The sequence below is a fragment of the Lepidothrix coronata genome, unplaced genomic scaffold (genome assembly GCF_001604755.1).
Source record: "Lepidothrix coronata isolate B3197 unplaced genomic scaffold, Lepidothrix_coronata-1.0 Scaffold24, whole genome shotgun sequence".
Classification (NCBI taxonomy): Eukaryota; Metazoa; Chordata; class Aves; order Passeriformes; family Pipridae; genus Lepidothrix; species Lepidothrix coronata.
In genome coordinates this window covers 5,338,876-5,482,284 of record NW_016690204.1, presented here as the reverse complement: position 1 = coordinate 5,482,284, position 143,409 = coordinate 5,338,876, and the positions used below count along the sequence as shown (strand labels likewise).

General features: G+C 42.2%; 3 protein-coding genes across 4 annotated transcripts in view; 1 reads left to right on the top strand and 2 right to left on the bottom strand.

The window, feature by feature from the left end:
- CUNH16orf72 (chromosome unknown C16orf72 homolog) overlaps positions 1-14,168 on the bottom strand; it is a 16,427-nt gene extending 2,259 nt beyond the window's left edge. Inside the window, exons 1-4 of the mRNA XM_017809023.1 lie at positions 13,766-14,168; positions 12,965-13,045; positions 8,673-8,948; positions 1-1,159 (exon numbers count right to left, since the gene is read on the bottom strand). The exon at positions 1-1,159 is cut by the window's left edge and continues 2,259 nt beyond it. Coding sequence (XP_017664512.1) covers positions 915-1,159; positions 8,673-8,948; positions 12,965-13,045; positions 13,766-13,988 — 825 coding nt within the window. The 5' untranslated portion in view covers positions 13,989-14,168 and the 3' untranslated portion in view covers positions 1-914. The remainder of the gene's footprint in view (positions 1,160-8,672; positions 8,949-12,964; positions 13,046-13,765) is intronic.
- Positions 14,169-56,959: 42,791 nt separating this feature from the next.
- USP7 (ubiquitin specific peptidase 7) lies at positions 56,960-136,820 on the top strand. 2 transcript variants are annotated; one of them, XR_001873847.1, is made up of 33 exons: positions 56,960-57,539; positions 87,564-87,668; positions 93,304-93,502; positions 94,937-95,075; positions 95,775-95,863; positions 96,564-96,672; positions 101,541-101,671; positions 104,391-104,445; positions 104,976-105,056; positions 105,148-105,238; positions 106,019-106,101; positions 107,078-107,187; positions 107,896-108,052; positions 108,935-109,079; positions 109,598-109,728; positions 110,831-110,965; positions 111,157-111,258; positions 111,957-112,062; positions 112,437-112,529; positions 113,349-113,416; positions 114,670-114,770; positions 116,155-116,308; positions 117,704-117,771; positions 118,847-118,955; positions 119,050-119,127; positions 119,459-119,559; positions 120,182-120,281; positions 120,963-121,082; positions 122,445-122,516; positions 123,078-123,168; positions 126,010-126,450; positions 131,893-131,897; positions 136,807-136,820. XR_001873847.1 is itself a non-coding variant. In XM_017809021.1 (31 exons), exons 1-31 carry the CDS (start codon positions 57,458-57,460, stop codon positions 126,114-126,116), a joined length of 3,312 nt encoding a protein of 1,103 aa, XP_017664510.1. In that variant the 5' UTR covers positions 57,282-57,457; the 3' UTR covers positions 126,117-129,356. The 2 variants fall into 2 exon arrangements, 1 of the variants encoding a protein (XP_017664510.1); XM_017809021.1 differs by lacking the exons at positions 131,893-131,897; positions 136,807-136,820 and having other exon boundaries at positions 57,282-57,539; positions 126,010-129,356.
- Positions 132,107-143,083, bottom strand: LOC108494443 (cell death-inducing p53-target protein 1). Its single transcript, XM_017809022.1, has 5 exons — positions 143,004-143,083; positions 136,312-136,430; positions 134,342-134,407; positions 133,061-133,220; positions 132,107-132,598 (listed from the first exon to the last, which is right to left on the bottom strand). Exons 2-5 carry the CDS (start codon positions 136,415-136,417, stop codon positions 132,490-132,492), a joined length of 441 nt encoding a protein of 146 aa, XP_017664511.1. The 5' UTR covers positions 136,418-136,430; positions 143,004-143,083; the 3' UTR covers positions 132,107-132,489.
- Positions 143,084-143,409: the final 326 nt, after the last annotated feature.

Below are 143,409 nucleotides of genomic sequence, written 5' to 3'. Positions count from 1 at the left end.
CTCCCCAGCAATGGGCAATTACTTCACAAGAAATGTAAAATAGGATATGGGTGTACACAAAACCTACCCTTCACTAATACTGAACAGAAAAGCCTATTTTCCAATTACAGGACATTTTTTCTAAATTTAGGTCAGCACTGGTGCAGTCTGCACTGTGTATGATTACCACGAGGATAATACCAATAAGTACATATATTTTCTCAAACTGATTTAAAAGCCTATGAAGTTAATCGGGGAAAAGTTTAATATTGCTACTTCAGAGCACTAGAACACACAAAGTGAATCCAATAAAGATCCTTGTATTGATTCAATATTAAGTATTAATCGCATGACCATCATAGCACCTCTTTACATTATCACACAATCACCAGAATTATCAACTGCTTTTAAAACTAAAAAGGGTACAGTCCAATATTTATAACTTGCACACTGTTACTATACAGAAACTAGGTGCATGGTACAGTGCTGCAAAAATGGAAGCCTGCAGTTTTGACAAAGATGCCAAGTCATGTTGTAGACAATTTCAGTCAAACTGGCAATACTGTTTAAGCAAATACTCAAAGCAGGAAATAAAGGACAAAAAAAAGCATTCTATAGCCAAATAAACATCTGAAATTTCCTTTCCCTTTAATAATACAAGTAAGGTCACTTTTAGCCTTGGAACAGATACATGTTCGCCTATGATGATCTTGCTAACTACTACACAATATCTGATGTCCTCTGCTAAGAATATAGTTTAAGAAAGCCGCAGTTACAAGAGGCATCTAATGTAATATCTAAAATTTCCTTTATGGCATTTATTGAATTCGTCTTAAACAGTGAATATGGAAAGATGGCCTCATGTTTCCTTTTCAATAGTACTCTGAGGATCAAGTGGCTTTCAAGCAGCATGGTGGGTTTGAAATTTTTGCAGTTTAGATCATTCTGTTGCGTTTATGAGTTGGTGAGTCTGTAATGACATCGCCACACTGGGCTGAGGTACGCTTTCTAGTTCCACCATTGTCCAAGTGGAGTGCCATTTCTTCTGATATGAAAGTGTTCAAATCAACATCATGGAGTCCATTTCTCCTTCGACTAGCATTGGAGCCACTGCTCACGTGAGTAGGCGAGCCTGGGGTACTTGAGCGAACACTTATACTAGCCATTGCACCACTAAGACCTGGGGAAAGAGAGAAACACCATTAAAGTCACACAGCAAAGAAAGAGCATTTCCCACCTGTGGCAGAAAGGATGACACTTATCCGACTTCTACTTAAAGGCACTTCATCCTACTGTTTGTACCACGTTTTTATTTCAAGTCCAGACCAGGCCTTCTCAGCTTTTAGTCCATGTAAGAACCTAGGGACGGGCAGAACTGCTTTTTATGACATTAGAAGCGAGCTTACACACCAGGGTGTAGCAGCACACTCTGGCAAACACCAGCTCCATAAGCATGACATGCTCAAAACATGTATATACTCAAGAGCAGACTATTTCAATACAAAGGCTTCACACCAGACCAAGAGTTACACAGTCTTACCAAGGCATTTCCAGGCTGAATTGGCTTGGTCTTGTTTCAACACCACCACCCTGCTCCCTTTCACTCCCTCAGCCACTGGAGTTTTCAAAAAAATTTGCTATGACAGATCTGATCCAAAACGCTGTCATGGGTACCCTGCAAGTACTTCGGTTTGTGTTCACATTATTAGTGTTTAATTAAAACTGAAGTTCATTTCTTGGAGAAACAAAGCCATAAAAAGAATACCATGAACTTCATACTAATTTAAACTTCATCTTCAGTGATGTTACTATTATACTTTTTGCAAAAGTGGGACATTCCAAAGCATAAGTTTACTAAGGGTTGCTACATGCAAGCCTAACTACTCTTGTCAATTTGGAATTCAGGCTGTATTTGTAGATAAACAGGAGCTCAGAGATAAGACAAACATCTTTGCTATCATAACTCCTTCAAATCTGAGTATTATTAGGAAAGTACGAAAACACCTACAGGCCCTAGAAATAAAACTACCAAAGCAAGAGTCATGCAGGAAGATAAAGAACAGCAGATCTATATCTGCTACTAGATCAGTCCCCAGAAACCTCAATTAAAAGCTAAACTCTAGAACTATCTGCAGCAATGGCAGGTTAATACACAAGTCAGGATGGAACAGACCAACCAATGCCACTCTATTGAACATTTCTATTAAATGGACATTTAAAGCTTAGAACTTGTAACAGCACAGGGAATACTTTTACACAGGTCAGGCATTATGCAACCAGCAGGAACAGCCACTAATCACTGCTGATTTCTTAGAGCTTTTGCTTACAGCTCTGCTTGGTGTTCAAACACAGCTCAGAAGCACGGCCTGAACTCTGACATGCACCCTGCAGATTTTATTAATATCAAAATCATCTTTCATTCACAATGGCAGAAAGTATTTAAACAGCAGAAGCTGTTTTTGTGAGAAGGTAATTCAGAAACAAGCTTTGTGACAGTACTCTCTGGATTAAGGTCAAGCTCAAATTGAAAACAATTATGAAAAGTTTCTATACATCCACCAAAGAAAGTAAAGCAGCTACTTGATGACATGGATGTATGAGCAAAAAGCCAATTCAGATACCATAACTTGGATAAACTACCAAGGTGCGTTAATTTGGGCAGGTAACAAATCACTTCACAATTCAAAGAAAACAGTAGTTTAATTTCAACTGTCATGACATACATTGGAAAAAACATTTATTCATCCTGTACATTTAAACTGGAAAAAAATCTGACAGTGCACAGAAGGTGACATTATTTCAAATCCAAACTGATTGCAGAGATTCGCCCCACATCACTAGTCCAAACAAAACTGATTTGAACATGAAAGTTCACTGTTGTTACTTCCACTTAGAGAAAACTATTTACATCACTTTCAGTAGTTTATATCATACAACCCATAACCAAATGGTCAACATACTAAATCAGTTTTATCATGACACCTTTTCATTATGTTTAGTGCCCAAGTAAGAGAAAAGTTATTCCAAATAAACCCCAAAACTGACCTGTGATGTGGAAAGACATTTTTGGCATCACTCAAAAACTACGTTTTTAAGTGGAGCCTTTTCAAGTAACAAGCATTCTTTAAAATAGTAGATACAACAGCCAGTTAAAAGATGCACCTTTAATATGCTGAAGCATATTCAAAATCAGACTGCCAAGGTTCACAAGCAATGCCCAAAGCAGTCATTAACATCCTAATATTTAAGTAATAATGAATCACTGTACATTTAAATACACAAACAACCTTCAGGAGATAATTAGAAGTTAAAATCTTCAATCAAACTTAGTGTCAAAGGCAGGAGAGTAGTTTTGAATTAATTTCTACAGAGATAGGAACACAAGGATATTGCATCACAGCATGGACTTCGAGGTGCAGTTTAATCTTGCATCTCATACAGGTATTTAGTACCAGGAAGAGTAATTACTGAGTATGTAACAGACTGGGTGACAAGCTGGTATCAGTTACTGGCAGTTAACATATGACACAGCACTGCACACCAACCAGGACAGCAGAACTGCCAAATGAAACATTTAGACCACAGTTTAGGATTGGGTAATCGAGCCAATATGGAAGAGTGCACTCAAATATCGAGATGCCATTTCAAGGAAGCAACATCTCTGAAGACAATCTGCAATGCCCAAAAGATCTACTTTTTGTCAGCAGAGAAGACATCTGTCCACAGTTGCTTTTTTTCTTGGTAAGTTGTTGCAATGCAGAGAAAGTCTCAGAGAACCCATTTACTGTGAATTATTCTGAGTTTAAGCTTTCAGTGGACTCGGAGCTCTTCCCAAAGCATTTCACCATTTAAAGCAGTAAAGCAAACAGTACTGACACTAGGGAGTAGTAAGATGACATGACTGTCAGCAAACACCATTTCACAACCCAAATTTCTGTGATTAACAAGACCCAGTCACAGGCACATCAATTTTGTCTACACTAGAGGATGGAGATCCAAACAGCTGCTGAAGTGTCTTTACTTCTTTCCCAATCTCATGATTGGGAAGTCTCCCACTCCTTTCTACCAGGGACATCTCCCTTATTACTAGAGGCCTTTAAGAAAGCACACATGGCTCTTACCCCCTTTTTAAATTTGAAAGGACTGAAGTGGAGGGCATATCTGAAATGTTTTGCAGTACTTATTACATTCTCATTCCTGTCATAACTTTCAGTCATCAACAATATGACATTTCATAGCCAATTAATTTTACAAAATACTCATACCTGCAGCTATATTCTAAAGGCATTTATTATAGTTCTATGGAAAAGAGCCACAGTATAGAAAGAATTGTGACCAATACTAGCTAATTTATAACTAAGTACTCTCCAAAGCTATCAAGTGATTAGAATGCTTGGCTAAAAGTATGTTTCATGGAGTATGAAATACTTAAAACTGTCAACTCAAAATTAGCAAGTTTATCAACACTGGCCTTACAACCTGCAAATGCTGTTTCATCTGCACCATAACCATGTCCATAATGAGTGAGTTATTCAGGTCACTACCACAGCATAATATACTGGGTAACCACTGCTCAGTATAGTAATAGTATTGTTTTCCAGAAGTTTTAATCAGGAAGTATCAAAAGGAACATTCACGCTTAGATAAGTGTGACTAAAGCAGGAATTAGTTAATAACCCCAGATAAATACAAAATGGCATGCAGAGAGATCCTTGTCACTCCCCTATGTCATACCCACCCTTTCACAGTACTGCTCAAAGAGCAAGTTTTAGCAGCACATACCAATGCACAATTCCATCACAGCTATATATACACACAACCTTTAAATTACACTATGTCAAACCAATCTGAACTCTGCTCTCCCATCCCCTCTTCTACCAACTGCTGCTTCTATATTCTGCTAAGTGCTCATGTTTTAAACTACAGTTTAGTATTCTGAGAAGCAACTACGAAGGCCTGGTGGAAAAATCAGGCTTTTAAGGGGCCAAGCCACACACTTCTACATGCAAGTGTTCCCCTTGCCCAAGGAGAGTGAATCACATGGATGATATACATCAACATTAAAGCTGAAGAGAAAGAGAACTAACACTCCCTCACTGAACTGTCGCCCTAATTTTTTTCCCTAATTCACTCAAATTTTGGTTAAGTCTAATGCAGTTCAGCATTGCCTTTCCAAGCTTGCTTCTTCCCCCTCCTTACATCATAACATTTTCTCACATTATGGTGAGAGAATGGGCTGTGAACGTGGAGCACATCCCACATTACAGGACCAAAGCATCACTTCAAAGATGAGCCTGCACAGCCACCAGAACCTCAAGATTGGGTATGTTACAGCCAGGCACAAAGGCAGCTTTTGGGAGTCTTACGACTATTAGCTCAGACTGAAGTAATTCTGTCCTTTGAACCCCATCTCTTATAGAACTGGGTATGTCAATACACATCCAGGGAGCAGGTGAAGATACATCCATACCTTCACTGACTGCAGTGACAGTTCAGGGACTGCTGAAGTTAAAAACCCAACTCTATATTTGAGGTATTTATCTTCTACTGCCACATCTTAAAACACCAAGCATCAGATGTGTAGTTCTTGAAGTTACTTGGCACTTCAGAGTAAAACATATATCACCTTGAACTAACTACACAGCTTTTCTTAAAGGCTTTAACTTCTTTTCAAGCATTCACAGTTCCAAGTTTCCAGCCACGTTTTATTTCAAAGATTGCCCATCAGCGCACTAATAATGGAAAGCTGATATTAAGGGCAAAGATTTTGTTTACCAGAGTTTACTCTCTCAAGAGGTTTCTTAGTTCCAAAAACTCATTCTCAAGTACCCTGAAGTTACACTAAAGATTTCAGTGTAACAGCACTGGAGCTGAAAGAGAAGTGAGAACCTATACCCCTTTAACATTCTCCTAGTTTTTTGTCATGATAATTTTGCTTTTAGCTACCATAAAAGGCTTGAAAGCAGAACAGTAGAGAAGAACAAGTTTCCTTGTAGTACAAAGATTACAAGGTAAGCAAGGTGATTGTGATAACCAGTATCACAAGATTAAATTCTGGGTTCAAAATCCCTAGCTTTTGTCAACAAAGTTGTTAACTACCTTGCAGAGCTATAATATGGGTCAGAGGTAACAGGGTTGGAGACAGAAGAGGCAAGGCTAAAAATCCAATTTTAACACATTTCAGATGCAGCATACAGTTTAAACAGTGCACTGATACCTAAAGGATACTCTTCTCAAGTTTTAGTCTAGGGCACACACCTAGAATTGGGTTTGATATTCCAGGAAATATTAAATTATTAACTACTTTGTTACCACAGCTTCTGTCAAAGTTTTCAGATGTGCTTATGAGGGATTTAGGAGTTACATGATCAAAAAAAGAGGGATTTTCCCCCATCAAAGAGGATGGTCAGAAAATTATGCTGCCATGGTCTTTAGATGTATATTTCTACCTATTTCTGAGAAGTCAATACACCAACGCTGCTTCCACAGTGCACCACTAGGTGCATAGATCATAGATCATTCATATCTACTCCTGCTTCACTAAAAGAGGGCTGAGGGCAGCAAAGTTTTAGCATTATTCCTCAAATCTAATTCAGCCCATTCACATCACCAATGAAGAAATACTCCATTCCCACCAGGAAGCCTACCAGCACAAAACAAAGCCTCGCTCTTTCACATGCCAGTCAAAAACTCCCCTCAAAACCTTAGTCCTGAACACTTGCCTGGACTGCTACTCACCATCATCAGGTTCTCATGTTCCCTCACAACACCCAGAAGCAGCAAAGCACTTTTGAACAGCCTGACAAATAGGAAGATAAGCATAGCCCTACACACAGCTGAAGATCTCTCACAGGATTCAAAATCAAAACATAGTTTTGAGAAGCCCTACAATAAATGGGAAATGAGTTTGGGAGATGGCGTAATCACAACTTCCTTAATGTTAAAGAAAAGAGGGGGAGAAGCTGGAGGAATGCAGACATTGTAGGCAATAACCTAAAAACAGTTATGAGGCCAAACACAAGCCTAGTCACTAAAGGATTAGCACAAAAGCATTTGTGTCAAGGACCAGATTGTAACTGATATCAGGAGAACCTAATCCAGAAGGAGACTGACATGTAATCTTGTCAACCAGCTGATGAAGGGGAAGAGGGCATTTCTAGTCCCTGCAGTGCCAGTACAGAGCACAGAACTTCCTCATGACCCTGTATCAGGTTATGAAATATGGATGACTTTATACATCATGGCTCAGATTCCCATGCTACAGAGAGAAGTGACTTCCATAAATCACTTCTGTACAAAGCAGATGCTAGGAAACAGTACATGGACACAAAGAGAGCCATGTTACCAATGAAAATGCCTCTGAGTTTACTCTGCTTGAGCCCCCACTGTGCTGAAGTGAGTCTTGCTAAGCTTATTCTCACCTAAGAGTGAGCCTTTGTAGTTAGATCCAACTGCACACTTGATTCAACTAGTTCAGAAAACTTTTTTTTTTTAAAGAGGTTGGTTATCACAGTGAGAGTCAGCTTCTGCAGTTGTTCTCATGAAAACAACTTGATCTACTGAACGGGCAACAGTGGTACACAGAGTTCTCTAGGCAGCTTCCAATATGCAAAGGAAAACCACCAAAACTGACATGACTGGGTGGAAGCATGCTTGATTTAAATGGCAACAGACCAGCCAAAAATACCAGGATTAGGCTGCCAACTAGACACAAACAGTGTCTGGCTTACGTATCTTGAAAAACCACCACAGCATAGCAGGAGCAAAGACTGCACTTTCAGGAATCCACTCTAATTAACTTATTAATTCTACCCCCCACTGAGAATATGGACACAGTAAAAATTTCATTAGGCTGCACTTCTAGATAGCTTGATATGGTCTATCTATGGTCTAGATAGCTTGATATGATTTGTACCTAAAGATATCTGCTACCCTTTTGAACTTTAAAAGGCATAAAACCCACAGGTGAACTGCCTCAGTTTCAGCTCGAGCAATTTAAAACACATTTGTCTATCACTTGCTAAGTGACAGTCCAGTTCAGAATAAGCTACTGAATATTCATATCTGGAAAGACAAGAGATACACCACCAACCTTGTTAGTGATGGCAAGGAAGGAAATTCAGTTTGACACTGGAAGACACTTAAATCTGAAAGTGAGCTAGAACAACGTTCTGAACAGGACTCACTTATTGCAACAATGTGCAAGTGAAATACCCTTTCCAGAGCACTTTAAGTAGAATGCTGAACCTTATTATCCAGGGCATAACAAAGGTACTAGAGTGAGCTAGATGCAGAAGCCTCACACATCAAACTCCCTCTCTAAGCCCCCCAAAATTTGCTAGTAGTCAAATCTTAATATGTAACTCGTTACTACCATTTTCCAAGAATTCTGTTTACTTTAGCATTGGTATGAATGTCAAGTCTCTCCATGCTTCAAAAACACTACCGAGAGTTGATACTTAACTGGTGAGTTCACAGCTGTGGAATATTACAGATCCAAACTTCATTTTTATTCAACGCTTTTTCCTCATTCCAAATATTTGGCTATGCCTAAAAACTCCCACAGAGAATGAAGGAGATACCTTCAGCTGGAACACCAGGTACATGACACGTTATGATATGCCAAGAGCCAGACATGCTTTAAGAGCCCCCACCCAAATTTAACCAAGTAGTATTGAAAAAATGACTGTTACCATGCAGAGCTATGGCTTCACGGAAGGGTTGCAAATCAGTCTCTACAGATGAGCTAGTTTCTGTTGAAGTAGCTCGGTTAGGGGATACTACAGTCAGTCTTGGGGGAGCTCTAGAATTTCTTGGAGGAGGAACTTTTCCACATAGGAAGCTGATCAAGTCTTCTCTTCGAATAGTTCTTCTGCGTTTTTTAACCCAAGCTAACACATCCTTGTTCCGCCGCTGATAGCCAATCTGAATTCCTAAATCAAAGCTTCGCTGGTGGGCATCCACACTTTCTGCAAGAAGACAGAGAAAAGGTCTCTCAGTGTGTTACAGACAGCAATACACAGCATGGCACATCACTGGTGTGGCTTCCTGTCAGCAGTGCCGGGTTAGTAAATCAACTGGCACAGGAGTCACATTAAACCTTAACAGAACATGAGGAGTCACAAAGTCAACAGCAACTCCAGCACCACTTTAATAGCATTTACTACATTTCGGGTCAACACTGCAGCACTGTTTATTAACATTAAAAACACACAGCTTGTCAGTCTGAGGAAGGTACTTAAACCAACAAACAGACTTAGATGCTCCTGAAGTGCATCAATAGAGACAGGAAACCTCCGTATAAAACAAGGAATAACTGCTTTCCTTCATTCTGATAGGCGAGGAATTGTCAGAAAACTCAAGACTTCTTCAGAGGTCTTCTAGTTTCAGCTGACCTTCAGTTGCAGAGGCAATTCATAGCCCATAGTTTTGAAACTAGATAGAACAGAAGTGTCCCCAATGTCTTTCAGTCAGGCAAACCATTTACAAAGGAAGGCTGAGAAAGTTTCCTTCCCCATTTAAGATCCCACTGCAATTCTGATATACAAAAAGCTTTAAACACACTATTTGCAGTAACCCCTACTACAAAATGCAATTTCATTCTGTTGATTTAGTCACCTGTGCACATCAGCTATAACTGTGCCTCTAAAAGACTTAAATGTCATGTATTAAGTTGATTTCAAACTTCAGGAAGTGTATTTCTGGCTACTAGTTTGAGTAAGTTTCAGACCACAGTAACAGGTGGGACAAATCCTGTTTGATCCACAATTACGCTCATTTTGTTTGTCATAGGTTTGTTATCAAGCTTTGCCAACAGCTATTTCAGTTTCATGAAAATTACTGTTATGGTGCTCTTGCTCCATTAAAAGGCATCAACATATCCACTCCAACTTTGTTTACTTGATTTCCACAGAATTTTTTAAAATATGGCACAGCTGATTAAAACAGCTTTTTATACTCTTGCTTTACTAATGAAGTCCAACATAAGAGCCATTTTCCCAGAACATTAAGGTGTTTCCTTAAAAACAGCTGTCCCAAGATATTGGTTTACAGGCAAATAGTGACATACACATCTAATCAAGCTTTCTCACACTCAAAAACCCAAAGAGAATCACTGTTAAATGCTATTCCTAGGGTTGTATTCTAAAGGCACCCCTGCATGGTCCACAGAAGACAGCACTGAAATCTATACTGTCAAAAAGCAGCACTTCAAACCTAACACAACCTACCAAAACAGAAAAACATCTCAACTGAGCAGAGTTAAATTGTGAGGCTTTTGGAATATAAGCTGTACAGGTACACATAAAGTACACTTAACATGTTACTTCTTTTGCACTCTAAGAACATTTTGCCTATACTGCTTTGTAATTTGAAGGCTATATTTCCAAATGCTAATTCCTGAGAAAGCAATGGCAACGTGACAGATTATTCCTCCTGCCATTTTATACTCCACAGCAGCTTAGACTCCAATACACTTGCAGTAAAAGCTACCCAAACACTTTGGAGCCAATTTAGATGCTGATAATATTCCTCTAATCACTTCCTGAAATACCAGGAGAGTCCTTCTGGGGCCAGGAGCCCGACTTTACGTCAATAACCTGCTTTCTTTGTGTATGAGAATGCTTTACAAAGTGCTAACTGTGAACTAGGTATGAGGTCAAACACATTGACTGCTGATGTAGCCTAGAGAAATTTCAAGCATCATTACCCTGGCAGAGATTAGATTTTTATGGTAAAAGCTACGACTACTTTGTTTACAAAGTTAGCTGGCAAAGCGTCAAGTTGCGTATGTTCTGAAACTACTATGTCAAAACTAACATTTAGAAAACAGAGTTTTTAAAATAAAAATAAATTGTAGGCTCAGAAGTCTTACTGTAATATATACCTAAAACTTTCACTGTGGCCTTAAGTGCTAAATTCTACATTACAAGCCATACCTTCACTTCTCTAGTGCAATCAAGAAGACAATCAAGCGTCTTTAATGTGACCTCTGTCACCAGAGCCAAGCAGAAACTCATGACCTAAGACCATCAGTGTGGTCTGATATTAAACTTCTAAATTATTTTCAGAAAAAAAATGCTGACACTCAAGACATCATGGCATTCTCATTATGCACAATTCCTCGGGTTGCTCTTGATAAAAAGATGATGCCTCAAAAATCTGAACATTTATCACATCAGAAACCAGCTGACAAGGCAAGAGGCCATTTGTGGTGTTCAGTTCACCACCCCAAATACTTCTCCAGTGTTTGACAGAGTCCTCCAAAATACAAACATTACTGAGAATGTGAAAAACAGGAGATTTTTTTTTTAAGTCCTTCACTAAGGAAAGCAAATTCACATTAAGAGACTTGCCCGGTATGCCAGCGTTTAGCTGGTTCTACCATGATCTCACCAAATTTCTACCCACTTGCAAGTTAACTGAAAATTGAAATATGGCAGCTCTGACGAACTGAAGTACTTCAGCACCTAAAGATCTGTTTCAGGTGCTGCTTTTTGAAGCATTACATTACACCTGACTAAAGACAGCCTCCTACTTAAATTCTAGTTTCCCTGATCACCACATACATATGCACATCCTTCAGTTAATCACATCATTGCCAAAAAACCCAGGGTTCATTTTGCCTAGAGCACAAGTAATCAAATGTTTTAAACCAGAAATAAACAGCCCAAGTCTTCACAGTAAAAATGCTGTAAGGGAGAGCAAGCTATTTGTAAAGACAGACTGTAATTATTCCAATTTATTAACACTACCTGCTGCTATTCCAGCACCATTCTCAAACGACTGGTGTCCCTGACCATGTTCTAGTGACCCACTCCCTCGGGCAGCACCTCCCCTGCTCTGTGAGGTGCTGCCCCTCTACAGGAGCTCACACCCCCCCACACACAGCACTCAGAAGCACTTTCTGCAGGAGTCAAGTCCCTGGCAGTGAGGGTTATGCACCTACATTTCCTCCTTGCTCTGTCCCACATCCCTCATAAACCTGATCACCCATGACAACCACGTTAAGTTCAACTGCTTAAAGCAAATCCAAAATGGGAAAACTGGAAGCAAATGAAGGAACATACAGGTAGAAGCACAGATAACGCTGTACAGAACAAGAAAAAAAAAAAAACACGACTCACAAAAAAAAAAAATCAAACTACAAGCCAGAAAAACAACCATTTGGAACTTTAAAGCGTTTTTCTTTCTTGGAATGGAAGGCAGTAACAATAGGAATCACGCTGTGCCAACTTCAGCCTTCACTGACATATATCATTTTGGTACAATCTTTTAAACAAACTAAAAACCACTGAATGATCCTTCCTGCAGACAAGAATTCCTGTGACAACCCAAGGAACTGCAGAGTTCAGAAACACACAGTAAAACAGCACAAAAAGCACAGCCACATGCAGACCACACTCGTATCAAAGTTCTGGCTAACACTGCTTTCTTAGAGCCACCCTGGACACAGTCATAATGACATTCTAGTGCTTAAAATAAACTGGGAGGCTTACTTAAGAAGCCTCACTGCCACAAGAAGATAAAACTTTCCCGTCACATAACATCTATGCAGAATTTTACAAACACTAAACCCAACTTATGCTTCACCATAAAAGTACAGGTTTTCTACTGACATCCCAACATCTAATGCACCATGAAATACACAAAATGCAGGGAATTTAAGTACTGCTTAATAAGCCATTGCACGCTTCTCTTGAATTCACGAGTGACAGATACACATTAAAAACAACCTTTTTCAAGGGTCTCGAAGTAAAACAGGTTTTAAGTTCATTAGTCACTGACATGAGGCAACAGAAAAGATTCAGCTACCGTCAGCTAAAGTGGCCCAGGGAAAACTTGCAAGATTCAGGAAGCAGTCTCGGGTTAGATTTTATCAGGGTGAATAAGAGACATTAACAGGCCCTGCTTATGAGTAAGCCGGGGCAGGAGGCTCTGCGGGGAGGGCTGCCGGGGCAGCGGGGCGGGGGGGGCAGCCCCTTACCTTTGTAGAGGTTGGTGACCGCAGTGGCGGCGTTCTGGAAGGGGACCCAGAGGGAGAGCCCCGGCTGCTGGCACACCCGGTCTGCAGGGAGGGAAGGACACACGCTGTTTATTTTGGAGCACCAGCTCCGAACGGCCATGTTAGGTTTCGCCATTTTGTTCCACCTTCCGGAGGCAGCCCCGGATCGGGGCCGAGCGGCGCCGGGGCGGGCGGGGGCGGCTGGGCCGGGGCAGCGCCCGCGGTGCCCCCAGCGCGGAGGGGCCCGCCCGGGCCGCCCCCGCCCCGGCGGACAATGAGCCCAACGAGCCCCGCTCTTCGCCATTTTGTCGGAGTCTCTTCCCGGGGCTGGGCGTCGGGAGCCGCCGGCAGGGCCGGGCTTCCCGGCCTCCCACACCCTCCACACCCTCCCCGGGGCTGCGGGCTCGCCCCCGCCGCCCGCACTCCCCCGGACACCCCGCGGCCGCGCTCCGGCCCGATCCCCCACCCCCGGCCCCGCTGCTGGGCCGGGCAGGCGCAGGAGTCGCCCCGGAGGCCGCGCCGGGCGCTGTCCGAGCCGCGGCCGCGGCTCCCCCTCCCTCTCGCCATTTTGTTTTCCCGGCCGCCTCCCGGCGCGGCCGCGGCCCGGCAGCGGCTCCGACCGTCGCCCCGGCCCCTTTGTGCGGCCGCGGGACCGGCCCCGACCCGGCGGCTCCGCGGCTGCTCCGCGACCTACCCCCAACCACTGCCTGGGCCCGGCACCGAACCCACCGCCCGCCCGGCCCCGCCGTGTCCCCTCCGCACCGGGCCCTCGGCAGCGCTCACCCTTGTAAAGCTGCGCCACGGCGGTGGCCGAGTTCTGGAAGAGGTGCCAGAGCTTCTGTTGCTTGTGCTCGGGCTGCGCCGCCGCCTCGTCCTGCAGCTCCGGCGCCAGCGCCTCCTCCTGCTCGGCCTCGGCCAGGCACTGCCGCTCCCACTTGCTGAACCAGTGCTCGGGCCCGTGCTCCTGGATCTCCGCCTCGCCCTCCTCCTTCTTGTCCTCCATCATCCGCCCGGCTCCGCGTCCCTGCGCCGCGTAGCACACGCCGTCCCAACCGCCGGCCGCGTTCGCTCCGTGCGCCGGGCCGGCCCTACCTCACCCCCATGCCGGGCCCACCCGCAGCTCTGCCGGCCCCAAACACTCCGAGCGCCGGCACCGCCCCGAGCGCACTGAGGCCACGGCCGAGGCGCCTGGGAACGCGCTGCCGCCGCGCCCCGCCCCTGGCGCTCGATTGGCCGCGGTCACCCCGGCACCGCCGGTTCGAACGGCAACGCCGGCGCTCATTGGTCCGTCTGCACGTCCGTCAGGCGGGGCACCCTCGGTGGGCGGAGCTAACGCAGGTTTGGTTATGCCGTCACAGCCCCGTGCCGGGGGCGTCGGCGCGGCGCGCGTGCGCAGTGCGCCGCCTCGCGCCGGCCCGGCCCCGCCCCTGGCGTGAGGCGGCCCCGCCCGCCCCCCCTCCCCTCACGGCGGGGCCGCGGCCCCCGCTCGGGCAGAGGCGCTCCCGCCCCCGGGCTGCCCCTGCAACCGCCACCCCGCAGCGGTACCGGGAGGTGGCAGCGGCCGCCGCGGCATCGCCGAGGGGCAGAGCCCGCCCGGGAGGCGGTTCCCTTCCCAGCCCCGAGGGAAGATGGCGGCAGGGCAGGGCCCCAGGGCCGAGCCCTGTGGCACGGCCGGGCCCGGCGCCAGCGCCCGGCAGAGGCGGCTCTGAGGGGCTTGCACCGAGGGGTCGGACCCACGCCGTCATTTCTCTGTCTAGCACTTCTCTTATCTATTTCACACATTTTTTACCGTTTGTTGCGTTTGCGCTGTACCAGGCGCGATCCCAACAAACAGACGGAAGCCGCGGCTGCTTTGCGCACCTTTAAAGCGCTCGGTTACCTCGCGAGCTCTTCAAAGTGCTCCTGTGGAAACGCGCTTCACAACTGCTCGAGCCACACTTCCCATCGAGAGAAATGCCCCCCCGAGCAAGGAATTGGTGTGGAAACACCCATCAGCAGCAAGCCCTGGATCCCCCTCTGCGTCCTCCACAAGGACTCTCGTCCCTCGGGTTTGCTCTGGTGCCAGGGCTGGGCACTCCTGCATCCACACCTGGGGTTGTATTCACTGTCCCCAGGCTGCCACTGCTGCCCGTGGGTCCCGATCAGCTGCCACGTCATTAAACTGGTATCAGACTGGTGTGCCCGTAGCACCCGGCGCTGCAAACACAGACCTAATGGGCTGCCTCCTCCTCTGACAGGCTGTTTTATCCAGCCCGTGCTTGTTCCCATTTAAAACTTTCTTAAACGCAGAGGAATTCAAGCCTGAATCGTATATAGTGGGGGAAGAGATGGTATGAGGAAATAATTGGAACTCTTGGGTTTTTCCTTTTTATCTCTGAGGACAACTGAAACTAAAGCTGCAGCTATTGTATTTCCTAAACCACTGAGACTAACTACTAGGGACTTCCTGCCTGTGGGTTATGCCATGGAATTCCATCTGAGTAGGAGGGATAAGAGCATCCATAGCTCTGTGCATGTCTTTTTAAACTGAAGTGGTGTTGGCTTTTAATATGTATATCTCATATATATGTATATGTGTAACACTACTGCACATACAAAGAGGCATGGGTATTCTCTTCCTTTCTAGGTAAGGCTCTGTCTAATCCTTATGTAGGATTATGAACCTCAGTAAAATTGGTTTTGTAAATCATCCATTGATCAGCAGGCCAGTAAGTACCTATTGTGGTGCAACATGGGTGGGGTTTTTTTCCCCATGCAACTGTTTTAAGGAAACCAAAAACAGAAGAGGAATTCTTCTCTATTGATTTCTAATAAACTACTTACAAGTTGCAAATATTCATTCCTTGTGTTCTTAAGTTCTTTAAATATTGAAAGGCATCAAATGGGAATGTGTGATGGGATTGTGTTCAAGTATTTTTCCAATAAATCAAGTATTCTAAATTCATCTGTCTCATAAAAAAGCAGTAATTCCTGTCAGCTTCCATGGGCTTTGCATAGGCTCCCTGTAAGATCTGAGATCAGAAGTTAGTGCATGGAGGAGACATGGCTATCCTGGATTTTGTGTACCACACATCTGTTTTCTGAATGTTTCTAAAGAGTTGCGTAATGTTGGCAATACAATGTAGTGTAAATCATGATTTATTGGGCACACAGTCCTGAAATTTGGCTGTGACTGGTGCCCAGTCAGTGCAAATCAAGCAGGGGGTTGTAATGCATCACTGGGCAATCCTGGGTGAAAGCTCAGCACCCAAATTTCCTGGTTTAATTTACAGAAACCTGGCTACACACAGGTCGCAGGAGAATCTACAGCTGATAAAAACGGGAGATTTTGAAGGTTATTTTCCTTTCAACACACGTTGCACCAGGTGGGTAACCTTGGAATTGTTGTATCAATTGTTTTTACAGTTTTCTGAAGTAGTTATTGGTGATTTCTGGCATAATAATGGAGAAGGATGTAGCACAGCTGAGAACACTGGGATACTGAATTTTCAAGTGACAAAACTTAGATCATTTTTTGGTAGAATAGGTTAAAGAACTTTAACGTGGTCTACAGAGTTCTTTATGCCACATGAAGATATAAAGGGTGTTAGAGAAAGGAGCCAAGCATTTTCAGGGGCTAGGATAATAATGGACCAAGTGAGTCCTGCACGTAGAGAAGTGGAATTTAAATGGAGAACGAGAACAATATTGATTGACTTCTCGAGGTAAATTGTAGAGGAGGCAGCAAAGGAGAGAAGAAAACAGAACAAAAGCGCCTTAACACACCCAAACACTTCTCCCTGATGCCTCCTGAGGAGCTCAGTGCCTGCACCCTCTGAGCAACACTGAAGCAATAAAGAACTTCTCCTCCCTACAAATGAAGAACAAGTTTCATGCTTTCTGCCCAGCCATCGGTGGTACAAACACAGTTGTGCTGGTGTTGGTTGGTGGTAAGTGATTTGTTGGCTAAAGACTGGGAGGTCACTGACATGCACATGGCAAACGTGGTGTCTGAGTAATCCCGGTGTTTTGCCTCCTAATTTCCCCCATGGGAACGCTGTAGTGATGAAAGCAGTGTGGCATCCCAACTGAAGTCTCAGGGGAGATAATTACTAGAGCATGATGAGAATATGCTAATTGTAGAAGGCTCTGAGGGTTTGTTTTATTCCCTGATGCAGACTCTTACTGGGAGTTGAATTTAATGATAAATAAAGGAAAACATTTTTTTAAATATGAAAATGTGGAGTGGGGAAAGAGAAAGGTTTATTCATAATACAATCTATTCAAAATGAACACTAACATTTTAAATTATTTGCTTGTGTAGATGGCTCAGTGCAGACATGGGAATCTTTTCACAGTGCTGTGGCCAAACGTGAATACTTGTGTAAGAGAATGTTCATGGTATTTTAAGAGGAAGAACTGAAGGAAGCAGGTATTCATTTCACCAAAGGGAAAAAAACAGGTCTGAGTGACAATATTTTCATTTCTCTTCACCATTTTGTCCTCTGGGATCAGACTGTCGGTATGTTGTCCTCCAAAAAACAGGTCAGCAGGGAAGGAGATTACTCAGCTGCAAATTGTAATGTTTCTCAGGCAAAATTTTTCATCCCAGGTAGGTGTGAAATAATGTGGCTGAGCGAGCAAGCAGCAGGTATCTGTGAGGAGTCTGGTTCACAGAGAACAGCCGTGCACTGACTGTTTTATATCACACAATCAAGACAGTTTAACCTGTTAGTGGTGCTCTCAGATGTGCTTTTATGTCTGTTGGCTTGTTACTGCTGTGCCCCACTGGAAAGTGTGAAGGGAGAGCACCCTGAGTGGAAACACTTGATCAGTCTGAAACAGGAACTGATTGACAAAGGTCGAAAAGCATCAACACAGGAGGGTTCTCTGCGGTCTCCAGAGCCTCATATTCTCCTGTTTTGGAGTCATGGGAAGTAGAAAAGTAAAGAAATAGGATTAAAGGATTTCTTTTCCTAGGTATATTCTGAACACCAAAACTGGGTAAGCACTGCAAAAAAGGTATCTGAATGCTGGTTTGATAACCTTAAATTAAAAATGTATGTTGCCACCGTGTCTGCATCCTTCCTGCAATGTCCTGGAAGCACTTTAGTAGCAGCACTTCTAAGAACATGATCAAAATGCTGTCTCGTAAAAGCAGTGAAATTATATGATTAAAGCTTGGTCAATTTATTTTTGCCTAAAATAGTAGTCCAGACACTTTTTGCCCCAAAAGCCATGCTCAGTTTGAGAAGGAAAGCAGTTTGAGTCTGCAAGAACCAGATTCTCAAAACCTCTTGTCAGGACTCCGATATCAAAATCATTAAAACAACCCAGACAAGGAGCAAGACTCTCCTTTTGCAGGAAAGACTCATATCCTATGAGATACAGATAACTGATGTGTGAATTCAAACTCTATCAAAGAGTGGGAGACACAGTTTTCATTTTACTGGGTAATACCTCAATACATACTTGGTTCCACTGAAGTAAATGGTATTTCTTGCATAACAGGATAAAGCACGTGGTGAATATGCAGTTGTCCTCCTGCTCAGTACTTCAGAGCAGCCTAATCTTTCTTCACACCCTAAGAACTGCTCTGAAAGGAGAACTCTGCTTGCCTATAATACTTCTTTAAACAGTTTGTTTATTCTTTGTCCAAATTCAAATCTCTAGTGCATCATCAAAAATAAAAACAGTTTCTACATAGCACAACGATTGAGAGTCACGAACAAAGTCCTGTTGCTGTGGTCTGTACAAATAAAAGAGATGGTCTTTACTATGAAAGACCAGCAATTAAAAGACATTTTCATGATACACAGTGAATGAGCAGATTCATTCTAATAACACAATGCTATTAGTTGTAGTTCTGTTGTCAGTACTAAGACAGACAGATCTTGAAATTGAATTCACTTTAGGAGTTTGTGCTATGGTTAGTGCAATGTTGGCCCAATGTGGAAATTTGTACCCAAAAATGAATCCCAAAGCCATGTCCAAGGTTGCAGAAGAAGCAATATCCAATAATCTCTGACTGCTACAGGTCAAATTCTAACTGTTAAACCAACTTAATCACTTACTGCAGATACGTGATTGCCCTAGAAATAAAAATGAAAGACTTAGGGAAAAAAACGCTGTGAGGGTCATCTAAGTGGTGTTTCCTTTGCTTACAGAGTAGATTATTTGCTCCAGTGTCTTCATGAGATAGGAAGCCAAAGCTTTTTAAAGACTTCAATGAAGGTAGAAGTTCTCCATGTGAACTTGTGCTGTGATGTTGGGATATTTGGCACTGTGGAAATTGCTGCACCTGGCAGGTGCTTCACCACTTACTTCATGTAGTAGTTGGAGGAGGAGCAGGATGCCAAAGGTCTACAGTAGGTTCCCTGCATGCTCCCAAAGGCAATTGTGGGTCACTACAGCTTTTAGCTCCCCTCTTTTTTTAGAACATCACAGACTGTAAAGGAAAACGTAGCTTTGCTCTATCACTCTTTGCAGAGTGCTTTGGAATCACAGGTTGCAGGAGTGTTTCTTAAGTTGACCCTGTGCTGAGATGGGTTGGTTTGTTTGTTTCCAGGCAGAAAGTCTTGTTCCAATGGCTTTATGTCTGTGCTGTCAGCATTACCTCCATACAGCCAGTAATGTCACATAACCCACTGCTTCTCAAATCAAGAAGCAGGGCTGTAGGTAAAGCACTAGTTTACTGCTTGCCTTGGTGGGTACAGCCATGAGAACACTCATTTTATGCTGCTGGAGTTACCTTTGAAGAGCATCATCCTTTTATACCTGATCCTGTTGCAAAGGAGAACAAATGTCCTCCCTTTATCTAGTCCTCACTGGCAGCAATTACACTGGACTAAATACACAGAGAGGAGTGCAGGACCCTCATCCAGCTGTGCCCCCAGAGCTCTGTAGGGAACAATTTTAGCAGGATTAGGTGTCTGAGTAAGCCATGAAAGCAGCTCCCTGATCCAACCTCTGAGGCTCGGCAGAACCCCCACTGAAGCTGCTGAATATTTCGCTTGCTCAAGGACAACTGAATTTGAATATTTTCTTTAAAAGAGCAAGTGGGCACATTGTGCATAGAGGTAGGCAGTGACATGAACAGAGGATGGACAATGGATCTCAGATACCACTTCAATGTCCTTTCAGTTCTTGACCAAATTATTTATTTCAAAGGGTACATCTCTCCCCCAATCTTCTAATCAGTTGAGTAGGAAAAAAAAAAATCAAACCACCTGCTCCCATGTTGTAATGTATGTAGTGACTGGCTGAGTTTAAAGTATTTCAAGTGCTAAATATAATATTTGCAGTTCTGCAGCTCAGCTATTGGAGGATTCAAGAGCAGTTTGAATACAAGTAATCTCTTGGAACGCTGGCCAGAGAAGACTTCATTTAGTTTGTGTGGGAGCAGGATGCACAGCACTCCCCAAAATGGGTCCTCTAGCTTCTCTGCTCAATTCGCCACCTATATAAAGGAGATAATACACTTCTATTCCATAAGAAGTGTGGAATTATTACCTGCCCTTCAGGGATCCCTGTGGTGTCAGTTGTTTAAAATCTTCTTAATTTGTCCTGAGCAAACAGGACATATAGAGTCAGTAAAGGAGTCATTCAGTCTCAGTGGATGATGTATTGTGGTTTCTTTTCTGCACTGACTGGTTTTCTAGCTCAGGGAAAATACGGTTGATGTCCTACTGACCCCATAAGTGCTTAATGAAATACCTTCTCTCACCAGGCAGCTTACATAAGAACAGACTTTTGCCATGAAGTGTTAATAAAATGTTTAAAATGAAACATGGTGAAAATGCTGAAGAATACATGTTCTGGATTATCGGATGTAATCTGACGTTCCCACCTCTGGCTGCCTGGCTGGTTTGTGCCAGAAGCCTCAGCCAGGGCAGCAGGGTGGCTGGGCTGTGTGAGCCCCAGTGCAGCCCAGTCTAAAATCACTTCCACCAGTGCTCAGACCATGACCTGAGCCCACTCCTTCATGGGGGTGGGGGTAGTGGTACAATGGTGGAGGGCAATGTTGTGAAGAACACAACCAGAACTTCATCTCAGCTCATTAAATCTCTCCGATATTCACCATAAGGAGCGAGTGCTGGGCTCCAAAAAGTTGGTGTGTGTTGAAGAAATTGAAAATACTCCTTCTCAGGTTTGACCCCACTTTTCAGTAGCTCTCTGCAGCACAAGAGAGCTGCTCCTAATGTTCCCTGTTGCTGCTTTCAATGGAGTGCAGGAGACTTCAAGTGGCACTGGAACCAGGGCTCGGGCTTCGAGTGCTACTTCAAGTCCTGAATACACCAATTTCCTTTGAGAAGCGAGAGCAGGGAGAGATGGGTGAGACGGGTGTTGCAGAGTGGAAGCCTTCGATGGGGCAGTTTTCTGGGTTGCTATGGTGAGAGCAACCAGCATGCTGAGCTCTGTTGTAACAGCCTCAGAAACACAATGGCCAGAGTCTATTCCAGTGCAGATTTATGAGGATGCTGGAGCATTTATTCCAAAGCATATTTTTCTCCTCCATTGCTATAGTCAGTTGTTGTCAACAACTGTGTTCTGTAACTCTTCCTGTATTTTACTCTTGGGAACAGACAGAAACAGACCCTGAAATCCAATAAACATGGAAATGGGATAAGCTTTCTTTGAAAAACTTTTTTTCCCTATATTTTCTTTGCATTTTACTCCAGATCTGAAGTTCTGGTTCTGGCCTTTCAGCTTGAAGCATTTTGGGTTGTCTCTGCCTTCACTTGCTGCTCCAGCTCACCCCATTTCCTTGCAGTGTCAGCCCAGTGGGGGTTTAGGCAAAGTATGGGCACTCACCAAAATGTCCTCCTCAGCCAGATTTTTCCCTCCATTCCTTTTATGTCAGCATTCCCCATGTGCATCACATGCCAGAACAGATCAGATTTAAACTATTTCTTTTATCTTCCTGTGTTTATAAAAGTACTAATTTTCAGTCCAGTCAGATCCCTGAGCTGGTCAATGGCCTCGTGTGATGTGGAGATGCTGAGACACGTAACAGTGACAGAGCAGGTGTGAATTATATGAAGTCATTGAGCAACAGCAGGTAAATATTGTGGTTTAAGTCATTCTTCTCTCCTGCAGGTGAAATATTAGCTGTGAAACTCCTTCACCTTTAGATTGTGTTTTTGAGAGGAAAGATGAGGGAACAAGATAAGGGAAGGAGAGTTTTTTAAGCAGTGGCCTTTCCTAAGGAGAAAATATCTGCTCAGATGAAGAGGCAAAATCATAAGTAAGCCCAGTACCACCTGTAGAACGAAGGCATGTTAAAACTCAGCTCAGATTTGTTCTTAATTCCCTATGCCCCCACTAGGTGCAGGTTGGCTTTAGCATCTGTGTCACTGTCTGCCCACCCATGGATGGTCACTGCTGCCATCCAGGCAGTTATTTATCTGTATCATGGTTTGGAGGGTTGGGTTGGCTTCTTTTGCTGGCTTAGCTCTGTCAGAAGTTTGAAGAATTGAAGAGATGTAAAGAATTGTATTTGCCCACTCATTTGGTACCTTTGAGTTTGAAATTATTACAGTGATTACCAGGGTAGAAGGTACCTGTGAGGTGTTTTCAGGGTGAGCAGTTGGGTCTTGTTATGTATTTTACAAAGTGCCTTTAGATTAGATTTGGGGGTTTCCTATACCCTATACCCCTACAGCTGTCACAGAGCACAGCACATGATCAGCTGCTTGATACACTTCCTTGCTTCCCATGAATTCTTACTATTCTTCCTCTGAAGCTGTGATTTCCTGCTGCCACCTCTTTGTTGTTTTGTTGTTTCTTTTTCCAAAACTGACTGTTCTAGTCCACATGGCACATCATGTTTTCTACATAGCCCTTTCTTCATCTGGGGGAGGGTTATCATCTTGTATCCCTTTGAAAAGCTGTGTTTGTATTTCTGTCATATAAAGATCACTGTGTCAGGGCCTTACTTGTGAATCAGTGGAAAACTGATTGTAAAAATACATATGGGATAAGAAATGTGTAAATTTTCTTGTCTGGTGCAGGCTCAGTGTCTTGGCTCATGTTGTGCCACAGCTGGCAGCTCTAGGGATGTTGGGAATGAGGATGGAGGAGAAGGTATGTGTCAGTATACAGATGTTGAAATATTTGGGGGGCAAAAAGATAATTAATCTGTTCTAGATAGCAATATGTTTCTCTAAATAGCCTAGAAGCACCACACTGAGTTACAGCTGGGAAGGGATGTGCTGCTGGTTTTCATTTTCGAGGGCTTAATACTGCACATATGGGGGTTTTATAGCTGTTTTATCTGAATTCATGACAGTTAGATTATCCCTTGGCTTTATATTAGTGTCTAATATTTTTAATATTCATAGATACATAGTTCAGCATATGTAATCAAATAATTACAGGTGCCATTAGCTAAGTTATCATACTAATCTGGGTGTATTTCAATGGATAATAATTTAATAAAATTATCACTTAATTTCTGGAGCCCTCTTCTCTGCACAAAAAATGAAAACGAAATGAAAGTGCTGCTCTTAACTTCCTTCATTAAGAAACTCCAGCCTTGATTAACAGGATCTGAACATCCAAACATTTGTAACTTGGTTTCCTGAATTTCTACTCCCAGTGGAATTCACAGGAGGACACTGAATTAAAAAATAGAACAGAAACTCCCCATTTGCACAAAGCCTGTGTGGGAGGGAGATGGGAACAGCGATGCCTCCTCCTCTGCTGTGCTCCTGGAGCAGGGAACACCCCAAGCAGTTGTTTGCAGCAGACCTTTGGATGGCAGGAACGGCCACGGAAGGAGCAGGTACGAGGGGAAAGGTCTCTGTTCAAGGGGTTGCTCATCAGAAAGGACAGGAAGACAGTATATCCAAAATGCTGGGAGAGGACAGCAAAGAGGGAGAAGGGAATGGGTGGCAGAGAGGCCGTGAGTGTTCCCTGCCATGTCCCAGACAGGGACAGAAGGCTCCAGTCTGGGTGCGGTGGTGGACACCCCTCGCCACGGCCTCTGCTCTTTGAAAGGCCCTGTCTTTGCTTCACATGGTGTTTTACAGTAAATGCCTCCCCAGTGTGTAGCCACTGACAGCAGGGAGTGGTTCTGCCCTGCTTTTGAACCAGCTTTGAACTCACATGATCTTTCTCAAATAGATTTGGGAATGATGGCGTGAACTCGACGCAAGGCCGGCGGCTGCAGAGCAGTTGGACCTTCAGGTGTTCCCTCCAGATGTTCTCTCTCACCTTCCATGATCCCCCCATTCCCTGTGTTCATATCCTTCACCTCTACACGCCACACAAAGGCAGTGTTGGATTTCTGTGGCATCCAGAGGGAACAGAAGCTGGGACAGTGAACCTGGCACAGGTGGATCAGGAGCACCCATTCCATCCATCCATCTGTCCTTGTGGCACTGGCTCCATCCACTCTGGAGCCACTGCAGCCCTCTGGGCAGGGAATGCTTGCACCTGGGAAAAAATGCACCTGAGCGTTCAAAGGAGACTGAAACAGTGAAGAATCTCATTGTGAATGCAAGAGAAACAAAATAAAGGGATTAAAGAAACTAATGGATTCATTACCAGCATCACAGTGGTCTGGATGCTTCTGAATTAGGGATTCCCTAAGTTCCCACTACAAGGCCTGCAGGAACAGGGCCAAGGAGGCTGACAAGTATCTCCAGCAGTGAAGCAAGTACAGAGCAGCCCTTCCCTGGTGCACACTCCCAAAGCAGTGACTTATGGACTTCCTCAATCCATTTACAATAATAATGCTGATCTGCTACTTTACAAATAAAAACAAAGCTGTTTACTCCCTTGGTATAAAACTTTGTGGCCAAAATTCTCTGCTCTGTGACATGCAGAAAACCAGGCAGATTTTCATTATAGTGTTTCAGAAAAGCAGGGAAAATAAACTGGAATTCTAGATCAAGCTTTTTGTTGAAGCACTACCCTATTTCTGGGGTTAAATCCCTTTTTATTCTCAGCCCCATCCTTGGATATGGTTCCTCACTTTCTATGCTGTGTATTGCTGTGTGCTATTAAAGGAATGTTATGTTCCACTTGAGAGGTGGTAAAGTGAAAATCGCATAAATGCTCAGGGTAGAGCTCTTTGAGATGCTTCAGGACTTAAAGGGCTATGAATTTGCAAGCTCTACTAGCATGATCTCCTTTTATGGCATCTATTTGTATCAAAATATGGTATTTTTACACTCAGATTTGACACATGGATCCCTTCCAACAGGATTAGAAAGATGGCATCAGTCATCTGTATTTAAAATCCGAACGGAGGATGTTGCATATAAGAACTGGCATTGGGTAATGAGAGGGAAGACAACAGTGATTCCTATTGATCCTCAAAGTGTGACCCTGAGCAAGTCCCTGAATCTTCTGTGCCTCAGCCTGTGATGCTCAGACGTGATTAGCATGTGTACTTTATCAGCAAGGATGTTGTGCAAGTTATTTAATGAGTGCTTGCAAAATGACTTGTGGCATTTGAATGGCAGAGGCTGTGTCATTGCACAGCACTGCCCTGTTCTATAATTGCCTATGCTGCAGGAAGCCCGTGGCCAGCCACTTGCTGCCTCCTTGCTGAATAACCCGAGGGCAAATGATCATTTCAATGCTGGAAGGAAAATCCAGTTACCCAGAGGCTTAAGTGTGGACCCATCATGTTTCTGGGCAGTTCATGCTTCCTTGGGTAAAACTCAGGGTAGAAGTTCACTGCTGTGTGCTCACTGCTGTGTGCTAAGCAGATTTTCATAGGGCTCTCTTCTGACTGGAAAATAAATATTTAAGTGGAGAAAAATCTGTGGAAGTCAGTAACTACTATCTCAACAGTGGGGAGAAAATAGAAGACACTCCTTGCCACTTGGAGACTTTACTGCTGGAGGCATCTTTGCCCCAAAGGAGTGCAGTCCTTGCCTGTATATTGCTGAGCCTCTATATCTCTGTACTTCTCACACATCCAGCTGGAAGGTCAGCCTGTGGATGGCTCTCATCTGTCACACAGCACTAAGCCCTCCCAAACAAACATGGAAGCAGTGAGGAAACTGGCTGCTGGATCTCACTCAAGAGCCAGGGTCCTGCATCACTTTGTCTCTCCCTCTGCCACCTCTGCCTTCAGGGCTGGTGCCTTCTCTGATGTCCTGCCCGAGGGACACCACACAGGGCTCCAGCCAGGGCTCTGACCTTCTGTCTGTGTAAATACAACAACTTTATTTTGATGTTTGCATTAGAATTCCCAAACGGCAGCAGTGCAGAGAGGAACTGGCTCAGCTGCCACTTTTGCCACCATTTTTTTCTCCTTTGTGCAGAGTGATTCTCTTAAATTTTACAGTTTCCATCAGGAAGCTTCAACATGCAACTGAAGGCACAGAAGTATTTACTGTTAAAGAACATCTGTAGGACCTGGTCTGAGGACCAACCCATGCTGAGGAGATCAATTCCTGCTGATTTGACCTTTTTCCTCCGTAATAAACCAGTTTTATTAAAACTCCCTGCTCACCTTTTGGATCTGTTACCCTTGCAGAGGGTGCAGGAGAATCCCTCAACTCAGGGTTTAAAAACACTTTTAAAACATTATCATGAGGTTGATTTTGTTCCACGTGGAGCTGTGTGCCCGTTCATTTTGAATGTAAATATAAAGCCCACGGATTCAATGTGATCCGTTTCATTCCTCAGCAGGGATTTCAGTGGCATGGAAGGAATAAAGCTGCTGCCCAGCCCTGGCCACAAGCTGACTTTGGAGAGGATTTGCCAGCATTTGAGCTTTAAGATAGCACAGAGACAAGAGGATTGCTGTAACTATCTTACCTGAATTTAATTATAGTCCATTTTTTAAGCAGAATTTCAATAAGCAGCCTTTAAGAATAAGCCCCAGGTATGCTTATGATTGTAGGTGATCTGTTTCTGTAATGGGTGTTGAATTGTTCTATGTGATTTGGGAAAAAAACTCCTGAAAAAGATTTTTAAACAAATGAGCCTGTTTCTTAGGCAGATGCCAATTTAGGTGATAATCTATAAATAATTGTTCCTTCTACCGCTGCAATTTAAAACAGCTATGGCTCCAGCATGACAGTTTGAGCTGTGCTTTAGACAAGGTTGTCAAAAATCATGCCCAAAGTCACTAAAGGCCAGAAGGCTCATTAGCTGGGAAAAAAACATGAGTAAAACCCTTAATATCTTCCAGGAGGAAAGAAATCTGGGAGAGCACTTCAGATTTCTTCATTCTGAATGCAGATCTAATTTTTTTAGGCCAGCTGAACAAAATGTCTGTCTCGAGAGCTCCAGAAAGAGGAACAAAAGTAAACTATAAATATTCAGCTCTTGATTTCAGGATTTAATAAATTATGAGCTCTGGGAGAAGAATTTTTTTCTTTCAAACATTAACTGACTCGATTCATTTTTTAATTTGGTTGTATAGTGCTTGTCACCTTCTATTTGGATACAATCCATCAGTCTCTGGGCAACACTTTAAGATGACACATCCCAAGGGAAATTGGGTCCAAGGGTCTAATGAGGAACAACCACTCCCCTGTGGAAGCCACAGATTGTGTCTCTGTATCTGTGTCTGTGTCTATAAATAAAGTCTCCTGCACGGGAAGGTCTGATGTGAGACACGATGCTCAAAGATTACTTGACCTATATAACAGTCAGTGAGCACTCTGGTGCCAGCCCCGGGGCTGGGCGACAGGCACGGGCTCCCTGTGCTGTGTGTGATGGTCAGGACACTGCCACTCCCTGTTCCAGAAGCACACCTGGATGCTCGGAGCTTCTTGGGAATGTCTTGTAGCCCATCTGGTATCACTGGCTTTGACTGAATGCCTGGATCCAGCCCCTTGCTGCCCTGAGGGAGGTTGTTGTCAAGCCGAAGCAGAAGTGGGCCCGTTTAAATGGTTAAGTGACACCTTGCCGGTGCTCACCAGGACACACACTTGGCTGCGGGGTGTGTGGCATCCCCTGAGCCCGCCCAAGCGGGTCGCGACAGAGTCTTGATGTGCTGCTGGCTCAGACCGGGCCCCTGAGTGCTCCGGGGAAACCGGCGATAAACAATTATTCCACCAACTTTAAAATCACCGATGGCTTTTCAGCGTTCAGAGGCAGGTTTGTGGATGGGCAGCCCAGGAGAGCTGAGCCCGGGGCACTCGGTGGGAAAACAGTGAAGGAAATGGTGTGAATTCCAGTTGTTGCACACACAGTCTCATGGAAAGAAATCCGGGAAGCTGAATGACTGGCTGCCCTCTGCTGTCCCCTGCTGCCCGCCGCTGTCCCCTGCCCGTCAGTGCTGTCCCCTGCTGTCCCCTGCCCTCTGCTGTCCCCTGCTGTCCCCGGGCCGTCGCTGCTGTCCCCTGCCGTCCCTGTTGTCCCCTGCCCGCCGCTACTATTCCCTGCTGTCCCTTGTCCTCTGCTGTCACCGGCCTGTCACTGTTGTCCCCTGCTGTCCCCTGCTGTCCCCTGCTGTCCCCTGTCCGTCAGTGCCCGCGGCCACCCCCGTGTCCCAGCCCGGCCCACAGCCGCTTCCCAGGGCTTCCCCAGGTGCAAGGAATGTTAGCAGGGAGCGCGTGTCCCCTTGAGCCAAAGGCTGCCTGGGAAAAGTGTTTCTCTGGTGACTTCGAAATGATTTCTTCTGACTTCAGGCTAAGTCACATTTCCTCCTTTATTTACCTCAGCGCCCGCCTCTGGGACGAAGAAGGATAGCCGCGTTTCCCTGCAGGCTTCCACTTACTGACCTCCCAGGGCGGGTTGATTATTTTAAGATTGGCCTGAAATATATTTAGAAATTCCAACAAATAGATTTTCCTCCAAAATAAGTGCTGCCCAGCGCTGCGGGAGTTACCACACCACCACCCCAGGCACTTCAAAGTGAAAAAATGAATAACTAACCATAAATGTGACTCGGGCACTCCACAGAACGCATCGGCAAAATTTCACAGGGAATATTTTCCTTTTGTAGAAACCATCAGTTTAAATTCTCCCTGCTGCTTTAAGAGGGTGAATTCAATTTACCCTCAAAGATTGTTAAGCACTAACGTTACTCTAACTTCGGGAGTCTATTTAAGAGTGTTTGTTTCCATGAAAGAAAAGCCTTTAGGAGTTAAAAATAACGAGTTGTGTAACGAATGACTTAGAGAAATACTACAGAAATAAATCCTGGAGTATCAGTCACTGCGCCAGGTTACTTGCAGGGCCATCCAGCCCCTCTTACCAGCTGTTAATGAGGGGAGGTCAGTGGCTTTTGTGAGGGACACAGAGTGGATGCACGTTAGCACTTGATTAGCATCGTTAGTGCTCGTGCCCTGCGAGGCAGAGGGAAAGGTCCCTCGTGGTCCCGCGGTCACCGCGGAACAGCAGCCTCGCTTATTACCCGGCACTTGCAGTTGTGAGCAGACCTTTAGCACAGGTTCCGGCCCACATTTATTTTGCATCTTATTTCAAACTGCTGCGTCCGCTTCTCTCTTCATTTCAACCACGGTGAGTTCATCGGTATCTGACTCCTTTGGGTCCTCACGCGGCGAGACGTGCCGGCAGCGCCACTTCTTATGGGATAGTGCCAAAATACTGAAGTTTTTCCCAATACCTTTCTCGGGGTGTTGAGATGCTGCTGTGAGGAAGATTCCACCTCTTACCACCACACTCCCTCCGAACGCGATAAAATAACCGGGCGTCCAGCTGCTGCCCTTTCCAGAGGGAGAGCTCTGGAGAGCTCTGCCTGGCCCAGGAGCACCAGGGCTGTCTCCCAGCCCTTCTCGGGCTCAGCCTCTCCATCCCACCCCTACTGCAAGGGGAGCATCAGGTCTACCTTCCTCTTCTCGCTGTCAAAGACTGTGCTTCGCTGTGTGTGTCCCCCTCAACCTGCAGCTTCCCAGGCTTTAAGAAAGTTGCTTTTTGTGTTGCTGGGGCTCATTTCCAGCCCAGGCTGTGATGGGGAGCACTTTTGTCGGGCACTGCCTCTAAAAGCGCGAAGCTCCTTAAAGCACCTTCTCCTCCTCTGAAAGAGCAAGCAGCCGCTTAGGGAAAAAAACTGTGGAAAATCTCGGCTGAAATTCTCACATATTGACAAGATGCCAAAGTGGGGAGCTTTTTTAAACAAACAAACAAACAAACAAACAAAAAACAAGCACACAAACTATTGGGAAATGCCTCATATAGTAATTAGGAATTAGCAGAGCCGCAGGAGTCCGTGCACCTGAAAGGCCTTTTCTGTCCCCTGCCATCCCACTTCGGGGACAAATAGCTGGTTGTGGTTACCATTAAGATCGGGAGATAAGGAGAAGCTGGCAGAGCCTAGGAATGCAGGTTGTTAAGCAAACATCTCCCACCCCTCTGGGCTCGGGGGGTTTGGGCCCGCCGATGCCTCCCCACGGCGCCTTCCCCATCAGGGGACACGTCAGTCACCTTTTCAGCCCCAGAGCTCCCTTGGCACTTCCAGCCTTCATTTACAGCTTTAGCTCTGCCTATCCCACTGTGCATTAATTTTTAGCTTCCTCCAAGATGGACCATGGTTTACTTGCTCCTGAGATTGATGTCCCCGTTCCCGTGCAGTGCAGTGCCTCATCCTTCTGCTCTGACTGGCAGCATTCACTTGACATAAAGGGACATTTTTTTTTTTGCTACAATCCTCCTGCAGCAAAGGGGATTCACAGACAATACCTGGCAGGGGTTCCTTGCGGGTTGACTCCTTCAATTGTCAACTATTCTTGTTAAGGCAAGACTGCAAAGTTTTAAGCACGATCCTTCCCATTCCTTCTGAGCACTCAGATGTGCTTAAATCCCTCCTGGTGACTCTTGAAGTATGAATGTGCTCAGATACAGAGTATTTGTCGTTGTGCACACTAAATGTTTGTGTCGGTGCCATCGCCTGTGGCCAAAACAATGAACCTTCCGTTTCTTCAGGAGTGGGAGCAGAGATTGCTCTGTCTAACATCAAAGCGAGTTTTGCAGATTTAAGATACATTCAGCAGCTCTGAGGAGATTCCCCCTTTTCTGCATCACTGTTCTCAGCTTGGAAGAACCTGTGGGACTTTCAGGCAGGGGTTCAGCTGGAGGGTCCGAGGAGCACAACCAAGCCTCGGGGTCAGGGCAAGGCTCTGCCTGTTGGTTGGCAGCATAGCACTGGCACCGCTTTGGAGGGCAGGAGGGAGCTGCTCCTCTCCCAGACCTGCCAAATGAGGGGAAAGAGGAGAGCCCTGGCCTCGGGGAGCACTCTGTGTCAGGGTGGCTGCAGCCCACGTGCTTTGAGGGAGCGGGGCAGTGCAGACACTGTCCATCCTCACACCCCGGTGCCGTTGCCCTGCATTAATTAGGAGCAGGTTTAAGTTAACAAGGTTATTGTGGCGTTTTAGTGAAAGCACAGCAGCCCAGAAAATCCCTTTATATCAGTGTCGGGGAGGTCCGTGCAGGGCGGTCAGTGGTGGGCAGCACAGAGCTGGGTTTGTCCCGGGAATGCTGCTGGATCCCCCAGGCAGCGGCACTGGGAGAGGCTGCACACAGGATGGTTTGGTTACCTCAGACAGGATCCCAGGATCCTTTTCCCTTTAGAGAAGTGCGAAAGATCTCAACAATGGGCACTTCTCACCAGAAATACTCTCCAGTGTGTTTGCCTTTAGGTGCTGTGTAATCCCTGGCTCAGGATCTTGGTGCCTCTGTCCCCGTGTAGTGTATCTAGAGTAAGATTCCCAATCCAAATGGAGCACCTCATGGTCCTAAATTGGGTGTGATTTATTTCTTTCATTGTGCAGCTTTACAACTATGTCTAATTGAATAAGAAAAACCAAACTACGATCTTGAATGACCAATGCCATTGCAAAGGCTTCCAAAGCAGTCGTTCCTGGATAACCAGTGGATTAGTTGCTTTCTGGGAAGAAATAATTTTCACGGACCTTAACGCTGCTCTTTCACAAAAACCCTCACTCTATCACGTGTTAAAGGGAACGGAATCTCAACCAAACCAGGGAGGAGATCAGGGTGCAGGGGAGAGTGGAAGGTGAGGGATTAGCAGGCCCGGCCCGGGTCTGGCTCTCAGTCCTTGCCCATCTTCCTCCTAATTACAGCCTGGCCCTCCAGGGACGGCGGGATTAGCCGGGAGCAAATGTAAACCGCAGCATATTTAAGGAAGGGAGAAGATTGAAAAGGTGTGCACAATAACACAGGGTGCTTTGGGAATCACGGCCATCAGCTCAAATTAGCATTTCATCGCTGCCCTGAGCAGCACCCGGGGCTCGGAGCGGGGCGGGGAGGTACCTGTGCCCAGCATCCTGTGCCCAGCTCCCTGTGCCCAGCGCCTCCCGAAGCCTCCAGCAGCTGCAGAGGTGCTGGCTTTGTGCTTGGAGAACTCACATGTGCCCTCAGCTTCCCGATTCAGTACTAAACTCTCAATAAATAAACAAACACCTTTTGGCCAGCGGGAGCCGCGAAACGTGACATGACGCAATTGGTAATGCGTGTTTATCTTCTGGCATTTTTAGAAAATTACAGCCCCTTAAGGAGGGCAGCCATCTCTCAGAAATTTCCTAATTCCTTGAAGCCAGTGCTGTGCTGAATTGTTGGCTTGGAAAGGCGAGAAGACAGAGGAGAGTGACATCACTCTGCGTCATCCCATCATCAGTCTGAAAATGGCACTAAACCAAAACTAACCCAAGTAATTTATTCACCCTCTCTGTCCCTCATGGACCTACAGGGGTTCTGTGCTCTTAGCTGGCTTGGAGCAGCAGCTCAAGTACCACTCACTTCCAGCTTTTTAGAAGTCAGTTCTCCAGAGTCGAGGAATGACTACCCTCTGCAGGGAGGGAAACAGCAAAAGAGATTAATCTTCTCCAAGGCAAGTAAGTGTTCCAATAACATTCATCACTTAGTCAAATGACTGCCATAAAAGCAATACCCCCTGAACCTCTTGAAAGCGGTTTTACTTTAAGCACAGACTTAACTGACCATTAGGAGACCTGTGGCTGATGAAACAGAGACCCCAAGAGGTAATGGAGATGCCAGGGAAGTCAGTCTCACTCACAGACAGGAATACCAGGGCTGGAATCCCCATGAAACCAAGACGATTCTATTAGACATCACTACTTTTTTTTTCCCAGTAAATCCATGTCAGTCCTGCCACACCAACACTATCAGTTTTGGAAGTGAGAACCACTCAGGATCCCCCAACAAAGTGCATGGGAATTTTTTTTCATTTTGGACAAGAAGGTATCAGAAATCCCCGGTGTTGCCTTGCTAATCCTTAATGCCAAGATGGTTTTGTGCTGAATCTGGAGTCTTGATCACCTGGGAGCAGTGGGGATTTGCAGTTCTCACTTCTCATGGGAGTTACAGAGGGAAGGCCGTGAGTGCAAGGATGGAGTGTGTCTCCCTGCTTCACATCAGAGCTCCATATGCTGGTAGAGGCTGCAGAAAAACATTTAACTTTATGTTATAACTATAGTTGGAACAAGGTTTAGGAAACAGAAGTAGCTCCACTTTAGAAAATTGGAAAAGTGCCTCCTTGGGAATAGGGCTGTGCTAGCAGGGCGTTTTGGCTGCATGCAAAGTGAATTTGCATGCAGATTTTGCTGTTTCAACAAAGCAAAAGAAAAGATTTTTCATCCTTTTTGGCTGTTAATTTTTCCAGAATTTGCCTGCCAGGGTAATTGTTTAGGATGGCGAGCGATTAAGATCTGTTTTGCAAACAGAAGTATAATGAGGTTTTAATATCTGGCATTTCCACAGCAATACCCTCAAATCCCCATAAGATAAAATACAGTCAGGAAGAACAACAGACATCTCCTGGGTTGTCACCAAGAAGTTTCTGGCTTCAATGCCTTTGTGTGGTTTTCAAAAAAAAAAAGGAATTGGGATGTAAGATTATAATTATCCACGATGGCAACACAATGCTCATAATGAGAAAACAATGCTCTTTGGACTTCAACCCAGGGCAGCACCCGCCTTTTCCTCTCTCCATGCCTCTGACTAGCTGAATTAAAAATAAAATATGAGCTGGAGGAGCAGGCGTGGTGCCCAAGGGCAGAGGGAGTGCTGTGCCAGCCCTGTGGCCCCATGAGCTGCCCAAAGGCCCCACACCGGCATAAAGTGAATTTTGGGCCCCTTCCAGCACCTGTGAGGGAGGATATTGGATTATTTGTCTCTCTGACAACAGGAAGCCCGAGACAAGGCATTTCCCATTCTCCTTCCAGCATTATATGAATGGCCTTTAAAAGTGTTGTGGAGAAGCAAACACAAAGGAATGTCCCACAGAGGAATGGTTTTAACAATGCCCCTGCTTTCTCTGCCCTCAGCTGAGCACGCTCCTCACAAGTCAGTGCAATTCTGGTCACATCAGGGCACGGTGACCTTCCTCAGTCCCCTCCTCCTGACTGCACTGACCAGGAGACCACTTGCACTATAAAAATGGCCCTTTATCTGGGGCTCTGAGACAAACGGTCCTTACTTGGCACTCAGGGGCAAGATGTTGGAGTTTAGATCCAGGTGCTGCCCAGATAAAGGGTTTAACACTCACTTCAGTCATGGAGGGAACACCTCAGCCATGCTCACGTCTCACTTCTGAGGTCCCACCACCTCCTTGGCATGGTTGAAGAGGTTTCTGCTGTCCTTTGTGCCTAGGGAGAGCCTCTTCCAACTCTGACACTGCTGTCTGACCCTTACTGGCTCCTTTCCCCTTTTGCAATCCCTCTTCCCCCCACCTTATCCTCTTCTGCAAACCCCTTTTCTTCCCAGATCTCTCTCCCTACTTTAATCTCTTCTTCCACTGTGTCTTTAGAGTAGGATCTCATGTTCAGTACCACAATTTACAGCAGAGCTTAGACTCATCCTAATCATTGTGTCAAAGGCTGGACCTATAACAGTATATTGCCCATTCCCTCCTCTTCCTCACTAATCAGCTCCTTAATGGGAGAGGTGCTGCATCTCAGGAAAAGAGGATCTGTTCTGAGACTGATCCAAGGCAGGAGAAGGATGAGGTTTCCATGGGTCAGCCCCTGGACTGTCTCACTGATAGAAACCTGCTCTCGAAGCAGTTGCTGAGGATATTTTCAGCTGGAGTCCTCTCCTGAGCCAGTCTCAGGTCTCCCAAGTCTCATCCTGAGCAGACAGGCTGAGTCCCGTCTTTTTGAATATTCTTAAAATAAGAACAAAATCCACAGCAGAAAGAGTAAGTGGCAACTTCTTTGGGGGTTTGGTTGGTTGGTTGGTTTTTAATGATGACTAGTGATGAAGCTCAAAGTTTTCAGGCAGCTCTGGATTGCAGTCTCAGTTACAGCTGATGGTCTGTGTCAGACCCCCTGCTCACAAGTGTCACCACGAATCCATTGCTGACTGTGTGTTAAAAAGGGAATTCAAAGGGACGGATCATGAGATGGAAAATTAGTTCCCTTTCCTACAGCTCCTGACTCCAAGCTGCCCTGCTCTCAGCTTAGCAGCCATTCCCAGCTCCTGAGGGGTGTATCCCTGCTGATGTGTGGAAACAGCAGGCACTGGGGTGACTGGTGGAGCTGCTGGATGGTTTCCTGAGGGTTTCTTTCTTTTTATTATTTTGATTATTGTTCACAGTATTTCTGCACATTTACAGTACAAAAATGGTAGGCTTGCATCCTGGCTGCCTCTGTACACTGTCCCTTAATCAATGCTTAGCTAATTCATAAATAATCCCTTTAAACTCTTCTTGCAAGTTTTCCAGCCTTTGGGCTGCTCTGTAAATTTTGCTACAGTGCATTTTGGAAAGAACCTTTAAAAGATTCAAATATCGCCTGATTTTTTCATGGCTCCTCTGCAGAGAGGTGACATTCATCTGAACAATCACCTTTAATTTGCACCACGTGGGAAATGGGACAAAGAAAAGTGAAACACATTCCTCAGGGTAATGCAACAGCCCAGTTAAAGACTTAGTTTCTCGACCCTAGTCCCAGACCTGGCCTCAAACCACGTGGCAAGCAGATATCTATCTCCTTAGGAGGATTGCCATGCTGATCTCATCACTGGCATCTCACTCACCCGCTTTTTTATCTCTAATTATGTACTGACACAATTATCCTTCATTACACAGAGTGCACACTGTGCGCACACAGACAGGAAAACAAGCTCTGTAGAGCAGCTGGGGCACATTTTATTCTGTCTGGAGTAAAATTTACCCACCATCACCATTTTTTAGCTACCGAGTGTAACAGAAAGCAGTTAAGGGGGTGGGTTTTCTTTTTCTGGATGGAACTGTCCTGCCGTCCTGGTTTACAGTTCATCCATAAAGATACAAATTGTTTTCATTTCTTCTCACTTTTAGCATTTTCTGCAACATTAAAGCATCGTTTGGAATAGACATGATAAAACTGCTATCACTAAAGCTTTTTGCACTTCAGGGCACTTTCCCACATCATCCACCTGTATTTATTCCTCCTTTGCCAGGATATAAATAGACAAAATGTATCACCTGAGGCAATCTGGGCATAGCAACCACTCCTGAAGTCACCAAATGGAAATCAGTCAGGTTTTAACTGCGTAAGAGTGAATAAGGATCCCTGGCCTGAATCGAACAGCTCCCAGTCCAAAGCCAGAGGCCTTTCACTGGCACAGGGCACCTTCAAACATCCAAGTCATTTGGTGACAGGAGTTTTTGTCCAAGTGGGTCATAGGTCAGTGCTATAAATAATAACTCTCTTAGTATCTTGGTTCCTACTTAGTGTTTTCTTGTTTCATCTTTCCTTCCAAATAAACCTGAGAAAGAAAGAAGTGTTTCCTGGTGTAGCATAAATCTCTGTTTTAACAGCTGAGGATGTGAACCTGTGTGTGTTACCACCTAGGGAAGGAACTTCTCTGCTGTCAAGAGCTGGCTTTCTCATTTAATTCAGTCCTCCATCCTGCTGACAAGGGAATGGGTTTCAGATTCCTCTGAATTTTCTTGGATGAATGGTTAGACCATGCTGGTTTGCAAACTTACTAAAAAAAGGAGGCTGGGCTGTGTTTTCATTTGGTTTTATTGTTCTAAGCAAGTTGATACATTCCACAAATAAAAATGTTCTTTGTTTTATGCATAACAGTTAAAGAGATTGGGAAGATGAAGCTCCAGAAAATCCATCAGGAATCCCCCAGCCTGTTTCTTAACCTGTGTCACCTCACCAGGATTGAGGTGCTTTGGGACTGATTCATGTTTTGATGGTGCTGTATTTCGTGTGCTATATATCAGAAAAGGTCTAGTGAAACTTTTTTGTGGAAGACAGAATAGGAGGTGGACAGGAAGATGGGTCTCATGGGTCTTGGCGAAGGAAATGAAAAATATCTCCCATGAAAAAAAAAAAAAAAAAGAAGAAACTGCCAGTTCACAGGAAGGTAGTGCAGTCTGGCTGTGGAACTGCCATGCACTCAGTGTTCAGAAACTCTAAAAACTCTTCTTTTTGTTTGTTTGTTTGCTTGCTTGCTTCTTTCGAGAATCAATACAAGCTGTATAATATTTACACCCTTCTGTAACAGACCAAAGGAGTGAGTCATGACACTTACCTCACCATGGTCCCTGACAGCATCACCTGAGGCAGCATCACTATTCAGAGCAGGGTGGGAGAGTCAGCACAAGGGCTGGCACTAAAAGACCAGACCCATGTCTGGCTGCTGGGCAGTGATGACACACACACTGCATCATCTGCTGTAGCAGAGCCTGGATCTCTGGGTTGTACTATTTCTTAATTTGGGGCATACTATTAAAGATTTGAGGACTCTTTGTGCTTTTTTTTTTTTTAAAGAAAGTTTTAGGAAAAAACCAAACAGCTTCAACTCGATGAGTCAGTGTTTCTTTCAAGCTTTTCACCCCGTTTGTAACCTGAGTGGTAGCAAATTGTGCTTGAAAGACTATTCTCATATGTTATTTCACCAGATCAATGTAACATTTGTCAGCACACAGAGCAGAACCAGCTGAAATACAGCGTAGAAGCCGTGCATTGCTCTTGTCTGGAGGAGCACTCAGACACAGCTCAGCATCCAGCTCTGTCAGTGCACCTTAAATTGATCTTTCGTTCCTAATCCTTCCTTCTCTGGAGATAACATCCAGTGAAATTGCTCTAACTTTATTTGTGTAGGTCTAGTGCTGATCACAGAACAGGATACTTTCACATACAGAACATTATGAGATAAAGACCAATCTGAGAACCAGAGAGGATGCAGAGCATGCTGTGTCCTCTCATAATGAACTGTGACAGGGAAATGAAATTACTTGTCTAATACTTCTGAATTTGGGAGGACGGAAAAGAGGTTTCAAATAGGTCCTTGTGTTACTTTGCTCAACAGAAATTACATTACTTTATCATGTTTTCATACTAACAGGTTGTTTCATATCCTTTTGCATACTAATAATGACATTTGTAGTTCAACATTCACGACCTTTTGTCTCCCCTACCACTGCCCTCCACATATCCATTTCCCCACTGAGACCCTTCCACCACTGAGCCCTGTTATCACTGTCAAGCAACCACCTTGATATTTGAGTGTGGTATCACAGCTGCCTGTAACAGGAACTGTGATCTCCTCAGGACAGCACTGCAACACACATTTGGAGAGTGATATGGGTAAAACAAGGGAGAGGAGATGGGAGCTGCTCCCTGTGCTATAGAGCCTTCCCAAGACCTCCTGCCAGCACTTCCACCCTCTCCACTGCTGAGCTTTGCCTCTCACTCTTTCCCTGGAACACTGGAGATCCTTACAGTTTCTTAATAAAGCAGGACAGTACATTTTGTTCATCCCCTCGAAAGATGTCTTACAGTTTGGGATTTAGGAGGTGAGGCAAGAGGTAAGCAGGTTGTTTTTGAAGGGTCTCACAGTTTGACACTCTGACAGAGCTCATGGAAGTTTAAACCAAAATGAAAGGCAGCACTAAGCAAAGTGGAGTGATGATGGGAGGGGGAGATTAACACTTTGGGAAACTGCCAGGTATTTTTTGAGCCCATGTCAACTTACAAGCTTTGCTTCCCATTGATTTATCACCTTACTGCTGTCTATATCAGGATGAAAAAGATTCTCTCAGGCATCTGATAACCAGGGAGCCTCCCTTCTGTGGTCTCACATGCCCTGCATAGCTCACATTGGTGGCCTTGCAGGCTGTGACAGTGCCCTCCTGCATAACTGGAGAGGGAAACAACAACTGAATGTGGCACAGAAACTTTGGTGACATCCATGTGCATTGCTGAGAAGTTTGTGACATTTGGCACGTCGGGGGCTTGCCCCTGCCATACTCTGGGCTTTACGCTGGGCTCTAATTATGGATCTCTGACAAGTTCCTCTTGTCTGGACAGTAGGTCTCAAAGTTTGCCTTTCTATCCCCCACCTGACTCGTGACTTGGAGTGCAGTGGAGAATAGAAACCTTTTTCTTAAGGAACAAGGTGAGGCACTGGGGACTCTGTTTCTCAGGTTCAGTATGCACCTGGCATTTACATTTGTTCTGGTGTACTAGAGTTTCTGAGTGTGTTCCTCTCATGTGAAGGGTTATGTGTTAAGGACTATGCTTCCAGAATCCTTTAATAACCAAATTTAAACTGTGGAATTGAGTAGCTTTTCCACAAAGCATCATTTACATTTACCCAGGAGCAGAACCACGGATACCTGGAAGCTGCATGTCAAGGAGGTTCTCACCTTCACTCTGGGGAGAGTTCAAGTAGGCAGTTAATATGAAATTTCCTTTTATCCTTTTGTATTTGCTTCTTGCTTATCTCTCTTCAGCCTATTAGGAAATAGGGTCAGCATCACCCCAGAGGACACCTTCCACACTGTTTTGCTGTCCCCTACTTCTTTTTGTTCAGCAAAAGCCATCCTGATCTAGTCTGAGCTTTGCTGCAGCACTCACATCTGGAGGGTTCATGTAGGGGGAGCCAGGAAGACTGCATAGAAAAAAGGCACATTCACAAACAGGAAAGGTTATTCTCCATAAAATTCTTACTCTCATTTTATTTTCAGTAAAGATCTGAAAATTCTCCTTACAGAAAGACCGTGGCCACGAGGCAATGAAGTCTCTTCCCAAGCTCTTGTAGAACACACAGTGCTTCAGTCCTTCTGCTGTAATGGCTCAATCTTCTCTGATGCAATCAGTGAGCTTTCCAGCTATGTTATCAGTTTGATGCCCCCAAAATTTCACTGCTCCCTAAGCCCTACAAGCTTGATAATAATGTTTAGTGAAAAGTCTTCTAGCCTGCCAAGCTGCTCTTCAGTGGGAACTTATCAGCCCTACTACCTCTCCAATATCAAGTCCAGACTTGTCAGTAAGTGACTCTTCTTTCAGGAGTCCTACATGTTGGAAGCAGATTTAGTTTCATTATTTTTTCCTATGAAAGCCGGATGACTCTTAGTTCTGGGAAGAAGTAGGTCGTATTAGAGGCTAACAGGATTAAGTGCAGTTCAGTAGGACACTCAGAAGGCCACGGATTTCTGCCCTGCTGACAAGCACCAGGCAGCACATCACAAAGTGATGAATGCCCCTGACAAAGGAAAAGCTTAAATTCTTGTTCCTTTGGCACACACCTACTTCTACTTCAAACAAAGAAAAAAACTCGAGCAATTTCATAATGGGGTCCTGGGACCCACTAGAAAGATGATGCAAAAGGACTCCCATTTCACTCTTGACTTATCTCTTTATTCATTACTCCTGATAACAGCCACCATCAGAGCGGGAGCTGTGAGTGTGTGGGGGATGTGGGGATGGGCACAGCCTGCAGTCCTGACTTCCAGCCTCCATCAGCTCTCACAACAGCAGCGATTACATCCTCGCCACTGCCTCTAGAGGGTAGAGCAATCATGAGTCTCTAACGGGGCGGGCAGCTTGAACAGTGCCATTTCAGGCTCCTAAAAGCTTTAAAATTTCCTTAGCAACCCCGCACAAAAACTGCCAGTCAGTGCAGCCAGCCGGCAGACCTGAGACTGGTGATGCAGCAGTTTCGCAGCGCTCTGCCAGATTCATCCCGCTCCAAACATATTCATAGCAGTCTCATGGACGTCCCAGGACTGCTTTGGCAGCAATTGTGCAGGATAAATAAAGCTCCCATTGTTGCAGATGACTCTGCTTTCAATTGCACGGGAATCCAGGACAGCGGGGACTTCTGACTGATAAAGGTTCGCACATTTGTGCTACTGCTCTAGTAATGCAGGGCTCAACTGCGGCACAAATTGCACCTTTTCGAGGTGTTTTTTGGGGGGCAGCTGTTTCCTAATCGTTTGCAGCATTTTCCTGAGCCGCTAAGCCTCCACCACAACGTTTAATTCTTGTGTCCCCAGCCTCACTGTGCTGCCATTTGAACAGGCAGGAGTCAATATATTGCCGGCCATAGGTATGTCTGGCTCTGCACATAAATACAGAAGGAGTCTTTGCCTCAAAATTCTTTGGGGGAAGAGGGGTTTTAATCATGAGAGCAGAACACAAGTCACAAGTCTATAATCAAGGGCTTGTGTGATTACTGAATTTTTGAGTGGGAGAAGCAGAGCTCTTTCTATGATACACCCCGATAGAAAACCTTTTTATAGTCAAGCGTGAGCTGTGCAGGTTCCCTTATAGGAGCCCTGATCACGGCCTCTGAACACGTGCCTGAAAACTCTTTGGATTTCACTAGCTGTAAATATTCCTCCCATAGAATAAATTAGAAGACCTGATGCAGCTGCTTGCATGGTACCTTAACATTACAATGCATTTATTTACCCCTCCAGCAATTTACTGAACAGTTACTGCTCCTGACTCTACAGCATGTACAGCACAGAGATACAACCTCCTCAGAAATAGCAGCCCATCTTCAGCTGCTTAACTACCTCCCTCCTAAAACACTTAAGAAACTGAATGCGACTTCCCTGAAACAGAAATTTCTCACTAGTAGGCACCTTGAATAATTAGAAGTGTTACTGGAAATTTTATTCCAGCAATCTGCTCTGCCCATACACCATGTGTGTTTGAGCCTAATCAGAGCTCGGAAGGCAGTTTATATAAGTCAGCCTCGGGATGGTAATATGATAGCAGCCCTGCTTGTTTGTAACACAGCCTTCTACATGGTGCAAAGTCTGAGTTTGATTGTTTATAGCAGCAATGAAAAGGCATGCCTCTGCCTTGCCCTTTGATTGCTCGCCTCGTCTGAACCACTGAAAGCTGTAAAAAATGACAACAGCCCTTTTTTCTAGATGTTTAATTCACTATGTTGCAGCCTGTAGAATAGGGGGGAAAAAAAAGGCGATAAAGTTAAGGCAGGCAGTTTTTCAAAAGTCTAACCTCTCTCACATGGGCCAGAACGAGAGTGTCAAAGCATGTGTCTCTTCACAGGAGCACTGGGACAAAGCTCCCCGTGGCACAGGGCAGTCCTGGGCGGGTGCAGCTCCCAGCCAGCAGGCTCTGCTAAGCTGGGCTCAGAGGGGAGGCAAAAGTGGAATGGGGACTGTGAGAGAGTTGTTTGTTTTCCCACTTCTCGGGATGCCAGACGTCTCAATCTGCTTGCAATTTGGGGAGGGAGAGATTCCCAGGGGAGCAGGAGGGAAAGGAATGGAGGAGGCTGCTTCCTATGCTCTCAGCATGGCAACCCACTGAGAAATAAGGGAAGACAGACAAGAATCTTGTTAAAATACAGTCAGTTAGGACTAAGGACCCAGAAAAGGAAGAAATGTTGCTTATAAACAATGGTCAACGAACAGCAGAAATGACGAGGCTTGATTTCTTGCAGCTTTTGTAACCGGGGAGATGTGGTGGGGTTCTCCTCTGTGCAGCACAAGTGGCACATGGAGCACTCTGGATGTGTTCATTTGGGAGCCAATCTTGTTGCTTCTTTTGCGAAGAATGAAAAAAACATGTAGGATGCAGCCTGACCCCTCACAGACACGCTGGGGACCAACACAGAGGGCACTTCCTCACTGTTGGAAGCAGGTTGGCACACCTGCAGTCAGGAGTAACATCACGTGCCTAACATGGGGATTATCTTTGCTTTTATAAGCCAAACAGCAATCTTTTTCCTAATGGGCTTCCCATGGCCCTTTTCCAGCAGTGCAGAGCACACGTGGCTGGCCAGGAAAGCAGTGAGCTCTTCCCAGCACTCCTGGTTCTTCCCAAGCACTGCACACACAGGGAGCCCCTGACCTCAGATCACCAAATGAATACCCCAGAGACTGTCTCTCCATCAGCCTGAGCATCACTGACCCTTCTGAAGCTCTCAGTGAACAGATCATTGGTGAGTGTGTAAGATGAACATTCCAGTGGCCAGGACCTGCCTGCAGGGTCTGTATCCCCCGTGAGCACAGCAGGTGATGCAGGCCTGGTTTATGGCCATCCTAAAGGCTACCTGAAAAACCACCTGAGGCTGGTGGCTGAACATGACCATGGTTTATGGAACACTGTTTTCCCCTTTATTATGCTTCTTCAGGAAGGTGGTGTCACCTTAGATGTGCAAGACACACACCCTGGGGTGCGTAACAGCCCCAACCCCCGGGGTAGACTGAACAGACATGCATGGATTGACCGCACTGAACTGCTGGTTTTACAGCAGCTGAGGATGTGTCTTGCAAAGCCTACAGCATGTTAACTGTGTTAGCTTTGCATTGGGTTACCAGACTCTCCTGTAGCTCCCTGGGAGGGGGACTGTGTCCACCATCACTGTCCTGTGCTCTCTCGCAGGACGAGCTGCTGAGTGCTCTGCTTCTCTCCAGGGAACTGCTCCAGGCTCCACTCTCCACGTAAGACTAGCATATTCAGAGGATGTGCTCGAGTAATTTTTTTGTTCCCTTTATCAGTTTTCAGCATCTTTCTTTAATCTTAATTCCGTATTTGTATTTCTGGTGACTATAACTGCCTTTCCTTCTCTCAATGTTGTTGACAGTAATAGTGTAGATATACAGATATACTGGCCTTGTTGCTGTACAACAATGATGTTAAATCCATAAAGAAAAATCAGATGTAGGATTGCTATTTTGGTGCTGACCTTTTTTATTAGAGTGCAATACAAAACCACAGAACTCTTCATTTTATTTATGTTGCTGCCCAGTGCCCTCTGTTCTTGAATTAGCTGGCATTTCTTCCAGTTCCTCACCAGTGTGCTGAGATGATAACAAACCTTACAGCAAATTATTTTGGGAGTGGGAGCAGGTATTCTGAATTTGTGAATTTTTAATTCCAGCTTTATTCCAATACCATTTTGCCTTTCTGTGACAATATTCCTCTGGGACAAACTGAGATTGCCTACAGGTTAATTCTATTCTTTTGTGCTTCTGTCACTTACTTAACCTATTTTTCTGCTTCCTGGGTTCAACTATTAAGGCTATTCAATACTTCAAGGAAAGATTCAAATTTCCTAACAGGGAAGTCCTTGATATTTGAAGACTTGTATTTCTTGGGAACAGCTGTTCCTACTGGGCCCCTGCAATAGCTATATGTATTTATTTTTTTCCAGTGTAAGGGCTAAGGAAGTGTCCCAAGCAACAGAGGCCACAGCAGCTGCTGGCTGCAAACCACCACACAAACACATTCCACTTGTAGCATCCCCATTCAAGTGTCTTTTGCAGAGTAAAAGCATTTAGCAACAAACACAGGCCACAAGGAGTTTATTTGAGTCCTTTTTTGATACAATAAATGCCAAACCCGAGCATCTAATAAACTGCAGTGTTTTTTTTTTTTAATGTCACCAAATATGTTTTTTGAAAAAGAATCTCCATGTCTTCTAATGCAAAGCAAGATGATGGATGTATATGGGAAGATGTGGTCTACACTCTTCCTGCTCTAACAGCCAGTCTTCCTCTATCTTCCTCCCTTGCTCTGACATGAGCCTATTTCACATAATTTCTATGGTAATTTTTCTGTACACAAACTCCCAATTACTACAATATGTGTGTAATTGGTTGTTGTGTTGCTTAAGCACGTGGCCAAATAATCTCTCCATAAATAAAGCAGGGAGACTCACACACCATCAATCTAGGAAAACAAATGAAAATAAGATTTTCTACATAAAGTTCTGTAAAGAGACTTAATTCCCTCAGTCTCGAGAAGAGAGGGAGTGCTCTGTCAGCCTTGCTGCTGCTGTCTGCTGCTCCCCTCCAGTGAGGCTGGTGTTCCCAGAGGGATCCCCCATCCTGGGCATTGTCAGATGGGCTCTGGCAGTATTTGCTTTGCTTTAGGAAACATGAGATTTGTTATTTCATCAATCGCTCCGCTTCACTTTCTGTCTTTTGGAAATGGAGTGGATTGAAAACTAACAGGGAAAGAATGAGGAAGCTCCTCTGGGCAGGAACCAGCAGAGAGCTGATGGAGCCAGAAGAACAGGAATAACAATAGGCCTTTCTCCTTCTCTCCGGATATTGCTATTTTGTCTTCCTTGAAGTCCGATATCCCCAGAAATGGTTCCCAAACCAGCCTTGGCTCCCTCCAGTTGCCTCATATGATGTTTTCTGGTGGGAATTTCCAAAGTGCTCTAAAGAATTAAGCTTTGCAAAGTTCTGGCCTCCCTCACAACTGAAAAACCACCTTTTTTTTTTTTTTTTTTCCTTTTTCTTTACCACAACAGTGATTTTTGACCAAAATAACAGGGAGGGAAAAACTAATGAACTCGAGCTGCATGTGACAGAGAAAGAGGAGGTGAGTGTGGGAGCGCAGACATTGCACAAGGAGCATGTGTTAGCACATGTGTCCCTGTGGAATTGCAGTTCCCTTGCAGTGCTCAGACCCTCCATGGAGCAGAGAACCAAGAGGAGGTAGGCACTGCTGAGCTGCCTCCTCCCACCTCCACACTAGGCTGTACCTCAGCCACCAATTCCCAAAATCAGTGGCTGTTCTTGCAAGCCCTCAAAGGTCAGCTCGGGTCCTTCCAGCTGCGGCTCCTCCATATTCCCCTGTTGTCCTGCTGCTGTGTGTGTAACTACTTCACTCTTCTGTCTCCTCCATTGGGGCAGAAGAAGATTGAGGATGTCCCATGAATTTCAAGATAGCCAGTCCTCAAGCTTTTGCCTGGCAGGATTCAAAAATAGCTCATCACTCAGTCCAAGCTCTCCACAAGCAGCCAAATCAGACCAACAATCTACCTGGCCTCTAGACCAACAATCTTCCTGTCACGTAGCCCAGAACCTCTTCATGGCTGTCATTGCCTGATGCTTAACCAAGCTCCAGCATGCTTGGGCCAGCAGATTAAAATCAGCAGTCTGAGGTTACACTGCCTTCAGCCTTGCTCCTCTCTAAGACAGAGACATCTGATACTCTGAGGAATCAGGTCCTAGATTGCCACTGTCAGCCCAATATACTGAAGGGAAATAACTCCAGCCTGGATTGGCCTTAATACAGAACTGCAGCAGCCCCAGTGCTGATTCACAAAAGGTTGTCCTTGTTTTGAGGGCAGTGACACCTGGCAAGAGAATGGGAAAGGTGACTAACAGTAGTGACATCTTTAAACATACTGACCTTGGCAACATAATATTTCTGGAACTGTGTGACACTGCTATAAATCATTGTTCAGAAACATAGGAAATGAGGACATGGGACTGGAAAAAGTATCCTGTTCCCTTGAAACCAGTGCCTAGCTGTTGTATTGAGGGATGGTCAGTAACAAGTTGTAATAATCCTTAAAAAACAACCTATTTAAACATCAAGTTACTCTCACATTTAGACAGCTCTCCCTCTACTATAAATAATTTTCAGCTCTCAAATTATAGGATATAGAGAGGAAGGAATCAACTTGCAGGTCTGCAAGTGGGCATGTGTGAAGTTATGCATAGGAATATCCCCACTGGAAAGCTGTGTGAGCCTGAGGGTGTCACGGCTCATCCTCCTCCAGCTGTACCTGTGCTGGCTAAGGCACTCACTGCCTTCCTCAGGTCCTAAGTGTCTGTGTAACCTGTTCTTCTGTCCCTCCTATCTGCTAATGCAGGACTGCTTCCTGCTATTTTAAACCCCTTAAGGAACAGGCTTCTACCTTTTTCCTTTAAAAAGTCCAAGATTCAGTAACTAGCACTAATAAGTTAAATATACATATACATTAAATATACATATACATATATGTATACATTTTTCACATACTCAGCCTAAAGGTTTTGGAAATATTCTTTCTCCTCTCTTACCATTACTCGCATTCCCAGAACAAATAACAGCTGTTTTTCACTTTGTACCTGTGTAAATCTGAAATATTTTGCAGAGTAATCCATCTCTTCATTAATGTAGGCGTGGTTTTGCACAGCTGTTTGTTTGTTCTGTAGTTCTGGTTAAGTGTTAATGCTGTGAATGACTGATGAGATCTTATACTACACCAACAACATCCCAAACAGTATTGACTGTGGAATATCAACTGACTAAAAAACTAGAGGGTTACCGACCTATAATTTTTGTGTTTGAGGGGAACATTCAGATTCCCATTTCAGTGAAGATTCTCAGTTCTGTATCTTGACTTCTCAGAATGAGATAAGCACAGGTCTTTATAACTGGGAGAGGTTTGGGTCCACACAGTGGTGGCTGGGCACTGGTGCCAAGCACAAACTGATGGTCTCCACAACTAGATCAGCTGCTCTGTGCAGCTCCCAATTTGAGCAGGAGTTAATGTTTTACCAGAGAAACAAATCAGCCAAGGAGGGCAAAAAGTAAAAGAGGATGGGAATGGGAAGGAACTCTGACAGAACAATACAAAAGTTACAAAATCAATACCTTATCAGACTCTCCTATTGTTATAGGACAGAGGTGAACAGTCTCTTCAGGGAAGTCAGTTCTAATGAGTGACTGGCCATCTCCAAAGGGCTGCCTGGATTCTTATCCCTGGAGTATCAGGAGGTGACAAAAAAAGAAGCTACAACAGTGAGAAAAAACATATAAGGATGGAATTATTGGGAGAAAGGGATGGATACAGAAGCCAAGTCATATTTGAAACAAAAGGTACAGCAACTCAGGGCAACCTCCATCATGGCATTGCTTTCTTTGAAAGATGCATGTGAGACTATAGCAAAAGAAACTCAGAGCTAAGTAATATTACCTGCAACAGATGAAGTTTGTACTGGGTTGAACAGCTTGATTTCTATAATATAGGAAAGAAACAATTTCCACAGCACAGGATGACTAAAACAGGATTTCTTGCTGTAGACCAAATCTAAATCATAATGGTTTTGTAGATACATGGAAAAAACCCACATAGCCTGCAGTGGCCTTTACAGCTGGTTTCTATCAAAACTTAGAACAGGGCTTCTGTATAAGATGCAGGGTGGAAATGGCAAAGTAGCTCAAGTCTCCTCTTTGCAGTGACTCTCAGATGAGTTCTCTGCAGCACTCTGCCATGTAAAATGTGAAGGAAGATAAAGAGGTGACTGATGCATGAACCTCACTTGATGTCAGCAAGAAAGTCTTTAAGAAACCAGACAGTGAGTGGATCCAGGGAAGTCAGCAATGGCAGACCCTAGAACAGAGCTTTTTGTGGGAGGTTTCAAAAATACCCATTGCCATATGAACTCCCAACAGAGTCTGCCTTGGAGTACTTCAGTTCAGGTAAAACTTGTTGGCGTTTTTACATCAAGGAGCTTGACTACTTGGAGGTACTGCTTCCTCCATGTATTTGGGAAGGTCAGTGCCTTAACTTTGTGTTCTGATGGGCTAAATCACCAAAGGATCATCAAATGAAAGCATCAGTTCTTCTTAACTTGCAGCTGTAGGCCTTCCCAGATTTGAAACTCAGCTGATCATCAGTCAAAAATCTTCTCCTCATTCTAATTGGAGGGCAGAGACAAAAGATTTGCCTTTGATAGAGAGCTCCTGACAAGAACTTTAAATATTGCAGCCTCCTGGGGCTTGGGCTGTGTTGAAAGATGGCTTTTGCTCCTTCAGCTTCTGCTGTGGAGGACCTCTGGGACTGATTTCCTTGAAGCTACTCAGAAGCATAAAATCCTATTAATAAGAAGAATAACTCTCCCCTGCCGTGACCAAATCATTCAGATGAGTCCATGAGTTAACCCTTGGCAGAAAACTCCAGTTTGATGGTGATAGTTTCTTGGTCCTATGGATCAGAATATGAGAAAGCCATGCCATTGAGCATGTAGAAGCACCAAATTAGTGTTTTTGTAGAAGATTCTCAGGTTTAAGCTATTAAAGATAAACTTCTTGAAAATAGCAATGCATCTTGAGCATTGAGGCAAGAAATCTAGTGAGCACCAGCAGCAGCAGTCTGCCAAAACACTGAAGTAACCTCCAGAGAAGCCAGAGAAATCGAGTGTCCAAGCAGGTTCCTACATGCATCATAACACTCCAGGGAACAGCCTTCAATACTGGCAAAGCAGTGATGATTCCATGAGGAATTCCTTTGCCAGTACAGTCAGGAAGAAATTATGGGGGACATTAAATATACATATACATATATATATACATATACACATATGCATATGCTTGGTGGAAAGAGTGTAGGAATCAGAGGAAGCCTTTTTCTTTAATGCAGCAACTGCAGGATCAACCTAAAAAGTTATTGAAAGTTATCTGATCCTAAGGCCAGATTAGGAAGTGAATTCTGCCCACAGGCTATCATGAAAAAAATATCAATTTCAGAGTTTTCTGTGCATAGCAAATCTAAAAAAATTAAACTGCCAATTCTCTTGCCTCCCCATGCCCTACTACTACTGACTGTACCACTCATCAGAAGTGTCTCAAACACAATATATCTAAAATTGCCCAGAATACCTTCCCGTCTGCCCAATTTTCTCAATAGAATTAAATGGTTTCTTATTGCTAAAAACCGAGCTCAGCCAAAATGTAGCCTGAGTGAAAGGCCACTTCATTCCCACCAGAGTGGCCATAGCAAGGGTTGCCCAAAAAGCAGGGCCTGCTGAAGCAGTGCTGCCTGCTCTAAGCTGTGGTGTCAGCACCAGCTGAATGTTTAAGTAAGTTTCCTATTTAAATAGCAAAACAGCTGGTATTAAATACAATTAATATTCATTGCTAAATATTGAAGACAAATAAAGGTAGCCAGATGCCACATTTGGCTTTGGCTTCACCACTGTGGAAATGTTAATTCATGCTCTCATCTCGGCTCCCACACTCCATTGTCAGTTCTCCTTCTATGTTCTTTAAAAGTCCAGCTTCCTAAACTCCTCTGAAAGTAAACTGCTGTGGATAATAGGAAGGAGTGCAATTATGTGATTCCATGGGCAAACAACTCTACCAGTTTCAGTTCTATTTCAGAATCCCACTTCAATTAATCCTTCCTATTTTTCAGTCTTCAAATGCAATTGCCCTAAGGAGCCTTCCAGATGTTTATCTCTGTGCTCCAAGCCCTGCTCTCTCCATTACTCTAATTGGTATCTTCCTCCTCTCTGCAACATGCTGAACAATCCTGGCATTGCTGTGGTGAGAAACTCCTCCTCCTCCTTCTCCTCAGACCCCACATCAGGAGTAATTTTATAGCAATTAATTCTCAGTTTCTGCTCAAAGGTCTGTAACAATCACCCTTGTTCAGATATGCCTCTGAAAAGTATCTTAAAGAAGAGGGAAAAAAAAATCTTATTTGTTTCCTAAGGCCTTTATGACAAAAGGCTGAAGAGGCCTTTTTTATTCTGTCCTGGATTTTTGGCTGGCTTACACTTTGACTTCTCCAGCTTTGCTGGCTGGCAGATAGTATAGAAAAACCAGGAGGATGAACAATCAGAGGGCAGGAGGTTCTAATCAAACTACTTCTTCCTTGTACTGAACTCTAATTCCTAATAACACTTAGGAGAGAACTGACTCTGGCCTAAATTCAGCAGCCACAACTTTATTCAAAGCCAAAGGGCTTTCTTTCACTTCAGGAGTTTCTCGTAGGAACAATGAAGCTTCATAATTTTCATTGAAAACAGGGGAAAATAGTTTTGTTCATTTTACTGGAGATTTCTGACCTGAAGTCAAAACTCAAGACACTGAAGGACTGCATTGGTTCTTGGATCTGCCTGCCCAGAGCATCCTGCAGGATCACAGGGCTCTCATTTAAAAGTGATAGAAAGAGAGTTCTGTCTTCTAGGACCTAGTTTTATTCACTTCAAAGCAAAACGTGTATCTTCCCAAGCTTATCTTTAAAAAGTTCTGTCTATTATTAGTTTCACTTTTATTTTATTCCCTCTCTAGGTTCTTTTCTCTGACACTTAACAAAAGTGCATTAATTCAGCCAATGCTGTGACATTCATAAGAAATAAAAATGCCAACTGCAGATGTCAGTTGCCTTGTTTATTTAGTCATTTTGTGACTACATATTTTGTCAGGTTTGCATGTGAAGCAGTTTACAAGAATAATCTTTAATACTGGAATCTGATCCATCCATGCAGGCTCCACTGACTTCATTGGGTTTGCCAGGCCTGATCAAATTGCAGGATCAGTTCCTACATTTGTACTGAACTCTGCCAGACTGTAAATAACACATTAGAAAAGAAATCAAATCTATCCCTTAATATACAACAAATTATTCTAATATGACAGATACAGATTGAATGTGGCCATGGCATCACCTGTGCTTATGCTGCCCCTGTCCTGCTTTCACAGTTTGTTAATCTGTCAGGATAAAATGAAGACCAGGGTGAGGAAGAACTGCTGTCAGAGAGGAGGTCATCACTCATGTGGACTCTTGAAAGAAGGAAGGGATTTGTGGAAGCAGGTTTTTCTTCAGAGGAAGAAGGCAGAGGAAGGAGATAAGGAAATAGCTGGAGATAGGTGGCAGGGTAAGTCTCAGGCTGATGCCTGGGCTGCCATCAGCTTCATGGTACACAAAACAGCATCCAGGTGGGGATTTGATGTGCAATCAGGCAGAGAGAGGTGATCTCAGGGAGGAGAAATGGCTCAAATTTTGAAGTACTCAGATTGTTTCAGGTTGTGTTTTATATTCATTTTCATTTGAACACAATAGTTTGGTTAATAGTTTGTTTGCCTAACAGCACTAACACCTGGCAGACTGAGCCAACAGCAGGAAGCATTTTGTTTATTAGACAGTACCTGCTTGTCTCCGTGCCCCTTTCCTGTGATCAGACAACACAGAGAAATACATTTGTGGACACACAACTAATGCCACTAGTTAGCAAGGCCAACTTAACTGTGTGCTGTGGTCTTTTGTATCAGCCATCTAGTACTTTGCAGAGGAGATGTCACAGGTGAGACATAGGTGTGACAAAGCCAGGAACTGAACTCCCTTCTCCTAAGTCTTAGCCTGGTACCTTAACTGGAAAGCTTCTTTTTTTCTTGTCTTCCAAAACTCTCTGGGCAAAGGGCACAGAAATTCTTTGGTATCCTCCTCAGTTGGATAGAAAAGTGGCCAAATGCCATTACAGGTGATCTTTGTTTCTGATGTCAAAAGTCATGAGACTTAAACAAGAGCAAATTTGCAGCAGAGTGATCAATTGCCATGTCAAGCCTGAGGAATTCACCTCATTTTCATCCCCCTACTCTATGACACTTTTGTTTGGGTGTGTGATACAGCCATGAACAGAATATACAAACTTATTTTTTCTAAAAGAGACCACACATAACTCACTGGTGCTGCACCACAAGGCACTTCAGCTCTTGCTGCATGTTTGTAAAGATGAGGATCTTACACACGTCCCCTTCCTTGCAGCAGAGCTGTACAGCTTATTCCAACACCACATTACCAGCATGTTGAGAACCTCTGCAGGCCAAAGCACTTCAGCAGGACAGCACATGCTGCACAGGAAGGATCAGTGCTCCTACTGGAATTCCCAATCTTCCACTAATAATACATTTATTTTAAAAGGACTGTCACTGCATTGATGCTTTTCAGCTTCACCTTCTGCCTTCTAATCAGAGTGAAACACCACTTTTACTGCTCCCCTGAGTTGATTAATTACAGTTGTATAGAAAAAGATGGACCGGTAAAGCACTTTCCATTCCCATTTTACTTTGGTTGTCTGTCACTGTAACACTTGACTTTATAGCGTGCAACAAAATTTGATGAGAAAAAGGAATCATTGGACTTTTCAAGTATAGTAAACAGAGACTAAGTCACCACCTACTAGCTTAAGTGTAAACATGCAAGTTTTCAGCAAAACAGTCTTGGTCTTATTGTGAAAATTAAAGTTCATCAATCCTTTTTTTAATAGTTAGGACATTTGATGCCTCAGCTCTCTGTGGAAGTCATATGAAAGATGTGGCTTTGAAAAACTGCTCAAAAATATGCCTCAAATCATGTAAATCTTTGAACTATGGCATGTATTCAGTTGTATTGGATTTACCACCTTTTATTATTAAGGAATAAGGGTTTATATCTCTTCTTACAAGATAATATGTTTCATTAAAGGGAAATTCTCAGTGTCTCGAGGAAGCACATTGCTGGCATAGAGGCACGTCTGCATGAATATATATTCATCCACAAACACAGCAGAGTAAGCTGCACAAGCAGCAACCCCAGTTCTGCTGGTTTAGTGCCTCTGTGTTAAGGGTGTGTGCTGGTACAATTGACCTTCTGTCATTAAATGACTATACATTTTCTTAATTATAGACACGGCCACCTGCACACATGATGGAGCACCATCCGTGGTGCTGGAACAAAGTGGTCAGGAGAGAGCATCTCTGAGGCTGAAGCCTGGGCAGCAAGTGGAGCCAAGCAAGATTTCCTGAAGCAGCTGAGGAGCAGGGAGGAGATAAGCAGGCTGGCAGAAACACGCCTGGTCTAGCTCATTCTGCCACGGGGCAGAGGATGGGCTAAGCACCCTCCTCCTCCTTTACTTCTGCCCAGTTTTCTGTGGTTCCCTCCTACAGTTTTCCAAGCAGTGGCCATCAGGCCCTGCTGAAAATGGGGATATCCCTCTGTGGAGCAGCAGCAGGGCAGGGGGGACCTCCCCAGCTCTGTCATAGTCAGGATCTCTCACCTGGAGGGCAGAGACACAGGGAGGCACGGGGATCACTCTGGTTCCTGATGGCTCAGCCTGGCGCACAAACACTGGCTTGTGAGTGTTTTAAAAATAAACAGCCAGAGTTGGATTTATTTTTACATTTCAGGGAGGCTGGGGAGCAGGTCAGCCTCACAAAATAAATAAAGCCCATTTCTTCAATGGCATTTTAAAGATGATAGCACCTCTTAGGATGACTAATGTGGAGGGAATGCGGGGAGGCTGCAGCCAGCCCCACAGCCCTACTGACCCCAAGCACACTATAAGGGATCTCCTGTGCCTGCTCATCCACCCAGGACCTGGAGGATGAAATCCTTGGCTCAGGTGCAGCTTCACCAGATCCCCCAGTGCTCTGTGGGGGCACAAGGGCCAAGAGGGACTGGGTTAGTTGACAGGATAGTGGCCTAAATTTAGACAAGATTCAGTAAGTGGGTGTAAGAAATAAGAGGAAGGAGTGGAAAAGGAAGGACAGGAATGAAAGGAATGGATACATAGACTTTATTCATCATGCTCCTGCTCATGAGCTTTACTTCTATTTTTTTTTTTTTTAAATATCAGTAACTCTTGCCAGGGATCTGCCCAACTGTTCTGCACAAGGAGTTTGACACCCGAACTACAGTAGACGGGAGTCACAGGGGGTTGTGGCTGTCAAGGACGTGGTGTGCAGTGCAGAACCAGATTTATAAGAAAATAGATGGTATTTATGGATCAGCTGGATAAGTAAATGATTTGGTATCAGTGTGGAGTACAAGCTGGGTGAAATGCCAGCAGCAATGATATGGCCAGGTTGTTATACAAAGGTGACCATCCTTTCCTTCAACGGACAGAGCCTTTGTGTCCTCTGCTGCAGGAAGGTGAACAGCAGAAAGTTTCATGAGGGAGTGGCAATGGGCCAGGAGTACTCAGCAGAAGTATTCCTCATGTAGTTGGAATAAAGTGTTAGCATATGTTGAGATCTGGACTTCACCTTAGGCTCAGCAATTACTAAGATTTCTATTTCCTGCCTAGAAACAATCAAATCACAGTGCTACAATCACCAGCTGATGGTATAAAATGCCTGATACTTAATTATTTCGGAAATGCATTTGAGATTATTATATACACATATTTAAAATTTATTCCCTCTTAAATATAAATACTTGACTCAATTCCTGCTAGAGTTTCCTGCACAATATACATGGCGCATTTTCACACGTCTTTTCAAAGCTTTTTAAGGTACTTTAGACCCTATTGCAGCTGGACTCTGAAAAAATAAAGCCAACTTACATTAGGAATATGCAATCAAGTGCTGGCTTGTGATATGCTGCCTTCAGAAACTGATGATACATCGTTCCCGTGTGTAGCTAACAACAGGAAAATCCCTGCCCCTCTCTTCCATACCACCTTTTCCACAGCAAAGGATTTGTACAGATGCATTTTGCATGATTTCTGCTCCCCTAAAACAGTAGGGGAGTTTGACAACTTTGGAAAATTAGCTACCTTAAAATGAAATGAAGCTCAGAGAAGTTTTTGTGTATAAAAGAATATTTTTAAGGCTTATGATAAGATCAGCTTATGGTTAATTTTAGGGACTCGTTCTTTGCAGTAGTGCAGTTGTCTTCCTCAGTTGTTCCTAGCCCACAAGCCCAGTGTCCGTGGCTGAGGAATCAGGTAATAACCTGTAGCCACCTTCTTGTTGTGACATACTGGTTCATCCTGTATTGGGGATCACTTGTGGAGGGAGGATGGAGGGATGAGTTTAAACCTGTGTATGATTTAGGAGTTTGGAATGGAAGTCATTAGGAAACAGCAATTGTTCTGGGAGGTAATTATAGGGAAAGACTGGCAGTGGGGAACTCAAAGGTTAGGACATTAAGAAACTAAAGATATGCCCATCAATCTCTGTCTGAACCTCTGTCCTAATCCCACTCTTTTGCTGAGATATTGTAAACCCGGGTTTGGCAGATTTGTCATATTTTTGCTTGGGTCAATAGCAACAAATAATTTCCAGACTTGTAAATAATTTTTCTTTAAATAGGTTTTGAACATTCAGAGGAACAATGGGAAAAGTCAGAATGTACTTTTCGGCAGGCAATCTATCAAATTAACTGTTTTTAAAACCTGATCTTCCCTTATTTTTCTTATTTCTAGCCCTGGAAATTGCTTATTTTTCTTCTTTCTAGCCCTGGGATTTGCTTCTTAAGGCAGGGCTTCACACTTGGAAATTATTTTCCTCTCCTGCACACCTCTGCGGACTCCTGTGCTGCTGAGAAGCAGCTGGAGCCCAGGTATTCGTCCCCCAGATTGGTTTTGATTTGCTGATTTTATAAACCAGGAAAACAAATAAATTTTTCATTCATTTATCCACTTGCAGTCAGACCAGCACTGTCTGCCTGAGTACATTTTCAGTCCCTTCAGGAGGCCCAATTTTGCACGTTCTGAATCCTTCCCTTTGGAGACTTATCCTGCTGCCTGTTTCCCGAGATTCTGAAGTAAACACCGGACTGTTTAATGGAAGTCCCCATAGCCTTCCAACTATGTTAAGGATTATCCTTAATCCTTCATTGCTCTGACCCCAGACTGGACACGGAGGGGGTCAGATTTATTCATCTGCACCCCTGCCTTCCCCGTCCATCCTGGGAAAACAGGTCCCTTCCCTGGGAAGGGACTGCATTCACCAGGCAAGCCTCATGCAGAACAGTGACACCCAGGCGAGGAGAAGCCTTGTTTACAGGAGATTTCTCTTCTTTTCCGCACACCGCACAAACACGTCCTTCCCCCGCCTGTCCGTGCCCTACGAGCGGAGCAGCCCCACACCCGCGAGGGGGGAACCAGCCCAGCGGGCCCGGCGCGAGGCGGCCGCTGTCGGTGCGGGGCTCCCTCCGCTCCCTCACGGCGAGCGCGGCCCCCGCCGGGCGGAGGGGCCGGGAGGACAGCGGGGTCCCCGCCGCGAGGGCCCGGCGGAACGGGAGGCGCTCTCCGCGCAGGTGGCGGCGGCCCTGCGGGGAGGCCGCGGCGGCAGCGCCGGCCCGGCCCCCTTGTCCCTGTCCCCGCCCCTCCGGCCTCCTGTGGCGGCGGCGGCCGCGGCGCTGTTCCCCTCCCTCGCTCCCTCCCTCCCCGGCTGCGGGGCTGTTCCCCCTCATGCGGATGTGACATTTCACGGCGTTACCGCAGCCGCCATTTTGAGGCACCGAGCGCTGGCGGCGGCGGAGCGGCAGCAGCGCGCCGGGGCTCGGGCGACGGGGGCGGCCCGCGGGCCGGGAGCGGCGAGCCGGGCGTCGGCCAGCGGCGGTGCCGGGGCGCCGGGGGGGGCGGGAGGGCACGGCAGGGGCCCCGCGGCGCCTCCCGGACTTCGCAGCGCCGCGGACACCTCGCCGGGGGAAGGGGAAGCGCCGGGCGCCGCCGGGCCCTGACTCCGGGTCTCCCGTCCCCCCCTCCCGGTCCCCTCCCCTCCGGCCCCCGGGGAAGCCGCCGCCGCTGCCGCCGCCCCCGGCCGGTCCCTCCTCCCAGCCCCTTTCCCCCGACCGGGTGCCGCCGCCGAGATTGGGCGAATAGCGAGCAAATACGTGCGCGTCTCGCTGCCTCCGCCGGCGCCCCGCTCCCTGCTCGCCGGAGCCCCGCCGCAGCCCCTCGAGCCGGGCGCCCAGTCCCGGCCGCTGCCGAGGCCCCGCCGCTCCTCCGCCCCTTCCCCTCCCGACACAGGCCCGCAGCCCCCCGCGGGAAAGGCCCAGCCCGCCGCCGCCAACGAGCCCCAGCCCCAGCCCGACATGAACCACCATCAGCAGCAGCAGCAGCACCAGAAGCCCGGGGAGCAGCAGCTGAGCGAGCCCGAGGACATGGAGATGGAAGGTAAAGCCCGCGCCCTCAACTCCGCCGAGAGTTTCCCCCCTCGCCCCCTCTGCCCCCGCTCCCGGGGGCTCCCCCGCCGCCGCGTCCCCTCGGGGGTCCCGGGCCGCCCTCCGCGGTAAACACGCTGTGCCCGGGCCGCTCCCGCCGGGCCCGGCTCCGGGGGTACCGGGCAGCGCTGCCCCGCGGGGCGCCAACGAAAGTTGCGATGCGGGGCCGGGGGAGGCGGCCCGGGGGGGCTCCGCAGGAATTCGCTCCGCGGGAGGGGGAGGGAAGCGCCGCTACAAAAGGAGCCCCGGGACCCCCGGAGCCTCCCGCGGGGCGTGGGGGGCGAGCCGGGGGGGTCCGGGCAAAGTAGTTGCGGCGGTTCCGGGGGAGGGTTTTGCCTGGGGCGGGCGGGGGGCTGCAGCCCTGCCCTGCCCGGCCGCTCATTGTATGCAGGCAGCCACGCTGCTCGCCATTTTTAATTAACCCTCCGAGGGTTATTTACAGAACCCGCTGCCGGCCGGGCCTGCGCGGGTCGGCGGGCAGCGCTGGCCATGTGTAGCGCCTGCACAGCCCGCGGCCCGCATCCTGCACCGTCATGCAGTTGCGCTGGCTCCATAAAGGAGGCACTACGTTTGCATGTTCCCTACCCCCGTCCGGTGTAGTCTCCAGTGGTGCCTTTTTTCCCCCCCCTTCTTTCCTTTTTTTTTTTTTTTTCTGCGCTGTGTTGTTGTTTTTACACACCCTCCCCTTCCTCTGAACGACACCCTCCGTCCCAATTCAACGCTGTAAAATTATTTTTTTGGGCAAGTGTACGGCGGGGTTTCGTTCCTGAAGGAAGGACAGGCACAGTGTGAGCTGCTCGTACCGATTGACTTGGAGGTCAAAATCACCAACTACCTAAATATCGTTTAGGATGCTTGGCTGTGAAGATGCCAATTCTCCTACGGCTGCTTTAATCAACAGCGACATAAATATCCGCCAACACAAGATATTTTGCATGAAAACGTGGCAATCGACTTAGTAAATGTACCTTTCTGCTAAATAATAGCCATTGAAATCGGGAGGAGCGGAGGTGTTTTAGTGGAAGTTTGTCACAGTGACTGTGAGATTACATTTCAAGATTAGAAGGTCATTACATAAAGCTTTGCTTTCTTAAACACGAGTCTCTACTTCATACAATAATAGCTAAAACTTATTTACTATCTGAGTGACTGTTTTTAGTTTTGTTTTAGGAAAGTCTCCAGACTGGTGTTTACGTACAGTGGGGCCAATATGTAAAAGGAGGTGATTTAAAATATACCTCATACTTATATGCATACAAATATAAACATCTTGTGTGTTACAGTTTCCAGCAGATTGTTTGATAGCCTTTAGCAATCTGCATTTTCTCAATGTCCTTTTCAAGTCCTTTAGAATATTGACTGCATTTACTGGTTTAATTTTGAATTTTATAGGCTAGATGCTCCACCATGCTGGTTTCATTGTGACACGCTGAACATATTTATGCAGTTTAAAGGTGTCCTGAACTTCTCTGGATTGCATCCCCTCTGCTAGTGGGGATACAGGAGTTCAAAATACAAGCAGAAGTCCCTGTGATGGTTGTGAAAATCACACTGGGGGCCACCTCTGTTGGAAGGGTGAGGAAAGAGTCTCTGCACATACCAACATAGGGACACTAAGAATAAATCATTGTCTCAGAAATCTGTTTGAAATCTGTTAGGCCACACACAGCTGATTGCAGGTGAGATGGCAAACTTGCTAGTTTGTGAAACTTTACAGAACTGTCCATTTATGTAAAAACAAAACCAAAAAAGTTCAGCCTTTGGAGATTTATTCTAATACTTGATTTTTTCTTGAGAAATATGAAATGAGAATTTCTTGAGAAATCTGATCTCTGATCAGAGATCAGATTATTGCTAACTTTTATTAAAAGTTGGCATCGTGGGTATATATTCATTTAATGCGTAAAACAGTGTTCATCACCTTAATATATGGGTGTTTGTGCTTTCTTTAAAGATGTTTTCAAGCAGTGAGGAAAAGACTTAATAACATGTAGTTAGCGTAATTTTAACGTGCACAGAGCAGTGCTGGATGCCATTCTTCAGTGAGTGATCACGTTAGATTTAGGAGGTATGTGAAGAATGCGCAGTGGAAAATTGCACATCTTGATTTTGAATTATGTGAAGGTTTGCTTAGTCTGTGTACAGCTACACCAGATGAACAAGTTTTGATGAGTGAAACAATTTCAGGCATAGTAATCGAAGTGTGGCATTAAACTCTTCAGGATTCAATTAAATATGGTATTTTGAGCATCTGCTCTCGTGTCCCTGTTTTTTCCCCTCCCCTTTCCCTTATGACTAATTTACTCTTCCTTGGTGACCTTATGGACACTCTGTGTAAATGAAAGTAGTACTGGCGAGGGCTATCAGACTTTGTGAGGGATGAAGACACTCCCTATGGAAAGAAAAATTAATCTCTGCAGGAAAGAAGCAATGATAGTCATGGTAAGGGGCAGGTACCTACTCAGCGGGACCAGGTGTGATGCAGCCTCACCTGCTCGCAGTACTTGTTAGAATGCTGTGGTGATCCCACTCACCTCTTTGGGTATTTAGTCTTGTTACCTGTAGGTGTTGTTAGTAATCAGCTTTAGCCTTGCTGAGCCTTGGCAGTAATGATATGTGGACACAGAAACTTCAGGTTTCTGAGCACAGTTGTGTCCCTGCTGCTGAAGGCAAACCCTTCCCGAGCTGAGAGGACACTTGGATAAACACAGTGTTTGCTGCCGCTGGTTTTCACCTCTGTGCCACACCTAGTGCACTTCCCTGTGAGTGTTACAAACAAAAAAGCAGGAGGGGGTGTGTGTGTGTGTGTCTTTAAAATGTAGTTCAGGTTTTTAATTTGACTCACCCTTCAGCCCTGCTTAGTGTGGTAAGAATGTGGTGAAGGTTTGGCGTTGGCATGAGAAGGAGCAAGAAGGGTTGTTTGTGGTGGCACAGATGCTCACAGTTACCTAGCCAAATTCTGTCTCTAGTCATGGATTTTGGGTGCACCCCTCATTTATTCATTGCTGCATACAAGCATGTGATTCTGGCTGCCGAGGCTGCCTTTGGGCCGAAACAGAGTGGGAGTGTGCAGATGAGCCGTTGGTGCCTGGGTGTTAGATAAATTAACAGTTTGGGGTGGTGATTAGTAAATTATCCTGTAGAAATTCTGAAGAGTTTATTTTTATGCTAAATAAATTCAGAGGAAGAAATAAATAATAGTTTTTCTGTGCTGTAAGTAGGGTGTGTAGTTTGCTTTATCATGCAAAGAATTAGGGCTCCTGTGTTGCTAGTGAGTTACTCTATAAAGTGTAATTGAATCCAAGTCTGATACTTTATATATACTTCCTTTGTAACATCTTTTCACAAATGTGTGAGCTTCAAAGAACTCGGCTTAATACAAATGTACAGTTAAATATTTCAAAAAGTTCTTTCATAGTAAGTCTCATTTGCAGCTTAATAACTATAAGTTTCCCCTGTTTATAGTTATACAATGTTTATAATTTGAATCTGTTTTTCTGTAGGTTCAGCCTCTGCCCATAGTTACCTATGTACGTGTGTTTCCCATTAGGGAAGTTTCTTTCCTGAAGTAGCCAGCATAGGCTTAGCAAGGCAGTGTCACAGTCCAGGAACATGGAGTGACTGGTAGTTCAGGTCACACACTTGTATTCTCTCCTTGTGTCAGCTCTGCAGCCTCTCAGGCAATGCCATCTTATAAGTTTTTCCTCAGTTAGGGCAATTTGAAATTGAGATTTGAATTTCAGGTGAAATGATGCCAGATATTTACCAAAAAAACACAAGAAAAAACCTGACATGTCTGTATGTATGTGAAGAGTTTAAAATTGCACTTTTTTGCAGTTTCCATGCAGCTGAAAATTTGTGTTCCTTGCTGTTGTTTATTACTGGCAGAATTTGCTAGATTTGTGACCCACTGTGTGATACTGGTCTCAAGTACTGAAATTATTTTTTTGCCTGTCTTCTGACTGCTTGCTTCCCTCTCATATTTTGTCCTCATTAGTATTCTCAATTCCTGGCAATTTAATATCATTTGCATACATAACACAGTGTTCGTTTATTTTTTTCCTTGTTTCCATGCCTTTCTCCTGAAGGCCTGTATCCCTCTTTTTTCTGAGCTCCTTTGCTGTCTATGTTGCTTCTGGTCAGGTGGTGATAGAATGGGGCTGTCTGTTTGAGAGGAGAATATTCAGACTAAATTCATTATATGGCTGTGATAGGTATCTGCTGGTTTATATGTTCCTTCTGCCCCTTCCCCTCTCCAGCCTTGACATTTTTCCATGAAATAGATAGTGGTCAAGTGAGGGAAGATAAAAATGCTGATGCAGTAGCCAACAAGCAAAATTAGGTTAATTTTGAGGCTATACCTAGAGCGAAGCACCAGGCCTGGCCTCTTGCTCCCAGTAATGATTGTGTTTAGTGGCTCTGGAAACAGCGTGCTCAGCCTTGGGAAAAGATGTGCATTGGATCATTGCCAAATAACCATTCCATGCCAACCAGGAAAGTGGCATTGGTGACTTCTGAAGAGCAGTAGAAACTCTGTGTCTGGATTTTCTTCTGCGCATTCTTCATGAACTGGGTGCTCCATAGGTCGTCAGATTTATTAAACTTTCTGTGAAGGAGAAGTGGAAACAATGGAATAGTGAGGAATGTGTGAACTTCTGAGGGAAGCACAGATTGCTTCTCAGAGTTAACTGTATATCTCAGACTTCCTTACTACACTCCAGTTGTTCCAAGGCATTGCCTGAGTGGTGAAATCTGCTCCCTGTTGTTCCTAGGTAGGTATAGGAAGTAAAATAGCAAGTTGTCAAGTTGTGTGTGTAGCAGTAATAGAAGCCCAAACTCTCTTTTAAAGAAGCAGATGAAGATAATTGTCTAAAACTAACTGAATCAGTTCCATTGCTGCTAAGTAATTTATTACAAGCAAATCTAAACAGTGCATCCAGCCTGTAGCAGTTAAACCAGTTTAGCCAGTACATCTTGCATGACATCATTCGATATTTGGGGTAAGGGTGAAAATAAACTGGTTTAAAGCTTGCAAAGCATCCAATTTTTCTTGAATGATAATAAATTTAAAATAGGACATTGTTTGCGTTAGTCTGTGCTTTGAGGTGTCTCAGATCACTTGCTTTAATTTAACTTTTTGTCTTGGGACTGTAGGACATTGGTTGTGACAGAGTAAAATTGGTGGCTTGCAATACAAGGCATTAGGAATCCATAGCAAATGTGCTTTTCCCCCTCAAATACATATATATATATTAATATAGTCAAGATCTACTACGTGCTAGTTTGACATTGCCAGCAACAGGATTAACAGTTATTAGAAAGTGTTTTGACAAGTAGAAGGGGGGCTGGAGACTGGCTATCTTACTTGTCACGTTATTACAGATACACTGTTGTTTTCTGAAACTTTTTTCATTGGTCACTTAATATATTTTGCTGCAGCAGTTTTAGCGTTTTAATTTCATATACTAGTAAAAAGAGTGAAAGTGCACCTAATCAGTGCTGTGGCATAATGTATCTGTGCATATTGTTGCAGGCTTAGACTTAACACATTTGAATATTTCTGCTAATCCATTTATTTTTCAGCTTGGCTTGCTGGTTGTAGTAAAACAAGCTCTGTAAGTTTAGAAACATTGGATGGTGTTTGAATGTCTTGCCAGCAAAATGAAGAATGGTCAGCTTGGAAATAATGTCTGATTCTGACTTTGATTTGCCCAGATTGCCTAGAAGGCTGAGCTTTTGTCAACAAGAAATAATCAAGCTTCTGGAAATTAGTAGATGCATTTTGAAAATACTGTGCCGACTATTTCCAGTTTGGGGAAGACTCTGTTAGCCTTTTACTGTAGTGCCTAGGAATCTTTGAGATTCTCTTCAGAATTTAAAAATACATCCAAAAACTGTTTCATATTGGGCTTAAAATGCATCTGGAATAACCCAGCTTGATTGTCCAGCATGTGCATACTTGTTAAACAAAATATCTTAAAAATGTGGAGATTAAAACTAAGTGATAAATTTTGAGAAAACTAAAATTCCCTGCTGCAATCAGTGCAGCATGGCTCACTTAGTGTGTTTAATTGCTATTTGCTATGTGGCAGCTGTTTTAAACATTACTGAAATAAGTCACTCCAGACCCACTTAACAGTGAAGATTTAAACAAAACCATCGTGCTTTGTAGCATCAAACATCTTAGAACAGGATGTTCAGTGCCTGAAAACCTGGAGTTCTCCTTGACTGCAGCTGTAAAGGGAGCTCCAGAATGATGCTGCTCAGGGGAGGTGTGTGCCAGGAGCATCCTGTTTAAACTGGGGAAGAGGAAGCGCTGGTACTTCAGCTTATCCTTGCCTATGTGCTGGTGTGTGGGGATAGACAGTCTTCCAGGTGTCCTGAACACCACAGAGTTTTCCACAACCAGCACCTTGCCTTGCACTCCAGAGCATATTGTGAGCCGGAGGAAGATGGTGTGGATGGAGAGCTGGAATGTCATATGAGAAGAAAGTGCAAAATAGATGTTTTTTTAGCAGTACTGCAGTGTTTTGCAGCCTGGGAGAGGTGATGATTTTTTTTTTTTTAATACAGTCACATCTCTTTGATATGAAACATAAAAGTGCTGGAAAAGAGAACTTGGGGCTTTATATTTTCTGTGTGAAGGGGTTGAATGCGCTCCAGTAGAACTTGCTTTAAATGCAGAAATCTGTGAAAATTCTTAAGGTCATTTTTCATAATTTCCCTTTTCCTAGTGTAAATAGCAAAGGATGTGTAGGTGTATTGGTGTTGACCGAGCTCTAAGCTTGATCATCTGGTGATTTCACAAGGTGCAACTGTAAGGATGTTTTTTGTTTTTTTTTTTAAATATAGCATCTCCAGCTGTGTGTGTGTGTTTTTGCAAAGAACTAGGGACAGTTTTGGTTTAGGGCTCTAAATGTGATGTTATACTAATACAACAATTGGATGAATTTCTGTTGAGCTGTGTTTGAAAAAAGGAATGGTTGTGTGTTTCCACAACAGAGATTTTCCTTCCCATGTGTTTCAGTGTGTTATTTTCTAATATCCCTGATATTGTTCAACAGAACTTTGATAGACATTTTGATAAAACTATGAGGGTGCCTGTTACAACTTGAAGGTTTTAAATTCTAAATACAACTTAGTGGGTTAATATTCTTTCTGATAAATAGGTCAGGCATTCGTGGTGTTTGTTTCATAAAATGGCTAATTGGCGAATTAAAATGTACAGACTTTACATCTCTAGTAGGTAAGATAATAAATGAGTTTGTATCTCTGTATATGTCTGTAGATAGTAGACACAGTAGTGATACAGACTATGTCTAAGTAGTGATACATAGTAGTGATCCAAACCTTCTGGTTTGCAAGTATTAGGATCCTAAAGGCCACCCTGCATCTGGGATCTGTATTTCCATGCATCACTATTTTATCCATCAGCTGTGACAGGACTGTTGTGGATCTGGTCCTACCAGGCTGCCCCAGCCCCTGTATGACTATGCTTATTTAGCCCTATGCAGTTTTTGGTCTGTAACCTGTTGCATTTTTTTTGTCTTGATAGTCTCTGATTACTGGGCAAGAATGAAGAGATTAAGAAATGTCTGGGGAGAGAACAGTTTATTTTTTGTTTGTTTCTTTTTCTTCCCCTTATCTAAAGACACATTGTTTCAGGCAGTCAGGGTGGAGTTCTGAACCCTGGTGGTTTCTGCATCACCTTTGCTTTTTTCCAAGAATTGAGATCCCTTCATTTGGAGGTGGGGCAGAACTTGAATTCTCCCTCCCTGCTTGCAAAGCCACTTCTCTTGATGCAGCAAACTCTTTGCTGTTCTATGGTCATGAAATACATCTCAGTTACATATCACCAGATGTTCCTGGTGAGCATAATCAGGTAACAATTTTTGGACACAAGTTTGCCTTTGCAGCATACCTTAATTCTCCCATTTAGATAACTAGTTAATTTGTTCCTCTTACAGAGTTAGAGCTGACTAAACAATCAGGTGCTGCTGTTTGGGTACAGGGCCTTCAAGTCCTAAGACAATGTGAGGTGTACTTGTTTTAAAGAGAAATCTGCTTAAGCAGAGGCTGTGTGAACCTTCTTTTGTTGTTCATTAAATCAAGCTAAAGATAGTTAGATTTTCTTTTTCATTGGGAGTAGCAAGGAACTGACCTTTTCTAAAGAATTTTTCACCTGGTTAAGTGTTAGTTGCTTAATAATATCGAGGGGTGAAGCTAATTGTGGAGAACAGTAAATACTATTAAAAGTTTGAACACAGAGGTAACTCCAATGTGTCTGTAAATTATATGGATTCAACAGTGGGTCACAAGCCACCTGCAAAACCCTCCCTGCCAGTAGCAATTAGAGTAGTGGTGTTTCACAATTTTCTTCTGCTTTCCTTTCCCTCTTCTCATTCTTCCTGTGTGGCTTTTATCTCCTTTTTTTCAGTTTGTGTGTTTCAGATACTTCTTGGACTTACATCCTGCACCGAAAAACAGTCCCTTTAAAAACTAGTATAACACTTTGCAGTATTTCTGTCATGCCATGAATGTCACCATAAGCTTAAGGGCTGGGTTTTTCTTTTTTTTTCTTTCCTTCTTTCTGAAAGTGGGAACTAAAAATAAGCAGTGAAGCTCAAACAAAAATCAAATAAAGTCTGCCAGAAATCAAAACTTACTAATAATTTCTTTAAAAGTAGTTAATTCTAAAAGTTTAACCACAGGATTTTATAATAATTATTTGTTTCTTATTGATTATCTGTTTCATATTGATTTTAAACTATTTTCTTGTCTTCAACAGGCTTGTCCTGTTTTTTAACTTGTTTTGTTCATCGGGCTCATGTTTTGACTTACAATCTGTGCCCTGAAGTGTATCATCCAAAGTAGGAGAGGGTTGGTGTGAGAGGGATGTGGTCCTTACTGGAAAGGATTCTTGGGGCTTCCCTCTGAAGGAGGGAAAGCTCTTCAGCTCCTTTACTTACCAGTGGAGCTCTGCTGGGGGAAACCCTCTCTTGATTTTGATAATAGCACAGATTAATGGGAAAACAATTAGCAAGTTGCACAAAAACGGATCTGGTTTTGCCCGTGTCAGTAGCCCGTTGATAAGCAGCCAAATTCAGCCATGACTCTGTTCTGTGCTCTCTGCTTTGCTGGAGATAAGGAGGGAAACCAGTGGGCTCTGCAGGCCCTGCAGCTGAGCAGGAGCTGAGCTGGCTCTGGGGAAGGTCGGGGTGCAGAGGTGGGACTGAGTGTGTTGGCATTGCCACTGAAGAAAGGTGTGTGGAACCTCAACATCTGTCTTCTGACTTTTGAACTTGGGATAAAAACACTTCAGCTTTACTGGCCACAGACCTCTCTTGCTGGATTAAGGATACATTTCAACTAATTCTGTTAGACTTTTCAGCATCCTGCAGTACAATAACCTGAGAGGTGTTAACATGAGTGCAGTGAGAGCCCCGGCCTCAAGTGCTTCTGTCAGTGTGTTTGTCTGGTTGTTGTCTTTCAAATCATGCCTGCACCAGAAGTGTTTGTGTAAATCCATATTGCAGCTAATAATGAAGATGAATCAAAATTTCGATACTTTATGGCACCTCTAAAGAACAAAACTGAAGTCAGATCCAAGAATAGTACATGATTGCTGAAGTACAGCTTAGTCAAGGTCTGAACATGAGCCACGGGAGCCTTCCCAGTGCCTTGTGTCCCAGTGTGTAAGCACTTCCTTTTGCTGGTAAAGTTGTATTGGTAGCACTGAATTCTAGCACATCTTCAGGGCCCATTTTGTTCAAGATTATTATTGTTATTGTTACCTAGCTTTTGCTTTAATCAGTGTAGCAGAAGCCCACTTAGCAGGTGTGTGTGCTGGACCCCCCTGGAGCCAGAAGTGTCAAACATCTCCCACATCCAAGGAGTCTCTCCTGACTGGCACAGTCTCAGGTGGCTGTGCAGCAGTCCAGCCCAGAGTAGTGCCTGCAGGAAAGAGGAATCTAACCCAACATGAGCACCAGCTGCAGGGAAGCTCCTGCATTTTGGTCTGGACACCAGACTTCATTATGTCAGATTACTTTTATATGCTGCTGGGGGCCAGGGGAAGTATTATGTGTAGTTCACTTTAAAAGTTAAAGATACCTCTTCTGCTACACAGAAGAGGTATCTTCTAGAGTGGGGATTTTTTTGACCTCTGTGCTTCCCTTTTGCCTCCTTGCTCATAAGGAGATGAATGAAGAGATCTGAATTTAAAATAACTTCCTTATTTTGGGTTTATTTTTAACCTAGGTCCGTTCACTAGTCTGCTTTATTGTTTGACCCCACAAACAAGTGGGTCAACGTGACTGAGGAGGCAGGAGGAAGAGAAAACTTAAACCATTAATGACTTCTATACTTCTATGACTTTTTTTTTTTTTTTTTAAACAATCCCAAGACCCTTTATTTGACACCTGGACCTGTGTCTCCCAAGAAATGCATTGCAGGGCTGTAACAAAGTTCCAAGGGTATAAAATCCAAGCTTCCAGAGCTCTTAGTGCAGACACATGGTTTTACCATTATAAAAAGTGAATGTTGCTCAGATGCAAACCACTTCTGGGGATGAAATTGTTCCCATTACAGGTCTGCTTCTGGATGTTTTCACTTCTGTTGCCTTTTTTTTCTTTCCCCCTCCCAAGGGTATTCCTTGTAGCTTAATGTAGTCCCTTGCATTTTCCAACTTTGAGATGCATCTGAAGGATCTTCAGCTTTCTCGCCTGTACTAAGTGGGTTACTATTTTCTGATTTTTAGTACGTATTAAAATGTCAAACAGTTACCTCAAATCATAAGCTAAATGTATTTGTGGGGGTTTTAGCCTCCAAACTAGCTTTTCTTGTGATATTTTGGGCACAAGGATAAAAATTTCCAGGTCACATTCAGACCTGGAGTTGGTGGTTGCTGTGGTTGTTGGATCAGCCAAATTCTCTGGCCACTGCAGTGGTCCTAATCTGAACAGGAGACACTGGTTTCTGCAGTGTGGTTGGATCATACAGGTTTTTAGCAGGATCTTTTAAAAGCAGTTTCGGAGTTGACCTGCTTCCTGATCTGGAAAGTTTACAGAAAATGATGTGTGAAATTTTGGTCACATTGAATTCAGCTTAAAGTATTGCTATTAGCATCACGTTCACAGGTTAGACCTAGGAATGTAAAACTGGCTTAGTCTCAACAGGCTTAATGCTAGGCAGGGTCTAGTTAGTGTAACTGGAGCAAAATATTGGCAGAGATTAACTGGGCTAATGCTAATTTTTGATCTCTCATTTTTAATATACCTTGTAATGCACATTAACCACCTCAGATGCATGCTTTATTAAATCAAAGCATAGGTGTATAATAAAAGTATTTAAAATTTTTGGCAGGATGCAGCTTTGTAAATAGATATTTGTGTTTTCTGAAGTAAGAAATTTTTTTAAGTGAGCGGAGTTGTTGAACAATTATGGTTCATTTCTACCCTAAATATGGACAGTTGCATATTGTGGAAAGCTAGTTAAACTCTTGGTGTTGTAAACCCATTGTTGGTAGTGTGCAGTTTTGATTTCTACATCATGCTCAGAAATTTGGGAAGGGGTTATTAATTTGGTAACTTGCTTCTCCAGTGGGGATGTATTGCACCCCCATAGCCATGTGGTGTGCCAGGTCAGTTAGTCTGGACACTGTCCCGTTCCTGGCAGCACTCTTTCCTTGGGAGAGATGTCCCAGCTGGGTGACTTGTTGGGGTGGCAGAAGGCTGCTTGGTGTGTCTCCCAGGTGGGGGTGCACCAAAGGTAGAGGAAGGGATGTCCTGGGATAAGAAGCTTTGAAAATAGGTCACTGCTTCCAAAAGAATCATTGGTTCAGAAGAGCACCTGGAGAAGTGGGCAGCTGGGAAGAGTGCCTTGTTCTTGGTTGTGGGCTTGTCAAGATGCCCTTTGGACCTGAGCAGAGGAGAGGCTGGAGGGATATCTGCTCCTTTTCCCCTGCTGCCCCTGAGGAGATGGTGTGTTAACTGCCTGCTAGGCAGGGAGTGGTGCCAGCCCTCAAATGGATACCATGGAATTGCTAACTTCAGAAGTTAGATTCAGCTTAGATTCAAAAGATAGCTGTGTACTTGCTTATGTTTAGTGGGCTTGGATCTTCTGGGAGCTGGAATGCTTTGCTCACCCTACTGTTCCTCTGTAACTGTAAGTCGTGTTGTGGTTGAATGTGTGCAGCTGCCTCCTTGATCTACAGAGAATTTGGACCGTTTCTGTGATCTTCAGCAGCAAAAGCTATTTTAATATGCTCTTTTAATGGTAGTTCAGCACCTGGATATACCTGAATAGTTTGATTTATGACCTACCCAGATTGTTTAGCCACTTGCTGTTTTGTAAGATTTAGGACAAAATACAAATTGTTGTAAATATGCCACTTGTAGTGGTGAGAAATACCTTCCCCTTTCCACAGAGCTTTATCAATTCTTTCAGATGTTTCTTTCAAGCAATGATAACCAAGTATAAGGACTGAAGTTAAGTTGTTGGAGCTACACTGAAATGCACATTTACCATTATAAAAAGTTGAAAAAGCAGCAGTGCAGAAAGCAGGACCCAGCAGTGCAGGAACAGCTCTGCTGTTACATCGTGTCCCTGCCGTCTGTGTACACCCTGTACCTGCCGTGGTCTTCACTGATCCTCTCTGTGCTCCTGAACACAACTCAATTGCAGTCTAGCCTTGAAAATCCTTAATGACCTAGAACTCATGCTTTTTGTCTGCTGTTTCTCTTTTCTGTTTTCACCTGAAGATATAAAGCATCACGAGGGCTGTGAACCTGCGTAAACACGGATTCTGATTGTTGGATGTTGAGAAACTGTGTTGCTGGCACTTGAGCTGCTGATCTTGGTCTGAGATCTGGCCAAACTAAGTACACTAGTATATGAAATAAAGTGTAGGATCATTTCTTTGATCCCAGATGAAGTATTTATGTAAATTGACTTACAGTAATAGCATCAGTACTACTAAAATAATACTAAATTCTATAAATAACACCAATACTACTGTTTCTGGTTTAGTCCTCATTTATAGAACTGAAAGTGTGAAAGCTGTATCTTCTTTGAGCCAGTCTATTTGCATACTTGTTAAAACTGATAACAAAAATTACGTGGAAACTCTGCATGTCCAGCAGGCTTTTTTTGTATTCAAAATGCCTTTCTCTTTAAAAATTCTGTATTTGTACATTAAAAAATTAAATGGAAAATAAGCTGTAAAAGTGTCCCTAGAACAGCAGTGGTAACAGGCAGTTAATGCAGTGCAGGCAGTGCTGTCAGGTAGCCTGAGTTTGTCACTCAGGGCAGGTCCTTAACCCCAACTGCAGAGGGATGCCAGGATTCTGTGTCTTGAGTTTCAGTTTGCATGTGTGCAAATGCATTTACTGGTGGATGTGGAATAACCTTCCCTTTTCCACAGCAGCTGGAGCTCAGCATTCAGGTGGATGTTCCCTGTGCAGCTCAGCAGGGTGAGTTCAGAGAAGGAACATTGCAGGGGTTGGGAGCGTGCTCGGACTTCAAGAGTGCTGGATTGTACTGAGTGAGGGGATAAGCACTGTTGGCATTGAAATTCTTACATTTGTAGCCTTTCTGTTTGCTTGTGAAATTCAGGGAGTTGATTGCTAATAGGATTTGCAGAAAATAATGAAAATACCCTTTCCCCCAACTTTAAATACGAATTTGGCTGTGAACACTGCATTGTTGGATAGATATGACGGCAGAAGCAACAGTAAGAGCTAAACCCAGGTGCCTGTAAGTTATATTGAAGGGTGTTTCTCTGTTCTGGGGTCATTTATTCTGTGTCAGCACTTTGAAGTAAATATTTTAATTTTCAAAGAAGAGAGGGTGGCATTTACAGTGTTTTGTACAGCAAAGGATCACCTTTTTGTCCTGCATTGTGCCCCCCAGCAGTAGGGGATGTGGTATTTCTCCTGTGTGTACAGCCTGATCCTTGGGGTGCATCTCCTCTCCTGCCATACAGCTGCAAGTGCCTTAAATCCCGGGGCTTTGCCTTGAGAAGGGCTGTGTGGGGAGATCCTACAGCTTGATAGAAGTTCTCTGATAAAATCCCAGAGATATATAGCTAATAATAATAATAATAATAATGATAATCCCACTGATTATCATCTGGATATTTAGTGAAGTGTCTTGTTTACTCAAGCCAAAGTGAGACAGATGTGTGCTCACCTTATCCCTTGTCTGTGTTTCTCTCTTTCTGGTCTTGTGGTGTTTCTTTGATCTGAAAGTGTGCTGAAAATGCATCAATAATAAAACTTCCACAGGGACATTAAAATACCTGAGCTGAGCCATATGAATTAGACCAAATCAAAACATGTATGTTTATTTTAACATTTTTATGGTCGAAAGATGTAATGGGGGAAAAAGGCAATCTGCTGTGTAAAAACCTAGAAAATGTAATGTGTCTGGGGTTTGTGAACAAGCTTAAACAGGTAAAGACTCTCCTGTTACATGTGCACAGATAAATTTCCTTTTGTGTAGCTTAGCTGTTAGGAGTATGCCAGTGTTGTGTTACCAGCCAGGTACACTCAGCACACTGCCACTTGTAGCCACCTGGTTTTTGTAGGTGAATTAACTGAATATTGTTTCAAAGGGTTGGTGTGGTCCCTTTACTGCTCTGAGTGCTGCATCCCAGAGAACAGCTTCTCCTCCCTGATGATTTTCAGCAAAATAACCATTAAAATAATTCTCTTTTTGGTCCCTCTCTATTTTAGTTTCGGGATTTTTAATTGTCTTTTATATCCCTTCTTTTTCGTTATTGCAAAAGCACAGCATGTCTCTTCCTTTCTTTCAGAAAAAATGTTTCCCCTTCCAGAAAGGATAACAGTTGCAGTTAAATTATTACTGTTTCTAGTAATTCTTCAATCCTGGTCTTATTCTGACTTTGACCAGTAGCATCTGGATCTTGTTTCAGGTTTGGGTCAGACTTGGCTGTAATGGTATTTAAATTGGAGATCTCTGCTTCAATTCTGTGAGTTTAAGGTACTAAAAAATTAGTGACTTTTAGATGAAAAACCTGCAAATAATGCACACTAGTTACTTTTTTCTGTATGTGCTGCTATTTCTTAAGCAAGATTTCTTCTATTATGTTCTCTCTCCGTCTGAAAGGAGAAACATCCTTATGGCTTCTTAATTGAATTTTTTTGGTGAAAGAGGTCTGGAGCTGAGGAAGTGCCAGGAATTACACAGTAGACAGTTTGTGGTGTACCTCTATGTTTGGATTTATTTTCCTCTCCTCCCCTGTGATCCATTGCCATGCCCTGTCCCATGCTCACACCCCTTCAACGAAAACAGCAGTTTTGAAGTCCTGGAAAAATAGTCCAGGAAAAAGAGAGGAAATGAGATGAGGATCCAGTAGTGGGGAGGACTGACAAAAAAAAATCTGCTTTTGTGTTCTCCAGAGATGTACTCAAAACTGTGAGAGCATTTGTGGGATAAAAGTTATAGCAGGAAATGTAAATAGAGTAGCTAGAGCAAAAGAAGTGTGAGTAGTGAGGGTTTCCATCCCAGCTGTGTGTGAGTTTGTAGTGGCTGAGGATGACACAGACCACAAATGCTACATTATTAGAGAGAAAAACAACAGGGTGTGGAGAAAGGGGACTTTAGGTTTTCCTGAGACAAAGGAAGAAGCTTTCATCGTCAATAGGATAAGGAATTTGAGATACAGCTCGATTTGGTAGTGGTGTTTATCCCAGCTCCTAGCCAGGGGCAGGGCAGGAAGGCAGCAATTAATTTTGGAAGTCTTCAAAATTTGCTTCAGATGAGTGGCGTTAGCAATGGAGCAAAAATAGAAGTAGTTGGGAAGATTTGCCAGAAAGAAAAGAGTATTGAAATTGGGAGTGTATTTCTGGAATTAGGGTGTTCTGGAAAGCATAAGAAAGATGTCATTCAGTGGGTGACACGCAACAGTCAGCTGTTCTAAAATGTGTTTTCAAGTCTGTTTTGTTGCCTTATGCTCTAAGAATAGTTGACCAGAAAGCTATTGAAACACTGTCTGAGGATTTGACTCATGAAACAAAAAATAAAATGTAATATGTAGTAAGAAAGTAAATATGCAACAAGCATGTGAGCAGTGGAGTACAATTTCCTCTTCAGAATGTATTTTTCATCAAAAATGTGCTAATTATAACTGCTGCCACAGGTGAGGTTACTGGTTTTCCGTAGAAAAAGGAGAAGAATTTTCACCAATTTGTTTTGTCTCCCTTTTCAGGGGAAAACTAATTTGCATGTGGTGTATTTGGGGTGATGACACATCAGGACATTATTGAGAGCACTGAGGTTCCAAGAACCTCAGCATGTACAATAAACTCCATCAGAAGCATCATCGTCCCTCCACCCTTGCCAGCTGGTTGCACTGCAAGATGAAATCTAAATTACAGAGGTGCCAGCTCTCATTTCACATTTCTGTTTCTGAAATGGTTGTTTCCATAAACTGTGTAGTTTTGAAGTTTGCAGTGCAAATGTTACTGTGTGATGTGCAGGGTTCAAGAAGCTCTGTCTGTGATATAGAGTAGTTTTACAAGATTGATGCTTTACAGGTGTTCCAGTGTTTATCTGTAGGTTCTTTTTTATGCTTGTTTGTATTCCAAGTCGCTTGGGTTTGGAGCTGTTCACAGGAGTACACGGCATCTTCTTTGCCTCATGGATTTCAGTGCATTTGTGTTAGGATTTGGAAAAGCAAGTTAGCCTCAAAATGCATGTGTGGTTGGCCCTTTTTTCGTGTGTGTATTGTTGTCTCTAGAATACAAGGTATAACTTCATTTCTGATTGTGATTGCTTAGCTAATATGGGGACTTGGTTTCATGGTCCCATGGCAGCCTGTTTGGCACCAGAACAGCTGGTTGGCTGTTTAACACTGAATAGTTAAACAGGAAAGAAGCTTTTTTAGTCACTTAAAAGTTTTCTTTTGTTTTCAGTTAAAAAAAAGTGACTTAAAATTGCTGACAAAGAAAAAGTGATAAAATTGCCAGTGGAGTGCTTAACTGAGGATTATAAAATTCCTGTTCTGAGTTCTTTTAAGAATTCCTTGGTAAATAGTGAAGGCAAACACCCAAGTTTCCATACAAAACAGTTTTTCAGCTGTGTTACTTGTTTGAAGAAAGTTGTTCACTATGTAGACAATATTAAATAATTAACACAGTTTAGTGCTAATTTTGGTGCCTGCTAACATTTGGATGTTTTTGGTACAGTAACTTTCATCTTTAAAGCAGCAAAGGGAACCTGATCTTCAGAACATTTTACAACAATGATCATCTCCTTTCTCAGGGCCTAAATAATTATTTCCCTGCATTAACACTTGGGGGTAGAAAGTTTGCTCTAAGAAGGGAAAGGGACAATAAAGGTTAAATCTTATTCAAAAGTGAATACTGATAAAAGCCTAAACTGCTTTGGGGTTTAATGGTTCTCTTGTGAAGACTTTCAGAAGGCTTTAAAAATTATTCTAATGATTGCTGGTGTTCATGCTACGAAGTAGGAGAAGGCAGAGTAGTAGCCACCTTGCAGATGCTTTAGTAAATTAAGGTTGGCCAGAAATGTCATGGCTGTGGTTTCTTGGGAGCATCCAGACCCCAAAATCTTCATGGAGACTCCAGTCAAAATGAGGACACTGATGTAGGGAAGGGGATTTCTGTTCCAAATGGGAGCGGGATGTTGTAAATCACCCCACAGCCTCTGCTGCCTCGGGCACCAGCCCTGAGCCTTCTGCCTGCTCAAAGTGGGGGGGGCATCACCAAATCCTCTGTCATTCCCTGCTTGTCCTCCTTGGTCAGTGAAATTTTTGTAGAACACGGGACATTGGTAACAGATGAGGCTGGAAAATTGAGCTTAATATGTAACCACCTCAGAAGCTCCCGGGAACCATGTCTTTCAGGAATTTGGGAAACTGGTGGTGAATAGAAGACTGATATCAGTGTCTTGGAGAACAAGAAAGCAACTTCTTTTCTAGATCCTCATAAAGCATTCCATTTGAAAAAGGAACGTTTTTTGTTTTGCTCTTTTTGCTGTTGTTGATTTTAGATAAGAGCATAATTACTTCTTGTTAATTACAGTGACAGCAAATGGTAAAATTAACCCAAAGTGTAGATTTTTTTTTTATAGTAGGAATCTCTTAAAATCATAATTTACCATATCTGTTACTAAACAAAATGAAAACCGAATTTCAGTAGAAAACAATGCTTTTGTCAGCAGTGCTCCTCGTGTCACCGGCAGGAAGCTGTAAATGTCCCTGTGTTCCCAGGCCCTGCACGTGTGCCTGCGTATCAGTTCACATAAAGGACTTAACAACAAAAAAAACCAACAACCCCAAACCAAACCTCAAACCTTGAATGGTTTAATTGTTGTTGTCGTTTTCCCCACGGTTAATCTAGACTTGTAAAAGCGACCCTGACATGAGGTTAGGATTTATCGGCGCGGGCAGCCCACGCTAATTGGTTCAGCTCTGCCCTTCCCCGCCGCTGCTCCCTCGGAGCGGCTCCGAGCGCGGCTCCTCAAACGGGCACGGAGCGCTCAGAAGCGCCGCCGCCTCGCCCGCGGCTCCAGGGCTGCTCCTGCCCCCCGCCCCTGGCTGCTCCTCCGTGGAGGGCCTTGTTTTCCTTGGAGGGGAGGAGAAGCAGGACATGGGCCTGCTCTTATTTGGAGTGAAAAGTGATAAAAACACCTGTTGCCAAAGCGTTTTTCCTACGGTTCTATAGATGGTGCAAAACTGTGTTTTCAGAAAAAATACTGGGTTTTGGTTGTTGTTTTTTCTTTTTTTTTTTTTTTTTAAACTTTAGGCTCGTAACAGGTTTTCTCAGTATGAACGTTCAAAAGGTTTTTATGGAAACCCTGCATATTTGCATAAGATTAGCCACCCTGGATTGAGCCAAAATTGTTTAACCTGGTGTCTTGAGATCTGTCAGTAGCAGATGCTGATGTTAAACATGAGTGCAGGGGAGGGATGGTGAGTTCCCTTCCCTGCTGTGCACACCCCGAGGGGGTCTGAGCCTGGCCACGCTGCCTCTGTGCCTTTTCGCTGCTCCTCATAGAGTCTTCTTCCATTCGCTGCTTTGCCTTTGAAAATGAACTGGGAATAATATATGCTTTGTGTAAGTTCACTGTGCTTCTGCATCCTGAACACTGAGTGCAGCCTGGTTTCCCTCCTCCATCTTAAAAAGGCATAGGAGGAGTAAAGAAGTTACAACAAAGAAAATAAAGATGATAAAAGGTATCAAATGACTGCTGTAACAGTAATGACCGGGTAGGGAAGGGTCGGTCTGGCCCTAGTGTCCTGGATAACTGAGGAAAGATGTGCTAAAAGGCTGAAAAGCAGACTTTGTTTCTTTAAATTTGCATACTGGTAATTTAATATAAAGCCCCTTGGGCATTTTAAATAGTAGAAAATCCCATACCCCCCTCTAGTCACCTTTTCTCTGATGGGAATGCATCTAGTCTGTTTGCTCTGTCCTCACTCTTAACCTGTTAATGTGTTACAGGAAGAAGCCAAACCAGCACACAGGACAGGCTTTATTCACAGTTCTTCTGTACAAACAATATCTTTCTGCTTCCACATTACAGTTCAGGTTGCTCTGGTACTTGGTGCACTGTGCTAATTAGAGCCTGTAGTGGTTTTTCATTGTAGAAGCACCACTTCAAAACCAATGTACTCGGCTACTGTGCTTAGGAAGTCCTAGGATCTCCCAGCTGTGCATCCCAGCTGGGCAGTGTGTACATCCAGTGGCATGGGATAGATCACCACTCTGTGAACTCAAGGACACAGTTTTTGCATTTTTCTAGATTCACCATAGGACTACCAGATCAAGTTTGCAGATGGTTTGGTCTGTGATTTCATGCTGCTTTGCTATAACAGCCACCCTTGAAACAGGTTCCATAGTTATCCTAAAAGGAGTAATTTCTTGTGAGCATATTTGATTCAGACTCTTTTACTATGAAACAAAGAAGCCTGAATTTAAGCTCATTAGTGCTGTCAAATGAGAAGGAAATACTGTTAACTGTGCTTGCTTTCTTTTACACAGTTGTGTACAGTTTTTAATGTTATTTTCCTGAGTCTGATATGTTTGCCTTTTCCTCTTCTCACCAAAGCCTCAGAACTACTAGCCACCTGTAACCACTGAGTCAAATTCCTCTGAACCTGCTTTACATATCAACTCATTTCTCTGCACAGCAGGAAGCATGAGGAAGAAGAGGTAAAACTACACCAGTCTTAGCAAATCTCCAACGATAAAGGAAGACCTTTAAAAGCATCACTAAAAATAAGAAGATATGCTTAAGGTGTTAGAACCCTAGATGTGAGGTTTCTGTGCACATTGCACGAGTTTCTCTGGATTGGAGGGATCTTTCCTGTTTAAAGGTAAATTAAAGGATGGGGCTAAAAAAGGTAGTTAGTATTTTTTTTCCTCCTAGTGCTTGTAAAATTAATTCCGGTGCAAATCTGTGTTGCACTGGAATTAATTAATTAATAATATCCAGTGTTGTTCTTTGCTGGGAAGTTATTTTGTCATTCAAACTCTATCATGGACAGATAACAGCATTTCAACAGTTTAAAAATCACGTCAGTATTAGGAAAAAAGATTTAATATATTCATGCTATGTTTTCATGTTGCTGCAAAGCTCAGTGTGCTTCAAGGCTGAGTCCAGGAGTGAGCAGTGCAATGAGCATTTGCTGTGAGGACGAATCTGGTCTCAAACAGAATTGAAGAATCTGAAATAATGACGAGTGATATTTTGACTTTGTACCAAAGTAACTGCGCAGGAGCCGTGTTGCTCCAGAGCTAGTTTGGACAAGTGGTGTGTGTGATCATACCCATGTAAGGCAACGTTTCATGCTACTGTTAAATGTGCAAAACCTTTCTGCTGCTTAAGCATATAGCAAGTGTTCATGTAAGGTATTTGCTTTAATATGTGTACCCCAGAATTTTCTGAAACAATGGACTATACTCATCCAAAATGATACATAAACTTTCAGCACCCACTTCTGTATCTGAGTAATAAAAATCGTGCTGGTCCAGGTGGTGAAGGTGTGTGCTTTCTAGACTTTAACAAGAAAAGAGGGAGGTGTAATGAGAAGAGAATCACTAATTCCTTAATGTGCTCATATTATTATCCAAATAAACTCATTTTAATTATTCTTTAATAGCCTTTCTTAAAACACCAATAACGTGTCCACAGTGCTGAGTATTAGTGTCATGCACAAACATCAGTGCTCTGTGGCCCTTGGACTGCCCTGGCTCCAGCTGAGTGTGCATCCTTTTCTTCCCTCTGTCAGAACTTCATCTTTCTGTGAGTAGCTTTTCAGCCTCTGTAGTGATGCTGCAGAGCTCGGCCTTTGTTGTTGCAATAGAGAAATCCATTACTCAGTAGAGCAATAAAAAATAAAGAGGGGTGTGATACTGGAAAAACACATTGTTTAGGGTGTGTTCAGTAGGTTGGGAGTGAGTGCCCAGTCTTCAGCAGAGATGTAATCACACTGCCATCCCTGGAATGTGCAGAGACAAGACATGACGAGTTAGGGGAGTTGCTTCTGTAGCCTTGCTCTAGATGCAGCAAGGAGAAGGTAGTGCAAGTCCAGGAGCTGTTGCCATAATAGGTCATGACACTTCTGATGTTTCAGCCTTTCCTTATCATGGGAGAAAATAATTTGTCTTGTCAACTGTTCTAGTTACTGTTTTTTGACTATTACAGTGTTCTAGTTACTGTTTTTTTGACTATTACAGGGTAGCCAGAAGCAGTCTTCCTGCCTTTCTTCCTGATCTGATAGTTTTCTGGAAACATAACCTAAGCTAACAAAGCTCTTGAGATTAAGAAAAGGAACTGTGAAAGATTTTTCAGCAGACCTTCTCTTGTCCTGGTGACTGCCAAGAGGTTGTGATACTGTGTAATGGGTTAGTGAGACAGGCAGGTTGGTATCTTTGTGATAAATAATTTCACTGTGCTGAAGAAAAACTCATGCTGGTACTGTTGTCTACCCCAGTTGTTAAACACCTGGAGCTTAAAAAGCACGTGAAAGATTCCTTAAAATGGAAAGGCTGTCTATAACAAGTCCTTCAGCAGGAGCATAAAGTTGTAAATTTGTTGGATAATTACAGGTGTGTTGTTGGTGTCCAGACTGAACTCTGGTTCATGCAGTCTTTCATCTAACACTGAATTATTCATAAAGCAATGGGTTAAACTGCTGAAAGCAGACGGTAATGTAGTCACTGTTTGTTGTAGTGAATTTTTGGGAATGACTTCTTAGCAGCTTTAAGTCCACTGAGTAATTGTATTGGTAATACTGTAAATGCTTTATATGTGTCTATAAGAAGTTAATCACGTTTTTAAGACCTAAAGTTTTGTTTTGTAAAGTGTTACCAGACTGCTCCTCTCTTCAAAATCAGCAGATAAATGAGTTACTGTAGCAAACTGCCTGTTTATGGAGCAGGTTCTGGGTAGGCTCTTTTTTCTCAGCTATTTTTCCATCCATAAAGTTGCATCGTGCCTCCCTTTTATTTTCACGTGGAGATAACTGTCTCAGTGGGATGAAGTTTCTAATACTATTTACCTTACAGACTGGTATCATTCATGCATGTTGTTCAGTGTTCAGGATTACAACTGCTTTGTTTTATCTAAGAACAGAACAGTCATGTAATCTATTAATACAATTTTTTCCATTCGTTAGATACACTGATACAATTAAAAACCAGCGTGACCATCCTGTGCTTTGCCAAAATGCCCTTTTTGGTCAGGCAGACAGTGATGGGAACACAAGGCAGCAGCAATATAGTGATTGATCAGAGTGATAAGTGGTGGCTGCTCTGTTACTGTCTGTCTAGTCATTGCTGCATATTTTGAAGGCATGGCAGGAATGATGAGTCTGCTTCCAGGAAGTTGTCCCATCCCAGTTCTTCAATTGCTGTCTCGTGTAGCATCATCTCCTTCTGTGGGGGATTTGCAATTCCCAGTCAATAATGCAGTAATTACTTGTTTCAGATGACAATTAGAGAGTAAGAGATTTCCATATAATACTGTTTCTATTTTTTTTAAGATCTGACGTTGGCTACTTGCTCTTGAGTAAATAAAAGTCCTTTCTCCTTCCGTTCTAAATTTGCTAAGGCAAATTTTGAAAGCATTGAAGATCTTCAGACCTTGTCTCCCTAGCTAGAAGTCTGCTCACTTCCTATGCTCATAACACCTTTCTCTTAGTCTGTAAACTTGGCTCTTGTCTCCTGATAATTCTCTAGAAGCCTTTTTCCTTTAAGGCTTGGTCGTTGTCCTTCATAACTTTCTTGTTAAGTGTCTTAAATTTCTAGATAACCCTTTTGGCACCAGATCAAATAATGAACCATGAAGGAAGAAGAATAATAAATGAAACCAAAGCAAATTACCCAGAATTTTGCTAGTGGGAGAATTAACTTTTAACTGTAAAGACAAATGACATGATGTTTACACACCTTTGATAGCAGTTATCTGCACCTTGACTTCAGTGCATAGGATCATTTTATGTACTTCCCTTTCCCTTTTTCCCATCCTGCTGGCCAAATTAATCTCATTCTCTTTTGCTGTTTAATCCCTTTAAAATGTTTTAGGTGAAATGCTTTGGTTTTGGATGCCATTTGAAAGGCAGCCACACTACAGAAATTGCTTGATACCTCTTCAGATTTTTCATTACAGCAACTTAGGACTGTCTTAGAAAAATGAAACTGTGTAGAACACTTTTCATTAAATTCCTTTTGTCTTGAGTCTCTTTGTGCAATAAGTGGTGTTTCTATTTTAACTTCAGGTAGGGATTAGAGGCCAAATAGTTTCTCTTACTTTGGAAATGCTGAGTTCTTTCAGAGCAAATATGGGAAAGTTTTTCCTTTGAACACTTCTAGTAGTTCAGAGATTGACTACTGTAACTTAATTACATTCAGATCGTGGAGTTGGGAGGTTGGCTAACTTTGGCGTGTGTGGTTGTTTTGGTTTCATTTTCTTGGTTTGAGTGTCCCTTTTTTTGTTTGTTTGGGTTTTGTTTGGATTTTTTTTAAAACCCTGCCTCCTGGGAGCACTGCCTATTCATCTGGCTTTCCTAGCAGTGGTTTCCAGACTTTGGGAGAAGCAAGTTGCTGGAGCCCACAAGTTTTCCTGTGAGCTGATACAACCACATTAAAAACAGTCCCACTGTTTCACTTGAGTGCCTGCAGCACTTATAGACGTGGTCTGGGGAGTCCTGTTCTGAATTAACTTGTTGCCATCATTTTTTCCAGCTGAAGACAGGTATTTGTTCTTCACGTTATTCTAACTTTCCTGTTTCCTTTCAAGAATATTCTTTCTTTAAGGTTTTTCTGAATGAGTCCCATCAGTGTCTTCTCTGCACCACCACGGTTGGGTGACTGCTCCAGAGAGCACAGCATTTACTGCTTGCTTTGGGAATTTCTCAGTTGTGTATTTTGATATGCTGCCTAATAGTTACAACAGCAAAGGTCGATTTGGTGGTAAAAGAGATGGTATTTATTATAGCACTTGAAGTCACAGAATGTTTATTCTGTAAGATTTCTAACGATGGTGACTTTTTAATTTTATTTTTTTTTACTCGTGTGCTGCTTATCCATGACAGACTGGAATTCTGAATTATGCACTGAAGTTTTAGAGGCTTGTTTGATTTGTTTAAACTACTGAAGCATTGAAAAATACTTATTTTTTTAAAAACTTTTGAAGAGATTATAGTTTGTTCCACAATTGAAGAGACGTTTGGGGGGAGTGCTGAGGAGCAGCAGCTCTGCTGGGCTGCCCCAGGGGAGTGTTACAGGTTGGAGTTCTGACACCGAGGTGCAAAGCTGGACCTGGACTGTGTGTTCAGCATACAGTGCATATCCTTTGATGCTCATGTAATTTGGCTGCTACAGGATGGACTTTTCTCATTTTTCAGAGAGTTTTACGTTCTCTGACTTTATTCTTATTTCCTGCCACCCTATATTTTTGCTCATTAAGTCCCTTTTCTTAGTGTTTACTGCAGGTTCACTCATCCACTGGAATTCACACACACAGACACCCCCCTCATTTATCATATCTGTACACACTGTTCTATTTATCTATTTTTTTTTAAGTATTAAAAGACCCTTTAAAACTTCTATGACGGCTTTGATTCTGGAATGTCTATTTAGTCCAGCAGCAGAGGAGAAAGTCGTGTGTTTTCAGCTTTCCCCCACTAAAGCAGTACACTGGATATGAAGTTTGGTTCATATTTTTCAAGCTTCTGCCAGCAGTGAATGACTGACATCCCTTGGGGCTGCTGATGCTGCCCTTGGTGCAGCTCCCCCCTCCTTTTTGGGATTGCTGGGGCACTTCTGGGGGTCTGTGCAAACTGTAGGGACTGTGAAAGCCCTCGGCGCTGGTGATTTCCATTGTGAGGCGGATGTGTGCGATAACTGTAACCAAGCTTTTAGTACCACTATTACTCCTCTGCTGCGGTCTCTTTAACCTCAAAAGGAAACAAATGTTTCATAACCTGCTCCGGAGAGTGCTTCAGTTTCTCCTCTGTGGCTACCAGCTCCAAAAGTTAATGACAGACATCACAGATAATCTTTCAGACTTTGACTACTTGGTGTGATATGACTCATGACTGAAAGCTAGTAAAGTTCCTTGTCATCATTGTTAAAATAGTGATAGTTTGTGTCGTAATTAAGTTGCTGCGGAGTCATTCTGTAGCTTTTGTCCACATGTGACTTCGAGCACGTGTTTACTGCTGAGCAACTGTGTCCTGCACCTCAGAGGGATCACATTCTAAGGTGCTCCTGTCTTAAAACAGGATTTAAGTTGTGCTGAAAGCCACACGAACTTGACAAAATCTTTTCTGCTTTCTCATTAATAGGAAAAAAATTATAGCAAACTTTGAGATTCCTTCCTTGTAGATTTGAATTATTGTGAACAGTAGAAAAACAGAGCAGCATATCTTACAGTGACACTGAGTTCATCTTGCTAAATAGGCCGAATCCATCTGAACAGGCTTTTTTGAATACAGTCTTTTTAAATAATTGGTACTATTTTTCTTCTTATTGCCTCATACTGTGACTATTTGAATATGATAATGTTGAGGTCATAGTCCATAACAAGAAGATTTTTTTTTTTTAAATAGTTTCTGTCAGGTCTGTCACTGCATGGCAAATTGAAGTTTCAGAGAATTTAGCAATTTTTTTCCTTCTCTCCTCCCCTGCAGCAATTGCAAGAACCGTTTTGTTTTCAGGCTTTCATCTCAACCCTTCAGTGACAGGCTCGGTTACTGAGCGATGAGGAGCGTGCACCTGCAGAGTCACTTCCATAGGAGCCAGTCGTTGGGCTGTGGAAGGTGACTGACACTTCTTCCCAGCCTCCCAGTCAATGTTGGGGTGCTCCAGTTCCATTCTGGTTCCACACCTCACTGTTTAGACTTGATTTCATTTCAGCATTCATGATCTTGCAGTAAATAAGTGAAAGCTCTTTTTTTTTTTCACGAGCTCACTAGTGTCTGAAATGTCTCTTCTTGGAAGTTGTCTTAACCTCCAAACTCAGAGGCCCCCTTTAAACCCTTCAAGATGTATTTTTTGTTTATAATGCAGTGACATGGGCAGAGAGAAAATCATATATGATGTTAAATGTTTCAGAAGAAACTGTAATCACTATTTTTCATGTTGCCTTGCATTCCTTTTTGTAGTGAAAGAATATCTACAATGGGTTAGGTGTTGCATTTTTGAGGAGGTAGAAAACAACTTGAATGCTTTTCACTAGTCTGACAGTGTCTAAAATTTTGCTATTGAAAGCTTTATTTATTTCATATTTTGCAATACTGTATTCAAAGAGTTAAAAACATTCCCTATTCATAAGGTCACTTCATGCTTTGTTGTGATACTTCTTTAATTGATGTGGTTTATGTTAACTTTCAGTTGATTAATAGGCTGCACTTCTAATTTTTTCTAAGGATATGATTAAAACTGGGTATTCTGGTCTGGGAATGGGCAGATGACATGACTGGGGTGATGTTGACACACTGTGGTTTAAGCTGCATTAAAGACAGCAGTGTATTAAGTAGTATGTTTGGTAGGAAGGTTTTCCTGGCCAGTGTGGACAGGTATTTTTTTCTCTTTCTTAATGCTGTAGTGTATAATTTGAATAATTCTGTGGCATTGCCTCTGCTTGAGGCAAAGGAAAACGTGTTTCTTAATTAAATCTTAGTATGATTTTACAATTCTTTCCTATGAGCTCTTAAGGACAGCAGAGGAAAACATAAATTACTGGTTTTAAATGCTGCAGCAGAAAATATATTTTGTCATACTGCTTGCTAGTACATCTGTTGAAAGGGGATTGTGTTTTGTTTGTGTAAAGGATTTGCTGTAGTAGTTGAATTTTATTAGCAGTTAAAAAACTTCCTTTGTTCACAGAAGCCAAAAGCATTGACTGGTGTTATCTGGGTTCCATCTCTGAAAGCTGTATCACAAACTCTGTGTCAATATTTGTCAAAAAAAGCAGCAGAGGCATTCATCATGGTTCATTTGTCTTATCACTAAACAGTATCTCTCAGAACCTGCCTGTGTTCAAGTTGATTGCTTTTGCTATGATCTCTTGTGCATTTTCTCTTTCCTCTGCTAACCATTCATACTTTTGCCACTGTTGCCACTGTTGCATTGCTGAGGACTAGTCCTGCTTAGACCAGCACCATCCTGTTAAAAGATTAAAAAGTGGCAAAAAAAGAGAGCAGGATATGGAAATGAACTTGGGGACCCTTCCTTCTTACTCTTCTTTTTGTCACTTTTCCTGCCCTTGAGTTGCAGCAGTTCAGACCTGTTCCCCCAATAATTTTATTGTAGTTAATCTCTCTTTTAACTTGCTGTCCTCCTGTGCTGCAGCGTTGTCAGTGCCAGTCGCTCTTGGTGGGGACTCCTGCAGCCCTATCACACAGGAGGCAATCTCCTGCGAACCTTTTTCTAACCAAATCAAAACTTTTAAGTCATTCTTGATTTTGCTTTTGTCCTAATTCTGAGAAATAAGAAAGGTGGTGCACATGTTATCCTGGGTGCTGCAGATTGGACACTTCCAAACATCCCTTTGCCTCGTGCCTCAGTGGGATCTGCTGCACCCCAGTAAGCCCCGAAAGCCGTGATGGAGCGGGGAGTTCGTGATCTGCAGAGCTCTAATCCAGGAGTAAGTCTCTAACCTGATCCGTTTCTGATGAGGTGAGGGCAGAGGTTACTAGTTCTGTGGATTTACTACAGGAGTAAACAGTCAGAATAGGAGTGCTGGGTGTGAAAGTATCTTCTTGTGTGCTGCGAATTGGAATGAGGCTGCAAAAGCACCTTGTGCTGTAAGGGGAGGGAAGACTGTGAAGCAACTGGTGACTGATCCTACTGCACTGATCCAACCCTTGGCATGAACTCCCTGGCTTTTAAAGGTCCTCAGTGGTGATCCCACAGCAATTCCTGTTGTCCTTGGTGTTTGTCCCTTCTGTACAGGAGAAATTCATTTGCAATCCAGTAGAAGACAAGCGTCCAGACTGGTTGCCTCCATGCTTCTGGGCAGTTCTTGCAAATAGCCAGGCGTCGTCCCAGTCCCTGGGCATCCCAATCCTGGGCATCCTGGTTCCTGGGCATCCCAATCCTGGTTATCCTGGTCCCTGGGCGTCCCAATCCTAGGCATCCTGGTCCCTGGGCATCCCAATCCTGGGCATCCCAATCCTGGGCATCCCAATCCTGGGCATCCTGGTCCCTGGGCATCCCGGTCCCTGGGCATCCCAATCCTAGGCATCCTGGTCCCTGGGCATCCCAATCCTGGGCATCCTGGTCCCTAGGCGTCCCCTCGAGCGCTGGGGAGCAGAGAGGCAGTGGGAGCTCGGCGGGGCCGGCGGCAGGAGCGGCTCTGTCCAGGGTGCTGACGGGCGAGGAGCACCAGCCCGGCCGTGCCCAGGACTGGGATCGTGCTGTGCCCCTTGGGAACTGTTACCTGTGTCCCTGGTGCACACACAGTCAATAACTTGTGTGTAGTTTTGGGTATAAAACTGTTCTCGGTTACAGAAATCAGTGGCCTTGGGGCTTTTAAGAGGTAGCAGAATATACAAGTTAATAGCAGGACTAGCACGGCGATGAGAAACCCGTCAGACCCTTTAAATTAGAGTGTCTTTTGAGCAGTGCTTTGTCCTTGAGGTGGTTGCAAGGGGTTATATGTTTTACAGTTTGATGATAAAACCCACTTTATCCAAGAATATATCCACTTCCCTGTGATCATGCTGAAACTACCCATTGGCTTTTGGTGCACAAGTGATGAAAGGAGGCATTGTTAGGTTTTTGGATGAATCAGGAAGATGTTTGTTCATCAAAGCAATGCATCTTTAAAATAGTGGCGTTTAGTTCATCAAGTTGTCTCATATCTCTTGGTTTAGTGGCATTTACATATGTTTTAAATGGTCTTTGTAGCAAAACTTAATAGCAGTGATGGCTAAAAGCTGGAAAATGTTGTATCTAAAATATTCCTTAATCTTAAAGGATTTCCTTTCCAATTTTCCCCAAGATATAAATCTTACCATTACATTTGATTAAAGGTTTAGGTTTTTTCTTAAAAAAAACAGTAACACTGAAGAAGTCTTAAAGTAAATTGTTTGTTTAGAAACTAACAATTCTGCTATTAGAAACTTGTATCTGTGTAAAAATGCAGAATGCCAGAAAAAGTGATTTAAAAAGTTTTTAGTTAATGAGACTTGATTATGAGATGCTGACTGTGAGGCTGTTTCAAAACTTAGAAATCAGTTAATGATATTTGTATTCCACATTAATGTGGACTTTCTTCTTCACCATAAATATTCATCTATCTGAAGAATTGTAGTTAGACACATACCAGTACAATTGCTGTGCTATAATTAAGGTAGATACTGTTCTGTGCAAGTGTGCACCATTGGTGTGTCTTGTGAGTGCTACCTGAGACAAAAAAGTTAATTTCTGATTATTAATCAGCTGGTTAATTTTTACATATTTTTTTTTTGTCTTAGCTGGAGATACAGATGATCCTCCAAGAATTACTCAAAATCCTGTCATTAATGGGAATGTAGCGATGGCTGATGGACATAACAATACTGAAGAAGACATGGAAGATGGTAAGTAAATACCTGATAAAAGCATGGTTTGTTTGGCTTCTTTATTGTTATGATTTTGAGGAGAAAATGGTCCCTATCTTACCTGTGTCCTCTGAACTGCAGCTCATTAAAAAATGAAACCCTTTATAGTTGTGGCTGCTGATTTTCTGTACAGGCATCCTTTTAACACACTGTACAATAGGATTAGACTTCTGAGGGCTTGGGATTTTTTCCTCATACTCTTTCTAGGTACTCATTTTAAAATTGCCCAAAGTGATACTGTCCATTGTTATGTTTTGTGATCCATCCCTTTAAACGTGCTGCAGCTGGGGCTTTGCTGAATAGTGACAGTTACACAATTCCTTCAGGATGTTTGGAATCCTTATCTGTCCTGCTCTCTTGTCAGGTGGCAGCTGTGCTCTGCTTTTGTCTTTGTATGGTAAGTCAGTGGTAACTATTCCATTGATGAACATCTTTTCCCCTCAATTCTGATGCCCTTTTACTTGCAGATGTAAAGGAAGAAATAAGTATTGATGTCCTGTTAATAAAAGGGGAGAAGTGTGGTTTTGCAGTCTTTTTGTTGGTCCATTAAATGAAAAGAAGGGTGTACAGTCTTTTTCTGTTACAGAATACCAGAAAATTATAAATAGATGTGTCTGGGTTTATTTAAAGAAAGGTAAAAAATTTTTAATTCACTAATGTCTGTTAAGTTTAGTGAGGAAAATGTGCAGTGATACTTCTTTTCTTAGGAGAGGATATGGGCAGGGACTGCTCATTTTGAGGAACTAAATAAAATGGAGTTGGGAGAAGGGGGACAGCATATGAGTGGGATTTGTTCCACTCTAATTTCATGTTCCATGCTATCTTGTGAGATACATTCAGGACTGGGCATAAACATTTAGTTAGATTTGTGCAAAAATGTTGAGTGATCTTTTGAGAAAAATCAGTGTTTAAGGTTGAAGGTCAAAAAAGTGCTTAGTTTCTTGTACTGAAGACACATAGAATACTGATAGAAAATAGTAATGTTCATAAAGAGAATAGGGTTTAAATTCAGGACAAAAGCATCTCATGGTTGAATCGCCTCTGTATCATTGGCAAAGATAAAGTTTCCTATAATCAGAGTCTCACAATAAAATAAAAATGAGGTCTGCTTTTAGCCTATGCATTTTATTTGTGTGATTACTAATCTCATTCAGAGGGCTTTGATTTATTGCTCAGAGTAACTAGCTGAGAGTGAAACAGGGAATTCTGTTCTTACCAAAAGCTTTTATAAAAGATGTTAAATGTTTTTGTCAGGCCATGGTATTTGGAGGGTGAGTAGAGAAGATCATGTGAGTTAACACTGACTGGCAAGAACAGCTCTGTTTAGTTTATGTTCTTAGTAGTGGTGTTTATAGATAGAAAGCCTGACAGTGTTTGCTCTTGATATAGCCAGTACATAACACACTGGTCAGGTAGTAAAAGAATTTGTCCACTAGTTGGTCTTTGTACACGTTAGGCAAAGGGAACTTAGGCTGCACAAACAGCTGATGAAACCCAGGCTATATCAAGGCTGACAGGTAATCAGACACACAGCTCTTAATTCAGAATAGTGTGGACTTTTTAACCAAAAAACTGTAATCAAGCAGTTTCTGTCAGCTGCCAACTGACTCCTCTCAGAACTGGGTATGAAGGTAGGGAGAAGTATCTGAAGGTATTTGACAAAAGGCTTGTCAAAGCTTCTCAAGCCTTGGTGGAATTTCAGCCTGGTGAGGAGCTTTGGCCCACTCTGCTGGTTTCTGTGATCCAGCTGGAAGCATTGACACAGATAGAAAGTAGTGCTGTTGCAAAACGTTACAGTTGCAAAAACATTCCTGAAGACTTGCATCAGGTAAGTGGATGATGCCTCTTTTCCAAGTCCTGTAACTCAGATTAGTTGCTTGCTGTTGCATTATTTACACACCAGTGCAGTTACTCTCTTGCTGTTTGTGCTCTTGCTAACCTGGTTTGCAGCATGATATTTGTGTGTAATGGACAGCTCAGAGATTCAAAAGATAGGAAAAAATGAGAGACAGGGGCTTCTCTGATAAATATGCAGTTTTCCTTTGCTGTTATTCCTAGCAAGGGGCATCAATCTGAGCTGATACAGAATGCATAAAGAGAATTTAGATACCTCTTGAGTGAAATTAGTGAATTTAATGGTTCCTGCGAAAGAGGTGAGCAGGAAGATGAAAGGTTGATGCTTCCAGCTGGATCATAGAAACCAGCTTTCTGATGATTTTCTGAGTTCAAGAAATTTGGAGGTGATTTTTGTTATTCCAGCTTAGCACATAAAGAAATGACTGATAAGACTAGGGGGAAATAAAGTGCAGCTCTCATCCCCTTTGCTTGGGAACCAGCCACAGGCATTGTGAGGCACAGGGAATGGGGGCAGCACGGACCACCAGCAGGACTTTGAGATAAGGCTGTGTTCTCTCAAGCACTGTGACTAGTACCTGTTGTTGCTCTGTATGATGTCTTAGCAATTAAAAAGAACCAGCTGAAGGAATGTGCTTTGTACAGAGAATGCCTTAATGAACCAGGCTTTGTGAGCTGGCATAGCGGCTCCTGCAACTAATGTAAAAAATATTAAAAACAAGGTTCTGATCAAATTTTGTTTGCAAGTGCATCAGTATTCAAAACAGCACACAGAATAAATTCTCTTAGAAGTTAAAGTTCAAACAGAAGGTCCCAAACTAAACATAAACTCAGAGCTTTGCAATTACCTCCTGAAGGCTCATTTCTGTGAAGAATCGCAGAGGCTAGGAGGCTTTCAGAAGCATCAGTCTTAGCCATGTGCTGGTATTGCATCCGGTATTTGGATCATTATTAAAATATTCATAGAATATTCAACCAGTTTCCTCATTAATAATTCAGGTTCAGAATATTTTAATAACCTCAGTGCACTTTAAAGGTAGCAAAATTTACTAATAGAATAAAGAAATCTGCTTTTCTCAAACATATAAACATTTAAATAGGTGCTTCCATCTTAAAATGGATCATATTCAGTATTTGGCTCTCTGATCTGCAGGATCTTTGTTGTGTCAAGGTGCTGATTGTGGCATTCATCTCATCAATGAAAAAATCTTTTCCATGTAGCAGATACAATCTGTTGCGTGTAACTTCTCCAGGCATTGTCAGCTGAGTCTGTTCTGTTTACCTTGTGTTCAGCATCAGGTGTTGTATTTGTAGTTCAGGGATTTATAGAAGTCTTACTTGCCAGTCACTACTAAATTATCCTCCTGCCAATTGCAGTCTTTTACTGGAAGCTGGTGGACATGTCTGTGAGGGTGAAAAAGGGTTTTATTTATTGACGTGCTCAGAATAATTGTCACATTTGCTGTGTAAGCTGCAGTTTTTAATATAATTCATCTTTTAATCGATTATACTTGCTAAAAAAAAATGGGCTTTCTGGAAGGAAAGGAAGGTTGTTATTTTTAAAGAAACTTCTGGTTTAGGGTTGACTTGTGTTTTTGTGGAGTAGTTACTAGTGATTGCTCAAATATTTTACAGAGAAGAGTGTTCTTCTCATGCACAGGCTTTCCTGAAAAGAAATCAAGAAATACAGGCAAACTTTCTCTGAAGCATCTGCAGATGCTGCGTGGGCTGTGTTTTTTAGCTGACACTGTAGCAGCACTGCTGCATCGTTGTGCTGAAGTGCTCTGAAAGCTGCATCAAAGCAGGCAGAAACCAAACTTGGCTCGTTGTTTGGAGGCTTAGACTGAGCCCAGAAGCACTGATCTGACTGTGAGTAGGGAGGAGGACTTGAGCTGGTTTGAGAGATGTGTGATGGAAGGCTGATTTTTAAATTGTTAAGCATGTTACAGATTTGTTTTATCCTGCCTGCAGATCAAGTTTTAGAGTGTACAGCTCCACTGGCTGCAGCTTGCCTGGTTTTTGGTTGTAAGCATCCAGCTCTCTACTCTGTCAACAGGCAGTGAGTAGTGAAAATGGGTAGAGAACCGTTTTTAAGTGATAGACTAACAGTTATCTGCACTTACATCTAGGGGAAAAAGGACAAAGGAATCCTTTGAGCTCTTGTGTCACTGAGGAAGCTGACAGTGCAGGGTAACAAGGTCGTTGCAGGTGTGGAGGGGAGAGGAAGCTGGTTTGGGCTGTAGTACTGTCAAGAGACAGTTGGGAGTGCTTATGGCTGTCAGACCATACACAAATTAGATCAACGGGGTGGCTGTTCAGAAGTAGGACAACTGCTTGAAAACTGTTTAGCAAGGGAGAAGAACGAAATCTGTCGAAGTTCCCTGGCAGTTGTGGATAGAACTTGTTAATTTTCTGTATTGAAATGTATGATCTTTACCCTGCTGCATGTTGTAATGAAGAGTGTTTCATTTTTTAAGTAAGGTATCAACAAGGACTCACCTGTTTATTTAAAAATGGTTCAACACTGTCTCAGGTGCTGAGTGAACCGCTGCTGCCCGTGCACAGAAAGAACACATTTGTTGTGAAGTGTGTGCCTTGTCACAATTTCCTGATCAGATTTCTGGCTGGTGTCGTTGTACCTCAGTACTTTTTGATTTCAGGTGTCACTGCACATGTGACATTAGTTCTGCATCCCCGTGGGTGGTGTGAGAACAGCAGTGAGCAGGGGTGCTGCCTGCTGCCCTCTGTGCTGCTGGAGCCTCCTCACACCCAGTAACAAACCAAGCCACGTCACACCAGTGTCAGGCTGGAGCCATGGAAAAGGAGTGTCTTGTGCATCCTTGCGCTGCAGAACTGTTGGGATAAGTTGCAGTTATTCCTTCCCTGTGTGCAGTATGAGGCTTGTCCCAATAAGGAGAGCTCAGCCTTGCAGAGCCCAGCCTTGCACCTTGCAGAAACTGTCACAGTCTCCAGCACCCTGTTATAGCTGTGTACAACAGAAGCACGACAGATCGTGGTATATGAAGAACTGGCTATGTGGGAAGAAGGAGAAATTAATTGTGTGTGTCAAAATAAGCTTTTTTTTTAAAAAAAAGAGTGTCTTATTTAACTTTTAGACCGCTAAAAACCTCTAAGGCTTTGAATACCACAGAGAATACAGGACCTACTCTTGAGCTGTTCTTCAGCAAACTGGTATGAGATTTGAAAAAAAAAAAAAATCCAACAGCCAACCTATGGGGTTCATCATTTTGAAAATACACTGTTGCAAGCCAAAAACAACTAAATGATGACTTGGTATCAACAGGGCATTTGAACAGATTGTGAAAGTCCTTTGTGCATGTGGATTCATGCAGGGAGCTGACTTAAACTGTGCTGTGGAGATGCTACTCAAGAAGAGTTAAGAGTGGGCTGTGATTTAGTTGTAAAGCATTTGATGTCTCTGTCTTGCTGCACCCGCTGCTTTAGAAGAAACTTGAGTGGTAACAAATTCTAGTGCTGAAGAAGTATTTAAGGGAAGAGTGTACAAAAGGAATGCGTCTTTCAGGGCTCTGGTTGCCTGAATTGTGTCTCAGCATTTTTCAAAATGAAAAAAATTGAAACTTAAGTAATAAAGTAGTCCAGTGTCTCTCTGGGATGGGGATGTCTTTGTTGCTTCCAATATCCCGCTACATGAAACATGCTCACATTATGTGATTTTTGAAAAAGGCATTTTTGAGTGAAAACATCAGTTTTTCCAAATAATTTTGTGTATGTGTTACAGATACAAGTTGGCGATCAGAGGCAACATTTCAGTTTACAGTCGAACGCTTCAACAGATTGAGCGAGTCAGTTCTCAGTCCTCCCTGCTTTGTACGGAATTTGCCATGGAAAATCATGGTTATGCCACGACTCTACCCGGACAGACCACACCAAAAAAGTGTAGGATTCTTCCTTCAATGCAATGCTGAATCCGATTCCACGTAAGACCCTTTTCGTTACTGCACAAGTCCTCGCTTGACACTGGTTAATCTATTGCAAGAAATACAGACATGCACAAAAAATATTTCACCTAGCTTTCTGCAACAGGAAAGAACACCTGCAAGGGTGTGAGTCCCCTTTCCTCCTCACCTTTCTAAATCTCAAAGCCTAAGAGTAATCCCCTCTTTAGGATGAGCTGAAAGTACCTTGTGTAACTAGAAGTTTGTGGTAGAATTTAGATACGTTTCTGTTTAACTGCTGGGGGGAAGTTCTTGACTGACAGTTTTGTTGGCATAGGAAATGTTCTGAGTTTGTTTCAAATGGAAGTGGTACTGGAGCTCCTCTGACCTTGCTGAGCTATAAATCCTGCCCTGTAAAGTGTGTGAGCAGGTAACTGCTACCACTGGAGGCACAGCAGGGGATGAAAGTGGAGTTCATCCCTCATCAAGAGAGATGTGAACACATATGTGTTATTGGAGTCCTGCATGCAAATCGAAATTGGTTATCTTTGAACACTTCTGTAAGTAATACAAAAATTTTAAAAGATAACTACAAATTTCTGGGGCATTCCTGCAGCTTATCCTGCCGGAGTGCAGACTCCACAGGTGTCCTTTCCAGGAGGGTAACTCCATTCTTGCACCAGATCTCACAAAGCTTGTTGTTCAATCTGAATAACAGGTTGCTCTTTTTCATCAGTTTTGTCATTTAGAAGGTGAGTGGTTAGTGCAGGACGTAAAGAAAAGAGTTGGAAGTGGATTAGCAAGTTGCAGGAGAAGTGATTCATGTGCAAGCAGTCACAGAAAAAGGATAATGTGATCTCTAAAAGTACCAACCAAGGTGCAGCTGGTGGAGCTAAACAAGCAGTAATGCCACTGCATGAGGCAGTGACAAGACCTTGTCTGAGCTGACATTCAGACTGATTGTCTTGCACAAGTAGGGTGATTTTGAACAGGAATGGTCATAAAGAAGTGCTGCTGAGACAATTGGTGTTGGGGAGTTTATCTTGTGGGAAGGAGGGTAGAACGACCCCCTCCTTTCCTTAGCCAGAGGCAGAGATACCACATTCTGTAGAGACACCAGGAGCACTTTGAGTTGGCTCATCCATCTGTGTTAAAGCAGATCAGAAGTAGCTCACCTCTGAGAGCAGTCAGCTCTTCAACCTCTCTTACCTGCAATTGCCTGACAGTACTTTATTAACAATGCTGTTGCCCTAAGAAAAATTTCCATTTCGAGTTCACATTCATAATGTGGCTTCAGAAAGCCCCAGAGGTTCATGCCCTCAATAGCAATTAACCAAGTCTTAACATCTAAAAAGGGAAAAAAAAATTGCCGTGTGTGAAAGTAATGTACCAAAAATCCCTAACAAAAAAATTATGCTAATAACTATAATAAGCTTGGTTTTGAATGAGTTTCAAGTGTTTCTTCTGTATTTATAGGTCATGGTCCTGTCATGCACAAGCAGTTCTCAAGATAATAAACTACAAGGATGATGAAAAATCATTCAGTCGTCGTATTAGTCACTTGTTCTTTCATAAGGAGAATGACTGGGGCTTTTCCAACTTCATGGCCTGGAGTGTAAGTAATTGGACATGTACTAATCTATTGCTAGATAGGAGCAGTTTTGTACTTGTACTCCTGCATACTGAGATGCCAATTAAAAAAGGGTGTTTTTTCTAAGGCTGATATTTTTTCTGTCACTGCTGTGGATTGCTTTTCAATTTCTTAAAAATTCCTGTACTAAATTTTTGTAGAGTGCTTTTACTTATGTTGTAATTTAAATACTCCCTCATTGTTTTCTGCATATCTGTGTTTGTTTCCACCATGTGATAGTCAGTGGCATTCTGAAGCAACATAAATTTGTTTGCATTTCCACGTGTTCTCTGTGTATGTGTATGGATATTTAATGCCCTAGTAATACTACTAGGGTTTATCTTGAATTGTGACAGCTTTTTAAGCATTTGCAAAGGTTCTGGAGTATTATCCAGAAGAAGCAGAACATTTGATTGCCAACTCTTGTACCATTGAAAACTGAAAAACTACTGCAAAATCTTAAAAGGAGGGAAAAAGTTTCCTGTATTGAGACACTAAAAAAGGATTAAAATATATTAAGCTGAAAAACAGCTACTTTGATGTTTTTTTCAGTTTTTCTTCTTTAATTTATTATTACCGATAGCTCAGTCTTAGAAACTAGAAAGTGATTTTTAACTGGATGCTTCACTACAGTCATGTTGCAAGCTGCACTTTTCACATTCCTGTGTCATTCCTGTTTTACAGGAAGTTACTGATCCTGAAAAAGGCTTTATAGAAGAGGACAAAGTTACTTTTGAAGTCTATGTTCAAGCAGATGCTCCACATGGAGTGGCGTAAGTATCTTTAATTAAAAACAAATAAGTAAAATTCTTAATTCTAATATTTTTATGTTACTTGAGATTGTTCAAGTATTTTGTGTTACTGCCATTGGCAGCTCTCATCAGCCATTCTCACTTTGTCACTTCTAATTGATGAATTCACACAGCAATATTTTTGTAGTCACATGGAGATTTTTGTATAGCTTAAATTTGTTTGTGTGAGTCAGCATAATGTTATGGAACCTCACCTTCCATCCAGAGTCGATTTCTGGTTTAACACCTCTGCTGTTCTGGCCTCAGCATTTGTGATCTTGGAGCTGATGCAGTGAAGTGGCTTTGCTGTCCAACTTGCCTTGGTTTACAGTTGCTGTAAAACTTCTCCATCTGAGTTGTTCTACTTCATGGCACTTGTGATCAAAGTGGTTGTACTGAAGTGGAGACTTGCCCTTAAAAGTACAGCTCTGGGTTACAGTACACTTGCATAGTACATAGTTTTTCTTCCATATAGGACATATTTAAAAAGAAAAGCTAACAGAATCACAAAGCATTTGATTGCAAAGACTGTTGTGAAGGCAGTAGTGAAGTGTAGTTTATTTGAACCTTCAGTAACAGTGAAGAGTAGCTGAGATCTGCCAGCAGCACTAGTTTAGAACAAATGCCCTCTATTATAGTTAATATAGAACTGTCTTGTTTTTAACCACCAACTGTTTCCCAGGTGGGATTCAAAGAAGCACACAGGATATGTTGGCTTAAAGAACCAGGGAGCAACTTGTTACATGAACAGTTTGTTACAGACTTTATTTTTCACAAATCAACTACGAAAGGTAAGTAACCTGTGAAAGAACATGAGTTTGCTAATTGAAATAGCCAATGTTATAAGTGTTTTAGAACAGAGCAGTGTGTTCCTTTATCCTCTTAGAAGAGTTGGACTTACATGGTGATGCACATCTTGCTGGAGGCTGAGTAGTTTGTGGAACATAAGCTTTTGTCTTCTGCTGAAGACCTGAGCTCAGGGGGTGTTTCTTTGACTGCATTGCATGTTAATGTTGGTAGGAATTGCCGGGGGGAGGCAAAGGGGATGACTACATCTTGCAGATGAAAGTTGGAAGTAATTTCCATTTTTTGAAAGAGTTAAAATAGGGAAGTCAGTTATGGCTTCTGAGCCCATAAACAAAGTAAAAAGATGCACATGCACGACGTTTGTTCTGTCTTGTAATTTATATTATGCAGCTGAATTTTCTCTTATCATGGTTAGCTCTTTGTAGTGATGGGAAGCGTTGTAGTTTCAGTAGTTTAAACAGCTTAATTTTATGTTTGCTGTATTGATATTTTTTATTTACTGTAGATAGCATTTCTTTGCAAGAAAGAACTTCTTTAAATATTGTTGTAATAAATATCCAAACCGAGGATAAAATATGCTAGATAATATGTCACTTTAAAACAGGGCAATACCCTTAATGGGATTAAAAACAGAAGTGATGACTTGATATTGGAGATGGTTATCTAGACGAGGGGATATACTTGGTAAAAAAAGTAACTCAGCACTATTTAGTTTAGTGGAATGTCCTATTGATCCTAATTCATTGTCTACCCATTTCTGCATTTACTGTATGTCTCTTAGTGAAAATGAACTGTTCTGCTTAGGCTTTCTCTTATGTAGAGTAGTTGTTACCTTTCAATTAAACTTCCTTTTCCCTTTTTAATGTACTTGTTTTCCATTGTCTTCAGTTTCCCACCATCTTATTACTTATATCGCTGTGGCCTGTAAGTGTCCCAGTTGGCATTTCTTTTTTTCTCTTTTGCAATGTGCTCTTTGCTTTGAAAAAGCACATCAAACTCCATTAGACTGTAACTGAGATCTTACCAACGCCATGGACAAGAAATAAATACCTGACTTGTTTTACATGATGCACCTGTTTCTTTTTTGCAGGAGGTGTAATTCACTCGTTCAGCTTTTCATTCATTATAATTCCTGTTCTTTTTGCTCAGCTCATAACTCATACTGTTTGTGCATTTTATGTTTTTGGACAACTTCACTTTGCTCTTCAGAGAAAAAAGTATTTTTGTAATGACTCAATCCAATTGAGCAGTTTGTTTCAAGACTCTCTTGTAGTCAGTAAATCAATATGAAGTGATCTTGTTCTGTGAAGAAGAAATGCTTTTTGTGATAGAGATTTGTTTCAACTGAACTAATCTTTTCGAGCATTCACCTGCACTTCTCCCCCAGCCCCAAAATAAATAGCAGCTTTTAGGAGGTGTTAATATCTGGATAGTAGCCATATGAGAAAACTTGATTTACTAGCTGGTAGCTGCAGCTTCCTTTGTGGAAATGGTCCTGAACATCAGCTGGAATGCCACTGGTACAGGTCAGGAAGAATCAGTAGTTGTCTTGTCTGAAAAAAGTACTTTTCACAACACTTTGGTTTTCACTTTGAGCAAACTCGTTCCTCTAAAAACCGAGTAAAATAAAACATGTAGCATCCTCAGTTTGCTTCTCACCATATCCATAATTTCTGTGAATCCTTCTTACTCAGAAGAGATAAGGATTTCTATTGCTGTTATTTAGAGCTTTGTTCCCAGAGAAGCTGCTGTCAGGAGCAGAACTGGGGAAGCAAAGAACAATAGCAAAGGCAAACAGGTACCTATGGAAAAGCAGACCCTGGGGAAGTGTGGGGGAGGATTGATGGAGAGGTCCTTTCTTCTTTGCTCTGCCTCCAGACAACAGATGGGAGGTTCTTGGGTATTTGAAGTGAGACCTCCCTTTTAAGCTACCAAGCAGCTTCAGAGGTAGAGAATAAAGCCAAGGAACTCTCTCTTCTGAGCATATCTTTGTCTGTGACCGATAAATATGTGCTTAACTGTAGTCCAGGTAGGCAAGGAGCAGTAGTAACTCCCCAGATGGGTGCAGGTTTGATCTTGAGTTGTCCCAGAACTGTCATCAGTGCCTCCAGCCCATCAGTACTTGTGGCTGCTTCCAGTCCATTTTGAAACTTTTTGCTGGTTCCCCTGAAAAATTCCCTACAATTCATGAGAACATTGCAGGATGTTCATATAACTACACTAAAATGATAAATCTTGGTCCAGTGCATTTCTCCCTGATCTGGCTCTCCTCAAGTTATTATATTTCACCTAACCTTGGAATTTCATGCACAGTATTTTCTTCCCTTCCTCAAGGAATTCTTGGCTTTAAGCAATGTGTTCAAGGTTATCTGTAGCATCCTTTCACTATGTAAATATCTAAAATTTTTCTCATATCTGTCTGTTGCTTATAGTCCCTGCCTATGCATGTCCCTATTCCTCTTTTGTGTTCATTTCCTGAGGGAGCTTCTCAGATGTTAAATAGGAGATTCTGCTTTTTTAAGTGGATCAGAATGCCTCACTTCTTGCTCTTGAGGTCAAGCTTTCAGAATTTCGAAGGATAAGGCATAAAAATAAGGGTTTGTAGAGGATCATATTTGAAAAGAGGCTTGTTTTAGTGTGAAGAAACACTCTAAACTTAGAGAAATGAGCTTCAGTACCAGCTGTATGCACAAACAGGATGGAGAACCAAGAAAAGCTGAGTTAAATGCCTGGTTTGGATTGACACATGTAGAATTTCAGAAGAAATAAAACCAATATTTTTATTCAATGGCAGCTGGAATGTAGGAATTATAAGTAAATTGTGAATGACTATTTTAATATTACTTGAGAGATATAGGAAAGGAATTAATTGTCCAGATGGCATATGAGGAAAACAAACAAGAAAAGAACTAAATGTAAAGGATTTGGTTAATTATCAAGGTATTCTGAATTTCAGTTTATGCATTTTTGATGGAAGAGTCAAACACAGGTTTAACTTTTAGCCTACTGTAGGTTTAGCATTTTAATATTTATTTATTTATTTATTTAAAACATATCAGCGCTGATTGTATTTATATTTTTCATTACTCGATTTTTGTACCTTGTTTCTATTTGTTTAAACAGAGCATGTAATATATATTTAGTTTTTAAAAAGCATTTGTAAGATGTTTAAAAAGTTAATAGGGGTTGATTATAGAGATTTGAAATATTTAAGATGGTCATTCAAACTTCTGCTTCTACCTTTAGCCAGTGACACCCACTCATAAAAGGGTTCATAAACTGGGGGCAGGGAGGGGTTTTAAGTTAACTCTGTGAGATGCTGACTTGTTTTGATGTTCGTATTTCAAAGCAAGAAATTAGTTTTACTTGTAAAATCAAAGGTGTAATTCTAGCTATTCATATTTGGAGTTTGCCCAGATCACCGTGTTGAACTGTAACTCTGCATTTGGATGATAAAAATATAGCAACTGAAAATTACTTGCTTGTTTAGCTTCTTAGAATTGTTCTGCAATTCAGTGTTCTGACCTTAGGAAGGAAATTTTCATAATCAGCATGGTCCAGCCTTCCAGTAGGATGTGTGGAGAGGTTGTGGGATCTCCATTGCTGGAGATGCTCAGAATTCAGCTGGATCTGATCCTGAGCAACTCGACCCAGCTTTGAACTTGGCACCTCTATGGGCAGGAGCAGAGTTCAGAACCCGCAGAGTTCTCCTCCAGAGTGGATCACTATAAACTCTTAAAGCAGTCTTAACTCATTAGAAAAGTTTAAGGATTATTGAGTTTTGAGAGTTAAAACCCATTGCTGGTTATAAAATTGAAGATGCAGTTTTCTTCAATTTATAGAAGCAGGATAAGTTGGAGGTGCTGCACCCCTCTGGCATCCAGGCTAAGGCACAAACACAGGGAGAGCCACTGACATCCAGTTCAGCACTTCACTCACGGAAAGGGATCATTCCCTTTTGTTTCACAAGGAAAAGTTCAGGTGGCAGTTTTTCTGTGTTTTAACAGGTTATTTTCTCATATGCTACTTAATATTGGAGTCCTTTTAGTTTCATCTGTTGTTACCTAATCTCCTTCCAGGGTTGTCTGTTTTCTTTTTATGCCTATCCTTCTTAAATGAAATCTCCCTGTAAATACCTTTTGTTTGCCCTTCTTTTTCCCTACATATATTGATGTACACTTTTAAAAAAGTAAATCTCATTTCAGTGCCTATTGAACTCTCCTAATCCTTGTTTGGTCTGTTTGTGTAATTTCTTTGTTCTCAATCCTTCCCAGATCATTATAATCAGTGAATTGAACTGTTAAGCTGTTTATTTGCTGGACAGTGATAAATGACATTAAGTAGGAACGAATGAATGTATCAGGGAATCTCAAAGCTTCCTCTAACATCTTTCCCCATGTGGACCATTTCTGTTTTCATTCACTTGTTGCCCTTTATGGTTTCATGTGGTTGCTTTTTCACAAAACAAGTTATTTTCAAAAGCCTGTAGTATTGACCAGTATATCTGTTCCTACTGTGATGATTGCATGGATAAACCAGGCGTGATAACTTGTTTGAAGGTGTTAAATGCTTTAGTGCATTTACTGTTCTAGGGTGGAATAAGGGAACTATTTAGATAAAATAACCATGAATGGAATCTGTTGTTCACATCTTTCTAACCACTGTGCTCTAAAAAGAGTCATTCCAGACAATTAACGTTTTTACACTACAGCACAAGATTTTTTTCAGACTGTTTTGAAGTGATGATTAAATTGAGTTCTGTGAAGGAAGTCACTGAAGAGGAAAGAATGCATTAAACAATATGAGCAATAAACTTTTCCTTAGATACTAATTGAACTAAATGCTTTTTCAGGCTGTGTACATGATGCCCACAGAAGGAGATGATTCATCCAAAAGTGTTCCTTTAGCATTGCAAAGAGTGTTTTATGAGCTGCAACATAGTGACAAACCAGTTGGAACTAAAAAGTTAACAAAATCGTTTGGGTAAGTTTCAGAAATTGTGGCTATTTATTGGATTTTTACAGGCTTTATAAAGCTTTTCTTTAAAAAGGCTCTACTTAAATTGGGTTATTTTTAGAGAGGCACAGAGAAGTCTTAATATAACAGTGTTAATCATTAACTTTTCATAGTTTACTTGCATAGGTTTTTATTTATAGTCAGTACTAAAGACAACTGATCCAAAAGTCAGATTTTTTGGAAAGGGGAATGGTACACAAACACAGCTGTTAGTAGCAGGGTTATCCTTTACCTGTTATCTGAAAATTATGTGATGCATTTGGCTTAGGTAAAATTCAGAGCAAAATAGTTATTGAAATATTGCAGTTGCTGTATTCTTAATGTCTTTAAAAAAATTAATTCTGTTTTAAATGTAGGGAATAGCAGTAATGTTCATTTCCATGTGAGTTCCGCACTGAGGGCTGCTGTAACATGATTTAGAACCGTGTAATGCTGTGTTCTGTTTGGTGATTCAAAGCTTAACAGGAGTATCAGCTGCATGAAGTAAAGGTGTTGGAGCACACAGAGAGTAATTATTTGCATTTCCTCATTCTAGCACCCTCTTTTCCCCCAGAGAACATCCACAAAAGGGCTTGCTTCTTATTTTCTTTTTTGCTCAGTATCCACTTGACTGCCTGGTATTTTTTTCCAGTCTGGTCGTATTTCTTGTGAGATGGTGTTAGAGGGTGTAATTGTAAATCTGGAGTATCTAGACATAGGATTATACAATGCAGCTACATTAAGGGTGGGTTTTTTGTGTGTTTTACAAGTGTGATGTTTTAGTTGAGCACAAGTTAGGACAGAAAGATTATGATTAGCATAACCTTTACAAGCCTTCTCTTTGCATGTTCTGTAAGCGTGGAGTAGGATTTGATTAAAATCTATTCTAAAATACTGTATTGTACATTACTTTATTTCACTGTATCAGTAGACTAGTCCTGTAGTAATATTGACAAGCACTTTTTTATTTAAAAGCACATGAGGAAGTTTGTATCCACACAGCTGCCCGAGTGTTCATCCTGCATCTGCTGCTAACCCTTGTAGTGGTGCTTTGTCCTAATAAAACCCATGTCTTTGCAAGCTCTACTTTTCACCTTTTGGGGGAAGTTTAAAATGAAATCAGTAGCCTCAGTGTTTTGTGTTTATCTGGCCATACTCTCTTCCTGCTAGCACACTGTATATTGAGTTTATCAGTGCTCCTGCTGTCCTGTTACATGGAAAGGACTTGGTGAAAGTGTAAATATTTCATCTTGAATTAAGATCCCAGCTTTGTTATCTTTAGTAGCATGAAGAGACACCTTTCCCGAGGGTGTTTCAGGTGCTTAATTTTGTATCTGAGAACAAGGTTTTAAAAATGTGTTCATGCCTGCTTTCATTTTTTGGGAAGGAATTTTTGAATGTGTTTTAAGATCTGGGTTTCCCCCTTCCCTCACCGTGGAATCAGGGAGGGGTGTCTGACCTTGTGAGCCCTACCTAGGTGCTGTTTAGAGTATTACTTTTTAGTGGGTGTTGTGAGTTTCTAACTGATTTTGGCTTCTTTCAGTAGAAACTGATGGCATGTCTGAAGGAGCCCTTTTAATCCTAATTTTAGTGTGTGACCTTCTTTTTGTTTTGTCCTTTAAACTGGTTAGTGTTTCAAGCCTAGGGAGTCAGGGCATTATTTTTCATTTTTAATTATCTAACAGGTCACTTCATTCAGCTTTTTAAAGTGTGGACCCCCACACAGTTGTTGGCACAATTTTGAGATGAGTGTGCTGCCTGCCGTGTGACAGTGGGGGTGAGTCACAGAGAGGAGAGTGGGAGGGAAGATAAAGTCAGTGGTGCTCCTGATCACCCCTGGGCTGGGGTGGAACATCAGGGTGAAGCTGGAGCCTTCAGTCAGCAGGGCTTATTTCATATGGTTGGGAGTGGGGACTGCTGCAAGAAGCGTTGTCAGAGACTTAGAAAGCGTTCTTGAGTTGAAGAGGTCACGGGAGAAAGTATTTCATGCTGGAACTAGAAACATTTCATGTTTCTTGTTTCGTTGAAGGCAGTAGTTCTGAGTCCCTTTGTTGCACTGTGCCCCTTGGCTCTGAGGCATTTAGAGACTGCTGCTCTCACCCCTGCTTTCACACGGGTGTGTTTGCACATGGGCAGTTCAGAAAGCTGAAGGCCTCCTTGGAGTTACTGTGTGCCCAGGATTAACTGTTTAGATGAGCACAAAGGAGCCAGTCTTTCCTGTAAATCCATTTGCTTCCTTTCATGTGCTGAAATAATCCCAGAACGCTACTTGACTGCACCTGAAGGGCCCTCAGAAGAGAGGCAGCTAGAAACACGCTCTGCAAGCTATTCCGACAGCATTGAATTTGCTCCCAGGGTTTTTCTTCAAGAGTTTTTTTTGGCATGAACTGAGGCCAGGTTGTAGACTGGGTGAATTCCCCTGCCTCTCCAGCTGGCTCTGTCTGCCCTCCCTGTCCCCAGTGCCACAGAGGAGAAGGCAGGTGGGCGCAGAACGGCTGCCAGAACGTCTCACAAGTTCACTGCCCCTTCCTCCTGCCGAGGAAGTCCCACAGAACCAAAGATCCTGGGCTTCAGCCAGTACCAAGTCTCAGTCTTTACATCCTGCTATGTGTTACATTCTTGATCTGCAGAGAAATCACAAAAATGTCTTTTGAGCTGTATAGTTTTCTTCCCAATTAGTAATGTTGTATTTATTTGCCTTACAAAGGTGGGAAACTTTAGACAGCTTCATGCAACATGATGTCCAGGAATTATGTCGAGTGGTATGTTGATACTATTTCTTGCTGATCTGTGATGCATACTGTTGTGTCTTGATACTGTGCATGTATAATAAAATTTACTAACAATCTGAGTAATGGTGGCCTTAATTAATTTAAATTAGGTTTCGAAGGAAGAGGTTTTGCCTTGGTTTATTTCTCTTTAAGAATGGGATTGCTTATGGCCTTTTCCGGGTGAGGAATTTGTAAAGAATAGGAAAGCATGAAAGTAACTGGAACATGTGCTAGTGGTGCTTTTATAGCCATGGAGAGAAATGCAGTTCTGAAGCCACAAATACATTGTTACATCTGTGGGGTTTTCCAGACTCAAAGGAATGTAGCTGGGGTAGTCCTCAGTGGAGTTTTTAGGGGGAAAAGGAGGATTTAAAAGACTAGAAAGGAGATGCCAGTACAGACTAACATTTCATTTTTATATAAGTGATGTAGAGTCTATTCAGTGAAGTAGTCATCTGTATGTGATAAATAAATAAAAAAACTGCAAGATCATCTTATGTAAAAACTAATTTTTCTTTCAGCTGCTTGATAATGTGGAAAATAAAATGAAAGGCACGTGTGTAGAAGGCACTATTCCTAAATTGTTCAGAGGGAAGATGGTGGTATGTATTTAATACTTCTTAAAAAGATAATTACATTTACTCTGTTACTTGTATACATTGAAATTCTTTGGTGTTTTGGTTTTGTTTACAGTCTTATATCCAATGCAAGCACGTAGACTATCGATCTGAACGAATAGAAGATTATTATGACATCCAGCTAAGTATAAAGGGAAAGAAAAATAGTAAGTGATACACTGTGGTATGCACCAATTAAATACTTCAACATGTTGGACTTCAGTGCCTTATGATTTCAGATGGTTTTGTTGGTGCACAGCAATTTGAAAATCCTTGCTTTAAGACATGTCATTGAAAATATTTTCTGCAGAAAATGTTTTTGCCTGCGTTACCTTTTTTTTTTTTACCTTATCCCATTTCCCTTCCCTGCTCCTTCCTCCCTAATTCTCTCACTGATATCTTTTCAAAAAAGTCCATGAACTTCAGGAGTTTTCCTGATGTCGTAAAACTGCATACTGTGCCATGGTGACAACAGTGGTGTTGTCACAGTGGGTAATAATTTATATATAAAGATGAACTTGGAAATAGATTCTTATTTAGACCTGACCACAGTAATAAGCAAATAAAAAGAATGAACTCATGAGAACAGCATGACAGTGGTCCCTTATCATCTCTTTACTGAGTGCTTGGAGTACAAGACATGAAAAGGGATGTGTAAGAGTCCAGCAAACAGAGTCATCTTGCTTGCTGCTCAGCAGCTGCAAAGTGAGGAGTTTTGGCACGCAGTTGTAACTCTGATTTTAAAATCTATTGATACCCTCATGTATGCTCCTACAATTTGGTACATTTCTGGACACTCTTAAGCAATATAAAACTTTTAAAAGACAGAAATATTCAAACACAAACTCTCATGTCCTAATATGTTTTTTGATAATACATTGCAGGCTGGAGTAAACTTACTTTTTTCCTCCTCCTTCTGTGCAATTCCCCGATCTTTTTTCATTTAGTTTTTGAGTCCTTCATTGACTACGTTGCAGTGGAACAGTTGGATGGTGATAACAAATATGATGCAGGAGAACATGGCTTGCAGGTATTTTTTTATCTGCTTTTAAATGTTATTTCTTTATCCTTGATAAAATAGCAAAGGAAAATAACTAGCAAAACAATGTTGCAAAACCCATTTTAGATTGTATCAACTGATTTTGGTGATGTTTCTTCTTAGACAAGCTTTGCATAGCTCTTCTTAGTTTTTGTTATGTTTCTGAAAATGGAGCACAGATTTTATAGCAATCTAATTAGCAGTGAGTTTTATAGGTCCAAGTCGTTCATTTACTGGAATGTTTCACTTTTCTACCAATCTCAAGACTGAAAAGTTCTTCCTCTGAGTAGCCTGTTCTTCATGTGTCAAGTAAAAAAGCATCATAGCTCCAGAAGTAACTTTAGAGACTTGATATTTGTATCATCAGGAAGAACACCAAATGAACCCTGGAATGTTAAACATTTATGTGTATGCACATGTTTCCGAGCTTTTCAGTTGCACTTTGCTGCACCCAGTGGAGGAAGCTGAAGTTTCTTTATAATTAATGTTGTTTTACTCAAGCTTATTTCTGCAGCTTTGATACACCAGATTTTGTCAGTAATGTTTTATATATTCTTTTGCTGTTCTTGGGAAAGTACAGCACAGTAGCCAATACTTGTTGGCAGGATACAATGAACATGAAATTCTTAATTGATCAAAAATGAGGGTTTGCCTCCATATTCTCTTTTTAATTGTATTTATACACGTGACTTGCTCTTAATGCTGTGAGATGTCCAAGTGTGCTTGTATGAATGGCCTAAATTTAAATTAACTGAGTTCTTGTGTTCCTGTAGTAGCTCATGAGAAGGCTGGTGTAGCATTGGGGTAGTTTACTTGCACCCAAGTTTTGAACCATTCTTTGGTGCTGGTGCCCATTGTGTCATTAAGCCTTATGAAAATCCATAGGAAGAGTGTCTGCAGCAAAAAAGTATTTTGAGTTGCTAAAAATCTTCCAATTTCAACCCTCTATTTCCTTTAAAATGTCTAGGAGGCAGAGAAAGGTGTCAAGTTCCTAACATTGCCCCCAGTATTACACCTACAGCTCATGAGGTTTATGTATGATCCTCAGACTGACCAAAACATCAAGATAAATGATAGGTAAGTTGGTTGGTTGGTTTAGTTTGTGGGTTTTTTGGGTTGGTTGGTAATTTTTTTAATTCTAGAATTTGGACCTGTGAATGTATTTTACCAGAAATAATTTGCCAGAATCCTGTTTGTGTGTGGATAGGCTGCCACAAGAGTAAGTAGGATGAAACAGGAGTTATCTGCTTTCCCTCCATCTGTTCCCATAGATGGAGGGAGAGCCATTTGCCCCCTCACTGCAAATAGAGGCTGATAATTTCTAAAGGACATACATTGCTGGTTGTAAACTAAATCTGTATTGCAAGGGTTTCAGCCTCACCAAGGTGAGACTGCAGCAACTGTAAGGCATTTCAAAATAATATTCCAGTCCAGTGGTAGCTGTGCTAGGAAAGGTGTATTTGTCAGAAAATAGCATATTTTAAAGCTTTTATCTTGACACAGTGAATCCAAACCAGCCTTATTTCAGTTAAAATGCTCTTACCCTTGTTACTGAGGGCATACTTTTCCAGAGGTGCTTGCAAAGATTATTTTTATTCCATATTAAAACAGTATAAATTCTGCCACTGTATGCAGTATGTCCTGGAGAGAAATAGCATTGTAACAGTAATGTGTTCAATTTTTGCAACTTGCTTTAGGAGTACATACAATGCTCCATAGTAGTGCTTAATAATCTGTGTCTGTCTTAACTACAAATACAATTCCCTTAATTCTTTTCAAAACTAGGTTTGAATTTCCCGAACAGTTGCCACTAGATGAATTTTTGCAAAAAACAGATCCTAAAGATCCTGCAAATTACATCCTCCACGCAGTCCTGGTCCACAGTGGAGATAACCATGGTGGACATTATGTTGTTTACTTAAATCCAAAGGGCGATGGCAAAGTGAGTATTGAAAAGCACCTTAAACACAAGTGTGTGTGTGTTGCAAATGTGTACATGGAGTTTTCATAAGGGGCAAAACTGCTGGAATTTTTGCACCCTAAAAGAAAAGGCTGCTGACACACTTCACTTCTAGCAAAAGACATCTGACTAAGGGAATCCCTTTATCAATGTGTGTATGTGTTGAAGTTCTACTTCAAACTGATTTTATCCAGCAATTTTTTTTTTTTAGGCTGACTTTGCTGAAGCAAATATGAACATTTCAAGTGTTTCTGTGACTCAGAAGTTCAGCATGTTTGCATGTCCCACTGTTACAGGTTTAGGTGACTTGATTGGATCAGACATTTATAGGTCAAGTGCCTCTTCCCTTGAGTTGACTGGTTTTGTGTATACCTGACTATTCACAGTAAAAGTAGAAGTCAGATTTTACTGTCAATTTGTTGCTGTTTGTCGTTTGTTCTTAATTGACTTTATTGTTTGAATTTAAAATTTGATGTAAATTTCTCTAAATATACAAATAATTACCAGATGTCTTGTGCATCTCTGCTTTTTATTTTATTCTAACACAAATAAAGTCAATTTTCTGTTTCATACAGAAATACTTGATATTTGAATAACAGTCTGAAGAAAAGCTTCTGATATTCAGTGTAAAATGTTCAAATACTTCAGCAAAGGTTTGGTATTTTTGGAATTCCTTTTGCTGAGCACAAGTAGCAGGTAGCACAAATTACACTGAACTAGATCTTTTTTTAAAAGTCACGCTGCTTGAAGAGTAATTTCAGTTACTTCAAAGAGCTGGAAGCCGTGCCAGAAATAGGATTAATTTATCATTCAAGAACACGATTTTATGTGTAAAATTATATTTATGTAAAATTTTCTCTCTAGTGGTGTAAATTTGACGATGATGTCGTATCGAGATGCACGAAGGAGGAAGCGATTGAACACAACTACGGGGGTCACGACGACGACCTGTCGGTGCGGCACTGCACCAACGCCTACATGCTGGTCTACATCAGGGAGTCCAAACTCAGTAGGTGTCCTCTTGTCTGTGCTCAGAGGTGCATTTAGGGCTATAATTTACCTCTGAAAATTCCCATGGGATCAGCCAGCCTTCCTCTCACATTTGGAAAGTGTGTTCTAATCTAGCACAGTAAGGCAGGACTTGGGCGTCTGCAAAGTGCTTCAGACGTTGGGTTTTTTTACAGGTTGGAAAACTTACTGACCTAACTTCAGTAATGGAACCTGAATCGAATTGGTTATAAATATGTAGATATGTGTATGCTAAAAAGTGGAGCAGTAGTAAATATTTTTTTAATTCTGAATGTTTAATTCAGAAGCCTGTGATACATATTTCATGGAAGTAGTGCGTTTTGGCTTGGGATAGAAAAGGCTGCTTTTGCCAAAGTATGATGATTTCAAGCCATGTTTCTAATTACACGATGAAGAAAGCTGGTTTTTTACTTCAAGTCAGAGAAGAGTTGAATGTGCATGAAAAAAAGTGCTGTTTGATGTAAATCTTGAAATGACATAATAAAATCTGCTTTGTAGGTGAAGTTTTGCAGCCTGTCACCGACCATGATATTCCTCAACAACTTGTAGAAAGGCTACAAGAGGAGAAAAGGATAGAAGCTCAGAAGAGGAAGGAGAGGCAGGAAGCTCACCTCTATATGCAAGTACAGGTCAGCTTTTGAAACAGATTAAGTTGCAACTGCCTTATCATGAAAATTCAGAATGTTGAGCCACCTGAGACAAACCTTGATTTTTCTTTCCTTTTAACTTTTTTTTTTTTTAATTTGTGCTCTGAAGTAGTGTTTGAAGTGAAATTATTATTTTAGTGCTTGTAAGTATATTTACATATGCAGAGAATCCTAATGAATCACACAGTACTGTCTGTTATAGACATTTTTGTTTTCTGTAGGATGTATGTGCTTGTCAGTAAAAATAGGAAGTTCAGGTGAAAGGAAAAGGACCAGGTTATTTCAAATGGCTGCCCTGCCACTGCACTTTTATCTCCTTCAGGAATTATTTTCTAAAATTAGAATGTATCTAGCCATAGGCTGCAAGCCTGGACTTCTGCCAAACTGAGCTCATCAAGTAGAAGCAGAAGGAGAGAGTGCTTATATTTGCAATTATCTTTTTGGAAAAGCCAGATGGACTAGATCGTTATGAATTGCCTTAAGGAACCCCGTTTATGGCTCTTTCCAGAGCCCATCTGGCACAGGAGAATAGAACCCATTTGCCTCCATGTTTCTTTGCATCTTCTTTCTGGTGCTCATAAGTAGAGACACTGGTGAAGTTTGGCTCATTCTGCACTGCATTTGCACTGGAGCTGTTTCCTGTGGGGAGACTGGCAGCGTTTGTGTTTCTGTTAACAAAGAGTGCAGGGGGGCTCTGGGAAATACAGGAGAAGGTTTAGCCAGCCTCCTTGCCTTACACTATAAAATAATTATGTAGCTTTTTTTTTTTTTCCCTTTAAGTGCCAGGATTGTTAGAGCACATGTTTCCAAGACTGGGATCTAAGCACAACTGGTTTTTAATTGCCCGGGATTTGTAAGAATTAGTATATTTTAATTACTCGCGCTGATGTGACTATCAATCACAATTTTTTAATTTAATTATAATCTGTGTGCTTGCAAATTGTCTTCATGCAAACACAGATAGTGTTAGCACTGGGCCACCACCCAGGCAGCCAGTGAGGTTGCATAGCAAAGCATCAGGAGAAGGTATTACATGGTGCAGCTGAGCTAATATGAGTAGTAACCTTTAAATGTCATTTTTCAGATAGTGGCAGAGGATCAGTTCTGTGGTCACCAAGGCAATGATATGTATGATGAAGAAAAAGTGAAATACACTGTTTTCAAAGTATTAAAAAACTCCACACTCACAGAATTTGTTCAAAACCTCTCTCAAACGATGGTAAGTTTTCTGTAGCTGAACACCTGTATGTACTTACTTTATGACATTATGGTTGCTTCATAGCCCTTACCTTCTCCAGCAGTCATAATTTAGACCTTTACACAAAAGATCTGTTTGGGTTTAATAGAAGTATCTTAGCCTTTTTTCCTTGCTTTGTTTTAGTTTCCTGACACGTTTTTTATTTCTTTCAGGGATTTCCCCAGGATCAAATCAGATTATGGCCAATGCAAGCAAGAAGTAATGGAACAAAAAGACCTGCAATGTTGGATAATGAAGCAGATGGCAATAAAACGGTAAATAGTCACTGAGAGAGGACATTTTTTTTCTGTCCATCATTCATGATTTTTAGTTCTCATTAAAAATATCTAAGTTTGGGACATCAGTTTTTTCAGGCTATTAACTTAAAATTAATTTCACTGTATCTGGTAAAGTTTGATACTTAAACAGATTTGAGATTTAGTGGATTAATTTGGATAGGAAGCAGGAATGTGGTTCATGATTTTTCTTCCATGAAAAAAAGGTATGATGATGATGATTTTTAATGTTAGATTTAAAATAGAAATATCTTTTTGAGTCCTCTGTTATTTGAGCAAAAAGTCTGGATTTAATGAAATGTGTTGCTTAAAATATGAAACGCTGTGTCTAAATACCACAGAAAACAGTGATTGGTTTCTGTCCTGTCACTGTTGTGTTACTTCTAACATGAAATAATGTTCTTGCCATAATAAAGGTAGCTGTAGGTACATTTTTAAATGAAAGAGGTTTTATTTTAAATAAAACCAATCATTACTGCTTTGTTTAACTTTTAGTGGGTTTGTATCTGTATTTGTTTCTCTTCATAAACTGCCTTTAACACAACTTTAAAACCCCCAAAACTCTCCCACTCATAGAATGTCATAAACTTCTTGTGTCTGATTAAATGCAGATATCAGTTTGTATTATGTTCTCCAGAGACCTTTTTTTTTTTCTTCTTTCACATCTTTCTACATAGATGATTGAACTCAGTGACAATGAGAATCCTTGGACAATATTTTTGGAAACAGTAGATCCAGAGATGGCTGCTACTGGAGCAACATTACCCAAGTTTGATAAAGATCGTAAGCAGATGGGCTAAACCTCCCCTAAATACAAAATACTTCTATTTTGGGTATATCTCCAAAAACATTGTACACTCCTTTCTTCAAGGGTGTCATTGATGTAACCATCAAACTACTACAGTGCTGAAATTAGTTTTTCTCATGCAGTTTTTCCTTCATTTCTCTTGAAGTGTAAGACAGACTTTGCATGTTTTTACACTCTCACTAAATAAATTTATATATATATATATATATATATATATTTTAAGGGCATCAAATAATTAAATCAAAGACACATACTTATTAGTGTGTAAAGAAAAATATCTAGTTGATCTCCTTCCCCCCTCCCTGCCCCAACCCTTACTTAAAATTAAGTCTTGTTCCTTACTTTGTAGATGATGTGATGTTGTTTCTGAAGATGTATGATCCGAAGACTCGGAGTTTGAATTATTGTGGACATATCTACACCCCTATATCCTGTAAAATACGTGAGTGCTGAAATTCAGATTCTTTGAAATAACCGAAGGCTTTGAAAGACAGTAGGTTGCACGTATTTTTTCTTTTAATAATGTTTCTATCACAGAAACAGATTGTTATTTAACCCAGAACCTGACAGTTTTCTTCCCCACGCTGTGTCAGTGACACTTTCTGCAGGACTGAGCATGTCACTGCTGGTGGTCAGTTAATTGTTGGTTACAGGTTTGCTGTACTCACCAGATGTTGCTGAACATAAACAGTTCTTTCAGACTTGTTGTAAAGCTTTGTGATTTGATATTGCTCTCCAGTTCGGGGGTTTTCCCTTCTGTTTCAAGGATTTGGGGAAATATACTCCTGCAATAGCTTTTAAAATAATTCCTCTGCAGTCTTTCACTATGGCAGCTTGAGCAGCTGCTGAGACTGGATTGGTTGTCAGCCTTGATTTTCATATGGGTCTACTTAAGGAATTCAGCAAATGTCCACTGAGTAAAAATACTTCAGTTTTTCATTTCATTGGCTTGTACATATTTTCTAATTTTTTATTTTAAGATATTAAATTTTTCTCTGGGGAAGGAGCAGTGTTATTTCATCTCTTGAATTTCCGGTGGTTTTTCACATATATTGTTGTTGTTCAAATGAAGTGGAAGGAAACCTTAAAATATGTTTCTGGGTTGGATGTCAACAAGGGAAGCTTTAACCTGGAAGGCTCTTTCTTAGGCATTGTAAAACTATCTCTCCAGGGTAGCAAAATAGGTTCTCTCCTTTCTGTGGTTGATCTCATTAGCAGTTACTGCAACGTGTTTCACATTCCTTCTTTTTTTTTCCAATAGGTGACTTGCTTCCAGTTATGTGTGAGAGAGCAGGATTTCCACAAGAAACTAACCTTATCCTCTATGAGGTTTGCATTGACAGACTTTCTCTAACTTCTTTGTCTTTTACATGCTATGACTAAAGAAAAAGAAGCTTCATTCATTAAAAAAGTGGCTTATGATGATTTATAAACCATCAGCACTGTGACCTGTAGCTTTGAAGTCTATAGTGCTGCAAGAGAGTAGCAGATAGTTAACTTCAAAACAGATTTAGTATTAAACAACTGGAAGTGTGAGGCTTTAAAAACCAAAAAAAATCTCTCCATGAAGACCTACACGAGTAGCTTAGTTGTGCTAAATCTCTGTTGCCATGTAAGAGCAGCTAATGTTGCTGATGTTATTGACCATTGTATTTTCAGTGCCCCCTTTAGGCAGTGAAGCTGAGAAAAAATGCTGCATCTTCTCCTTCCTTCCTAAGTCAGAAGTCTGCAAACAAAATCCTTACTCCACTAGCATGTTTCTGCCCAAATACACAAATAGTAAATCTTCAGAACTGCTGCATTTATTTAGTGCTGAAGATGCAGATCTTGCCAAGGCAAAGTCCTGGCTGGAGTGAGAACAAGGCACTGGGTTTTTATTGGGAAGTTTGTTAGCAGTCCTGCTGCTCTCTCTGGTGGTTCCAGGGCAGCACACACACTGCCATCCTAAAGAGCAAACTGTCAGGTGCTCCTGCTCTGGGCAGGGCAGGGTAACACTTTGATTCCAGTTTGCTTAGACAGGTGCTTTTATCCCACCCTATGAGTATAATTATGTAATATGCATATAGATATTTTATAATACATGCATTTTCATTGTGGCTTTGTTGGGATTCTCTTTTTTTTCTTTTTTTTTTTTGGTACTTATTTTAAAAACAAGTGAATTGGTGCACATAAGTCCTGCACTATTACAGTAACTGAGCATAATCATTGCTCTCCAAGCTTCCTGGAAGGTGAATCAGTAGAAAATTAATTGTGGAAAAATTAATTAAAAAACATTATCAGCATAATGATAAAATAGTTTTGAAAATTAGGACAATTTGAGTGAGATTCCAAAGGTAAAAATGAGCAGCCAGTTTTGTCAATAGCAATTAGATCTATCTGTACTCTAGCTAAGATTACATTTAATTTGTGTGTGTGTGTGTGTGTGTGTATATATATATATACAGACACATATATATACACACACTTTTTTTTTAGTTAAAAGGAGATACAAGTTACCTTACATGAAGATTTCTGCACTATTGTGACCTTTATTTTTGTCTTTTGTTTCTTCTGTGATCAATAATTTTTGTTCTTTATTGCAGGAAGTTAAACCCAATTTAACAGAAAGGATTCAAGACTATGATGTATCTCTTGATAAAGCTCTGGATGAACTCATGGATGGCGACATCATAGTGTTTCAGAAGTATGTATTTTATGGGGGCAGCTTATCATTGCAATTAAATCACCTGGTTCATTTTGAAAGCAGAATTTCCTTTAACTAAGCATTTTTAACAAGAGCAAAGTATTATGTTCCACCAGTAGATATGCTCTCAGCAGTTCTCATTTGTTTATTCAAAAGGGAAGTGAAAAAATATTGGTAGTACTTTAATTATCACATGCCATATTATTAAGGAAAAGAAGGTTTCATCCTAGTTTAGGAAACTAACAACCTGAAATAGGTCCTAATATGACAGAGAATGGGTCAGGAATGCATTTGATTTGTGCAGCTTTTTAGTGGAGCCACTGCAACTCGGATACCAAAGAGCCTTCCAGCATTTCAGACCTCGGGCTCAGTACCATGCCCACTGTACAAGGCTCTTGGCTTGGAGCTCCTTTCAGCCTAGAACTGAACTAAACTGCTTTCCCTTTCTCCCTTTTTACTGACACTCACAGTTAGTTCCTTACTGGTGTCCTGGTCTGCGGTGAGGAGATGCTCCCAGTTTGCCTGAGCATATCCAACCTGTAGGTGTACTGGTGTTTCAGCTGGAGTTTTCTCTAAGGCAAAAGGGGAACTCCTGCATCTTGTACCCATTAAAGGGATCTTTCATAATCTTGTCAGGGCTATAAATCAGCATTTCTGTGCTCTCACTGCTGATGGTCACACCCAACTGTGTTGCTGTGTTTCTCTCCATGGGCTGACAGTGGGTGGAAGCCAGCTAGTCTATCTTCAGCACTCTTATCCCAGATTATGTGAGATGAATGTATTTCTCATGTCATGCCATGGAACTCGCATTCCCAGTTGACCCAGTTGGTGTTATGCACCCTTGGCTGGCTGCTGACTCCTGGGTAAGTGCACAGCTTGTACCCTGGTGCTATTTCTCTGCTGAGAAGTTGGGGTACCAGTCAGGAGTGACCCAAACCAGCCTCTGTGCCCACTGCTCTGCTTCTGTGGGCCAAGGAATGCTGTTGTACATCCGGCCTCTGTGCAAAGCAATTGATACAGGGGTATGTGGAAAGCTGTGCAGCATCAATACAGACACATAGTGACGTGCCAGGGTGGGAGGGAGGGATGGCTCCTGCTGGAATGGTGCTGTGGAACCACAGGATCCAGGGTATGGCCAGGCTGCCAAGAGGGAGTGCAGCAGGTGAGGGCGATGGGCCTTGCACTGCACAGGGCTCTGGGTCACTGCTGACTGCATTAGTCCTACTGTGTACGAGTGGTGGCTCTCTAAAAAGGTTTCTAAACTTTAGTTCCGTGTCTCTCAGCTGTTGCTGACTTACTGTAGAACATGTTTTTAAAAGCCCAGACTGTTTGTGTGTGTAACAGTGTGATATGTAATGGTGTTATCATCTGTTTGCTCTTGTAGGGATGACCCAGAAAATGATAACAGCGAACTACCAACAGCCAAGGAATACTTCCGAGACCTCTACCATCGTGTGGATGTCATTTTCTGTGATAAAACCATCCCCAATGACCCAGGCTTTGTTGTTACTTTATCCAATAGGATGAATTACTTTCAGGCACGTGCCCTGTTTCTCTGCTTTCGTTTCCTTGTTCTTTTGCAATCCTTCACAAGTGCATTATAAAGGTATTATATTACCTTTATATTCTATACATATATATATATATACACACCTATATATATATACCTATATATTCTAAAGGTATTATATTACCTTTAGAAAAGAGTAGGTCTGTTCTTGTGCACCATTTGCATTGTGGTAATGAAAAATTTGAGGAAGCCATTAAGGCTTGTGAGAGGAAAATGCTCTAAACTCCCCGGTTTTGTTAATAATGAGTTATTTGATAATAGGATTCTTTCTTGGTAGGGCATTCTGCTCTGTCAGGGAAATCATATTCTAATGAATTTATGCATTTGCTTTCGAAGTGACATGTAAAATTTAGCTATTAGAAGGAAAGTACCTTGGGAATCTACTGATACCTATGTTGTGCTTGTAGTATCACCAACAGTATTCATTTTGTAGACCAAACTGTATTGCTTTCTTCACACAATGCAGTGTAATGCTCAGTGACACTAACAGATCAAACCTGTTGTGTTCATAAAGAGTGACATGGGGTGTTGAGATGAGGAAAACTGGACATTGAAACTTTAAAAAAATGAAATAAAGTTGGTCTGATCTATTAAGAGCCTGAGTAGATTTGGCTCCCTACAGTTCTCCTTCAACTGCTTTTGTCAGTGTCAGAATTATCACTTAAAACCAGACAGTTTATTTTCTGTCACCAGAGGCAGAAACTTTGAGCACCTGCATACACAGGGAAAGTCAGAGATGATTTTTGCTATCCTGTTCTCACTGTCTGCCTTTTGGCTAGTTGTCCTCTCTTATTTAATTTCCACTTGAAGTGTAAGGTCTTTATAGTTTGGTAAGGCAAAAATGGACAGAGAATGCCCATGCCTTCTGTGAGGCAGTGCTGTGAAATATGGGAATAATGTGGTGTTATTACTTGAATTCACTCCAAGCAAGCTAACTTCCTTGGAGTGAATTAAAGGAGTGGGAATCTTCAAAGAGCAAGTCTTACTTATTTCCCTAATAATACTATAATTAAAAAAATGAAAACCAAAACAAACTAACAGCAAAAAGCAACCAAACAACAAATTCAACCAAACAAGCAAAAGAGGAATAGAGTTATTGTTGTGGATTTTGTGGCATTTGGGTGACAGTGATGTATTGTAATAAAACAGTTTCCTCATTTTTTTCATAGTATATCTTATTCTGTGTCAACCGTTCAGAAGCTGACAGCACTAATTTATTTAGCCTTGGAGAGGTAGACAGTGGGTTTCTCTCAGAATGTCAGTAGCATAATGTTCTTGTCTTGGATTGAATTGAGTGTATGATTGTAGAGCAATGTCATAACTGTCTGAAATAATTCAGAACTTACCCCAAATTTGTTTTCAGGTTGCAAAGACAGTCGCTCAAAGACTTAACACGGATCCAATGCTATTACAGTTTTTCAAGTCCCAAGGGTAAGATGAATTCCTTAGTGTTCTGGGTCTAAACTATTCCTTAAAAGATTTAGCCCCAAATATAGGTAGGTAGCAGTTACTTTGTAGCCTTTTCCAGATTGTTAACTAATTCTTTGCCAGTAAGATGTCACCATTCTGGAATGCGCAGCAGTTTGAATATTGCAGTGTCTGGCTCTAGAGCTTCAAAGAGTTGCATGTTTTAGAAGAGTTCCAGTAAGTATCACTGAAAAAAATCATTAATTCAAAGCCTTATGTCATGGGATAAATTACTGAGCTAATGCAAGTGCTGTTTCAGTGAATGCAGACTTCTAGAATGGAGGGGAGCAGAAACAAGTACACATAAAAGCAGTAGTTTTGCTGATCTTACAAGTTGAAATGCAGGAGGTACTTCACTGATTTCCCCCCTCTTCCCTCCCTGCAAACGAGGTTTTATGAAGATGACAACAATTTAGCAAGTTCACAGGTGCTCAGAGGGTTATTTCTGGTTAAAATGGTGTTCTTAGGCACTAGATTTGAGTCTGTGTAAAACTAGCAGAAAACAGTGTATTGGTAGCTATCTGTATGTGCTGCAGGAATAATGCACCCACAAAGCTTACATATTTTTGTATTCATGTAAGTGTAGGTTGCTCTTTAGTTACCTGAGGGTATCTCCCTTCCTCATCAAGGAGACTTGGAATCTGAGTAGCTCTTTGTAGTTTACAGTGCTGTGGTCACTGTGGAATTTGCTGTGTCATGTGGCTCTGCAAATTAGCCTTCCACAATCTAAAACATGTGCTGCCATACCAGTAATTCCAGAGGAATGCAGGTCTGCCACCCTGCAGCACTGAGGGTGAGCTTGTAAACATCCAAGAGAGTTGACACACACAGTGAATGGTTTTTTTGTTCCCACAGCTCAGCTGTGTTTAAAAATCACTAAAGCTCTGTATGTTGTGCTGCTTAGGCTGTGGTAGCAATTATGTGAAACTGGAAGCCAGCAATAAAAGTGTTCTTGGTGCTTCCATTTACTGAGCAGTGATGGATTTTGGAGAGATGGACTGGGAAAACATACTCATGTTTTTCCTCTTTCCTTCTGTAGTTATAGGGATGGCCCTGGTAATCCTCTTAGACATAATTATGAAGGTACTTTAAGAGATCTTCTGCAGTTCTTCAAGCCTAGGCAACCGAAAAAACTCTACTATCAACAGGTAAGAGTCTTTTATTTTTACTGGTGTGAGTTAAAAAAAAATCATTCTGCCCTATTCAAAGTATGCCTAAAGTGTTTTTCTTTTCTTTCTTTAGCTCAAAATGAAAATAACTGATTTTGAAAACAGAAGAAGTTTTAAATGCATATGGCTAAATAGCCAGTTTAGGGAAGAGGTGAGTGAGGCACTTGCTGTTGTTTCTGTGTCAAAACTGGTATGGCTGTGGTTATGGGTCACACACTGTCCCTGAATAACACAAAATTAGAACAAAGTTTTACCTTATGTAAAAAAAACTAACCAAACAACAAGAAAAAATCCACAAAGAAAAAAAAGTTGTGTCTGTTAACAAAAATTTTTGAAGATAACATAGGTGTTATTTTTAGTAATTGTTGTCTTTTACAGGTGAATTTTGGATGAAGTGAAGAATCCAGCGTGTTCTGTGTTTTAATGTGGGATTTTTTCCATTTTCAGATTTTCTAATGATTTTTGTGTTTCAAATTCCCCAGGAAATAACAGTATATCCAGATAAGCATGGGTGTGTGCGGGACCTGTTAGAAGAATGTAAAAAAGTTGTAGAACTCTCTGAAAAAGGTTCAGGGAAATTAAGGTAAAGCTGGAGAATTTTGATTTCTTTTTATGTGATCATGTGGATTTTATGCAGAAAAATATCCATAGAATTTAAAATACTGTAGAAAGTATTATTAACAAATTAACTCTGATACTGTGTTAAAAATAAAAAGCTTCCAGATTCCCACTGTTAAAAAGAGTTCTTATTAACTATGAATATAAATTGTATACAATTATTTATTTTGTGTTTCATAAAGTTATGTCCTTGAGATGCATAAGTTTCATCAATTCCATTTGTTAGCTCACAATTTAATAATTGTTTCCAATTCAAGCATTTCATTCTATTCATTTCTTAGGAGTTACAGGAGTTAAAAGTGAGGTCATGTAAAGAGAATTTTTAAAGCAATCTATATTAAAAAGCCTTGTTTTGTAATGGCATGTACTGGCTTTTTTGCCATGAACCAGAAGTAATTTAAGCTCTTGTAGCTTTACTGCTTAATTTTTACTAAAGACTGAATTTAAAGTTTTACAAAGAAAGAAGTAGCATCACTTTACATCCTGACTGCACTAATCATTCTCAAGGTTTGAGGCAGAAATGTTGCATTGTTTTGGGGTTTTTAATTTACTTTTTAAAAATGCTTTTCCTCTTTGTTTATTTTAAGGCTGCTAGAAATTGTAAGTTACAAAATAATTGGTGTCCATCAGGAAGATGAGCTGTTAGAGTGTTTGTCACCTGCCACAAGTCGAACGTTTCGAATAGAGGTAAATAAATTCTCTTAAAGAAACTTTGCAACTTGACTTTGAGAGAGGAAACCCTCTCCAAGTGGGAATTCTCTTTTTCTAGATTTCCATTTTCAAATACTGTGATGCCTGCAGCAAGTTAGATTACATGATAATATATATGTATTTTTAAAGGTAGTGCTTCTAAAAGGATCCTCGTTTGTTCCGTCTGCTTCCCTATAATTATTTCATTCTTTAATTTTTTATACATTCTTATTATAACAATATGTGAGGGCCTGGCAATGGCCTGTCCATGGGACATTTAGTATCTTGGCAATAATTCCAAGGTTTGTTTGAGGGCTCGTGATATAAATGTTTATTCTTAGAACCCACTTATATATTCTAGAAGACTTTGTGTCCTTATCTGTGAAGTTTGAGCTTCCTGAGGCAAATTTTGTTACTTAGTGTGATTTTTTTTCTTTCATCATTCAGATCTATTGACCTGCCTGAAAGATCAGAAATTTAAAAAAAAAAAGTTTCCAATGTAAATTGTAATGAAGACTCTTGTAAAAAGACTGTCAAACAACATGGTTCCTTTAACTGTTTTTAAATAGAATTGTTTTACATCAGTAACAAGACATCAAAAATGCTTTTAGTTACTTAATAAGGTACTTTTGGGGGAAGTTTAGCTGATTGCAGTCCTAATTCTGTGTCTGGATCTAGGAAATTCCTCTGGACCAGGTAGATATAGATAAAGAAAATGAGATGCTAATCACAGTGGCACATTTCCACAAAGAGGTTTTTGGGACATTTGGAATTCCATTCTTGCTGAGGATACACCAGGTACAGTATGCCTCCCTTTTTCTCCCTGTGGGATTGTACTGATGATGTTTTGTTAAAGTACTGTCAAAGAAATGGATTAGTGTAACAAGTGTATAGGAAAATACCTGTATAGGAGGTTCTGCCCTGCCTCTGCCTTTTTTATGGTTAAATCATTCACCATCTCAGTTCCCTTTTGCATGTACAGATTGTTCAGTGTTTCAGTGAGCCCGTGCAATATCCACAAAGCAGGTATTTGGCCTCAGACAAGGACTTTTAATGCTGTTAAATCAGTACTACCTCATTCCCCAGCCCCCTGCAGAACCCCCCAGCAAACATAGAACCCTATTTCCAATACCACTGTAGTAACTGCAGTGTGAACTTGTTGGCAAAAGTTGGCCAGGCCGTGGTTGTTCAGCTTCTTACTGAGACAGGTGATTATGGAAAATGAGGTTATTTTCTTCAGCTCTTTCTGAGATGACTTTGCATTTCATAACTTCTGTAATTTGATGTGCTTTATCTTCTAGGGCTGGAAGTTAATACAAGAGTGAAAGCTAATTTTGAAAGCTAAATTTAAATTCTCAGGTTTTTCTGTGGTGCTGCTCCAGTTGAATGTCACACTGATCCTTTTAATATCAAAGTGTATTTCTGGGGGCACTCGACCATTTGCTTCTAAACTTTTTCTGGTTCATGTAAATTAGTTTGTATGAAAATTACCTACCTTTAAAGATTTGCCAATAAGGAATGCATCCACATCTCTCTACGTCATAGAATTTTACTAATTTCCGTATTTTTGATCACTGTAGAGTAAACCTTTTATAGTGATTTCTGGTGGAAACCATTTGCACTGCAGTTCTTTGTGTATGACAGTTGATACATATTATTCATCTTTAAGTTGATGGTATCCATTCATCACTTTTTTGGGCAGTTTACACAGACAGTAAGCAGAAACATGCTACAAAAAGTAGCAATATGCTTAGCAAGAGTATGTTGTGGGTTTGTTTGGTTTTTTCCCCCAAATTCCTGTTTTGCTGCTTATTTTCTATCTTTGATTTTTAACTTTAACCTGACTTGCACATATCACTGGCAATGCCTGGTCGCTTTATGGGGCAATTTGCATTATGATGAATCAATAAGACTTTTAACTTAAGTTAAAAGTTAAAAAAAGTTAAAAGTTAAGTTTTTAACCTTAAGTTGCTGAATTTATAGCAGGTTGCCTGCTGTTGTTCCATATGGTACTGAATGATGTTGACATTTGTGTAATTTTGTAAATAACAGAGAGATTAGGGCAAAATATTTCAATGAAGCTCAAAGCAGGAAATATTAGCAGCTTCCCTTGTTTTTCCTAGATTTTTTTAACGTTAAAAATCTTGTTGTAATTATTAGGGTGAACACTTCAGAGAGGTTATGAAGCGGATTCAGACAATGCTGGACATACAAGAAAAAGAATTTGAAAAGGTAATTTCAAGTTAGGAGAGTTTTTACTGCTGACTGTAGACCCTAAATGAGTTTATTTTAGTAAGTATGCAAACCACAGACTTGGGATAAGTGTAGGTTTTGATTGATAGAACGATTGCTTGACTGAAATTATGCTTTTTCTAAGAATAATTAGGTAGGATGGGTAGGGGTAGTGTTTCTGTACTGCATCAAGAGAGATACTCAGCAAGACATTGAAGCGACCCAGAAAAGTGTAGCTGGTGTGGGACCTCTAGAGGCCACTCCCACTTCACATCCCTGCTCAGAACAGAACTTGGCTCTAAGTCAGGTTGTGTGCAGGGTTTTACCTCACTGCACTTTGTAAACTCCCAAGGATGGGAATTCTGCCACGTCCTGACACTGTATTTTATAGCAGCACCACCATCAGTGTGAAGACTTTTTTCTTTTCTTATACTTTGGCCTTCTACAACCCCTAAAGAATATGACTTATAACCAGCTGTGAGTTATACTATGAACTTAGATTTGAAGCTTTATTTTAATGTGGTGTCCTACCAGTTGTTTTTTTCCCTTTTCTTTTCACAGTTTAAATTTGCCATTGTAATGATGGGCCGACACCAGTATCTCAATGAAGATGAGTATGAAGTGAACTTGAAAGATTTTGAGTCCCAACCTGGTAAGTTTTTAGACAACCTCACTATTCTTTTGACTTGCTGAAGTTGCTCTGCCAGTTGTTAAAATGTGATTATCCTTAACTCAGGATGCAGAAACTCTTTGTTCATGGCCTATGTTATATGTAGTAACCAATCAAGTATTTATATACACTTGCATGCACAGGGAGCAGTGTTAATTGTATATGTTAGTCTGAGGATATGTACTTTATAGGCATATAAGTAACTAAATAATCTGTTTCCTTGAGAGTTAAAAGATTGCATTTGAGTGACCAAATGGGTCAAATATCAGTATATCACACTTTACAGAAGTGAATTACAGTGTCACTTGCACCTTATTGTTATTGTCCATCTGCTCCCTTGAACGTTTGATCCTTATGGATCCTTATGGAAGGATATTGTTCATTCTTGATATCTGCAATGAATCTGAAGAATCTTAACAAGAACATTACATTACAACATTACAAGATGCTGTTTTGATTTTCTTTTCCTAAGAGCTGATTCCCCAAGCTACAAATGCAGCTCTGTTCTACATTTGTCTCTGGATGGTCTGCCATCTTGTTTGCTTGACTGATATTTAAAGATGTGTTCTCTGAGGAATTTACACATGGGAGAAACCAGATTAATCCTTCAGGAGTTCCACCACAGTAGTCTTTTCATAGAATCATAGAATGGTTTGGGCTGGAAGGCACCTTAAAAGACCACCTCATTCCAACCCCCTCCATGGGCAGGGATGCCACCCACTAGACCAGGTTGCTCCAAGCCCCGTCCAGCCTGGCCTTGCACACTTCCAAGGGTGGGACATCCACAGCTTCTCTGGCAACCTGTGCCAGTGTCTCACCACTGTCTGAGTACAGAATTTCTTCCTAACATCTAATCTAAATCTAGCCTTTTCCTCTTTTGAGTGTTACAGTTGGGAATGGCCCCTTTGAATCCACAGTCAGGGATCCATTGAAAGCCTTTAATTCATGGGGTTTTTTTGTCCTAGCTTAGCTGAGTGTTCCTCTTTTGTGAGCTGCTCTGTCTAGTAGGAACAAGTTTGAGGACAACTTGCTCTCTGCAGTTCTATTTTTCTGACAATTAGGAACTCTGGTTTTTGTTGGTAGGTTTTGCTAGGGTCAGGCTTCCTCCTATTTTTTCCAGCTGTGCTCTGGATTTATGTGACACTTGTAAAGAAATCCTGTAACTGTCCATTTATTTCAAAACCTGCAGAGGGTTAGACCTGTAGTATTACTGAGTACTTAGCAGGAACCCAGCATAAAGTCCTCTTGCTGTCTGTGTTGCACAGCTGGGTTTATGGCTGTGAGGGGATTTGCCAAAACTGTGAGTGCCTCCACTCACAGCTGCACAAGTTGTGTGAGCCCAGGAGTGTGTCACTGGAGGGGCCTCTCTCTCTGCACTACTTGTGAGGAGTCTCTGGAAGATGAACTTAGAGGTGGACATTTCTCCATGGACACATAAACTCTCTCTGGTGTGCCCAGAGCAAGCAGAGTCCTGGTTGTTTTCTGGGAGTCATCTCTTTTGGGTCTGGGAGGGAAAGGCAATAGTCTGAAACAAACTGTCAGACTTTGTGAGCAAGGAAGAGCCACTGTTGCCAAAACAACACGAAAAACTAACCAGGGCAAAAGTACAGAACAGGGAAAAGGGAAAACTTGAACCATTTGTAGGAATTGTAGGGAATGTAAGAGTAAAAGGTTTTAGAGTTCATGGGAAGTTGCCCCTTTGATATAATACACTTTGATAGAATTAATTTGTACAAATACCAAATTCTAACACATGGTAGACTGATGGAACCAAAAGTCTGGCATTTCTCAATCTGACATAGCTGATGTCAATGGTGTCCCTCTGCTTTTGCCAAGGTACACTATAGAAATGATTGTGCTGGCACTAGCCATGTAGGACTTAATTGTTTTTCTCTAAAAACATTCAAGTAAGATTGGCAATTCTCTTTTTATTTGACATTGACCATTATGTTAAGCAAAAAACCAAATAATTTTGACTGAGAGAATCGATCCCAAAATGCAGATGCAGGCAATGAACAAGGTCAAGGGTTTAATGCTTTAGTGGTTGCAGTTGATGGCTTTGAATGTAAGAGTGTGCTTTAGTTTCTGCCTTTATCATTTCACTTCAGAGAACATGTGATGCTCTGAACTGAGGACATCTTAGAAAAGTATTTCTTCCATTTGCAAGAAGGGTGTGGACTGTGGCTTTTCATGAAAATTAGCAGTAGAAAAAATCATATTAGGTTGAACAAGTGAAACAATCTATGTTTTCTTTGCAATCTAAATATGACTACAGTTTTTTCTCAGAAAATAAAGAGGAGGGTCAGTTACATGTTTTGTTCATTAACATTATTTGCATTTTACATGAATTTAACAAATATTCCCACTTTAACCAGGTGATCAGATTAGCTTAAAATAGCAGAGATAACTTACAACAGAGTGAATGCTGTAGGTTGCCACATTTTGATGATGGAAACCTCCCTGTTTGAAACAGGCTCAGCACTTGGGTGAAAGCTGGTACTTGATATGCCTGTGGCCATAGGTTTTAACAGTAGTTTTCTTGCTTTAGCACACAGTTCACTGCTGTAAACTCCTGTAAGTGACTGAAGAAGGGACAAAACAGCTGCCTGATGCAGAAACAGCTGTAAAATGTATTGTTGGAAGGAAAGTGGGGTCAGGAAAGTGCCCTGTTGGCTGTGGACTGCAGGGCTGTTGTGCAGCCTCCTTCCCTCCCCTGTGATTCCCAGCAAACTGTGAACAGGGCACACAGAAGTACTTTGTGTAACAGAAATGTTCCAATGTCGTCTTAAAACTTCAATAATGTTTTTCTCTTTTCTTTTCTAGGCAACATGTCTCATCCAAGGCCATGGCTAGGGCTTGACCATTTCAATAAAGCCCCAAAGAGAAGTCGCTACACTTACCTTGAAAAAGCTATTAAAATCCATAACTGACTTACTTAACCAGATTGTCAAGGCAAGGGACAAACATAAGTGTGTGTGTGCACCTTTTTAACAACTGTAGAACTTTGGTACACGTGCACTATATCTGAAGTCTTCAGCAAGAGGATTTGCTGCTGATGTTAATTTTATTTTGTTGAGGCTGTTCAGTTTGGCTTCTCTGTATCTATTGACTGCCCTTTTTGAGCAAAATGAAGGTGTTTTTATAAAAGCTTGGATGCCAATGAGAGTTATTTTATGGTAAACGTAATGCAAGGCAATTGTCAGCATAATGAGGGAAGAGTTTAGTAGAACAGTTGACATTGGCAAAATTATTTGTCTGTAGTACGTTTATAGATGGCATAAGCTGACTGGCTGCCCTTCCCAGTGTGGTGTTCACCATCACTGCAGCTAGTAAGTCTTATGTTTAGACTCACATCAGATTTATTTCCTTCAGTTATACTTTAAATGACATTTTTGTGCATTTGTAAATGCAAAAAAAAAAAAACAAACTCACATCATCAATAAATAGCAATCTCTACTTCATTGTGTACATTGTTGGCACTTATTCGGGATTTTTGTCTCCTCCAGCTTCATAGAATCTTTTTTAATAAACTAGTTTTCATTTAATTTAGTCAATACTTTGCATCCCGTTTTGCCAAGTGGATGCCCTGAGTCCTAAAAAAAAAGAGATATTTGGGTCTTTTGATGAAATTTTCAAACCATTGATAAATACTGTTGCAATTTATTATGCCATCTTCTGGCAAATAGAGTGACACTCAAAAGTTGGCAAAAGCAAGTGAAAAGATTATAAATATCATTAATTTAGTTACCATGGGAAGAGATGGGGAAAACACAAGAACTAGCCTTTTAGCACAGAGGGCATGCTCACTAGTGTTTAGTAAGCTGTTGACTTTGTATAAAAAAGGAGGAAAAAAAAACAGAAAAAAGAAGAAAAAAAAAACAGAAAAAAGAAATTGTATATTTAATGAATGAACATGTACAATTTAACACTTGGAGGTTAATTTTATTGGGTGAGTCTGCAAGTGAATTTCACTGATGTTGATATTCATTGTGTGTAGTTTTATTTCAGTCCCCAGACTGCTTCCTTTTCTTTTGGAGCTAATGCCAGCCGCGTGTCTAGTTTTGAGTGCAGTAAAGATAGAATCAGCAATTCACACTTAATTTTACATTCTTTTCCAGTATTTTATTTTGTTTCTGTAGCCGCAGTGTACAACTCCTCTTCCTGTATATTGCCTTTTTTTGCTGGAAAATGTTGTATGTTGAATAAAATTTTCTATAAAATTTTTTTCGATGAGTGATGACATGGACATTGAAGAAGATTTCTCCTCTCCTTGGAAATAGAGTTTTGGGAAACGTTTTCATTCGTGAGATTTTGCTAAAGGTGTGGTTTTTTCCTTAAGTGTTGACAATTGTATAATCCTCATTGGTTGTTTTGGGGAAACTTTGCGGGGTTTTCTGTCTAATAGTTTTGGGTTTTGGAGGTTTTTTTTGTGTTTTGGTTTTTTTACCTCCTAACTAGTCACATTTGAGCTTAACAAATAAAAGGTTTTCCAGGAAGGAGCCATGTACAAATGACAAATGGAAAAATTATTTTACTAGTTCATTTGTAAAGCTTGTAGTAGAGTCTTCGTGGTAGACTGGACTCTGCCTGCCTGTACAAAATTTTGTGGTCCAGATTCTCAAGTCTAATATTATAAATGGTGTAAAGTGAAATCTGGAGTCTCTAAAGGTAAGGTCTCTTCATAGAGTAATAGGTTCCCTCCGTAATGTGTTCCCTGTATTCATAACCAAAACAGAAAGTGCAAGTTTTAGCTATGTTTGGTTTTCTTTTTAGTTTGTATCTTGCAGTGCTTTTAACTGTTTCTTATTTCCAGTCAAAGCAAACTAGTTGTTTACTTTTTTTTGTCTCTGAGTGTGTAGGTTAGCGATAGAGGGAAGTGCTTGACTGGCATGCCTTAAGTGGAGGAAGTTTTCCTTTGGTTTGTATTTCCATCAAGCTGGTGAGAATTACACCGTCCAAGTGGTGGTTTTACTGGTACATGGATTGTCTCTACAGACTTTCACTATATGTCAGGATTTGTTTTCAGACTGTTTCTGTGAAATCAGAGGCTCTGGTCAGCAGTAGTAAGCCCTAATTATATTTTGTGAATTTAGTGTTATGGTAGACTGATATAAAATTGAGCTTGTATATGATGTCACTACGTTTTCACATTAATTTATGGGATGTTGGCAGCTTTTAGGGAATATCTTAAGAAACCACAATCCTTCCTATTTCAGAAGAAAATGCCGCTAACAAAGTAGATTTTGGGTGCCTTTTGGTTTTTAGATGACTAGATTTTATGTGCTGCAGTATTTGTGCTACTCCCACACTGGTTTGAAGAAGTCCATACTTGGAGGCATTCCATATGCAGTTTTCAATAACTGAAGGATTTTATGAAAAAAGAAATAATTCTTTTTGGAGCACAAGTAAACTTGTTATTCAAATGTGGAAACACACCTATGAAGAGAAGAGGAAGACAGGAGGTTTTCTCAGGTGCAGTATGTTTGTTTAGTTCATTCTAAAAAATTTACAAGAACACAGTCTTCAAAATTGCCATGCTTTCCATTTCCTCATTCAGGTTTTGGAACTATCTGGATAATAGACAGTGAATGCATTAAATTCAGCTAATGGTAATATAAGTGTTAAGCAATAAGGATGTAATTTCATGGTACAAAGCATCAGAGCAACACGATGTTAACGGCCCATCCGAATCCTCCCTCCGCCAATAGCGAGCGTTGTTCCTGTAGATTTACATAGTGCCTTTTATCCTAAAGGAGTCCAAAGCATTCTGTGAAATCTGAGCAAATCACACCGGTGACATAGTTGCTGACTAGAGAGTGACAGCCAGCTCGAGCACCCTTTGTACCACAAGGGACAAGCCAGTGCTGCCGCAGGAGGCGTCGGAGGGCCCGGCCGATGAGCAGAGCGCGAGTGCCTCCCGCATACTGGATCTACCTCAGCCGCTGCCCCTCCGGAGCTGCCGTGCCAGCATCCCGCCCGGCATCCCGCCCGGCATCCCGCCCGGCATCCCACCGGAGCTCGGAGCAGCCCGAGGCGCCGTGCTGGCTGCAGGCGGCCGTGCCCAGAGCTCAGCTACGCCGTGGTTTTGCTATTTAATATCCTCTGTGAGAAATCGTTTTCTGTAGGAACTTGTATATATTGTAAATAAAATAGCCCAGGGTAAAACACTGCATCGGTGTCTCGTGCCTTCATTTTGGAAAAGGGTTGGGAGTGGCAGCGGATGGGTCGCTCAGAAGTCAGGGTGATTTTGGCTAGATCAAATAGATAAGTTTTGCAAAATTCAGACAAATTGTGTGTCAGGAACGACATTCACAGTGTAGGAAGAGCTGGCCAGAAGGTAAATGCTGACTTGCACATCAATTTCCAAGTTTTGAACCCTCCTTTTTTCTCAAAGGAACGAAAACATTTGGATTTTGAGGTGGACAGTGTTGATGTTTGGTGTGTGAGCAGTGAGGTGTCATTTACTGTTGGCTTTTAAACCCACCTGGTCTTTAGGGTCAGAAAAAGGGAAAGTGTTCACATGTGATATGTCCAAATCTGGCTTCAAATCTGTGTTCGACTTAATTTCTTTCCAGGTAATGCTGTGTACCAAGCACAGCAGCAAATTAAATTTGCTAACCTCCAGGCTGTGCCTGGAAGCCTTTATTTTTTTATTAAATACTTGTGTAAACTATTGTACCTGTAAATAGTGGTGTAAAAATGTCCTAACTACTGTTAAATACCTCTTGCACATCTTAAATAATGAATATACAAAGAAATTATATATATATGTAGGTTTGGGGTTTGCACCCTTCCTGGTGAATGTTACCAACTTGATGTGTTCTTTACCACTACTTAATAGCAAAGCTTGCTGTTCACAGCCAGATTTTAAAATGGAGAAGAATCTTAACATCTTGAAAAAATGTGTGAAATGGTACAAAACCTGTTGGGCTGACATCTGCATGGCTGCCTGTGGGGGTGATGGTTTGTGGTATGATTTTCCATCAGGTCAGAGGAGGTTGGGTGACCAGAGGAGGGAGAGTTACTGACCCTTGGTAGAGTGAAGGCCTGGGTTGAGGAGGCTGGGGGTGCTGGGTCTGGGTGTCGTGTAGGACAGGGAAAGTAGTTTAACAGTTTTTACTTATATTGATACAAGTGTGCTTTTTTTGTGTCTCACAGTCTGCAGACTGGAGTTCTGTACTTGCTGGAGTTCTGTACTTGTTGAAGCAAAAAGCAGTGGGCATACCCCCCCTAGTTTAGCTAAAATGTGGGACCAGTTCAGTACAGGTGGTTTGCAGTGCAGACAGTGCTGGGTGGTTTAGGATGACGGGGCTGGTGGGCAGTGCCATTCCAGGAGCTCATTTCTATGGCCACCTTCACACCCACAGCATCCAACACCCCTGTTCGGACCTGCCCTCGCTGTGTGGAAGTGCCAGGTGATGGAGGAGAGGAGACAGTGGTACCCCTGCCCGGTGCCTCTGACCCTTCCTGATGTCCCCTTCCCCTGCCTCAGTGTCCCCTGTCCCTGCCTGGTGTCACTGTCTCTGTCCCCTGTTCCTGCCCACTGTCCTCTGTCCCTCCCCACTGTCCCTGTCTGCCCTGGGATCCCTGACTCTGCCTGGTATCCCCTGACCTTGCCCTGGTGTCCCCTGACCCTGCCTAATGTCCCCTTTCTCTGCCTCAGTGTCCCTGTCTCTGTCCTCTGTTCCTGCCCAGTGTCCCCTGTCCCTGCCCTGGTATCCCCGATTCTGCCTGCTGTCCCCTGACCTTGCCCCAGTGTCCCTGTCTCTGCCCAGTGTACCTGTCCCTGCCTGATGTCCCTGACCCTCCCCATTGTCCCCTGTTGCTGCTATTGTTCCCTGACCCTGTCCAGTGTCCCTGACCCTGCCTGGCTTTCCTGTCTCTGCCCGGTGTTCCCTGACCCTGCCCAGTATCCCCTTTCTCTGCCCTAGTCCCTGACCTTTCCCAGTGCCCCTGACCCTGTCCAGTGTCCCTGACCCTGCTTGGTGTCCCCTGTCCCCGCTGCCCTTGCTGGCCAGGGGTTGGTGTTGGAGGTGCCCTCAGCTCCCTGCACGGAGGGGCCGCTGAAGGACTGACCTGAACAGCTGCTGAGGGATGTGCCTGGTTCATGGCTGAAGCTGAAAAAACAGCCAAAACACGGCGTTTGATCCAACACCGTCCTGTTAAGTTTTGGCTGAGGAAGTTTGGACACTAAAAAGTGCCCGATATTGCAGGCCCTGTGCCCAGAGCAGGGCAGGGGAGCAGCCCAGTGACGCTGCCGCCCATCCCGCCAACATAAAAGCATTTATGATGTTAAAACATTGAAATATGCGGGCGTTTCTTCTCTTCTGTTTGTTTTTTCCAGCAAGCAATAAGTAGCAGCAGCTGCTACTGCTGTCAGTGTTGAGCAGGGTCTGAGCACCTTCTGTGTGTGTAGTTGGAGATATTTAATTTCACAAGGTAAGTGACTTTAGATGAGAACTGTAAAAGATCTTTAAAATCTAAAGTCTCTATTAAGTCCTGGTTTGGGAGATGATGCATTGCAGTGGGAACGCAGAGAGGTAGAATGAGGGCCTTGTGCTGTGGTTGTGGTGATTCTTTTCAAGCTGTGCTTGCTGATTTTTCTTCTTTATGTGTTTGCCTTTTGTATCTTGATTTGTTAATGTAAAAAGGTGTCCCAGTGTGACCTGCTCTGGGTGCAGCGGGTCATGGAAGCAATGCAGACAGGAGATGTTTTGCCAGCATTGTTAACAATAACAGGTTTATTTTCTTACCTCGTCTATAACAGAGCAAAGACAGTCTCATAACTTAGCATTTTGTTAATAAATAATCAGCTACAGTGTACCACCCACAGCCCTGCAGGGGTGGGTCCCGTAGAAAGAAGAGCAGAGAGAAATGAAATCCCGACCAGTCAGTTCCAGTGCACAGAAGGTGAGTGCTTCTCTAAAAGGTGCGTGTCCAAACCTCTCGGGTACTGGTGGGTTGGCAGGTCCAGAGGAGTCTGTGTCCAGCTGGGTTGGAGATCTGAGAGAAGGAGCACTAGTGCTGAAGTACTCAAGAGCTGGTAACTTCACAGCTCAGGGCACCGAATCAAATAGAGCATAAGTTCAAGTGACACTGTAAATTAGTCTTCAAGGCTTTTTGTTTAAAGTCAGTCCCATCATATGATGGTAAACTGGAGTTTACCAGGTGGATTCACCAGCAGGGGAGCTGCAGAACCTAAACATACCCCTCTGTATGTTTTCTAGCAGTAGTTTTATGAGTCGAATCTTTTGCCATTGGGAAATGGACACTTTACATCATCTGGTTGCATAAACTTTGTCTCTACAGTCTTTTGTATCTATAAATGTGAAATTGGCAGTAAGGGCAGTAATGGTCTGCGTCCTTGAAGATCTTCACAAACAAAGGTACGAAGCAGCATCCAAAACAGCACCTACAGCCAAAGGGGAGATGGACAGAGATGATTCACTGGCTTTTCTTTCTGCTGCCCACAGCTGTGCTTTTTCTCTGCCTTATTCTGTCTGTCTTTTCACTGCACAAATCCACTTCTCTCCCAAGTCTATTAATGTTTAAAGTATCTTCCAAAAATTAATCTTCTTCGCCGCTGACATCTTATGCATTAATCTGATTCTGAGCCCGATTCTAAATTGCAGTAGGGAAGTAGGCAATGTTGTAATAATTTTTGCTTGTCTTTTGAAAAGTAATAACATACTGGGTTAAATTTAGCAGGTTTGCATCCTCTGTAGCCATGATGATTGTATCTAGAATGGACAGAATGTCTTCTTATCAAGTAGAGAAGGGCAAACTGTCTACATAAGCACTAGCTAGAACTTTTATTTTTAATTACTCTTTTTTTAGCCTTCTGCTACTCTGCAAAATGTACATGAAAGCTTACCCAACCATGCACAGGCTGGTGCACAGGAGGAAGGACAGCTTGCCCAGTCTGTAGGTGACCTGGGTGGTGATGTGCTGGCGGCAGGAAGGACATATTGTGGATGTTGGTTTGCTTGAGAAGATCCCTGCTACGATGATCGGGGGCTGAGACACCAAGTAAACTTGAGTTCAGGAGGAAATGGGAAGCAGCAAAATTAGAAGCACAAGAAATACTTTCCAAGATACAGAATCTCAGTTGGAGAATGTAGGTTCTTAACATGGCTTAATGCAGCACCTGTGTTACCATTAATTGCAGGTATATTCATAGGAATCACTGTACTGCTTGTTCTGCGTATCCCAAAGATACACAGCCAGTGTTTACTTGGATAGGGACATATCCAGGGAATGGCCTATGGGATAATCCCCACAGTCAGGCAGACTCCACCCTCACCCACTGATGGATGTACTCTGACACTGAGAGTTTATCCTCTGATATTTAAAATAATAGGAAAATGCATGTTTTCTCTGAAGAAGAGATTTGAAGGATATAGAGGAACTTTCTGGATCAACTTTTCAGTAATTACAAGAAATTCGTCAAAGCAGCTTCTAACATACAAATGCCATCTGGCCTTGGTGCTGTCCCCAGTTAATAAAGTCTCTGGCTCATGTTTTCTCAGTTTGAACCTGACTGTTGGACTCCCTGAAGGACATGGCACTTGTAGGTACACGAAGGATATTTTTTCAGAAATGTTTTCAGTAAAAAAATACTGGTTTAATGATCCTAAACAAGTTTAGGGTACAACTTCACACTGTAGCCCGAGGCAAAACTTGAGGAGTGGGAAGGTATCATCTGTTGGATAGATAGGATATAGCATGTCTGAGTTTAATTGCCTTCTGATCTTAGGGATTTTAAAAAATGTATCACGTCTTCTTTCCTCCTGTATGAGATGTTATTGACTATTCTTTGAAGCCTTTCCTAAGCACCTCCTTTGAGCTTCTCCACTTCCATAAAGGTGAGTAGAGCAGAAACACTGGACTTAAAATGATTTGTTCTGAAAGTCCTGGCTTCTAGCTGGTTTTAAAAAAAAATGGGTACTTCTATAGATGGGCTAATGCTGGAAAACCAAGTCCGAGTCTCTCAGTTTATCTTCCAACATTTCTAGGGAAATTTTCAAGCTTCTTAGATTGTGATTGGCTCAGAAAACTCCCATCTTCTCTGTTGACTTTAAAACTGGAACTGTTTCCCTTCTGTTAGCATGGAGAACCACAGGCACTGTCAGAAACACAGTCCCCTGGCACTTACCTGGCTGCTCGATGGTGGTGGTTTCTCGGTAGGAGTAAGGTGGGGGAGAAGGGTACTCGTAACCCCCTGTGCAAAGAAAAGTAGGGCAATATGTGAGTGCAAACAGCTTCTGGCTGCACCTGCTCCGGGGTAACACTGGAATGATACCTGGTCTTAATTTAAGACTGATAAACGATCATGTTTTCTCTGGAGAAGAGATCTGAAGGATATAGAGGAACTTTCTGGATCACCTTTTCAGTAATTACAAGAAATTCATCAAAGCAGCTTCTAACAGACAAATGCCATCAGGCAATTGGTGCTGTCTCCTACCTTTAATGTCAGGGATAACTACCCTTGCTATTAGTATTTAGAACCTTTTTCTGGTTTGAGCTGTATCTGCCCTCAGCTTCTAGCCAACTAATTGCACTGTACTCTTTTTTCTAGGAAAAAGTCCTTTTGTTTTTTAGGAAGAGGGAAGCTGGTGACTAAGAGACCTCAAGTTTTTTTAGGTCTTTTACTAATCTTACAAATTAAGAATGCAGTCAGCCTACCTGAGGTGGAATAAATGAAATTCAAAATAAATTCATGTGAAAAGGTTTGCAGCCAGATAGCGTGGAGGTGGTATCAAACTAAACTGGGCTGGAGCAGGAGGGCAGTCTGATGAGAAGTCCTGTTTGGTCAAGCCCACAGGGACACAAAGTGAGATACAAAACTGGAATTTTCCAGACTGAGACAAAATGCAATGGCAAACTTGAAAAAAAGTTAGCAGTGTTTCCTTGAATGCCTTTCCAGGAGTGGTAGAGATTTACAGTGGCATTTGGGTTTCATGGTGGTGGTGGGGTGTTCAGTTTTTGGCTTTGAGGGAGTTTTTTGTTTGGTTTTTTTTTTTTAAACGGGGTGTTATTTGTGGAGAAAAAAAATTGTAAAAAACTAAGAACTAAATAATTTCCTTCTGATCTAGGAAAGGAATGTGCTTAGTACAAGTGAGTTACCACTCAGTGTGTTTTTGTGAGGGACCTGCTTCCTGCACAAGGACAGGACACTGCAGCTCAGCATTAGATGTGTGGGGTGCCCGTCCTTTGCTTGAGTAGCTCACAAGTGAGACTTTTTCTCCCCAACTTCTAATCCCTTCTGAGTTTAGAAAGAGGCCAGTCAAAAAATATTTACAGAGAGCTGGTCAGAGTAAAATTCTCTGAAAATTAGTCCCCTCTAGAGGCCCAGTACCGACACATCCAGCCTTATTAGTCACCACCTGACCTCCCACTCTGTTTTTTTTCTCCAGTCCTGCCCGGTAAAGGGCAATTCCCTCAAGAGCAGGAAGGTAACAAAGGTACAATCGCAGTATATCTGTGTGTCTTTCAATGAGGCAGAAGACAAAGCAGCGTTGTGAGATACTTGTGTAGGTGTGAAAGCGCTGCCTGGTTTCAGAGAGAAAAGCCAACCCAGCAGAGCAGCAGCTGTCGGCACCCACTCGAAGTCTCTGAGCTGAATTGTCAGCACTTCAGTCATGGGGAGGGGTTGTTCGCCCCTACAGAGCCTGGGGCAGAACTGACTCAACCAGGGAGGGCAGCTCTGGTCAGCAGGAGAGCTTGGGAAAAGGCCAGTCCTCTGGAAAACTGGGTGACAGTTTAAGCAAGACACAGCCCATCCACGTACAAGGTTTGCTGGCTGAACATCTGCTCGTTCATAAGATGAAATTATTGTAGAGATACAACTGCAATTCCCTTTCCAATAAAGCATGTGCAGTTTGAAAAATTATTAACTAGACCGACAAAAATATTTATTGCCATTTTAAATGATGCTTTTATTAGGAGATCCCACCAGCTTGCCTACCCCAACCCTGGGGTTTATATTCTGGCACAGAAGCTTCCTAAACCCATCATGTCCTGGCAAGGCTGGGTCCTGTATGATCCAGCTCAGGATCCAACCATCAGTTTGCCACACAACCCCCATCAGATGCTCTTTCCAACCCCCTGGTGAAGCCTCCTTACCCTCCTGGCTGCAGAACTCTGGCGCAGAGGGTTCTTGCCTGTAGGAATCCTGGTGAGGTTCATACATAATCATAGGGATTTCCACCCGTCCCTTCTCACTGGGCATGTCTGCAGTTCACCTGCCAAAAGTAGGGCAAAATAAAATCTACAGTATGTGACTCTCAGTGCCCTGTGTTTGTCAAGGCCTATCTCTGTAGTTCCTAGTTCTCACACTCAGGTTTTACTTGGGGGCAAATTAGCAGTTCTCATACTCTGGCTTTTTTTGTAGGCTGAAGTGCAGTCAGTTCCTGTTACACTTCACGATGAGGAAGATGTAAAGGAAGAGCAGAAAATAACATCTTTACATATTTCTTTGTGTTGGAAAGCTAGAAATATTCCCCCAGAAAACTATTCACTATTCACAGTGTGTAAACTTGTGACTGAAAGTGTTACCTTTGCAGAAAAGTTACTCTCTTTTTTTTTTTTTCCCTGTGGATTATCAAACTAATCAAGGAGGGGAAGAGCACACTTAGGAGCACTTGTGAAAAACCTTCACGTGTCACTAAGTCAGTGCAATCAGTGGCAATTTGGATCAGTCGTTCTTTGGGTTATTGTGCAACCTTATCACCATCGTTATCATGCCCAGTTTTGTTCTGTGAAACTATTGTCTCATCGGTAGGTGACAGGCTTTTGTTGGGAAATGTCATTGCTACCTATGACTGCACTGCCTGAGGCTCTGAACAAGATCAGGCCACAAAATGTGTGTTTTGCAGGTGTTAGCAGGAGCTGTTCCTCACAGGAAAGAAGAGTGGGAAGAAGAGGACACAGATGTGTGTTTGTATTACTGTATCACTGTAAATGGAAAGGTGTTAATTATTCCTAGCTGATTTCCTACTAACATTAACTGCAAGAGCCCTTTGCAGAAGAAAGTTTCAGCCTCTTGCACAGGTCAGCAAGGAAGGGCAGTTTCAGGGGGAAATATGTATGGGAAGGACAAAAGACCAGAGATCAGTAGTGCTGAAATAAAACATCAGTCCTTTAGGGAGGTAGAAACTGAGGAATTTGAAAATATTAGTAGGGAAGAAGTGCTGTAATTTTCACAAATCTGGATGAATGGGAAGTGATATGGAAAATGGCAGCAGAATGGATAATAAAGGGAATAGGTAGGATGGTGTGGAGAAAAAAATCAGAAATACAGCATTGGCCATGTTAAGGCCAAAAATGCTGGAAAAATTGCTAATATATGGATTGGAGAGGAGGGATGGAGAAAGGTGTATCTCACTATGCTTATTATAAAGGAGGTGAAACAGGTGACTGGGAATGTCAGAAGTATTAACAGGCCTTTGTAGAAGGTTCATAAGGATCCCACTGAGAAGAAAAAAGAGTCAAGAGAAACTGGGTAGGATGAAGCTGTGAGATCCAAGGGGGAGTAATCACATACAGAGGAGAAAGACGGTGTGTCAGTAGTAACTGGGTTCAGGAGTGTGATGATAGACAATGTTGCATTAGCCAGTGTTGACCAAGAGCTGTTCCCCTGGGACAAGGATTAGAGGATAAAATTACAGGGAGTCTTCAAGTTTTTGTCTTATTGCTGTCTTGGTACTGAAGCACCACACACTAAATACTGGGTGGTGTCAGTTTGGGTGACACTTCTGCAGAATTCATCTCCCTCACTGTGAAACAGGAAGAAGAGGAAAGGGCTTTTGAATTCCATCCAGGCCCAGGCAGAAGGGCTGCATGAGGCACAGAGTAGGAGGGAACAACGCAGTGAGAGCATGTCAAGTTAACTGCTGAGTGCAAGCAAACACTGAGTAATCCTGGCTCCACCCAGTGAGGTATGAGGATAATATCACCAGCTAAATGTGTAGGACAAGAGATGCAGAAGTGAATCAGCAGCAGAGCCGGGAATAGTGTGGGAGTCGCACTGGGTGCCAGGTTTGTGTTTGATCTATTGGAGCCACCAGCACAGAAGCTCTGGGCCATGGGCTGTGGACAGAGTCGGTGCCCTGAATTTGCTCACTTTCAGTGTCTTGTTAAGTGCTTCTTATAGTGCTGCCAGTAGCTCTGTGTGTTGGGATGGAGGACCTGTCCCAGACCACGTGAGCTGGGAGAGCTGGATGGGCAGCTGGACCTCGGCTTCTGCAGGAGCATCTTCAACCTGCTTGGGGGAAAGTACCAGGGGGTTAGACACCCTCTGGGCCTGATTGCTGGAAGTCCAGAGGTCCAGGAAAAGGATTTTCTAGGGTGTGTTATACAACTCAGTAGACTCTTTAATTTGGCACATAAGTGGTTACTCTCAGTTTTTGGTTGCAACCATGTCTATGATGCCCGAGAGCTCTTTGGGGCTGTGACCTCCAAACCTGTAAGTGTTGTTGCCATAGATTAGAGACTTTCCTCTCTTTCAGATGTGATCATCTTCTGGAGAGGAAGATATGGGAGACAACCCATATCTTGCACTGCTGGTAGCTCTGTAGGAAAAAGTCATAAGGAGAAATACCAGGCAGCAGTTCCTGAAGAGTAGGAAAATGCCCTATAAACTTCCCTACAGAATCCAGTAACATCCAGAAGGCTCACATTTAATAGCTTGAGAAGTGATGTGAGTTGTCTTTGCAGTCACACTGAGCAAACAGAGCTCTCTGCAAGGGCAGGGCAGACCTTGTGTTCTCCTGAAGTGGGGCCTTGGTTTATCTGAAGCTGATTGACTCAAACTACTGCAGACTGCTCGATTTGCAGGCAGAAATGTATAGTGCCAAGAACACCAAAACAATTCAGTGCCTGCCTTCTCTCCTCTGAAGTTTTAGTCTCTTCTACACATGGATATAGCTGGTTTGCACTGGAAAATAAAACTCACTTTAAGTCCTGTGGAAATGAGTATTTTACAAAAAAGAAGCAAATCGCACCCTGAGGCATGTACACAAAGAGCCAATTCGGGGAAAATAAGGTGGAAATGACAAAGCCTTTATGTTCCAGGAAGGACAAATCCTAGGGAAGAATGGACAAGCAGTTTCCATCACCTTTCTCTGGGTTTGCTCCAGAGTCTTGTGTTCTGGTGTGAAGATCGGCCTCATGCAGGCAAGCAAAGCTGATGAGCTGCGAAATTCCACAGCAGAGCCCCACTCTCCAGCTTTCACCTCTGCATTCCCCTCCTCAGTGTCCCTGATGGCTGAATAATCCCACCGATGGGATTAGCTCCAAGTGCCTGCAGAGAGGCACAGGCACTGTCATCTCTGCTTGTAAAGGGGGTTCAGCTGAAAAATCAAAATTCTGGGCAGTGCCAATTCTTCTCCTTTCAGATTCATATGTGGCTATCAAGGATGGCATCCAGGATCTTAGGCAGGACAGCAAGCAGTGAATTTGTAAGAAAAGTGTTTAGTCTCCATTCCAGCTCCAGCTGAGATCAGTCTGGGGTTTGCCATTCAGTAAGAGTGGGTTCAGAGACACAAAAAAGGGAACATGGCATTTGTGAGGAAACATTAGGTGATTCAGGTATTTGAAGAAAGCAGTGTAATATGTTCAAAAGTTTTGTATTTTGGAAGATTAACATTAAAACATTATAGTAAGGGATCTTTACATTTTATGGAGGTATAGCAGTTTTCACCAGTGACCTCTTGGCTTGTAGGATGCTGGTCCAAAGGCTTTCAGTTTGCTGTAATGTGTTCTTGTTCTCCTGCCATCACTAGTTTAATGTTTTCCTGGGCATTTAGCCCTTCCAGCTGGGTTTATGAGACAATTTAAATTTCTGATGTTTTAAAGAGTGGCCATAAAATGCCACTGGTGCCATACAATTGTGTCTGTGGCTTGAGTAATATCAAATGCCTGTTTTACTTGGTTGAAGCAGTTAATTCTAGTTTTTGGCTAGCAATGAAACCCTGAATTCCTCAGAGGAGAGATCTTTTCCCTTTAGTCCTGAGTTGGTCATTTAAAGTAAAATTGACAATGGGCCAAGGCTTTTTAGATGTCCAAGAAGGAATAGCTCCAGCTCTAATACTGACAAGCATAGTTGGGGAGCAGCATTCAGGTATTTGTCTATTCTTACTTTTAAAATAGAAGTTAAAAGAGATGACTACTGCCAGCAAATTAGAAATTGGACATTAAAAACTTTTCAGTGTGCCTGAAGCAGACAACTTCTTCAAGGAGATGAAGGATACTCTGCCAATTCCCCATTCCTTACTCCTGAATTTAATTTTCAATGCTACAGTTATTCTGGATTTTAAGTCTGGATCAGCCTCTTCAAGTGGAGAGGATGTAGCTGTGTGGGATTCAATGGAATAGGCACCATATTTCTCATTGCAAACTCTTCACCTGGTTCCCTTGGCTTGTCTGTTGACTGCATGGGCTCACTACCCAACAGGTAAGGTCAGTGCTGGAAGTGGTCAGTGAAAGAAGGGGGTTGTTGATCTGTTGAAGTCATCAGAATGCTTTTGTCATTGAGCCAGGGGGCAGGGCACAACACATCAAGTCACTGGGTAGCCACTGCTTCTCCTGCTTTCGTGTAGAAAGGGAGATATTTATGTATAATTTATGTATAATCCAAGTCTTTATGGCTTACATGGAAATGTAGAGTAAAATGAGTTCAACCACTGTTCACAAAATGATGAGGCAGCATATACTGAAGAGTGAAATATTACTGAACTAAGCTCTACTGAGAAAGAAAGAGCTCTCTGCTTTTTCCTTCTTGGAGACAACCTTCTCTCCTTCATGCATGCACATCAGCAGCCTGGCCCTGCCTCCCTGGGCTCACAAGGCTGCTGGGCAGGCAGGGACTCCCTGGATTTTCCAGTCCTGTCCCACATCAGATGTTTGTCTTGGGTTAATCCTTCGTGAAGGGAGCTCCAGTCTATAATTCAGTACATTTACTGCTCCTGTTGCTCTCACCTGAAAGCAATTCAAAGTACTGTAAACTCTCACAAACCTCCTGGTCTAAAATTATTGATGGTAGTTTATTCCTGTGTGTAATTGTGCCAGCAGCAAGCTTTTACAGAACAACCTTCTCCCCTCAAGAGAGCCCAGAGAGCATTCCTTTTCCTCTGCAGCCTTTCCTTCACAGGGCTAAGCAAGGTTTTGAGTCCTTCTCATTTCTGTGCAGTGACTTCATCCTCCTTTTCTCTGAATGGCCAAGGAGCTCTGTCCTCAGCCTATAGAGTGGTATGAATGTCATCTTGTGTTTAGTGGAAATGCTGCCTGTAGAATAATCCAGTAGCACTGCTTCCTTTTCCACAGGCACATGGTGCTGAGCTTTGTATTATGCTGTCATTAACCAGCAGTGGGTCTTTCTCCTCCAATGTCATTCTGTTCTAATGAACTCCCATCTTGGAGCTGAAATTCCTGATATGCTTTTCTAAGTGCACTGCTTTGTAACTTTATAACACATACAAATACCGTCACAGCAGGTCTCTAACTTTTCTCATTCTGAATAATAGATTTTCCACTTCCATAATTTGTTTCTTCAGTCATACATTTTATTAGCCACTCCTATATTGCTGTCAAGGTTATTAGTTAAAATACCAAATAAGATCCACCACTGATTTCTGTGCTAACCTTTGATGCAAACCAGGTGTATTGCTTAAATCTTGTTCCTTAATTTACTGTTTGAGGTATAATCTCTTGTTCCCTTCAGATGACCAACTTCACTTGGATTTAAAGGGCACTTACTCTGAAGGGTGAGCACAGCTGAGCCTTGGGATTGCATTAGAACTTGTCCCTCCCTAATTACCATTCCAAAAATAGAGTACTAACCACTAAAGGGAAGTATTGTCCAGTGGTTTGTGCATTAACCTGGACTGGGGGGAAAAAAAAGGTGGGCTCAGTTCCTGTTCTGCAACAGTGACGATGAGCAAATTAATTAGTCTTGGTTTTGCTCAGCTTTGTTGTGTATGGAAATCCTGTGTCAGAGAGGCACCGTGTCCATTCTGCACTGACATGGTCACATTTGGTTGTGCCTTAAAACCTGAGCACAGAAAGTGGGAAATGCCCAGTTTAGATTCAGCCTTTTTTCCTCTATTGACACAATTGTGTCTTTCACATTCCCTCTTAGCTGTCAGAATTGAGGGCAGCCTTACACAATTGTTTCCAGCACTTCATTATTACCTTAAAATTTGATGTTTGATATCTTTTCATATGATTCCTGTATAGATAAACATTCCTTAACAAACAGCATTGAATCACAGGTAGCCAGCATTTCATTCATACCCTTTAAAAAATAATGTCCATAACTTGTCCTTCAATTGAAAACTGATGGAACAGCTCAAGTAACATCTCATACAGCATCTGGAGCTGGTTTAGCAACTCTTACAAAGTTATTATGAATAAATATCCATTTGAAGAGAGCAGGTGTCTGCCCTGCTTTTATGTGTGAGTTAAGTCCTTTCCTATAGTGAAAACAGTTTCATTAGTTTGACTTTCCATTCTTATTACTGTTCTCATTTCCACCTTATCAGAAAGCTCCTTTTCCTTTTTTCCACCTCTGAACTGTTCTAGGAGAAAGATAAAACACCCTGAGAAAAATCTTTGCCTCCAGATTTTAGGAATGTGAGAGAGGCTTGCAGATTTTGAGAGCCTGACAATTTAATCATAATAAGTTAACATTTACAACAGGGAGCCACAGCTGTCACACTCCTCGGGCTCACTGCCTGTTCTAGCCCTTGCCACCTCCCTTTCTTTACTTCCTAAGGAGTAAACACAGTATTGATCCCAGGTGATTTGAAAGCTCTTACCTTTATGTAGCTCTGGTGAATCTGGGGAGGAAAAAAGCTTCAAAAGTTGATCCCTTCCTCCATGTCTTTGCACTGTGGCTGTGTGTGGGGAAGGAACACACACCTGACCAGTGACATGACCTGCTGTCATGCCCCAGTGGTGTATCCAGCTGCAGATGGGAGTCAGTTGGTAGGCACTGTATAATTACCCCAGTTCTGCCTCAGTCCCAGCCTACTGCTCACACCTGCTCTGCCACCAAAGGAATGCTGTGCAACAGGCTTGCACCAGAGGTTGTTTTTGTTGGTGGGTTTTTTCTTTTTTTTTGCCCTGATATCCCAGAAATGTTCCTTTGTGTTAACCTGGAAGCTGATGAAGACAATTAGAAGTGGCACAGGAATAACTTGAGAGCAATGAGAGAAGAGTGTA

What these genes read in the sequence shown, in the direction of transcription:
- USP7 (XM_017809021.1), top strand. Translation starts at nt 57,458, where the DNA reads ATGAACCACCATCAGCAGCAGCAGCAGCACCAGAAGCCCGGGGAGCAG. An exon ending in AAGTTAACAAAATCGTTTGG is followed by an intron (nt 101,672 to 104,390) that starts GTAAGTTTCAGA and finishes TGCCTTACAAAG; the next exon opens with GTGGGAAACTTTAGACAGCT. An exon ending in ATAGCCAGTTTAGGGAAGAG is followed by an intron (nt 119,128 to 119,458) that starts GTGAGTGAGGCA and finishes CAAATTCCCCAG; the next exon opens with GAAATAACAGTATATCCAGA.
- LOC108494443 (XM_017809022.1), bottom strand. Translation starts at nt 136,417, where the DNA reads ATGCCCAGTGAGAAGGGACGGGTGGAAATCCCTATGATTATGTATGAA. An exon ending in CACCACCATCGAGCAGCCAG is followed by an intron (nt 133,221 to 134,341) that starts GTAAGTGCCAGG and finishes CCTGAACTCAAG; the next exon opens with TTTACTTGGTGTCTCAGCCC. An exon ending in ACCAGCCTGTGCATGGTTGG is followed by an intron (nt 132,599 to 133,060) that starts GTAAGCTTTCAT and finishes CTTTGGCTGTAG; the next exon opens with GTGCTGTTTTGGATGCTGCT.